The sequence below is a fragment of the Microtus oregoni genome, unplaced genomic scaffold (assembly GCF_018167655.1).
Source record: "Microtus oregoni isolate MIOR12 unplaced genomic scaffold, Mior012 000067F_001, whole genome shotgun sequence".
In the NCBI taxonomy this organism is placed as follows: Eukaryota; Metazoa; Chordata; class Mammalia; order Rodentia; family Cricetidae; genus Microtus; species Microtus oregoni.
In genome coordinates, this window is record NW_024543954.1 from 915,784 (window position 1) to 1,059,962 (window position 144,179).

The 144,179-nt window shown below is 42.5% G+C and overlaps 3 protein-coding genes and 1 pseudogene across 3 annotated transcripts in view; 1 reads left to right on the forward strand and 3 right to left on the reverse strand.

Annotated features, from left to right (window-relative positions):
- The window catches only part of LOC121440306 (interleukin-1 receptor-associated kinase 1-like), a 9,460-nt gene extending 4,445 nt beyond the window's left edge, over window positions 1–5,015 (reverse strand). Inside the window, exons 1-10 of the mRNA XM_041641116.1 lie at window positions 4,773–5,015; window positions 4,529–4,696; window positions 4,112–4,243; window positions 3,895–3,998; window positions 3,522–3,710; window positions 3,204–3,268; window positions 2,692–2,806; window positions 1,761–1,879; window positions 1,174–1,381; window positions 770–835 (exon numbers count right to left, since the gene is read on the reverse strand). Coding sequence (XP_041497050.1) covers window positions 770–835; window positions 1,174–1,381; window positions 1,761–1,879; window positions 2,692–2,806; window positions 3,204–3,268; window positions 3,522–3,710; window positions 3,895–3,998; window positions 4,112–4,243; window positions 4,529–4,696; window positions 4,773–4,908 — 1,302 coding nt within the window. The 5' untranslated portion in view covers window positions 4,909–5,015. The remainder of the gene's footprint in view (window positions 1–769; window positions 836–1,173; window positions 1,382–1,760; window positions 1,880–2,691; window positions 2,807–3,203; window positions 3,269–3,521; window positions 3,711–3,894; window positions 3,999–4,111; window positions 4,244–4,528; window positions 4,697–4,772) is intronic.
- Window positions 5,016–8,661: 3,646 nt separating this feature from the next.
- LOC121440267 (methyl-CpG-binding protein 2) lies at window positions 8,662–80,201 on the reverse strand. Its single transcript, XM_041641024.1, has 4 exons — window positions 80,001–80,201; window positions 74,638–74,761; window positions 19,623–19,973; window positions 8,662–18,618 (listed from the first exon to the last, which is right to left on the reverse strand). Exons 2-4 carry the CDS (start codon window positions 74,661–74,663, stop codon window positions 17,526–17,528), a joined length of 1,470 nt encoding a protein of 489 aa, XP_041496958.1. The 5' UTR covers window positions 74,664–74,761; window positions 80,001–80,201; the 3' UTR covers window positions 8,662–17,525.
- A 3,093-nt stretch (window positions 80,202–83,294) lies between these two features.
- LOC121440285 lies at window positions 83,295–84,607 on the forward strand (annotated as a pseudogene).
- Window positions 84,608–127,570: 42,963 nt separating this feature from the next.
- On the reverse strand, window positions 127,571–128,527 carry LOC121440287 (melanoma-associated antigen 10-like). The gene has a single exon (XM_041641062.1). The coding sequence runs from the start codon at window positions 128,525–128,527 to the stop codon at window positions 127,571–127,573; it is 957 nt and encodes a 318-aa protein (XP_041496996.1).
- Between the last annotated feature and the right edge of the window lie 15,652 nt (window positions 128,528–144,179).

Here is a 144,179-nt window from a genome sequence, read left to right on the forward strand (position 1 = left end):
CCAGGTTTCTTGCCTCTTCTTTGTACCTTTGTGGAGTCAGGGTTCCATGTAGCTCAGGCTAATGTTGAACTACTGTGCAACTGAGGATAACTTTGAATTCCTGTCTCCCAAGTGCTAGAATTATAGGCATGTGCCACCATAATCGACTAATTTTGTTGTTGTTTTTGATAGAGGGTCTTGCTATGTAGCTCCCAGCAACCCTCCTGCCTCAGACTCTTAAATGTTGGGACTAAAAGCATGCGTTCAGATGCTAGGCTTTAAGTCTCTTATTTCTAAGCCCCATCTCAGTGCACAGGAATGTTGGCATATGGGTCAGGATGCCTTGGAACTGCCCATACAACAGCCCAACTTTTCCCCATTGCCTTTCCTAGGCCCTGCCTTTTCTAAGTTCCACAGCAGCTTTGGTCTCAGGGTATCAGGAATGTCTGTTTCTTTGTCCCCAGCCTAGGGCAGAGGGGGTTCTGTTAAGATTCTTTTCTTCCTCTTTGATGGGGGTGGAACCCAGGCCTTGCAATAAGGTAATCAATCACTCTACCACTGATGTTACATCCCTAGCCCCAAGGTCCACATATAGAAGAAAGACAGGTTTTTCCAAGCAAGGTAAAAGAAACTGCTTAGAGACTCACCCACTTCCACAGATGAGTCAGCAGTGGCAGTGGCAGGCTGCTGTGGGGCACTGCAGAGGATCTGTATCATTGCACCCTCTGGGGCTGCACCCACTGCTTGCTGCTGTCCCCCCTCCTTCCATGCACCACCTCAGGAGTCTCACCAGATACTTGGTCCTGGTACCTTGTGTCCTCACAGCCCTCTGACCAGCAAGGGTCTCCAGTATTACCTAGAGGGTGGGATGGAGAGCATCACCCCAGGTCTTAGCAGAAAAGAGGACTGTAGAGAGGGGGATAGATCAGGGCTAATGGGAGAGTGGTCTTTGGACAGGCAGGTAAAGAGTAAAGACTAACTCCCAGCAAGGACAGAGTTATGTTATGGGAACAAAACTAAAGCAATTAGGATATAAAATAACAAACACAACTTTGTGCTAGGGAGGAGGGAGTTGTATAGGGCCAAAGTTATGCTAGCTTCTCAGTGACCTAAGCCTAGAATTTTCTAGGCTTTTCTACATTTACTTACTGGTGGTTTTCCTTCCCCAAGCTAACAGAAGGGCTGGTGGCTCACCACTCCAAAGCTGAAGGTATCAGTGTCCACAGCCAGCCGGCCTGTCTTGATATACTCCTCAGGTAGGTAGGCAAGGGTACCCCGTACTGTGCAAGTCCGGGCTACAGTACTACTCTGGCTTGGGTTGGCCCCTGCAAAGCGGCTGAAACGGGCCAGGCCAAAGTCTCCAAGCTTGGGCATCAGTCTCTCATCCAGAAGCACATTAGAACTTGGAGAAGGAAGAATAGCAGCAGTTTAGGCTGGTCCTAGCATTCTCTGTCCCCCACACTCAAGTAGCCCTGGTAAATTAGACTAAAGGCTACCAGCCTGGCACACTGAATAGAAAAAGTGACTGACACCACATCCCAGTTGTCTGAGGGCTTAGCTGTCCCAGGGCCCTATCACATAGTTTGACTTCTGCTCACCATCTGGGCCTATCACTCGCTCCATTTCCATACATGTACCATGCAGAGGTGCTCAGAGCCCCAAGTACAGGACTGGGCACGAGGAATCTCACAGAGGCACTCAGAACAGGAGTGCTAATTGAGCACGGGCCACTGTTCTCCTAGCTATGACTATTCCCACAGCTATTCTGAGCCCCTCCTTACCTCTTGATGTCTCCATGGATGAGGCTAGGGCTGTCCTGATGTAAAAACTGAATAGCTCGGGCTGTGCCCAGAAGAATATCCAGTCGTTGAGGCCAGGAGAGGGGGGAGCAGGCCTGGGTCTGGAGTGGCAAAGATGGAGACACAAGGGCAGTTGGGGGCAGCTGTTCTTTGACTCTCAACCTTCTCCTCGCCTGTCACTCTGTGGCTCGAAGCAAGCTATCCGTTTTATTCTGAGCCTTAGTTTTTCCTTTCTGGAGAATGAGGAGCAAGACTGTCTATGACCTAATTCATGAGCATGTGGTAACTAAAACTATTCCCAAGGCTTTGGCAAGTACTCTACAGCTGGAATAATAGCTAGAGAATATTTCTCAGGACTCAGGACAGAATCCGATAGGCTCGGGTTCACCTGAGTGCACAGAAAGTACTGATGCCCTTCTCCCATCATTCCCTACCATATTAATCAAGAAGGAAGGAAGTTCTTACCCTGTATGTATGATGGCTTGTGAGTATGACATTCAGGCATGGCTCAACCTCGGGTTCAGTTAGATAGCCTGTCTCTACTCATCCACATCCCTCAAGAGCTATGTGGACTAAATCTTTTATCTATTCTGCTTGCAATGCGAATAACCCCCTCTTTAGAGGAACAGCAGGGGAGAGGCCAAAATAATTGTATGGAAAATCTTGGGCCAAAATGGGTATAATGACACATGCCTATAATTCTAGCACAGAGGGTACTGAGGCAGGAGAATTGCCAGTTTGAGGCCAGCATGGGCTGGGTAGTGAGGCATAGTTTCAAACAAACAAGCAAATAAAAAGGAAGAAAGAAACCCTTGGGCCAAACCTTGAGTTTGAGGGGGAGCCAGAAGCTCAGGTACTGCCTGACATAAGCTAAGGGACCAGCCAGTAAAGATGCCAGACCAGCTGGGACTACCTGAAGATGGAGTCGATCCTCCAAGGAGCCATTGGGCAGGAAGCCATAAACAAGGCAGTAGAAACCACTTTCTGCACAGTAGCCAGCAAAGTCTACGATATTTGGGTGACGAAACCTGTTACAAAGAGAGGAGTCTGAGTTCTTTTTGGTTGTTGTTTTTTTTTCAAGACAGGGTTTCTTTGTTTAACAGCCCTGGCTGTTTACTCTGTAGAAGAGGTAGGCCTCAAACTCACAGAGATCCACCTGCCTCTGCCTCCTGAGTGCTGGGATTAAAGGTGTGCGCCACCACTGCTGGGTGGAGTCTGAGTTCTTTTGTTCTTTGGGCCCCACTACTTTTCATCAGGCCAGGCTGGGTGCGCAGCCTTTGATGGATGGGTTCCCTCACCTGGGCCTGGCAAGGCCTTGTCGGCTCAAGGGAGCCAGTTCTTGTTCTGTACAGTCCTAGAGACTCATGAGGCCCTGGTGTGGATCTCTCCTTGTGCCCCCAGACAGGAAGGACCCCCAAGGCTCACCTTGACAGCTGCTCCACCTCTGTTAAGAAGCTCTGTTTCACCACAGTCCACTCTAGGTCAGCCTCCTGCAGCCCCAGACATGGTGGGGTAAGAGGCAGGGAAAGTAGGCAGCATGAGCCAAGCTTGTCAGCTGTTTCCAGGCCCATAACAATGGAAGGCTTTGGGGTCCTTGAACTGGAATCAGAGGACTGAAGGAATTGCTTGGGGAGGCTGGAGGCAGGGGACTGCAGAAGTGAGGGCTGATGGAGGGAGAAACTGGACAAACAAGGGCTGATGGACTGTCTGTCTTCCAGGTGGGTACCCCACGGTTACACCTACCTCCTTCAGTCTCTTCACAGCATATGTGGTATTTCTCATTACTGCCCGGTACACACACCCAAAGCCACCCTCTCCAATCTTGAGCTCTTCAGAGAAGTTGCAGGTGCCTTGGGAAATCTCACAGAAGGGCCAGCAAAATGGGGAGGGATGTGTCCTTTGGAGGTCAGACATTGGGGTCTCTGGGCTTGGCTGTTGGAAGAGACCATGGATCAGGTGAGGACCCTGTCTATTCTTGGTCCAGGTTGCAAGCTCCCCTCAACCCTGGCTGTCTCTCAGATGACCTGGCTGTGCTGTTGTGGGCTCTGTGGCACACCAAAAGCTGAGCTTCTTCCTCCTTGTCTGGAATTTTCCCTGGGGGTTAAAGGACACCTACCTTAGTACAGGAAGGGGCTGAAGATGGCAGTGGTGGCCTGAGGGAAGCAGGGAATCGAACCTGGAGGAGCTCTGGTTCAGAATAGGTCTGGGAGCCTGGAAAAGCTTCATAAAGATGCCAGTGAGAGGCAGAGACCAGCAGCAGTCTACAGCCATCTCAACAGTCATGGTGGCCTTTTCTTCAGGCCTATCAAGCCCAACACCCAGGTTCTTTTTACCTGGGGAGAGGAAGGTGGAGACAGAGGACTGCAGTTTCCGGGGGCTCCAGTCCTCAGCTTGGGAGCCCGCAGAGATGCTGCTGGGCCTTGGAGCAGCAGTGCTTGGGGGCAGAACAGGGGCAGGAGGGTGCCCTGGGATAATAAGGAAGGAGGGCTGTGATTCAAGTCTGTCTCGATCTCTGTATGTGTTGTCCCTTGTCTCGGGAGGCTCTGTACCCGTCACCTCCAGTGTGTGTGTGTGTGTGTGTGTGGTGTGTAGGGAGGTGTTCCCTGTGTGTGTGTGTGTGTGTGTGGTGTGTAGGGAGGTGTGTGTGTGTAGGGAGGGGTTCCCATATAGTCCCTTGTCTTGGGAGGCTCTGTACCCGTCACCCCCCATGGGTTCCCGTCCCTAGGGTCCCTGGGGCCACGCTCGCTCACAGGCTGTGATGATGTCCCGCGCACGCAGCAGCTGCAGGTGCGTGAGGATGTGAACGAGGTCAGCCACGCGCGCGTTGCGGTTGATCCAGGGCCACAGGACGCTGGCTGTGCGCTGCTCGGCGCGCTCACACAGCCGCAGCTCTGTCTGGTCGCGCACAATCAAGGCCGCTGCGGGGCGGGGAACGTCAGGCTTTAGCGCCAGAAGCCCGGGTCCCCTGCCCCACGCCGGCCTGTCGTCACCCACCGAACTGGCACCAGTCGGCGGGCTCCAGGGCGTCCATCACTTTGTAGAAGCGGCACATAACCCAGGGTGGAACCTCGTACAAGAAGTGCTGGGCGCCGGGAACCACAGGCTCCCCAGGACCCGGCCCCCCGGCCATGGCTGACGCCGCCGCCTGGCCGGGGCCTCTCGGGGCCTCGGCGGGCGCGGGCCTGAGCCGGCCGGGTCCACAAACACTGACTCACTTCCCCTTCACGCCGGCCTCGTGCAACGCCCGGGAGGGCGGAAGAGGCGGTGCTCGGGCTCGCCGCCATCTTGCCCTCCGCGGCCTTCGGCCACACGGGGGCGTCCCACGCCGTCCTCTACCAGGGGGAAGGAGCTCTGCCAGGCAGGAGGGCGTACCCTGCGAAAGAACCGAGGATTGTGATCCTACACAGAGGGTGGGCTTCCAGGAGTAGGGACCTTCTGAATAGGACTGAGCAGGATGAAGAACGACTTCCAGTTCTGGAGACCAAAGGGCATAGGAAAGAGACGATGTTCTACAAAGATGATTTATATCAAGCCTGGTGAAAGTCACGGAGAGGCTCCTTTTGGCTTTATTTGGGGGGCCGTGGAGAGTTGGCTGAAATGTTGGTAGAGCAGGGTCAAATGTGGGTCACAAAACGGCCCTCTGGCTGACTCTAGTCATCTGGTGGTAAAGATGGATGTCCAAAGAATGGAAGATTGCACACCATGCCGCTGCCTGTGTGCTAGATTTCACCCCCACCCACGCCTCCAGGATCTTCACAGTATCTGCCTGTGCAGGCTCCTCACTAGCTAGCTAACCAACACACTTATGTCTCTCAACAGAGCCTTGTTCTGTCCCCATGTTCATGATGTCTAGCTTTTGCCATCCCTTTCCATTTTCTGTCACACTTTTGACTTAGTTTGCTCTTTTCCTCATGAGGAAACTAGAGTCTAGCAGCCTCCCCTACTCTTTTCTAGAGCAGTTGCCAGTGACTCTACCTTCACCACAAGAGTATTTCTTGCCCACTCTAATGTTCTCCATTCAGGGATTTCTTTGGCTTTTTTTTGTCACTCCATGGCCTCAGTGCACACTGTTTTCCTATGGTCCCACTCTACTCTCTGAAGTCCTCTTCCCATGTGTTCACTTCTTAGCTGTTGTGGGAACTCCTTCAGCCAATAGCCTTTTAGTTGCTGGCCTACTTTGGGCGTGGTCTCAAGTACTATAAGTGCACACGAAAAGCATCTTTCACCTTTTGGAAGTTGCTTGATTGCACTTCCTGTTTACTCAAGTAATATTTCCCTTCTCGGGTCTTTGATGGGTTGAAGACTAGATAGTCATAGTTTCCTCTCATGACTTAGCCAAGCCATTTTAAATATAAGGCTTAGATTCCTTAGAACAGGATAACTATCGAAACATTTAACATATGTTTCTTGCTTGTTCATGCTGGTTGTAATTCTAATTTTTATGTATGTTTTTGCCTCTTTTCCTTGGACAATACTTGATATTTGTTCTTATTGTATATAGTTTAATACTTGATATTTGTTCTTACTGTATATAGTTTTGCATTAGCCTTAGAACCCTCTTATTTAGACAAAAGGGGGAGGTGTTGTGGGAACACTTTCAGCCAATAGCCTTTTAGCTACTGGCCCATTTTGGACGAGGTCTCGCGTACTATAAGTGTGTGCAGCCCTCATTTTTTTTCTGGATTCGGTTCCCAGTTCCCAGCACATAGAGGACTGTGGATTGCTACCCTTACTATGACTTTATTCTCAAGTAAACCTTTGTATACTCCATTCTGGGCTATTGTGGAACTCTTTGGTATGCCTACACTTACCATTAGTCAATATCACTTACCTGCATGAACTTTATGCCTCTGGTAAGCCTCAGGAACAAATCACCAAATCACTTTCTTTTTTTTTTTTTCCAAATCACTTTCTTATAGAAGACCTTCCCAAAGCCCTCCCATACGGTCCCAGCTCTTTATGGCTGTTTGGAAGGTGGTGTAGCCAGCCACTGCCCACCTACCTGAATTTACATACAACAGCCTTAAGCCATTAAGAACTCCTTGCTGTCTGGCTTGGTGGTCCACACCTTTAATTTTAGCACTTGGAAAACAAAGGCAGATGGATCTCTGGGAGGGTCTCTGTGAATTTGAGGTTAGTTTGGTCCAAATAGTGAGTTCCAGGGCAGCCAGGGATACAAGACCAAGACCAAACCCGAAAAAAAAAATCCTCTTTAGTTGGCTATCCTACAAAGCACTTCTCATTTTGTCTCTGTGGTTGAGTTTGCATATACTTCTTCCTGACAAGATTGAGCATAAAAAGCGGTGGGGAAAGCTTCCTAAACCCCACCTAACTCTTCTCTTGGGCACATCTTGAGTTTGTTTGGAGTTTCATACCTCTGAACTTTCCCATAGGCAGCAACATGGCCTTCCTTCTGTTTTCTAGCTGAAAGCACACTTGTAAAGCAACATTTTCTTCTGATCAGTTTCTCCAAGACCCTCTTGTCATACCGATTCTAGATAGAAAGGGTTCCCTCTCACTTGTCTGTCCTCTAAGAAACTTACACTGTTTCTAGAAAGGTCTACACAAGGCCCATGGCTGGCTCCCACTCTGGCCTCTTCTCTGAAACCACAGACAATTTGCTCTCACAGTAACGTCAAACTAGGTGTGGTGGTACATGCCTGTAATTCCAGCATTCCATAGGCAGAGGCAGGAGGGCCAGCTTGGTTTACTATGCAGAGTTCTAGGCCAGCCAGAGCTACACAGTGAGACCTTGTTATAAATAAAACAAAGCTAGGCATGGTGCCTCACATCTGTAATTTCAGCACTTAGGAGGCTGAGGCAGATCACCCTATACCCTATTCAGGTCAGCTTGGGCTAGAAGTTGGACCCTGCCAAACAAACAGAACAACCCAAGAGGTCAACCATATGTTGAACAGAGTGGTTTCTCAATGGTCAGTCATTATTGAGATGCACCAACTTTAGTATTCAAAATTATTGTGTGCAGGGGGCTGGAGAGATGGCTCAGAGGTTAAGAGCATTGCCTGTTCTTCCAAAGGTCCTGAGTTCAATTCCCAGCAACCACATGGTGGCTCACAACCATCTGTAATGAGGTCCGGTGCCCTCTTCTGGCCTTCAGGCATACACACAGAGTATTGTATACATAATAAATAAATAAATATTTAAAAAATTATTGTGTGCATATATGCTAAGCTCTACGGGCAGGGATTTGGTCCTTTTGTGTGTACTGGAGACTATCAGTGTCTGGTATAGGTCTGGCACACAGTAGATGCTCTATGTCTACATGGTGAATCTTCAACCCTTTCATTTAACATTCAAAGCCAGGACTTGAAGGTAACTTTTACTAGGTTGCCCACAATTGCATGTGACACACCCATTATCCTCTCCTCAACGCCAGATTAGTCTGAGGACAGCTATAATGAGTGAGCAGATGCCGAAGGTTCATATTCTTATAGGAAACCAGTGACACAAAGGATCCCTTTAGGCAGTTCCTCAGCATGCTCTAGCCTAGCCAGGAATGCAGGTTAGCCACTCATAGAAGTCATAGTTGAGGAGAAAGGTGTTAAAAAACACTGTGGCATACCAGGACCCAGTAGCTGCCCCTGCCACACTGGTCAGGAGAGGGAAGTTGTGCTCTAGGCACACTCATCCCAGGCCTTCCTGTCACATGTTAGTGCAGTGTGCCTAGGAAGCATTGACAAAGAGCAAACTGAGGAAGATTCCAAGGAGGCCAGCATATGAGACAGGCCTCCCTTCCCTCCCACTTCAGTACTGAGAGTCTATTGGGGTTCAAGGATAGCTGGATCAAACCCACCATCATGCTGTCAGGTGAGCTGAAAGGGACTGCTGACTTATAATGAAAGCCCAGACCTTGAGTCACTTTCACAGAGAGGTTTATCGAGAATGCTAACAGCACAGGATACAGTACTTCCCAACAAAAGGTGCAAACGCATCACTTAGAAAGGCATGCTGAGTATTCTTTGCTTTCACATGTATTAAAAAACTTACAAAAATAAAATAAAACCACGTGCTGCCCATCTTTTCAAATAGTAAAAGAACCTTATGAAAAACCACTTGATTTTACAACAAAAGACACAAACGGACATTTTTATGTAAATTTATAAGGCAAACTCTTTATATAATAAATAGGTTACAGGGGTTCAGTGGGGGTGTTTTTGAAACGTATACAGGTACATTCAGACAGGTTTACTGAAATGGTACAAATTTCCTTAATAAATTGCCTTTTGTTTTTAAATATATCAGTGCTTTCAGTCATTTGGCTATACACAAAGAACCTTTTTTTTGAACACTACAAAAAAGCAATCAATATTTTGTTTTTAAAACGACCTACTTATTTTCTAAAGTAATTGTCCCAAAACACAAAAACTGAAGGTGAATGCGACAGAGGGCTTTTCAAGACCGACCCCTCCAGTTATGCCTGTCCTGGATCTCTGTGTCCTGTGTGCCTGCTCCTAAACTCAGATGGGCTTTTTGAGCTGGTGCCAACATCTTTCAATACAGGGTGACCTGTCACTGGCTGCACTGTCCTACAGATCTCACCCTTCAGGCTGGCAGAGGGGAGCGCAACATGGATTTAGGAGGGAGCATGTACCCTGTCTGGTTCTTCCAGCTACTAAATGCCATGGCCAACTGGTCACTACAGGTAGCACTATCCTCACAAGAGGCTCTAAGGGAGCACAGGTCTGTTCCTCTTATATGAGCCTGAAACAATGCGTAATAAGGATAACAGCTTTACTGAAGATGTTTGCCATGGAAAGAGAAGAGGGTATCTCACACCCAGCTTTTGTTGGGACTCTGAAGGAGTGAATCCTCTGCCATCATTTTATTCCCCAGGCATGGTGGAGAGCCAAGATATCAGATTAGTACTATGCACTAGGGGACAGCATGGGGTGTGAAAGGAGTGTATTGACAGGTCATGTACCTGAAACATGCTTTGGAGACAATAATGCCTACTGCCTTGGCTTATCCATCTTAGGCAAGGAGTGGCTAATTAATTTTCTGTCTCCTTCCTAACCTGTGTCCTCAGTGGGGCATCTTCTTGAAGCAAACACAGGCCCAGCCTTTCCCTACTCAGTGAGCTCAGCTCTGCTCTTACATTCCCTCCCTGCCTGTAAGAAACTGACCTTGTCTTTTTTTAAAATTAACAATAGTAGTAATAATCTTGGAAGGGGAATCAAAAGAATCCATTGGGTGGAACAAAACCTGGTTCTGCTAACTTTGAAAATGGCAACATATTAACTTCAGTCTCTTGACTTGGAATGAGAATCCAGTTCTTAACTTCTTGGTGGCTTTTGGCTGATCTGAGCAGGGATCATCTCCTCAGATTGCCCCTCTTGTCTTAGTCACCAATCCCCTCCCTTCAAATGCTTTGTTTTAATGAAAAGGTGTCTAGAAGCATTTGTCTCTGGAACAATTACTTTAAACATAGTTACAATACAGACTTCAGTTCAAACACAGAAGAGATATACTTAGCAAAGATTCCTTTCACCCACCAAAAATTACACAAATAGAAGCCTCAACACCACAGTTAAAGAGGACCAATAGAGAGAATCTCATGTTTGGAACACAAAAGGAAGAATAAAACCAAACCAAATCCAAACAGAGAAACCCCAGAAAGACAAGGAAAGGGCAAGGAAGGAAGAGGAAGGAGAGCAAACACAGCACACGTTACAGTGTCCAGGTACACAGGGAGCCCAGCACAAGGAAAGGGCTCGGCACACATTGAGTAACAGTCCTGGTGATATTTGGTCATATATTCATCAACTACTGACTCTGGAGCGGCTGTTATTAATTGAAGCAGTGACAAATCAAATGGAAAAGGAGGCCATGGTAGCAAGGTAAGGAGCAGGCTTCATGTTCTGCAAGCCTTTTGCACTCCATTGTCCAAGCTGCCCAGAAACATTGAACCAGGTGGCCTGCTCCATCCAGGCAGAGCTAGAGGTCACCAGGTGAAGCTAACTTGGGTGCTGATCTCACATCAGCCATAAAGCACTCACATGGTTACCCACCGGCCAGTGGCCAAGTATTAGCGGCAACAACCCTCTGGCCCCTTCTGCCCCCATCCTATGCTGACTGGGGAATAATGTTGTGATACTCTGCTAATACTGATTGCTCATTAGAGTAAGGTTCTAGAATAGGGTTTCAGAGGTTTCCCCAGCCCATCTTCCAAGAGGCACGAGGGTAGCCCAGCCACCCAAAGGGCCTACAAAATATCTCTGCTATAGTCTGGCCTCATAAGAAGCAACGATGAGGAGGGTAGGGTGGAGGTGTAGGGCAGATTTTGGCCCTACTGATTGTAATGCTCTCTGCTTTGGAAGAACAAGGTTCTGGATTTTTTTGGGGGGGTGTTTTTAATTACTTAAGAATGATCTTTTTGCAAAAAGAACTGTTACGGCTAAACTGTCTAGCAGATATTGCTCATCAAGAATTGTAAAAGCAAATGCAGTTACTCATGGGAGCAGGGAGAAGAGAAAGGGATATTTCTGGAGGAGACCCATTGGACTGCTGGATGTGATTCTGGGGTCTCTGGAATTCTACCTGGTACAGCTAACAAGTTTAGAGATAGGTCAAGTCTCCTATCTCCTCTCCAGTCCCTGGACTCGGCAAAGTGAGGAGGGTTTTTGAAATGCTCCGAGCCCTGCTAATTGGGGGAAGCCTGCCAGACTTACTACACACAGGCTCTCCCTGGCCAGGGAAGGGTGGAGGACATTGGGCCACCACCATGCATGCCAGTTCCCCACCGCTAGAAGTGAGGACTGGGCTATGCCCACTAAGTTCTGATTTCAGCAGGTAAAGGGAGTGCGCCTGCTCCCCCCTTGCCATGCTGAAATGAACTGTTCTGCACCCAGAATCATGGGGTCTCTTTCACGGCAGAGGAGAAACAAAGTACAAAACCTGGGTGCAGCCTGGAGCTTCCTTCACTTAGCACAGGGAAGCCTTTGAAAGAAGTGAGGAAAGATCACAGATCTGCTTGGACAGAAGAAGTGACCAGCAGATGTCTTTTTTTTCTTTTTTTTCTTTTTTTTTTCTTTTTTATTTTCCCTTGTCCTACTCTATGGTTATCAGAAATATTGTAATTAAGCAACAGGTATAATTTCAAAAGTTTTTTTTGTGTGTGGCGCCACAAGCAAAATGAGTTTATAATTGTGCAATATACAGATATATATATATATATATAAATTCAACTGCTTTGTGTCTAGTTGGTACATAAAATAAAAATAGAAAAACTAAAAGCAAAACTGAAGAGCAAATCAAAATCCCAGAATAGAAGAGACAAAGCAGACCTATGCATATAGTCTATAAATTACTGGATATAATCAGGGTCACCAGGAAGAACAGCTTTGCCACTTGACACACAAACAATGCAGGGAGAGGGACTATCAGTGGGCAGGAGCCAAACCTCTTTGCCTTTTCACTGCATTTTCTCTTTGTGCTAAACAGGACCTGATAAAAGATGAGAGGAAGAGCAAGGAACAAAGGTCATTTTCAAGTTGCCCAAATGTTCTTAAACTCAAAGATGATACTTAGTTCCATGAGTGGCTGAGTCCTGCTTGTGCAAAGCCTGAGGGCCTGTCCTTCCTCCTAGAGCCTTTGCATTGCCTGCCTGCCTTTCTTGTCCTCCCTTCTCCACTCTATGGGCTCTCATGCCTCCCTAGTGGGAGACTGACTTAAAGAGGCAGGGAGAGGCACTGGGGTAAGTTTAGGAGGGCATGCCAAAGTACTTGCCACACAGCCATTTCATCTATGCCAAGATCCTGAGGGAGGGGTAGGCAGAGTACAAGAGACAGTAGGTCCCAGGGAGGGATGCTCTGTAGGCAACACACCCTCCCTAGTTTATGCAGTAGTGCTAGGGTAGGCTCAGTGAAGATGAGAAGAGAGAAGACACTTTGTGATGGGCCTTCTGGGTCATTGACAAGTGTTCTACTTGATACACCAAGAGCTGGTTTCATGAAGTTTTGGCATCTGGTAGGCCAGTAAACTTCATACCAGCAAAGGACAAGGTCAGAAGTGGCATCCTGGCGTCAGCTACCCAAAGAGGTTTTCTAATAATAATAATGTCTCGAATCTCAACAGTCTGCCAGTTTGACCTCCACAGATGTAGGAGTTCCCTTTGCTCAGATCACTCACCAGAACTAAGTACTTTTGAATCAACATTTTTTTTTTTTGCAAAAGCCTCCTCTTATTCAGAACCATCAAAATGTATTATTGTTTTTTTTTTTTTGCCAAATGTTTTCAAGGTTTTCCTACTAAATAGTTGAGAACTAGTTTCAGTGTTCAACTTTTCCCCTTTAGCATACTGGGGGAGGCAGTATCCTAGCGATTTGTAACAATTAGACTAAGCTTTTTCTAAAGATTAATATAGTACCTAAAATAGAAGGACATCAAAATGGAGAGAATCAACAACTCTCTTCAGAGTTTGGCTGGTTCACTGAAGCAGAGAACAGGAAGGAAGAGCCAGAAGAGGATGTGAATGAAGCAGAGGGCACTTGGTCCAGCATAGGGCATTGCTGCGTCTGCCTAGCCCCCTTCAACTTGGGACTTTGCTATGCCATGGTCCACAGGGGCTCTAGAAACTTTTTTTCCAAGTCTCAGCCATCTGTCCTAGAATCTGTAGTGTGAACCTGAATCAGCAAACAATGGGGCAAAGATATAGGCCATGAACTGATGCACAAATGTTTTCTTTTAGAACTGGCACCTGTGACCACTCCTTAGCCTGGAGAGCCAGGCTAGACTGCTCTTTGTGGTTAGAGAAATGCTATAGAGCTCAGGCAGCTGGACTCCACTTGAGTGGCATGAAATCTGGCTGGTCTCATCTGATCAGTTCCAAGCCTTTTGCTTGTTCCTGGCTGTGCTTGAGCCACTTATTACAACTTACTTAAAATTCAAAAGTCCTATTAGCTCTAGAAACTCTTTCCCCACCAAACTTGGCAGTAAGTCTCTGGTTATTGCCCTTTTATCACTGTCGTAGCAAGAACAAGCTGGGGGAAGCAGCAGCAATTTGGGCCGCTCTGGTTCCCACTTCCAAAGTTTGTGGCTTCTAGCCTGTTGGGATAGCACTAAACAGAGTTCTCTGTACCCATGCTGGGATCACAGGCTACATTGGCACTGATGGACTGGGGGAAGTGGTACTTTTAGATCTCCCCGGTGCCTTTTGATATGGAAATACAGCACCAGCAGAAGGCAGCTGTACTAGAGGCTGGCTGTGACCAAGAGTTCTCAACTCACTACACTGTCAGGGGCATCAGTTCCACTGGTTAAGTCAGACTCAAGAATGGGCAGGAATGGGCCAGGACGAACATAGTTGGAGGATATGCAACAATCTATTTGGGAGAGGTAGTAGTAACTAACAACAAGAACATGGTAGGGAAGATTGGATATGACTTTCAAGATCTAGCCCCAGGTACCTGAAAGCTGTTGGTCAGTTCCTGTATTCTTTACATATCCAGTGAAAATGCCACCCAATCTTTATAATATTCAAATACATCAAAAGCAAGGCCATACTCCAGGTCTGAGCCAGACACAGCTGGTGAGAAACCTATGGCTTTCCCTTTCTACCTCCTGTTAACCTGACTGCAAGGCAAAAGCAGCATGAGTGCCTATATAGAGTCCTTAGCTGACAGGGCAACCCCCCCCCCCCAAAAAAAAATTGCCCACTTAAAGTAGACTGACTCATGATGCCCTTATTTGGGGATGAGGGAATGGGGAAAAAAAAGCAGAAAGCCAAAAAAACCCTCAAAAAACAAAAAAAAAAAAAAACCCAAAAAACCAAAAACCCCAACAACAAAAACAAACAAACAAAAAACCCTAAGGAGCTGCAGGCACCACCACCTGCAGTTTTGAAACCAGCTCTAAGGGAAAGCTGGGGAGTGAGGAGGCTGAAGATGGGGATCAAATTAAAGAAAATGGCACCCAAAGTGCTGCAATCCCAACTGTGAATGTCTAATCAGCCTACTTTGTCTTCCAAGGATGAGGGATCCCCAACCTAAGAGTCACATTTCATTGGACTAAGTAAGTATAACATCAAAACCCCAAGCAAACCACAATAAACAATTTGATGTCAACCTGGCTAGATGCTGTGAGGGTATGGAAAGGTGTCCTTGGGGAGTGTGAGGCCACTGCAGGGGTGGGGTGTGGTGGGGGCCCGCAGGGGCCTTTTGTCCTTGGAGGAAGCCTGGACCCTTGAGAGTCCCTCTTCTGACCCCTCTCTTCCATTCCTGGGGAGGAATCAGAACCAATGCTGAGGATCAACAGCAGAACAGGCAAAATGATTGCCTGACGGGGAAGTTGGTTGCAAGGTTTGCATTTGTAGCACAAGGAAAGGGATACAGATATGCAAGAAAGCCCAACTATGACTGCAATCAGAATGGGGCAAAATCTCTCACTTAGTTCTAACCATTCCAGAAGAGACAAACATGGTTTTATCTTAAGCTATCAATTAGAACTGTCAACTATGGTTCCTGATCGCTAAAGACTGGCAAGGAAGTGCTAGATGATTTCTATGATGTTTCACTCTTCCATGATTACACCACAGTAAAGAAGCTGGGGAACAGTAACGAAAATACACAAGACAACACACACTTGACAGTTCATGGCAGAAGCTCACATGGGACGTGCCTGTGGGTGTTTCTGGAAGCATAAGACTGCTGTCTCATTTGCTACTTTGATAAGGTACTTCTCAGTTGGACAGATTTAGATACGAGATATCTCTGTAAACACAGAAAAGGATATACCAATATGATGAAGATATGCAGCTAGATAAGGACTTCCTGAACAGAGGTTAAAACTTTGGGATCCCAAATAAAAACTGATCAATTAAAATCCCACGGCAAAGCCAAGCCTATAAAATCCACCGTTACACTTACAGAGCAGAGATTGAAATATGGGGTGTGCTGGCTCCACCCAGTCCCCAGTGAGCAAAAGGGAAAGAATTCTACTAGAAAAAGACTTGGCAGGTGTTTATGTCAGAAGAGCAAGGAGCCCTGGTGTCACTCCCAGCTCAAGTCCTGACAGGTGCCTTACCACATTATGCTTGACATTTAGACTTCTGGGTGGGTTCAAGGATAGTGGGCACGGTGCTCCTGTTGGGCCACTCAGTGATTCTGGCAGAACACAGGGGGCCTCTATATCTCTTTCAGCTACCACATGTGGCCCAGTTTCTCTAGCCCACTTTTCTAGAGCAGAAGGTAAAAAGGCTCATTGTTTAGGGTCTGAAAAGCCTTTTGACATTTTTCTTAGCAAGGAAGAAGCTACCTAGGGGAGCAAGAGCTTACTGACCTCTTGTTCTTCAGAGGTTAGGAAGGACTCAGCAGAGCCCAGCACTTGCTCAGGGTTAAACATGATAGCTGGCACTGGCAATGAGAAGTCAAAGGGCAGGGAGAATCCTAGGGCTGTGGTTGACTGCTGTCAGGTAAGCATGTGGTTGGGCACTAAAGTTGCCTGGAACAGAAGAGACAATTAGGAGCTAGGGGAAGGAGGATGGGTAAAAAACGAAAGCATGAAATGGAAGGAAAGCAGAAATGGAAGGACAAAAGAGAAAGCAATCAGGAAGTCCTTATAAAATTGCAGCAAACACTTAGAGTTTCGGAGCTTCGTGGGAACCCTATGCGCTGAGCCCACTTTAAAACAAGCGCAGGTATATACAGATCCATCCAGGTAGTTCTGAACACTGCCAAGTCTGGTGCCTTGTGGGACAAAGTGTCACCATTTCAAGCCAGTTTGCTTTCAGAGCATCTGTTTGTTTTGAAGTGGGAACATGAAGACTCAATAGTGCAAATAATTCTAAGCTGTCCCTAAAGGAAAACTGTAAAGTAATTGGAAGAATATTTTTCTTTCTTCCCCCATACCCCTTGTTCCATCCACAAGTCCTTAACTATGTCATAGGCTGCTCTTATTCTGTGGCACTAGGCCTGGCTTGACCCCCACCCAGCCTGCCTGTGCCCTGTCCTGCTGGCCTCCATGGCACCTCTTTAACATTCTCTAGGAGAGCATGCCTTATGAACAGGTGATGACATTTCACCCTGTGTCATCCTCTTCTGTGGCTCAGGCAGTCTACAATCTAGCAGTTCAGAACTCGCTCCTAGCCATGCCAGAGCAGGATCAGACAGGTGCCACTTTCCTATTCTTCAAAATAACCTTGTCAGTTTTGGATTGGGGTGGGTGTGGGGCCAGACTTGTGCCACCACAGTTCTAATCATTGGGCCACAATCACTGACCACCTCCAGTCTTCTCTAAAAAATCCAATGGTTTTTCCTGCCTCATACCTCCCAGTCCCTCAGATTGGGAGCTGGGATGGTAGAAGAGTCAGGGAAGCTATGGACAGGGCATCAATGGCACCAAAAATGGGCACCAAAAATGGGAGTGTCCTCTCAACTGCTGTCTCTAATGAGCACACTGGGGGGAGGGTGTTGGAGGTGCCTGGTCAACAGCTTGTCTGGTCAGTAGTATCTGCAGCAAGCCTTGTTGAAGGAGCCTAGTTTAGAAAAGTGCAAAGCTACTTCTGGCCCTGGTTAGGTCTTCAACCTGACTGTGCTTGTTGGTAAGAAAAACATCCCAATGCTCCAACTACTCCCACCCTGAAGCCACGAAACTCTAAGTTTACTGAAAGAAAAAAAAATATTTTTTATTTCAGTTAATCGGGAAGCTTTGTCAGAGCCCTACCCATAAGGAGAAGAGACAACAGCTGCCTTTATTCTTGTTGGTTTGCTTTGCAATCCACTCTGTGTAAAGTCAGCTAACTCTCTCGGTCACGGGCGTCCGGCTGTCCACAGGTTCCTCTCTGTTTGGCCTTGGCATGGAGGATGAAACAATGTCTTTGCGCTCTCCCTCCCCTCGGTGTTTGTACTTTTCTGCAACTGTGGCGGTGGTCGACCCCACCATGGGCTGAGTCTTGGCTGGCTCCTTGGGGCAGCCATCGCTCTCCAGCGAGCCTCCTCGGGGCATCTTCTCCTCTTTGCAGATGCTGCTACTCAAGTCCTGGGGCTCATGGGGGCTCATGCGGTCCTCAGAGCTCTCAGGCTCAGGTGGGGGTGGGGGTGGGGGTGGGAGCAGTGGCATGGGCGCCTTTGGGGACTCTGAATGGTGGTGGTGATGATGGTGCTCCTTCTTAGGGGGTGAGGAGGCACTGCTGCTGCTGCTGCGCCCCTTGGGGCTGCTCTCCTTGCTTTTTCGCCCAGGGCTCTTGCAGGTCTTCAGTCCCTTCCCACTCTTCTCACCAAGGGTGGACACCAATAGGGGCTTCACCACTTCCTTGACTTCAATGCTGACTGTCTCCCGGGTCTTGCGCTTCTTGATCGGGAGCACGGTCTCATGCACAGACCGTATGGAAGACTCCTTCACGGTTTTCTTTTTGGCCTCTGCAACAGCAGCTGCCACCACACTCCCAGGCTTTCTGCCACGTTTCTTAGGAATGGCCTGAGGGTCAGCTTCAGCTTTTCGCTTTCTGCCAGGGCGTTTGATCACCATGACCTGGGCAGAAGTGGTAGCCCCGCCTCCCTCACCCTTTCCTCCAGGCGATGCTTGGAAAGGCATCTTGACAAGAAGTTTCCCAGGGCTCTTTTCCAGGACCCTTTTCATCTGAACACCTTCTGATGCTGCTGCCTTGGGTCTCCCAGTGCCGCTCCCTTTGGGGCGTCCCCGACCCCTGCCAGTTCCTGGAGCTTTGGGAGATTTGGGCTTCTTAGGTGGTTTCTGCTCTCTCCGGGAGGGGCTCCCTCTTCCAGTAACCGTGAAGTCAAAATCATTAGGGTCCAAGGAGGTGTCGCCTACCTTCTCAAAGTAAGCAATCAATTCCACTTTAGAGCGAAAAGCTTTTCCCTGGGGACTGTGGAGACAAATGGAGAGACACAAACAATAACATTTTTTTATGACAACTTAAGAGACTGAGGTAGAGAAGATGGTATTGACAAGCTTTCTTATAAGACATTGTAAGTGAACAAGAGTCAAACTGAAGAACTGAGATGACCTAAAACTGGAGGGCACACTTAGGTCAGATGCAATGCACTGCTGCATGGGTAGAAATCATGTTATCAGGAGTAGTGGGTACCTATATAGCTTGTTAAAGAGCAAGAACAGCTGGACCTAAAAGCCTCAGAGGACCTGTCTACCTCTTAAGTCCACTCCTCTGTATGCCCTGGCTTCTCCACAATCCAGAAACCAAAGGAATCAGGCCTGGTACTAGGGGAATATTGAGCTGGACTGATTCTGTTGGTTGGTACCCAGACCTAATCTACCATCAAAACATTCCTGCATCTGAACTGAGGTATGGAGTCTAGCCTCTTTGGAAACCCATTTCAGTGCAATAAAGCTTTCCTCACCTTTCTTAGAGTTGAAGATTAAATAAAGCTACCCCCAAATACTGGGGAAATTTTTAGCCTTTCTGGAATCATTTATTTAAGGGGTAGAACTGATATACTTCTTAGTTGCTCCTTTAAACCTCTGGCTCTGGAAGTTACTTTACTTTAACAGAAAACACTATGAGGTTAGTCTAAAACTGGACAAATGCAAAAGGAACAGTTGGAAAGGCACACAGAATCAGTTTGTGTCCCTTTCTAGAGGCCCTGCTAAACAGCAAACCTTTCCCAACACTGATTTAGAGGCAAACAGAAAAAACTTGATATGTGGCATAGGTAAAGGACGAACTACTCTGAAGCAGGGAAACAGGGTAGGGACCTCTGTAGTGCTTTCTGAATGTATCTGGTATTGATGTTAGTTTTTAAGTGTCCTACAAGTAGCTACAGAGCTGTAGTTTCAATGGATCCTTATATCTAGCCCTCCCACCCATCCGGCTTTTCCTGATCCATAGACACAGGACTTGCTCTTACTTACTTGATCAAATATACATCATACTTTCCAGCAGAGCGGCCAGACTTCCTCTGCTTAAGCTTTCGTGTCCAACCTTCAGGCAAGGTGGGGTCATCATACATAGGTCCTCGGTCACGAATGATGGAACGCCGCTGTTTGGGGGAAGCAGAGGCTTCTGGCACTGCTGGGGCAGAGCCTGAGCTTTCTGATGTCTCTGCTTTGCCTGCCTCTGCTGGCTCGGCAGAATGGTGGGCTGAAGGCTGTAGCGGCTCATGTTTGCCCTCTTTGTCTTCTTTCTTGTCTTTCTTCACCTTCTTAAATTTCAGGGGCTTGTCTTTGAGTCCCTGGAGATCCTGGTCTTCTGACTTTTCCTCCCTGAAGTATTAAACAAATATGTAAGTATCACAGAGAACACAGTTGCATGCAGAGTAGTGAGTACAGGCAAGTTTGGGCACCATACATGAGATCCCCGGCTACTGGATGCTCAGCTCTTGGTAACTCCCCTAGGATAATGTATCCTTGGGTCAACCTGAGGCCCAAAGTTTTTTTTTTTTTTTTTTTAGAGGTTTTGGGTTTCTGGTGATGTTGGTCAAATGCACTTGACTTTTATCATACTATTCCAAACCCTAGTTCTGGTGCTGTGAAAGGGGCATATATTTTTCTCTTGAGTTTAAGCACCGTAGGGTTGGCTTCTCAACATATTACTAGCGGACATCAGTTTATAAGTTACACCTGTGGGCCCCCTGGGCTTGCCCACATGACAAAAGGCTCTCCACTGCTGGAAAAGGAACTGCCTACCATGACCTGTTTTAGGATTTCAAACCCCCTGAAAAGTGTTATACAGCAGTCAGAAAAAGAACATATGAAATTGGAATTGGTCAACCTGAGCTCCAATTCTGACTTTGTCATTTTCTTTTATTTCTTTTATCTATTTTGTCTGCATGTATGACTGTGTACCACATGAGAGCCTAATGCCTGTGGAGGCCGGAAGAGGGAATTGGGTTCCTTGAGACTAAAGTTACAAATGGTTGTGATCCAGTATGTGGGTTCTGGGAATTGAATCCAGGTCCTTGGGAAGAGCAGCAGTGTTAACTTCTGAGCCATTGCTCCAGCTTTATGACTTTGCCATTCTCAAAATAAGGACCCCAATAAGTGATTTCAGTAGTGTAGGCTGCGGTTTCCTCATCTCAATGGTAGTTAATCTCATCTGAGAGGCATCCTTTCTGTGAGAATTATGGACAAAAAGGTCCCAAAGCACTGTATAACTATTGCTAATTCAGGCAAACAGCAACTGCTGCCTAGGGTTCCAGTATAAAAAAAAGGGATCCTGGGTCATATGGGTCTTTACCACAATATATTCCTTACCAAAAACAAGCAAACAAACAATCACCTTATTCTCAGAGGAATAGAGAAAGGTATAATTATAGAACAATTGCCATATTCCAGGACAGGACACCTGCCCATTTTTACTTGTGGACAGAGGTAGCTCCTTCTACAGGTTTTGTTTTTTCTTCGTGGGGTCCCCTCCTGTACACAGTGAGTACCCCCATGACTACAGAATTTGGTCACATTGCACTGCTTGCACCTCTAAGATACAGGCTAGACTAAGGAAGATTTGGAAAGAAGTAGCATCTGCCTATTGGTCTAAGAGTAGAAGAACTGGAAAGTAAGCCCATGAGGCTGTGAGGTGCATCTAGAAGCATTGTGGTCTGCTCACAGTTCAACTTTCAGGCCTGGCTTATAAGGAAGCTCTCAGTGACAGAGGAAAGGAGGGGTATTTACTAGCACAGCTGGCAAGAAAAAGGCCAAAGAGGTATAGAGAAGGTATTTATCACTTGCAAAGGGCTTTTGAATACCAGGGCTGCTTCCCTGATTCTGAACAGTACTTGAGTTTGAGAAAATCACTATACTAAGAAGACAAGTTGGTTTCTTCGGAACTATCACTTGTATTCTGAAATATGTTGACCACCACACGGTCAAACGTAAGTCACATGAGCAAAGGAACACCTTCTAAAAATCTACCCAGGGAGATACCTCTGGAAATGCCTAACAAGACAGGTATGACAATTTTCACTAAAACTTTATTTTCACTAGCTAAGACTGCAGGCCTTTCCAATCCGTGTCACCAAGGAGACTTGGTGAATAAACTATGGGATGCTTATATAATGCAAGGCTATGTAGCTAGGGAAGGATGAGTTTCTGATCTTTTTTGAAGTATAAAAACAAATTGCAAGTATGTTTACGTTATGCATTTGGTGTGCAGAATTGCAGGCTAGTCTAGGATAGGTAAGAACAAGATAAGAGCCCCTGCTGAACACTTCTTGGAATATAACTGTAAATGTTAACATTACTAAAAATAAAACAAAAATATGCTATTATAATGCATCTAAACAGGAACAAAGGAGCCTAAGTATATTACCAAACATAATGTATTATAAAAAAAAAGACTTCAACTTCTGACCATAGTGTTCCTGTAGTGGGATATATTCCAAAGCCAACAATAATGTTCCAGGGGTAGTATAGACATTAGACAAACTCAAAGGTGAAATGGGTGACTCTGGTTCTGGGGCATCCTGTGGTGCCAGTAAAGCTGGGGATGGGAGTACAAAAACAGAGCATGGGTAAGTAAAAAAAAAGTTTTAGCAATAGCCTAGGCATGGGCAAGGATGTAGGCAGTAAAGGATTTGGAATCTGTTTAGGGGAGAATCAACAAAGCTCAATGGTAACAGGGCAGAACTAAATTAAGATTTGTGTCAAAGTCTGGGCAGGCAGCAGTTCCAGTGACTGAGAAGGAAGTCTGGGTGAGGAACATGTACTTAACAGCATTTTTTTTTGCAGCTACTAGCTACAAATGCGGGAAGCCCCAGTGGGATTTTATCAACCACTGTGATGCCTTTTCCCAGAAGGAAAAGTAACCCATGATACCTCCCCCTGTATTAACAGCAGCTCTGGGCTTGTTCTTTCTTGCCTCTTCATTTGGAGATCTTTCATCCTGTAGGTTAAACTGACACTTCTCAGGGGCCTTCCCTACTTCTGTCCCTCCCTTCCCCTGTGTCCTGGAAGTAGAGCATACCACCTCTACTCTCCATGAACATAAAATATACCATTGTACACACCAATTCTTGTCTCAGTGCTTGACACTTAAGAAACACATGCCATGTTAATAGTCAGGAGGCTGACAGAATGCTACATCTGCTTCTTTTGATATCTATATCTCTCTAACCAGATTAGTTAGTAATTAGTTGGTAATTAGTTAGTAAACTAACCAGCTAGGTTAGTGCTGAAAGTAGGTAGGCTTTGAGTAAATGAACAAATGGGGAGCTTAAGAGCTAGCAGTAGTGTGTTGTACATCAGTGGGTTGGAATTGGCAGGAGATGACGTTGGAGAGATCCTTGAAGGTCCGAGAGTCACAAGGCAGTAATTATAAAAGATGATTACAACAGTAGGACTGCTGAGTTTCCAGTAAATGTGGGACACAACCCTCCTGTTGAAACACCTAAAAATGTTGAACCAAACAAATATCTTAGCAAAGACATCACAGACTGTCTTAAACATACCTACAAAGAAGGAAGGAATACACAGACTAAAGAATAAGAAGACTGAGAAGACAGAGCATCTGAATGCAAAACTAAACCCTGGATTGGACTAGTTTTAAAGGCACTAAAAAAAGGCATTAACGGGACATTCAGGGAAATGTGAATAAGGCTCTACATTAGCTCATTGCTAAACTTCCGAAGTGTTGTAACTATGCCTGTCTACTCTTAGGAAAGCCAGGCTTAAGTATTTATAACTGAACATCATAACAACTTCCAACTCTCAAAGGGGAAATGATTCAGGGGTTGAAGGGATATGTATAGTGTCAATGTGATAATATATTTCAAAAGGGGAAATGACATCAATATCATCAGAAACTCTACTGGTTTATGGCAATTAAAAAATTTGGGGGGGGGGGCGGGGACAGAGTCTCTCTATTATGTAGCTCTGGGGTTCCTGGAAGTCACTATATAGACCAGGCTGACCAGAGATCCTCTTGGCTCTGCCTCCCAAGTGCTGGGATTAAAGTGTATATCACCAGACTCAGCCTGATGCCATTTTTTAATGGTTATGCTAGGCAGTACTCTACCACTGAGCCATTTCCCCATCTCCAAGAGTAGTATTTTGAAGCAAGCTTCTTTACAAAGAGAATGCCTTTGTATTACACAAAGACAGAGAAACAACTGAAATTAGAAAGCAGAGGCAGGAAGATCACTGCAAGTTCTAGATCAGGCTGCATATTCCATACATGGTGAGCTAGGCTAGCAAGCACCACATTATCCATACGCCGTTTTTTATTTTTCAGAGACAGGGTCTTACTATGTAGCTCTGGCTGTTCTGGAACTCAATACTGTAGACCACGCTGGCCTTCAACTCACACAGCTCCACCTACCTCTGCCTCCCAAGTTCTAGTATTAAAGGTGCACAAAGCTTGTTTTTTCTTTTTAAAGCAAAACAAAAAGAAACACCTAGAAACATTGTTGAAGCACTTTCTTTTAGTAGCTCAAACAGCAACAACACCACACTGTATATGGTGAAGCTGCCACATGGGAATGAATTGATGTAAAGCTATAGTCTTCATGTTTAAGAAAAAAAGCAATGTCAAAGGTAGCCAAATCTAGGCTCCCAGAAACTTGCTTGCCCAGGAGTTAATAACATCCAGGACCTTCTGAAGCAGCCCAAGAAAGCAAGCAGACTGGTTATGGTGAGAAGGGATGACTGCAGTGTGCTACAGTACTATAGTAACCAAACCTCCTCCCTCCAGACAGGGTCTCATGAAGTCCAAGCTGGCCTGGAACTCTTGATCACCTAATTGCTGGGATTATAGGTGCATGCCACATTCAGCTTTGTAACTAGAGTGAATTTGCTTGCTTATTTATAATTATTTATTTGTTTTTTGAGACAAGATTTCTCTGTTTAGTCCTAGGTGTCCTGGAATCCACTCAGTAGACCAGGCTGGCATTGAACTCACAGAGATCCACCTACCTCTGCCTCCTGAAGTGCTGGGGCTAAAGGCCTGGCTAGAGTTTTTTTTTTTTTTTAATGCTTATACGTGCTGGTGTATGTGTGTGCAAATGAATGTGGAGGCTAGAAGATAATCTTGAGTGTCATCATCAAGAATGTCACTCATCTCATTTGAAGCAGGATCTCTTACTGGCCTTGTACTTGTCAGGGATCATCTTGTCTTCATCTCCCCAGTGCTGGGATTTCAAATGTGTGCTATCACATCCAGTTTTGTATATAGCTTCTTGAGAATCAAACTCAGTTTCTCATAGTTATAAGGCAATAATTTTACAGACCAAGCTATCTTCTAGTCCCTGTATACAGCATGGTTTCATTAGTGAGCTCTGGTTACTAAGTCATATATATTTGCACTGGTTCTATCCTAGTTTTTCCTTTAAAACCTCATATTTTTGAGCTGGAGATGCAGCTCAGTGGTAAAGCACTTATCTTTTGTGTGATGTTACTGGTTTAAGTCCCAGCACTGAAAAAAAAAATTACTGTCCCCCTCCGCCAATGTACATATCACATTGGAATAGAGAGGCTCTGACAGATATTACATATTAAATCTCTATTATAGCCCAAGGCAATGTTCTTGGGTAATAAAACAACATTCAGTGATTCCAGAGCTAGGTTGCCTTCCCTGGATGCAGCAAAGGAAAATTAAAAGTTAGAGAAATCTTGTTGTACTAGGAGGCCAAATCATTATATCCAGAGGAGTTGGGAAGTGAGAATTACCTGCATTTTTATAGTGACTATTATTTATAGTAACCCCATTTTAGAGATCCTCAAGGCAGAACCAGGAGGCTGTGTTCTGTACTTAGTAAATTAACAGGGCAGTCTAAGCCAGTCAAACAATGATAACAGAGGAAAGACTACTCACAATCCCTAAGGCTTTTAAATTTAAAAATAGGAGAGGAAGCTGTGAGTGGGTAGTATACACACCTTTAATTCCAGCACTTGTCAGTCTTGTCAACAGAGTTCCAGGACAGCCAGGGCTGTTACCTAGAGAAACCCTGTTTCTGTTACCTAGAGAAACCCTGTTTCAAATACACCACCACCAGCACCATGGGATAAGGGTTGGAGGCATGTTTCAGTAGCTTGGTAGGATGTTTGTCTAATATTCTTCTGTCTGCTCTGGGTTCAATCTCTAGTACTAAAAGAAAGAAGGGAGATGAATGTGGTGGTGAGCAATTAATTTCAGTAGTCAGGAGGCTGAGACAGGAGGACTGTAAATTTAAGGTTAACTTGGATTATGCAGAGAGACCCTGCCTCAAAGAAAACAAGGTAGATGTGCTGGTCAGTTTAATGTCAACTTGATACAAGCTAGAGTCATTTCAGAAGAGGGAATGCATCCTGTAGGCATGTCTGTAGAACATTTTCTTAATTAGTGATTGATCTGGGAGGGCCCAGCTCATTGTGGGTGTGGCAAACACTGGGCTGGTGGTCATGGGCGGTATAGGAAAGCAGGCTGAGTAAGCCACAAGAGTAAGCCAGTAAGTAACACCCCTCCATGGCCTCTGCATCAGTTCCTGCCTTCAGGTCTTTGCTCTGAGTTCCTGCCTTGGCTTCCTTCAATAATGAACTTTTAAATTGTAAGGTAAAATAAATTCTTTCCTCCCTGGGTTGCTTTTGGTCGCAGTGTATTATCACAGCAATAGAAGCCTGAACTAAGAAGAGCACTAAAAAGTCAGGTAAATTCAGCATCCGAAAGATTTTCAACTGAACCCAGCATAATTCATGCCCTCTCTTGTATGAGCTCTAAGAAATTTTCAGCAACTTAGCAACGTTCTAGGTTTTTCTAATTTCACTCATGTGTGCAGTAGGCCAATTTCAGGAGAGAGTGTTTCTTAGCATCTTTCATTTCTAATTATCTCATGGAGTGACATAGAATTAAAAGAGCATACAAGGTCATCATGGACTTAGGGCGCAGGGTAGAGGCCACTTCTCCACAAAACAGCCTGGGGTCAGAGAACAAGATTCTTTCCTTAAACCAGTTGCTTTCGCCCTACAGTGTAATTTAATTGTTGCACTCAGTCCTTTTCAATTTCAGTATCTGCTGTAGAATCTCTGATTCAGGGAGGCTTCTCTGCATGAAGTAATATAAAGGCAGCAGCAATTTGAAATGACAGCTTCAGCTGTTTAAATATCCATGAAATCAAATTGGCAATGGAAGAGTGTCTTATTGGTCTCTAAGGAGGAGGGGAAGAGTTTCTGCTTGAAGGCTACAATGGTACAATTTAAGCTTCAGCTGCCTTGCTCTAAATTCACTATGTATTTTAAAGTCTCTTCTATAGAGAAGATCCAAGAAACAACCTATGTCTTGAAAAGCCAAAAGAAATATAATGAAAGATTTAAATCTTTCCATATTAGTAATATTTAGTCAGATGAAACTGAGTTGAGTGGATAGAAATCCTTATGTACATGATGTATGGTATGAGTCTAATGGAGCTGTCTTTATTTAAACATTTAAATGACTATTAAAGACTTATATATTCAAATATAAAGACTATTATATTTAAGTTGGATAAATGTGATGTGATGATTTGGTATACATAGACATTATATAAAGGATGGACTTGAACCTGAAAAAGAAAACCACTAAAAGAAAAAAACAGTTCTTGTGAAATAAAAGCAGGCCCCTCCCCAAATAAAGGCAACCAATTTTTATAGTACATCTCATTTTTAGAAGTGTATAAAATGAAAATCTGAACCCAAATCCACCATACCAGATAAAAAAACAACAAAGGTGGGCGGTGGTGGCGCACGCCTTTAATCCCAGCACTAGGGAGTTCGAGGCCAGCTTGGTCTACAAAGGGAGTTCCAGGACAGGCACCAAAGCTACAGAGAAACCCTGTCCCGAAAGAAACCCCAAAACAAACAAACAAACAACAAGAAAACCCCGATCTTAGCAGTGAGTGGTGGCATGAATTTGTAAGTAATCCCAGCACTTGGGGGGCAGAGGCAGAAGGACCAGAAGTTCAAGGCAATCCTTGGCTACACTGTAAGTTTGAGATCAGCCTGTCACAAACAAAAACAAAGAACACAAAATTTCTGCAGTGAAAGTCTTGACAATGCCTCAAAATATTAAATATGGAGTTCTTATGACCTAGCAATTCCATTTGGAAGTACAGATCCCCAAAAATTGAGAATAGGCCCACAACATACTTATATGCTAATATTTGCAGCTGCCCGACCCCTAAGAATCAAAAGGTGGAAGCAATCCAAGTGTCTACTGATGGATGAATGGAGAATAACCTTTTAAAACAATGGAAAGTTACTCAACCTACAAATGGAAGGGAATTCCTACACAGTATCAATCACATGGATGACATGCCTTGAGAAAACATCCTGTGAAAGAAGCCAAACACAAAACTTGTAGGCCAGCAGAGGGCATCAGATCCCATTACATATGGTTGTGAGTTACCATATGGTTGCTGGGAATTGAACTCGGGACCTCTGAAAGAGCAGTTAGTGCTCTTAACCTCTGAGCCATCTCTCCAGTCCCACAAAAAATTTTGAATGAAGGTTTTGAATACAATCTGTAGCCCAGGCAGGCCTTGATGTGCAATTCTTCTGCTCCAGCCTCCAGAGTAGCTGAGATCACTGACCTATGCCACTAGGCTCAAACTGAACCATACTTTTATTGGCTTCTAACTCAGAGATCCACCTGCCTCTGCCTCCTCAGTGTTGGGATTAAAAGCATGCACCACCACCACCCAGCCAATTAAAAAAAAAAAAAGAAATTCTTGCTATGTAGTTCAGGCTAACTTCAAACTTATAATCCCCCTGGTTCTGTTTCCCAAGTGCTGATAAAAAGGGTATGTACCACCACTGCAGGCCCTTCAGAAAGAAATTTAGTTCAAGAAGTTTAATAACTAGGGGTTTTGATTAGGTTGAAGATTATTAGCTAAATATCCTTAGGATAGTTCATCATCATAAAATCTGTGGTAAGATAAACATAGACATAAAGCTTATCATTAGTGGCATTTAGCAATCATTACTATTATCCAGTTCCTGAACATTTTGATAACTCTCAAAGGAAACCCTGTACTCATAAGCAGTTGCTAATTATTCAAATTATTTTCAGTCCCTGACAACTCCTAATCTCTTTCTGTCTCTGAATCAGCCTATTATGTACATTTAACTATCAGTGGCATCATAAACTTTGTGGCCTTTTATGGCTCTTTTCTTTCATATAGCATGATGTCTTCAAAGTAGCATGGATCAGAATTTTATTCCTTTTCATGACATAATAATTTCTTATAGAGATACCACTTTCTGGGGCTGACAAGATAGCTTGGTGAGTAAAAGCACTTGCTCCACAAGACAAGCATGAGAAGCTGAGTTCAAAACTCTGGCAGCCATGTAAAATGCTGGGCATGTCTGCACATTTTTAGAGTAACCCCAGGGATGGCAAATGGCAGTAGGTAGAGCCAGGACACCTGATATTCTCTTTTAGCCTCCACACATGCACTTGGGGCACACAGATATGCATACCTACATGAACAGACACTCATGCACCAAATACACACACACACACCATTAAAAAAGTTCCATGACTATCTACTGATGGACATATAGGTTCTTTTCATCCTTTGGCTATTATGAATAGTGTTTCTATGAACACTCACATATAAGTTTTATGGCAAAAATCCTTCTAGAATGCTTAGTAGCCAATGGCATGGTTTAAGTAGAAGTCATACCACAGCTAGGCATGGTGGTACATGCTATTAGAGTAAGATTGCCATGAATGGTATGTGTTGCTCCATTTCACTCACTTGTTAATCCAATGTCCCTCAAACATCTACATGTCTTCTCCATGCCACACTTGGGCCAAGACTCTACCTGCATAAGTATCTGCTGTTGCTTTTTCCTGGTATGCATGGTGTTCCAAAACAGTAGCTTTGATAAAATAAAATACAGATATCAGGAGCTAGGGAAAACTCATCAAGTACCCAGGAAAGCTCTAAAACAGGGATACAATGGTCACAAATCTGGTAAAAGTCAAGGGATCCAGGTAGGGTGTCTACTGTCTCCATAATGAGATAAGGGAGAAAAAAAGCCAGACCCAGTGCTTACTATAGAAGTTTTCATTCAGTGTCTTATTTCTTCCTCTGAGAAACCTGCTTCTTTAGCAACTTTTGTTTCCTCATTTTCCCTTGGGCTTTTGACTGTGTTCTAGCAGGGTTCTCCTTTTACTCTTCTGGAAGTTAATTTAAAAATGTATTTATGTGTATGTCTGTTGATTGTGTATTGTGTGCAGGTGCCTGCAGAGGCCAGAAAGTGGCACAGAATTCCCTGAAGTTGGGGTTACAGGAGATTGTAAGCTGCCCAATGTGGGTGCTAGAAATTGAACTCTTGTCCTCTGCAAGACCAGCAAGCTCTCTTAACTGCTAAGCCATCTCTCCAGATCTCTGTATTAAGTCTCGCTAACCCTAATACTAACCCTAAAATTGGTCACTGAGCAGGCAAGGCAAATGATAAAACAAACAAACACACACACACACACACACTAACAAGACCAGAGCTGCTCCCATCATTGAAGTGATACAATCAGGCTACTGCAAAGTTCTGGGGAAGAAAAAGTTCCCTAAGCAGTCTGTCACTCATTGCTTAAGGCTAAATTCTTCAGCAGAAGAACTGAGGAGGTCAAGGATGTTGGGAGTAGTACCCTCTGTCCAGGTAAGCTTGAAACCACACAGGGAAGTAGATTAAATGTTAACATTCTTTTAAAAAAGTGGTTTAAGTAGTTGAGAAAGGGTCAGTCAGCTCTGGCTGCTTTGAACTTGTGATTCTCAGGCTTTCATCTTTCAAGCGCTAGCATAGGCACACTCTGTTGTTATGTATATTTGGGAACAATAAAAAAATTCACAGTCAATGTTGTACACTCCTGTAATCCAGCACTAAGGAGGCTAAAGGAGAGGGACTGTAAGTTTAAAGTCAGCCAGGGTAGAGAATAAGATTTTGTCTCAAAAATCAACCCCCCCACCTCAAAACAAAACAGACAAAGACACCTTGGGATGCCTCCTAGACCCAAACAACTCCCTCAAACTAAAAAAGTAACTTGAGATTCAAAATGGCTACTTGGTGGTCAGAGAATTCCTAGAGGTTGGATGAACAGGTTTGAGTCCAGTTGGCCAAGAATACTCTAAATCCTTCTGCCAATCTGGCCCAGGCATCTGGCATTGCCTCTGCAACTCTGCCTGGAGAAAACATTGGCCAGCACTGTGGCCACTTTGGCTCTGGAGCTCATCTGTCCTGCATCCCTGCCTGCCCATTCCTCAGGTGATGGTCACTGGCAGAGCCTAATCCATATCCATGCACAAGGCCCAGGAGTTTTTTTTTTTTTTTTTCTGTGAAGGGACAGATAGTAAATGTTTTCTACTTTGATAGCTACACAGGCTCTGTCACAACCACTCAACTTAAGAGCTGCAGCAGGACTACAGCCAAAAGCAATGCATGAAGAATGGTTGAGCTGAATTCCAGAAGAATTTTCTATGCAAAACCAAGCAGTGGAAGCAAGGTATGGTGGCACAAAACTATAATTCCAGCACTCTGTGGAGACGGAAGCAGCAGGATCAAAAGTTGGAGGCCAATCTGGGCTACACAATAAGACCTTGTCACAAATAAACTAAATCAAGCAGTGAGCCAGAGCTAACTCTTGGGATGTGGTTCATCAGCTGCTGCCTTAATTGAAAAGCTAGGTAATAAACAGACAATTGGCATTCTCATTCATTATAGAGGTTACTTGGCCTCCCATCAAACTCCTAAAGTGGGGTGAAAAGTCCCCCAAACACATATTGGTACCTTGAGACTGTGGAGTCCCAGAAAAGGAACAAAGAAACAGTTTTGTTAAAGACTGAACATAATGCCAAGAAGGAAGAAGACTTGCCACTGGTTATAACACAGTGAAAGTCCACTGGAGACTGGTAAGACCACTTCATGGAACACAGGGAGATATAACCCTTTATACAGTGGACTACAGGTGAGGGGAGGGTCTGTGAGCAGAGAACTCTGGAAGAGTTTGACTAAAAGGGGAAGCAGAGACTGGACAGAGGCTGAAGAGGATGTGTATGGCTAAACAGGAAATTCTAAAACACATTTTTATGGTGATGAGCATGATTCATAAAAGGAAGGAGGACAAATGAAGTCCCAGGGACATGGAACAGTAATAGACATAAGCTGGTCAGACAGGAAATCCTTGTCATCAAGGGGTCTGAGTTAGACTTTATGGGTGGAACAGTTTCTAGTCATGACAAAGTTCAGTCCTTGAGTATGAAGATGTGTGGCTGAGGTCATTGGAATAGAGGTGGTCAAAAAGATGGAGAGTCAGACACTAGGAAGGCTGTTAACATGAGCAACAGTCACCTGCTGAATGAGGGACTGAGACAAAGAGACAGAGGCTATCTGTGTAAAGATGTTGAGAGTAATAGCCCTCCTGCCTCTACGGTAGACAAGATAGAAAACAATCAACGAGCAGCTATTGAAAGAGAATGGGTGTGGGTTCACAGAGATGGGGGAATCTAACCCAGATAGGGAATAGGAAAAAGGCTAGAAAGAAAGGCAAGGGTTACATTATGGGTTTTGATGTTATTCAAAGCCAGGAAGGTACATAGCACTTGGGATTAAAGCAGGGGAGAGAGATCTGACTACGCAGATAGTGTGAAATTGTAGGAAAGCTTAAAAGACCACAGGAATTCTCAAGAGGGGGGTTGGATGCAGAACAGTGGTAGAAGGAGTCAAGGGAAAGGTGAGATAAAGAAAGGGGCAGTGTGGCACACAACCTAGCAGCTCCCTGGATATTGGTCTTGTAGGGAAGGACAGAAGACTCTTGAGTCAGCTTGGGGGACTGTAAGCAGAGCATATGTCATCTAGCTGTGTGTTCTTATTTACCTAGCTTGTTTTGAAGAAAGCCCAGCAGTGGTAGGGCAGGCAGTATTTGAGAAGAGGAGGAAGAGTACAAAACAAAACAACCTCAAATCAAAAATCCTCCAGGAACTACAATTTGGGTCAAGGAAGGGCACAAAGGGTGGGTAAGAAAAGAGAAGGTAATGGGGGAGGGGGAGAACAGGCACACAACATATGCCTATATGAAAATATCATAAAGAAACCCCATTATTTTGTAAAATTAATACATACTAATAAAAATATTGGTAAAATCTGACAAAATGCATTCTTCATGTAAGTCCCATTCTACCATAAAGCCTAATAAGTTTTATTTTCTTTATATTTCCTTTTAGCGCTCTCTATCACCACCTAATGGTATGTAAGCTGAGACCCAAGTCTTACTGAGGGACTGACTCTGACAAGAGGCTGAGGATAGCAGCCAGGCCCATGCCTGTTTTATGTAAGGTCATAAAGCAGTTATTAACCAATAGCAAGGGTTGGTGTCACTACACCAAGTTCTCTGACCATGATGTTATTGAGCTACTAAATGTTTGTAAGGACACAGGGAGAAAGGAACCCTTCCTTATACACTTGTCATAGTTGAGGTTTCTACTGCTATGAAGTTTATTACACTGTGTTACCCAATGTTAAGAGTAAGATGTCTTTTTTATTACAATTCCTGAAAGTATGATAGAGATTTAATGAGTTAATTAATCAGAATGGTAATTTATTCTATAATGTCTTAGGTTCTTAAAAAAAGATGTGAATAACTTTATCAATTTAGTAAATCAGGCAAAATAGACAATTTTAACTCCTGTAAAAATAAACTTTCCCCACATTAATCCAAGCAGGGGCAAGGAAAATAAAAATGTTTGGATATGTATGTACATACATGTAACGCCACAAAAACAAGTCAGAATCTGGAAGCAGCTGCTACCTGCAAGGGTGTGGTATGTGTGTATGGTACTTTTGACCTTTGTCTAGTCTAGAAAGGTACAATGGCAATAATACTGATAGCCATCTTACAGCTATGACACTAAGCTGGGGATGGAATATACACACTGAAGGGCTTTAGATTGTGCATGCACACGAGTTATACTAGTGGCCTAGGAAATCTACCTCCAAATATTAGGGTACATGAAAGACAAGTACAATATGAGCTTTTAATTCTGTCTTTAGGCTAAGAAAGCAATGGAGGGTGTTTTAAAGATTTTTAATTATATATACCTTTTGAGTCTCCAGTTCCATGATTAAAGGAATACATCATCACATTTGGCAATTATGTATATTTGTGTTGGGTATGTGCAAGTAAGTGCAGAGGCATCAACTGCCCCTGCCTCTAGCTGGAGTTATAGGAAGTTATAAGCCACTCAGTATTGTGTGTGGAATGAAACTCAGATCCTCTGAAAGAACAGCAAGTGATTTAATGACTGAGTCATCTATCTTAGCTACTTTTTTTTATATTGCTGTGACACCATGAACAATGCAACTTATAAAGTGTTTAGTTGGCTTACAGTTTCAGAAGATTGGAGGCCATGATAGTAGAAGAGGACACAGTGGCAGGAACATCTGAGGGCTAATACCTTATTTCACAATTGGAAGCAGAGGACTCTAGCCCCCTAAAACCCTAAATTCCAAATTACATGCTTTCTTTTATAAGCTGCTTTCATCCTGGTATTTTATCACAGCAATAGAAAAGATACATCTCTCCATTCCCCTCCGGGTCTCAGTACATAGCATTAGCTGGCCTAGAACTATGTAGACTAGGCTGGTTTTGAACTTACAAATATCCATTGCTTCAGTTTCTTGAGTGCTGAATTAAAGGCATGTACCACCATGCCCAGCAAGGGAATTTTTTAAACATTTATGTGTAGGGGTATTTTGCCTGCATGTATGTCTGTGCGCCATGGGCATGCAGTGCCTGAGGAAGCCAGAAGACACCAAAATCTTCTAGAACTGAGGTTGCAGATAGTTGTTAGGTTCCATGTGGGTGCTGGGAACTGAGCCTGGGCACTCCACAAGAGTTCTTGACCAGTGAGCCATCTCTCCAGCCCCAAGGGGATTCTTACAATACAAATGGGATATCAAGATGAACAGAAACAAACAAATTTAAAAAACGTGCATGGCATACCATATGTGACGTATATTTGCAATATTGCTTTTCCACTAAGATGTCATAATCACTGCATAACTCAACCCATTTAAAAAAATAACAAGTGGGGCTGGAGAGATGGCTCAGAGGTTAAGAGCATTGCCTGTTCTTCCAAAGGTCCTGAGTTCAATTCCCAGCAACCACATGGTGGCTCACAACCATCTGTAATGGGGTCTAGTGCCCTCTTCTGGCCTGCAGGCATACACACAGACAAAATATTGTATACATAATAAATAAATATTTTTAAAAAAAGAACTTAAAAAAAAAAAACAAGTGGCATTGGCTCAGTGCTTAAAAGCACCTGCTGTTCTACATGAGTTCAGTTCTTAGCATCCATGTTGGATGGCCCATAAATACCTGTAACTCCAGCACCAGGGAATCTGATGCTTCTCTGATTTTTTTTTTCTTTTTTTCTTTTCGAGACAGGGTTTCTCTGTAGTTTTTGGTGCCTGTCCTGGAACTCACTCTGTAGACCAGGCTGGCCTCAAACTCACAGAGATCCGCCTGCCTTTGCCTCCCGAGTGCTGGGATTAAAGGCGTGCGCCACCACTGCCCAGCAAGGCTTCTCTGATTTCTGTGAGCACCTACAATTATATGGAATATATTCATATAGACACATACACATTAACAAAAAAAGAAAAAAAATGACAAAGTTAAGGGTTTTCCTTCCTATGTATTATCAAAAAAAATCAGTCTTTCAATTGCTTCTAAGTGAATGTGAGAAACAAACCAAACCTACATAATTCGGACTGTACTGAATATAAATTATGTCTCCTAGGCAATAACCTCCCAGCATCATTTATTCAAAGACACATACCTTATTGTAAAACTCTACAAAACTTAAAAGGTAAGTTCTTCCTTTTCAATCTTACCAGAACAAAAACTAAATATGTTTAAATTGCTGAGACCCAGAAAGTTTGGTTAGTCAGAGCAAAGAAAACAGTCCCAAACTACAGTAGTCACCTAGCAGTGAAGGAAGCAGCTGAAGCCTTGTGAGCGAACCGGGGCACCAAACATGGGTGACACACTTGCTTACATGCAGTGGTAAGATTTTAAGGAATAAGCCAGAAATGCTGCCTTTCCTGTTCCCCTAAACATTCAGGAAGACTCTACTGAACACTCCCTTTTCATGGACCAGTTGTTGGGTGCCTCAACACACAGGGTGCCTTGCCCTCCTATATGGGGGAAGAAGTGAAGAGAAGTCAGCTGTGGACTTCTGTGTTTGAGGCACTCATTAACCATGAGGGTAGAACAATGTGCCAGAAAGGGGCAGTGACAGGGGTAGGTCAGGGCCCAGATGGAGTGGGGTAAATTCCCTGGGGCTGGAGCTGGTGGCAGTGCCAGTCTCTGTGCATTCATCAGTTCCTAAGATTCCCTCTAGTGAAACAGAAAATCACAGAGGTCATTCTCATGGGTACTTTAAGTAGTACATCTGTTGGCAAAACACAAATGTTGTTACACAAATATAAAGCCAGATTTCAGAGGCACCTGACAGCCTTTAAAATTCATGTCTCCTGTTTTGCAAAGTTGAGCTGAGAAACTGGGCTGTTAAACCATACACTTATTTTTAAAAGAAGGAAGAATGTGTGGGTGCTATTTAGACTCTCATTGACTTATTCTGTTTTGGGTGACTACAACTCCTCTAAAGTAACTCCAAATCCATATATCATCCCTTTCTATGTACCTCTGACTCACAGTTACAGGTTTAATTAACTCATGAACAATAGTGTCCCTGCTGGCCACACTGGAGTTGATGAACTAACAGCATGCAGGCTGTGTTCTATTCTGTCCTGCTTACTATAAGACAAAAACCATAGGGCAAGGTTCCAATGCAGAACTATTCATCCATTCAATCGTTATTCCTGATTCTAGGTACTGGAGATATACCCCAACCCTCCTGCCCTCATGGGGTTCAGACTGTAGTGTGAGGAGGAGTGCACAAAAAAATATTCAGTTTATGGCAGATGGTGACAAGTGTTAGTTAGGCTTGGCATTGAATGGGCAGAGGAAGACTTTGACCTTGAAGGATGTGGCCACAGAGAGTCATAGTAGAAAAGTTATCCTTGAACAGATTTGAAGAAAACCACAAAGGGAGCTAGCTGTGTGATACCAGGAACAGATGACAAAACAGGGTCCAAGAGCCTGAAACAGGGAGTTTCCTGACTACAAAGGAGACCAGGGCAAGAGAAGAGAAGTCATAGATATGGGAAGTTCTGTGACTTGGTCATCCTAGAGATGCAAATGTAGAACTCAATGGTTTGCAAACAGGGGGGAGTCATGAATCTGGGGAAACTTTGGGAGTAAGGGTAGAGAGATCTGGGCCCAAGGCCCTTTCATGTTACATTGGGAACAGAAGATGAAAGAAGAAATATTTATATACTTGCCCAGGGCTTCTGGAGGAACCATGGACACCAAGCACTGTTCTAGTATCTTGGGTCATATCATGAATCAAGTGGACAACCCTGTCTTGTACAACATATGCTACAATGGGCTGACTGTAAAAATAAGCACTGTCAGCTATATACTGTTAAAAAGACACAAAATGTGAGGCTGAAATGTCCTAGAACAGGATAAGCAACAACTGGACCTATATTGAATGATATGAAGGTCATTACTGGGAAGCCTTACAAATAGCCTGGCCTAGCTGTGGCAGCAAAGAGGTCAGGAAAGCATGGAGAGATACAGAGTCTCACTGGAAAGGAAAAGGGAAAAAGGAAGGAGGGAAAGAGAAGTGGTGAAGCTGGAAGGCAGTAAGCCAGGAGCAGTGCCTCTGAAGTGGAAGAAGTAGGAACAGGTTGCTAGGGAATTGAGGGGAGAGTTCTGATACTAGAGAGTTCTAGAGACATGTCCTGAAACAGAAGAGAGAGTGCAGGACTAGGTCTCTCACAGAATAAGGGAGATTGCGGGGGTGGTGGGGAAAGCATTGCTGGTCTGTGGGCATTTATTTGGACTTCTCCCTTGATTTCTGGAAACTAACAGAACAGTTACCAGATGAGAGGAGGTATGACAGCCTGTTATAATTGATAGAAAGTATTCCTTTCCTCCAACCTCACCTCTCCACTCTCTGGCCAAAAGATCACATATTGAAATCTTGATCCCCAGCAGGTAGATCTAATCACTGTGAGAAGATTGAACCATGAAGGCTCTGATGGCCTCATAACTTAATGGCATTACTGAGAGGTGGTAGAAATGTTATTAGGTATGATCTAGTTAGAAGAAAATCGGTCACTGAGGGCATGTCTTGGAGGGATATTATTTTTCCCCTATTCTGAACTTTCCCTTGCTTCCTGGCCACCATGAAGTAAGTAGCTCTTCTCTAATACCCTTCTTGCCATGATGCTCTCCTCATCATAGGTCCAGAAACAATGTAACCAGTTGACTATAAAGGAAGACCTTGGAAACTGAGCCAAAATACATCCTCCCCCTTTAAGTTTTCTTCAGGTATTTATCACAGTGCCATCTAACACACAGTCAAAGGAAATGTAGCAAACAAATATGGGGAACTATAATATGCTGGCCAACATGAGATTAACCTGGAATTTCTCTCTCATTTTTTTGAGACAGGGTTTCCTTGTGTAGCCCTGGGTGTCGTAGAACTAGCTCTGTAGACCAGGTTGGCCTCAAAACTTACAGCTATCCACCTGCCTCTGCCTCCTGAGTGCTGGGATTAAAGGTGTGTGCTAACACCACCTGGCTTACCTGGGACATACTAAAGAGGCACCATATTCAGTGTGTATGGAGTAGACTAGAGAAAGGCAGATGACTGAATTTCATCAGAGCTGGTGTGTTGACTAAGTACAAACAACTGGCCATGGCAGTGAAACTGAGAATGAGATGAGTGGGAAGCACAGCCAGATTAAAGATGGAAGCAAATATGGATTATAAGGGCCCCCAAGGTAATGAAAGTACTAGAGTTGGGCACTACAGGCAGTAAGTTTGAAACATAAGAGGAACTCTGCTTTTGCAGATACAAGATTTAAGGGCCAGTGCAGTGGTTCAACAGGTAAAGCATTTGGTGTAACATATGTGCATATATAAACATACAAAATAAAATAATGTAAAAAAAAGAAAAATAACATAATCTGGGTGAAATTTTCTGGTACTAGAACTAGCACTAGCCACTAAGAATGCTTAAGAAAAAATAAAAAGATGTGGCTAACCTTCAGAACAAATACAGCTTTAAAAAGTCTTTGACAGGGTTGAACGGATGGCTCACTGGTTAAAAGAACTCTTGCGGAGGACCCAGGTTCAATTTCCAGCACTCACATGGTGGATCACAAGAACCCATCAACTCCAGTTTTAGGAGATTCTGTGCCTTCTTCTGACTTCCACAGGCACCAGGCACAGACATGGTGCACATACATATTGTTATTCTGTATTGTTAGGTCTCAGGAAGTCCATGTCTAGAAATGAGTTAAAGATGGACTATTTCTGGTGGTTAGGTAAAATCCAGCATGTAAAATCCTTAGGAACTTGTTAAATAGGTTCCCATCACCCAAAAGGAGTCATTTCCCTTTTGTGATGGTTTGAATAAGAAAGGCCCCTATAGGCTCATATATTTGAATGTTTAGTCATTAAGGAGTAGCGCTACTTGAGAAGGATTAGGAGGTATGGTCTTGATGGAAGAAGTGTGTTGCTGGGAGTGGGCTTTGAAGTTTAAAAAGTCCAGGCCAGGCCAGGCCCAGTCTCTCTCTTGGCCTACAGATCAGGATGTAGCTCTTAGCTACTTTTTAGCATCACAACTGCCTTCAGCCATGCTCTCTGCCACCATGAGAATGGACTAGAACTCTGAAACTGTAAGCAAGCCACCAATTATAAGCCACCTTTATAAGAGTTGCTGCAAAGTGTCTCTTCACAGCAAGAGAACAATGACTAATTCAATTTGCCTCTGGCAGAAGGGATATAGCTATCCACTGGCATATACCCATGTTTCGGGAATCTGGGCAGCTGGGAAACAAACAAGTGGCCTCGTACAACAAATTAGCATGCCAACGTGATCGACTAAAATCTACTTAAAATCTGAAAGAGTTTGGGAAGGAAAAAAAAAAGAACAGTTAAGCACGGCTTAATTCTGTGACTCCTTTAAGAGAGGTCTTACTGATTCAGCCATAGCAGAAAAAAAAGCCACATGGTTTTGAAATGGCAGTTTCCTGGGTTGTGCTGCCAGCATGAACTCCGACTCTTTCTGGAGGTCCAGTTATGGAACATTTTAAATGGGGTTTGTGAGCAGAGTGCTACAACTTGCTTAATGGTAACAGACCTGCTGTGTGCCTGAAAATGGGACACATGTAATGATGGCTCACGCTAAATAGACCTCCGCCTCGCCATGTCGGACTGGGTGGAGCCAAAAGGCAAAGCAGCCTTAGAAGTGCTTAGCATTTTAAGAAATGTTCCTGGACAGAAAAGAATTACAGATACACAATAGGACATATTCAGACATAAAAGACCTCTAAATGGATCACAGTGTTGGATAAATGTACATAGGCTTGAGAGAGAGAATAAAAAAAGTATAGACAGTTATAAAAGGAAGTAAATGGTTTATAAAAAATAAAACTGTCTTTAAAGAGACAGAGTATAGACAAACATAGATTAAAGGAATAAAGATAATGAAATAAATACTAAAAAGTAATAGAGTAAAAACAAATAAGCCACATAAAGATGGTATATACAACAGAGTCTGGATTAGGTATATTATTGTGTTTTGATTTTTTTTTTTACTATGAAGGAGCTAAGTGACCAACATATATACTTTAAAGGTATCTTGTCTTCAAAATTTGGGTCTAAGGATATGTTGCTTTGGAAAAGAGGTTCTTCTCTGTTAACACAGGGGATGAGAACCTGTGGAATAATTCCAGACTATGTTGTTTGATGGACCAAGACCCGCTGAAAGGTCACCTTGAAAACCCCTCAAAAATTATTTTGCCCAACAAAAAGCAGAAAGCAGTTTGGAGAGAACTATGCCCATATTCCCAAATATTGTTTGTAAATGTGTCTTTACATTTAAAGCAGAATATGCTATAGATATTTACATGGGTATGGATTATGGATTATTGATACAAATTTAAGATCAATTTTGTTATACTGGTATAGATATTTCTGCTCTTGATTAGGTACTGTAATTGTGCAGCTAATTTAAAAATGTAATGTATAGCCGGGCGATGGTGGCGCACGCCTTTAATCCCAGCACTCGGGAGGCAGAGGCAGGCGGATCTCTGTGAGTTCGAGACCAGCCTGGTCTACAGAGCTAGTTCCAGGACAGGCTCCAAAGCCACAGAGAAACCCTGTCTCGAAAAACCAAAAAAAACAAACAAACAAACAAAAAAAACCAAAAATGTAATGTATAATTAAGAAGTATAGGTTAATAAATAATCATCTATAATAGTCAAGTTTGTAGTCATGTTAGGTTTTCTAGATGTACAGAGATATATAGGTATAGGCTCACATAGATAGGTATTCTTCAACCACTTCAAACAGCAGAACATGGCATTTAAAATGTTTTAATAACTTAGAATTTTTCATGGCAATGGGACACACCTGCTCCTGGCAGCACCAATTTACTTTAAGAGGATGACGGGCATCAAAGAGGCTCCTTATGGAGTTTATTAGACATTTAGACAAGAAACTGCTCTTGCCTGGACTGCTTGATGCTATGCTGTAAACTGAACATGCAGGACCCACAGAAAATGACTGCTGAAGTTGCCTAAAGAAGGTGAGACGATCCTTTGGGGTTCCTGTTTCATGAACATTTGCCAGACATTCTGCAGGACACAGAAGAAAGCAACTGATGGACTTTGCCATTACAAGGTAGAACAGTTCTTCAAATTTCCTGTTTCATGAAAAAGTCTGTCAGATACTATGGGCCAGTAGACTAAAGATGGATGCCCCAACATTACAAAAGAACTTTGGATGACTGTCCAGGCAGCGAGATGTTCCTGTCAATTCTAGACTTTTGGAAGTTGCTTACAATGCACTTTCTTTTTCTTTGATGGAGTTGAAGAACAGATAGAACGTATAGTTTTTGTTAATTATGATAAAAGATAAAGTAGATATAAATATCGTCTTGCTTGATACCTGTCTTATTATATGTAATTTTACTATGTTAAAATTAAAACCTTCCTTTTTATTTAAATGGAATTGGGGAGGTGATGTGGAATTACCCTCTGTAATACTGGGAATAAATATCATTGGTTAGTAAAGAAACTGGCTTGATGTGATAGGGTAGAACAGAGCTAGGTGGGGAAAACTAAACTGAATGCTGGGAGAAAAGAGGTGGAGTGAGAGATAAGCTAATCAGCCCTGCCAGTAAGCCACAGCCACGTGGCAATACACAGATTAATAGAAATGGGTTAAATTAATATGTAAGAGTTAGGCAATAAGAAGCTAGAGCTAATGGGCCAAGCAGTGATTTAATTAATACAGTTTCTGTGTGGCTATTTAGGGATTCCGGGTGGCCGGGAAACAAATAAGTGGCCTCGCACAATACCCATGGCTGCATATCAAAGCCTATGCTGACCTTCAAGCTTCTCAGTCCCCATTCACAAGTACTTATTATACATTTCAAGTTTGTTTCTCTTTCTTTCTGCTCTGGAACTCTTCTAAATGCTTCTGGCACTTCCCCCTCTCGTACTTACAATAAAAAAAAACATTGGTCTTGTACCCTGTAAAGATTTATCACTTGTATTGGATTAATAAAGTGCTGATTGGCCAGTAGCCAGGCAGGAAGTATAGGCAGGATGAACAGACTAGGAGAATTCTAAGAGGAAAGGCTCAGTCTGCAGTTGCCACCCAGACACTGAGGAAGCAAGATGAAAATGCTGTACCAAGAAAAAGGTCCAAGTCATGTGGCTAAAACCAAGAATTATGGGTTAATTTAAGTTGTAAGAGCTAGTTAATAATAAGCCTGAGCTAATATAAGCCTCTATGTGTTTCTTTGGGACTGAATGGCTGTGGGACCAGGTGGGACAGAAACTTATGTCTATGTCTTACCCTAACAGAGCAGCTACTTAGGCTGTTTCTTTACTGTGGTGTACACACACACACACACACACACACACACACACACACATTTATATGTATATATGTGTATATATATATAGTATTGCCTACATGTATATATAGGCAAACATAAAATAAGACTAAAAAAAGTTGTTTAAATAAGTCTAAAAAATGCAAAAGTACTTTACAGGTACTTTTACTTTTGAATGTCCTATTCCCTTGTGCAGCCACAGACCATGGTACAGAGAAGTATGAGAGCATTCCTGTTTTATAGCTTCTAAATGCTGGCAACAACATGAGATTCCTATACCATCACCTCAAGCCAGGAGTTATATGCATGTTACTGTGACAAACTAGGTATCTCATTAAGTTCATCAAAAATTACTTTAGGATGAATTACTGTGGTGTGATCATGACACATGGAGGTAGGCTGACTGCTACTGCCCATGTGCTTGCAACCTGTACTGTGTGTGGGGGTCTTCCTATTTCTTGCTTAGAGCTTTTCATTCTTGATATAGACAAGTTACAGTGGTGACCAGCAAAAGATATGTGCATATCTTAAGCCCTGGAGAGTGAGTGATGTCAAAATAAGCCCTAAGCCAATGGTAGCTATGCAGAAAAGGAGACACAGATGCCAAGAGTGTCATGTGACAAAGCAGACTGGAATGATGTGATCACAAGCCAAGGAAAGTCTAGGACTGTTTGGCACTCACCAGAAACTAGAAGAGGCCAGGAAAGTTCCCCTGTTGGATCTTCTGGAGCCATTGTCACACACTGGTTTCAGACCTGGCAGCCAGACTACTCAGGAATGTATTGCTGTTGGCACAGCTACACAGTTTGGAATGCTTTGCTCTGACTGCCCCATAAACACAGCAATAACTACCATAATTCTCACCAAATGTCTTAGTCCTGTATTTACATCTTTAGGAACACAGAAGGGAGTCTGTTTCAAACCAATTCCAGCTAGTTTGTCTGGATGTTACCTCTCCTCTCACAGAATGCCTCTACTCCTTCAGCTCCAATCTCCTCTTTCCCAACCTTTCTGATCCTGAGTCATTCAGAGTGATCTAGACATGCTTTCATATCCATTCACTTCAAAAACACTCTCTGAAACCTTACATGACCATCAACTCTATCCCTAGTTTTTGGATCTCATCACAACAAAACTCCTTGAACTCACAATCTTCCTGCCTCAGTCTTCCCAGATGAGATTATAATAAACTTCTTTTCTTGTATGTAGTATTGAAGAATCAAACCAAAATTACCCTTTTTATTTTTTGAGATAGTTTCATCTGTAGCCTAGACTGGTCTGGAACTCATCATGCAGGCCAGAATCTAGGCTGGCCATGAACTTGTAGCAGTCTTTCTACTTCAGCTTCCTAAACACTGGGATTATAAGTATACACCACCATGTCTGAATAATACCAAAACTTCTGTTTTTTTAAATTCCAAACAGGGCTTCTCTGTGGCTTTGGAGTCCTGGGACATGCTCTGTAGACCTGGCTGGCCTCAAATTCATAGAGATCTGCCTGTCTCTGCCTCCCAAGTGCTGGGATTAAAGGCATGCACCACCACTGCCTGGTATACCAAAACTTCTTAAACAGAGTTCTCTATAATAGACCTCTTCTCCCTCACCCATCCACTCTATTCTAGCTTCTGATTCCATTAACTCCAACTACATTTACTGTACCACAGGTAAGGTTCTTGCAAGTTTTCATATACAAGTAGATTTGTGCTACTTTAACCTTAAAATTTTTCACTACAGAATAGCCAACTGTTTAAGGGCATTTACAACCTGGTTCTTCAAACCACTAAGAAACACAACTGCAGACACACAAAAGGATGAAACCTCCAACAAAGACAGTAACAAACTTACAAATAATCAAGAAAAGCAATTTTAGCAAACTTGCATATACTATAAGGAGGAAGGAAAAACTATTGTAATGTAACAGAATAAAATATATTACAGGGAGGTGTTGGGTGGTGGCCGTGCATGTATTCAATCCCAGCACTTGGGAGGCAGAGGCAGAGCAGGCAGATCTCTGAGGGTTTGAGGCCAGCCTGCTCTACAGAGTAAGTTCTAGGACAGCCAGGGTTACAGAGAAACCCTGTCTGAAAAAAAAAACCCAATAAAATAAAATGACAGGGTGGTATAAGGCAGATGGACTCTGTCAAACCACAGAGACTCTCAAATCAGACCAGACCAGAACAGATAAGTCTACCAGTTTCTCTCAAACTCTCATGCTCATACAAATAAGCCAGGCCTATTGTTTGTTAGGTATTAATTCATAAAGTTTGGTGTACAGTGCCAATTGTGAGGTTGATACTACTGAAATTACCCAGTTCTTCCCTTCCCAAGACATCAATGATTAGACAGAACCTTCCTTTCTTCCACGTGAAGTCCACCTCTTTTGGCCTCTGAGGATCAACTAGACTGTTTCCTCCTAAATACTCCTAAAGTTGAGCCTGTCTGTCAACCTGCCACAGAACTCCTGCTTCTAGAATCCCCCTGAAGAGAGACCAAGCAGACTACATATCCCAACCCCAGAGGCTCTTCAGGGCAGGGGATGGGGATTCAGAGAACCAATATCATATAGACTCCAATTTTGTCCATAGAGAAAGCAGGCAGTATTTCAGAGAAATCCTACGAGACTCATCAATAAACAATAAGAAAACAGATGGTAAGAGTTCAGAAACTAAAATAGGTTACTACGAACTCAAAACAACACATGTACTATACAGTGTTTTCCAGTATGGCATCATTTCCCAGAAAAGAAGTCTGTAATGGCCCAAATGTCCATTCACAGGAAACTGTCAGACTGAAAAAGCATTGTTCATCTACACAAGGGAGTGAGCAAAGGAAAGAAGAATAAAGACATAGCTGCATGTAGCCTGAAGAAAAGAAGATCATTATGCTAATGGGGTGTGATTCCAGGAAAGTGTAAGTCAAAGTAAACTGGAAAAAAAAAGACTGAGGCAGCAGCTGGCATGGGTACAACATGCTAATCCTTAGTATAAGAAACAAGGGAAATGGATCAGAAGGATAGAATAATTTAGGAGTGATTTCTTTGAAAGAAATTTGTGTTTATGAATGATTTGCCTGCATGTATGTCTATGTACCACATATATATCTTGTGCCCTTGGAGGCCCGAAGAGGGCATCAGATCATCTAGAAGTAGAAGGACAGGAGGTTGTGAGCCCCCATGTGGGTGCTGGGAAATAAATCCTAGTCCCTCTAAGAGCAACAAGTGTTCTTAACTGCCAAGTCATCTCTCCAGGTCCAGACCTGATTTCATGATCATCAAAATGTTTTAATCTAAAAAGTAAAGAGAAAGCTAGGTTGGTATTGTACCCCTGTATTCCCAACCACTGGGAGGCTGAGACAAGGAAAGTCTAATCTCAAGGCCAGTCTGGGCTATGCAGGGAAATTCTGTTAAACAAAGAAAAAAGAAAAAAAAACACACCAAAACTTAAAAAAAAAAACATTTCAAGTGATTTCTAACATATAGAAAACCTTCAAATACATAAGAAAATCAAAAAAATACTACAAAAGTGTCTGTACACTCATTACCTACATTGTCCCAATGTCAATAGCATCCACACATCCATCAATCCAACAATTGGATAATAATGTCAAGATTATTTTTATGTAGCCTTGAAGGTTTAACTCAGGGCCTCATATATGCAATCTGCTTTTTTTTTTTGAGACAGATGACTTTTGCTAAGTGCATGCAACTGTATAACACTCTTAGCAAGACATAAACATAGCAATGGTAAGCTCCCTCTCATCCTTCCTAGCCAGTCCTATTGTATATTATCAGTAACATCTGGTGGTGACAGGAATTTTTGTTTATTTGGGAATCAAACCTATGACCTCACACATGCCAGGCCAGCATACCAGCACTCTACTACTAAGCAAAAGCCCTAGCCCTTGTTATCAGTTTTTAATGTTGGCCATTCCAGTGGGGATGCAGTGACACCACAGAGTGTTTATAATTTGCATTTCACTAAAGCCAATGTCAAGATTCAAATAATCTTCCCTTCATAAAGTATCCACTGAAACAGTACCCCTTTTGGGGGCTGGCAATTTGGTTAAATGGATAACCATTTGCCACATCTGCCATGAAAGTAAGCAATGACCAGAGTTCACATTCCCAGAAACTCACATGTCAGGTGGGTGTGGTAGCCCACCTGTAATTCCAGTCTTTGAAGAAGGAGATTGCAGAATCAAGATGGTTTGCTAGTCTAGCCATATTGGCAAGCTTTGGATTTGACTGAGAGACCCTGCTTCAATAAATAGGTGGAAGAGGATGATTCCCCACATTAACCTTAGGCCTCCATAACACTGCACAATCAACCACACTTGTGTACCCACACAAATGCACACCACACAAAAAGTAGAAAAAAATGTTCAACTGTATAAAACTAGATTATCTTATTAAATTATAGTAGTTATTCATATATTTTAAATGGAAACCCTTTATTAAACATAATTTTTTAGTCTTTCTTATAACTGGTCTACTTTAACAGTAACTTTAATTTTCACAGTTGTTCCCATTTCTACACTATATAGGAAGCTGAATCCATTCAGTGCCTTGTGTATGCTAGGCAAGTACTCTACCACAAAGCTGTATCCCCAACTTGCCTGGACTGGTCTCAAACTTGAGATCCTCCTGCCTCAATCTCTTGAATGCTGGAATTACAGACGTGTGACACAATTTGTTGTGGGATATTTCCATACACTGTGAAGATGTGTCTCTGTTTTTACTTCACCTGCTTAAGGTACCTTCTGACTGGTTTAATAAAGAGCTGAACAGTCAATAGCTAGGCGGTGGAGAGTGGGGGATAGGTGGAACTTCTGGGCAGGAATTCTGGGAAGGAAGTTGAGAAGTGGTATTTTTTGCAACAGGGTCTTATCCTATAACCTATGTTGACCTTGGGTTTACTATGAAGTCTAGGCTGGTCTCAGTTATAATCCACAATCACTCTACCCTCCAAGTACAAGGATTACAGACATGTACCATCATGCCATGCCTGGCTTCTGACTAAAGTTTTTGACAGTAAGTTAATTTTTGCTGCAAAAAAAAATTTATTTCCTCACATATAAGATTCACATACAAATGATTCATTTGCATTGGTGTTTGTCTACATATGTCTGTGTAAGGGTGTTGGATCCCCTGGAACTGGAGTAGTAAGACAATTGTGAGCTGCCATGTGGGTGCAGGGAATTGAACACAGGTCCTCTGGAAGAGTAGCCAGTGCTCTTAACCACTGAACCATCTCTCCAGTACCCTATTATATCTGTTTTAAGTTCTATTTTTCAAATCCCTCCTCTTCAGTTTTAGTCAATTTGTTCAGTTAGTCATAATCTCTTAAGGTCCACCCACTGAGACAGTGTGCCTGATCTAATGGGAGCTCACCAAATCCAGCTGGACTGGGACTGAATGAGCATGGGATCAAACCGGACTCTCTGAATGTGGCTGACAATTGGGGCTGACTGAGAAGCCATTGATCAAGGCACTGGGACTTGTTTCTAATGCATATACTGGCTTTTTGGGACCCTAGTCTATTTGGATGCATACCTTCCTAGGCCTGTTTGGAGGGGGGGGGCTTGGACTTCCCACAGGGCAGGGTACACAGACTGGAGGGGGAGGGAGGAGGGTGAGTGGGGGAGTGGGAGAGGGATGGGAGGAGGGGAAGAAGTGGAAATTTTTGAATGGAAAAATAAAAAAAAAATAAAAGTAATAATATTCTCTGAAAGTCCCTTCAATGTCTGAGAGGTTTTTACCAATATTATACTTTATGGTGGACATTGGTAACTTAGTGTGGTTTAAAACATTTTTTGAGTGGCTGGACAAATGGTGCAGTGGTTAAGAGCATTTGCTACTCTTGTAGAGGAGCTGGGTTCATTTTTTAGCATCTACAAGGTGGCTAGCAACCATCTGTAACACTCCAGTTCCAGGGGATCTGATACCCTCTTCTGGTCCCCACAGGCACTAGGCACTCATGTGGTATACATATAAACTTTGGAAAAATTAGTATTTTTAATATTTGAGAGTATATCATCATCACATTTCTTTTTCCCTCTTTAGCCCTCCAAATCCTTCCATAATACCGCTTCCTACTGTCCTTCAAATTTATGGTCTGTTCTTTCATTGTTATGGCACACATATATGTATATACATATGTGTTCCTAAATATAACCATTTTAGTCCATATAATGTTACTTGTATGTATGGCTTTCAGTGCTGACTGTTTGGCACTGAACAACCAATTTTTGTGTACTTCCCTCGGGGACAAGACCACCTCTCCCACTCTCAGCTTTCCTCATTATCCTGTAGTTCTCTGTGAGGGCTGAAGCCTTGTGTGCTTTTCCCTATCCATTTTGGTGTATCTACTGTTCTCACATTTGGGCAGTTATGTTGGTGAGACTTTCTTGCATCATATACATGTAGCCCAGTCTGACTTCAAACTGATAATCTTAATTAGTACAGCTAGATCATCAGCTTTGTGGATTAGCCATTTGTATATAACAAAGAACTAATTTTTACCTGCTAATTCTCTATTGTTTGACTTATAACTTACATTTATCACCCCCTTCCCGCTATTTGCTTTGGGTTTACTTTGCTCTTCTTTTTCTAGTTTTCTAAGGCAAAACCTTAGATCACCTTTTTCTTCCTTATTTTTTGGAGACAGGGTTTCTCTGTGTAGTCTTGGCAGTTCTGGAAGTCACTCTGTAGACCAGGCTGGCCTTGAAGTCATCCACCTACCTCTGCCTCCTTAGTGTTAGGTTTAAAGGCACGTAAAACCATTGTCCACCTACATTTTTCTTTTTAAAGAAATTACTTAGAGCTATAATTTTCCTTTTAAGCAGTCTTTTAGGCATATCACATAAATCTTACATTATTTTCATTGTAATTCATACCTAGAATATTTAAAATTTTTATGGGGATGTTTCCCCTAATTCATTGGTAACTTAGAAATGTGTTAATTTTCAAATATGTGGGGCCTTTTCTATCTTATGGTTATGATTCCCAATTTAATTTCATTCTGATTAGAGAATATAATCAAGCTTCAAAATTGTACTAAGACTTGTTTTATATTCCATTAAAGGATCCAGTGTTGAGCTGTATCACTCTTCCTTTGGCAAGAATGGGTACTCTGTAGTCAGAGTATATTACTTTGCAAATGATAATTAGGTTAAGGGTCAGCATCAATGTTAAGACCCTTTATATCCTCACTGAGTTTTTAACAAGTTCTATCAATTACCAAGAAGGGAATTAAACTTTCCAGACTTATTGTGGGTTTATAGAATGCTTTCTTTAATCTTCATAATTTTTCTTTCTCTATTTTTATAGTTCTGTAGTTGGACATGTATACATTTATGAATGTTAATGTCTTCCTGATGAATTAACCCTTATTATTTTAAAATGTTTTTTTTTAATGCTACTGGTATGGGACCAGGGCTTCGCACAAGCTAACCAAGTTTCCTAACAGAGCCACATCCCCAGCCCTTAAAATGTCTTATCTGTTAACATGCTGCATCTCAAAGTCTATTTTTTCATATTAGTATTGTCACCCCAACATTCCTTTATACTTGTTGATAGTATTAGCCTTTCAATCTCATTGTGTCATATTAAAATTATCTTGGGGCTGGAGAGATGGCTCAGCAGTTAAGAGTACTTCTAGCTCTTGCCAAGGACACAAGTTCACTTCCCAGCATCCATGCTGGGTGGCTCTTAATTGCCTATAACTTTTTTACTTCCTTCGAGACAGGGTCTCACTGTGCATACGTGACTAGCTTGGAACTCAATATGTAGACCAGGTTGGCCTTGAATTCAAAGAGACTCCCATGCCTCTTCTCCTGGGAGCTAGGATTAAAAGCATGTGTGTCACCATGCCTGGCCTTGGGTCTTGCTTTTTAGTGTAGTTTGTTGTGGAATTTTACTTGAAGATATGTTACATTCTTTTATGCTGCGGAATATTTGTTTAATGATGCAAAGATCTGTTGCATTCTTTTTTTTTCCCTTTGAAACAGGGGTTCTCTGTATAACAGTCCTGGCTGTCCTGGAACTTGCTTTATAGACCAGGCTGGCCTCAAACTCACACTGTCCCTGCATCCCAAGTGCTGGGATTAAAGGTGTGCACCACCACTGTTGTGTTCTTTTATGCTGCATTTGCTTAACTCTGTGGAGCTGTGTTACTTTGCCTGCCTAAAAAACATGACTGGTCTAATAAAGAGCTGATTGGCCAATACGATCTAATAAATAGCTGAATGGCCAATAGCTGGGCAGGAGAGGGATGGGCACAGCTGGCAGGCACAGAGAATAAATAGGAAGAAAAAGAGAAGAGGGAGGAATGAGTAAAGGAGGAAAGACGACACCAGGGACTAGCCACCAGCTACACAGCAAGCCATGGAATAAGAAGCGAAGAAAAGATATAAAGAAATGAGAAAGGTAAAAGCCCAGAGGCAAAAGGTAGATGGGATAATTAAAGAAAAGCTGGCTAGAAATAAGACAAGCTGAGGCCAGGCATTTATAAGTAATAATAATAAGTCTCCATGTGATTATTTGAGAGCTGGGAGGTGGGCCCGAGAAGAGCAAAGAGTAAAAAAAATTCAACAACAGTTGTATATAATCTGCTTTTTCCCAGAAATATTTCATCTATTTATGCTTAATGTGACTGGTAATGTGAATGGATTTAGGACTACTGATTTGTTCCATCATTCCAGACACAATTTATTACTCTGAAATCTTTCTCTGCTGATCACAGCATCTAGTCTGTCTTTGGGCAGGCCTCCAACAACTGGTTTTTCTTTTAAACAAGGATGGGCAGAAATGGCCTACTGGTTTAATGTAACCCACTGCCTGTTTCTGTAATTTTTTTTTTTTGCTACAGCTATATCCGTTGATTTCATGCTTTTGTACCTACAACACATATCAGATAAACTAAAAACAGTTACTATCTATGGGAAAAAAATGACTGACTCTGACACCTGCTCAAGTAAGTTACATTTTTCTTTTTTTCTTGCCACAGTGATACACTGTCCTATTTTGAATTCTGTTATCTTCCAAGAAAGAAGTCTGATTTTCATATTCTTATCATGTCTATGTGTATGTGATTTACATTTGTGTATGGGTGTTTGCCTGGGTTTGAGTGTATGTATCTTTGTGTAGCGGTCCAAGGTTGATGTTGTGAATCATCCTCCACTGTTCTTCTACTTTCTTCATTGAGGCAAGGTCTCTCAATCAAATACAGAACCCATATCTAGTTATCCAGCCTACTCCTGGGATCCTGTCTCTGCTTTTCGGCTGAAAATTACAGACAAGCAGCCACATACACCTGGCATTTACATGGGTTTGGGGGACCCAAAGCACTTTAACTACTAAACCATCTCCCCAGCACAAGAATTCTGGTTTTTAAAATTTAGTAGTTAATGTGGTTCAGCTCAAGCTCCAAGTTGCCTTATCTTAGCAAGAGTTTGGTGGAGTCTATGTGAAGGAAGAATTTAGGCCCCTTGATTTTTGGTGATTTCCACTCACAGGTTCCTAAGTGTGGTGGTTACTCTGAATTCTGATTTCTCAACCCATGATTACATGTTTCTATCCAAGACAACTTGACTGGATAGTTCTCAGGTGAGCTGTCATTATACGGAGGAAATTCACTCCAGTGATATTTCCTTCTTCCAATGATCCACTTAGCACCATCCTCTGCATACTTCTGATCATTCTCCAGTGCCCTTAAGTGGTATTTTACATTTTTGTAGAGAATTCTCATGAATTTCAGGCTGGCCATGAATTTATTACGGTAGCCAAGGACACCCCTGAACTTCTGACCCAATGAGGGCTATGATTACAAAGAATAGGTACCTGGAGTGGTACCTATTCTTTGTTGTCAACTTTACTACATCTGGAACTATCTAAAATCTAAGTGGCTAGGTTCACCTGTGAGGAATTTTTTTCTTAATTAAATTGAAAGTGGAAGAGCCACTTTTAATTTGTATCCTTTGAGGTGGGAAGCTCCACCTTTAATCTGGGCCACATTTTCTGCTGGCTGCTTAAATAAAGGATAGGAAAGAAGGAAGCTTACTGTCTGCTAGCTCTCTTTTTTGCTGACAAGTCCACTATTTCACTGGCATTAGAACCTAATTCTTTGAGATTCTGGCATATACTGAAGACCAGCTGATATATCCAGTCTCATGAACTGAACAACTGCTGGATTCTTGGACCTTCCCTTGATAGACAGCTATTGTTAGACGAGCTGGACCATAGCCTGTAAGCCAGTCTAAAAACAATCTAATAAAATATATTCTGTTCTTTTAGAGAACCCTGATTAATATAGATTTTGGTATCAGAAGTGGTTTTAAAGCAACAGAAGTACAAGGATGAATTTTTTTTAAGTATCTGGAACAGGCTTTCCAATTTGCCAACACCTACAGTTATTGACGCCTCTCCAGTTACTGAAGCCTCTTAGAAGCTTGTAAAATATCAAAAGTCCATTATGTGAACTATGTTACAAATTTAAGGAGACAAATGTATTTGACTATTCTGATTCACCATTTGTGAGATTTGGTGACTCTGTATATAAAGTTTTTGACATTGTAGGAAAAAAATAAGACAATGATGATTCAAGTTGGTTGGATCATCTCTGAATAAACTGACAAAAAGGAAAAGAATGAGCTCTGTGATAAAATTAACCAACTTCTAGCATCTCAGAATATAGTAAAGGAAACAATGAACTCAGTCATAAAATTGATAGGCTCCAGATGTACATATATATAAACAGTCTAATGCTTTCTAAGTGTGCCCTAGAAGAGAATATTCTCTCCAGCAGTCACAGAGCTCAAGTTGCAGAAAATCAAACCAAAGTCCTCATTATAAGGTTGGATGAACTATACTGAAAATTCAAGTCCCAGCCTTTGAGAGTGTAGGCAGTTAAAGCATGAGTGTTAATTGGTTAAGAATGGAATACTGCCATGCCCTGGTGGCACACACCTTTAATCCCAGCACTCAGGAGGCATAGGCAAATAGATCTCCAAGTTCAGAGGCCAGTCTGGTTTACAGAGTGAGTTCCAGGACAGCCAGGGCTACACATAGAAACCCTGTCTTGAAAAAAAAGAGGGGGGGGATTCTATAATTTGTACCAACTTCTGCTTCTTGTGTGGGATGGGGATGTGTGGGAGGATCCTGTTGAATCAAGAACTCTGAACCCTCAGATTCTTAAGAGTTTATGTCACCTGAGAAAGTAGTCTCTCCACCCTCAGAAGAAGATGTACTCCCATCCCTTCAACCTGAAATATTATCTTTTTGGTCTTTCACTGAAGAAATTAATCCCTTATTGTCTGCTAAAGCAGCAGTGATTTTTGTTTGAAGGAAATGCCAGGCAAGACAATATTGATGCCCCTAAGGGTTCACTAACAGTTGCCTCTAGATGTATAACCAGACTACGAGCTAAGCAAGCTCCTAAAATGAAGATAGAAAAGTACAGTCCATGAGGAGTTAGTTGCATATACTACTAAAGAACTTAATGTGTTCGCTAATTCATTCACGCAGAAGTCTGGGGAATATGTGTGGGAACAGACTTTAAGGGTGCGGGATAATGGTGGAAGGAACATAAAATTGGATCAGGTCAAGTTTATTGATATGGAGCCTCTGAGTGGAGATTCTAGGTTTAATATGGAAGACTGAACAGTTAAAGTTGTCAAAGGTTTGTTTGCATGGTTGGCTGAAGCATTTGTCAAAAGATGGCTACCTGAAAAAAGGAGTTGGAGATGCCTGATATCCCTTAGCTCAGTGTTGAAGGGATTTGAAGACTCAGAGAAATTGCAATGCTAGTGTAGGTATGCTGTGTAAAACCTAATTCTCCACAATGGGAAGGCCCAGAAGACATGCCCTTCACTGATCCTGTAGGACACAAAATGATGAGAGGGGCACCAGCACAATTGAGTTATGTTGTTGCCCTTTTCCTTATGCCATACTTCAGGGCGGGAGACACTGCTGCTCAACTGGATGAATTAAATGCAATAGATTTAATTGGGCCCCGAGGTAGTAGGGGCCAGATGGCAGTGCTGAACTGCCAAAGTTGAAGTGATTATAGGTATTTTAATGGGCAGCACAAACAAAGTTAAGTTTTATGGTGGCTATACTGGGTGGTTTTGTGTGTCAACCTGACATAAAAGCTAGAGTCATCAGAGGAAGGATCCACAGCTGAGGAAATGCCTCCTTGAGATCCAGCTGTAAGGCATTTTCTCAATTAGTGATCAGTGGCGGAGGGTCCAGCCCATGATGGGTTGTGCCATCCCTGGACTGCTGGTCCTGGACTCTATAAGGTGGGCTGAGCAAGCCAGAGGAAGCAAGCCAGTAAGCAGCTCCCCTCCCCTCCATGGCCTCTGCATCAGCTCGCACCTCTGGGATCCTACCCTGTTTGAACTCTTGTTCTTGACTTCCTTCAGTGATCAATAGCAATGCTGAAGTGTAAGTCAAATAAACCCTTTCCTCTCCAACTTGCCTTCAGTCATGGTATTTCATCGCAGCAATATAAACCGTAACTAAGACAGTAGCCTTGATTCTTAATGGACTTTTGATACTACTGGCTAATCAATTGTGGTGTTTCCAGACACTAAATAGATAATAAGCCTACTGAATTTTTGTTTGATCTGTATAAATGGAAAAAAACTCAAACAAATGAAACAAAGCTATATTGGATCATGGCAAAAGGAAATCCTGTCCTGTGAATCAATATCTAGACTTCAGCAAGTCTGTCGATCAAGAACCCCCTGAAGGAAGGGATGGCCAGGTTTCCCCAAGGAAGGGCCTTGATTAAAAAACAAAAACAAAAAGCCCTCAGCATTTGACCATTAGCTTTTCTCCAGTCTGTCTCCAGAGGAACCTATGGCCTTTTACAAGGGTAACTGTACACTGAGAGAAGGAAACGATTAGTCTTCCTGGGTCTATCGGATACTGGTTCTGAAGTGACTCTGATTCTGGGAAACTCCAAGAAACATCATGGCTCTCCAGTTAAAGTAGATACTTGTGGAGGTCAGGTGATTAATGGAGTTTTGGATGAAGTTTGACACACAGTGGTTCCAGTGGGTCTCCAAATTAATCCTGTGGTTATTTTCCTAGCCCTGGAATGTATAATTGGGATAGATATACTTAGAAGTTGGGAGAATTCTCACATTGGTTCCCTGACCTTTGGAGTGAGAATTCTTGTTTGGAAGGGCTAAACAAAAGGCTTTACAGTTGCTTCTGTCAGGGAAAATAGTCAAAAACAGTACTGCATCCCTGGAGGAACTGAAGAAATTAGTGTCACCATCAAGGACTTAAAAACTCTATCTGGCCAGTGCAGAAGACAGACGAATCATGGAGAATGACAGTTACCTATTGAAAACTCGATCAAGTAGCAAGTCCACTTGCCATTGTACCAGATGTGATATCCTTAGTTGAGCAGATTAACATATCTCCTTGAACATGATATGCAGTTATTGATCTAGCAAATGCCTTTCCCTTGTCCATAATCCTTAATTCCACCAGAAGTCATTTGGCAAGGTTAGCACTATACCTTTACAGTTTTACCTCAATGATATATTTACTCTACAATCTAGTGTCATAACTTAGAAGGGATCTTGGCTGTCTATCTCTTCCACAAAATATCACATTGTTTTACTATATAGATGAATTATGCTGGTTGGAGCAAGTGAGCAGGAAGTAGCAACCACTTTGGACTTGATGGTAACACATATGTGCATCAAAGAATGAGAAATAAATCCAACTAAAATTCAAGGGTCTTATACTTCAGAGAAATTCTTAGGAGCCTAGTGGTGTGGGGTATTCAGAGACATTTTTCCAAGGTGAAAAATAAGTTATTGCACATGATAAAATGATTGCACCACTGATAAAGAAGCACACTTCTTTGTGGGCCTATTTGGATTCTGGAGATACTTTTCGCACTTGGGTGTGTTACTCCAGCCCATATAACAAGTGACTCAGAAAAATGTTAACTTTGAGTGGAGTCTGGAATAGAAGGCTCTTCAACCGGTCCAGGTTGCTGGGCAGGCTGTTCTTTCACTTGGACCATTTGATCCAGCAAACCTGATAGTACTAGAGGTGTCAGTGGCAGACTGGGATGCTCTCTGGAGCCTTTGGTAGGCCCCTATAAGTCAATCACAGAAGAGACATTTGTGGTTTTGGAGCAAGGCTCTACCATCATCTGCACACAACTATTCTCCATTTCAAAGATAGCTCCTGGCCTGCTATTGGGTCTTATTGGAAAACAAGTATTTGACAATGGGCCAAGTTCCCACATGACCTGAACTGCTCATCATTAGCTGGGTGCTACATGACCTACCAAGCGATAAAGTAGCATGTGTACAGTAGCAATCCACTATCAAATGGAAGTACATATGTGGTTGAGTCCTTGCAGGCCCTGAGGCACAAACAAGTTACATGAAGTTGCCCAAATGCCTATCGTTTTTACTCCCATTACAATGCTGTCTGCTGCCAAGTATGTACCTATAGCCTCATGGGGTGTGCCCTATGATAAGCTAACCGAGGAAGAGAAGACTACAGCCTGGTTTACGGATGGTTCCACACATTATGCAGAACCACCCAGAAGTGGACAGCTGCAGCCTTACAGTCCCTTTCTGGGATAGCCCTGAAAGACATCAGTGAAGGTAACTCTTCACAGTGGGCAGAACACATGTCCATATATTTTGTCTGGAAGGAGAAATGGTCAGATGTGTGATGGGCTATAGTTGATGGACTAGCTGGATGGTCAGGAGCTTGTAAAGAACATGATTGGAAAATTGGTGAGAACTGGGAAAGATGTGGATAGATTTCTCCAAATGGAAGGATGTGAACATACTGGTGACCCATGTAAATGCTCATCAAAAGGTGACTTCAGCTGAGGAGTTCAGTAATCAAGCAGGATGGTCCATTCTATAAACACTCAGAACCTCTTTCCCCAGCCATCCCTGTCATGGCCCAATGTACCCTCGAACAAAGTGGCCATGGTGGTAGAGAAAGAGGTTATGCATTGGCTAGACAGCATGGTCATCCACTCACCAAAGCTAACCTGGGTACAAATGCTGCTGAGGGCCAGATCTTACAACAGTAGAGACAAACACTGAGCCTCAGACATAGTACCACTCGCTGGGGGTGATCAGCTAATGACCTGGTGGCAGGCTGACTAATTAGAGCACTTCTTCCATACCCTTTGGGTATGGATCACTTCTCCAAGAAAAGAGTCAAGACTTACTGAGGTGCTTTTTGAGGGTGGAGGAAATACAGGAGACAGTAGAGGACGATAGTTATAAATAACAATGAAAGCCATGTGACCAGTTACAGAAACAAGGATTATAATTGATATGAGTGTTTCTGTCAAATTTTAAGAATGTATTTGTATATATATTTGCATTTTATTTCTCCTATTTCTTTGTAATCTAATGTAACATCAATTAAGAGAATATTAGTGGTTACCATATTCAAATTTGATATTAAAAGAACGTCTCTCAAGTGACATTGCCACCTATTTTAAAATTTATAATGCATTGGGGGTTATATAAGAGATAGTTATATCATGTTAGATGTAATTATGACCTGGTTATTGTTTTCATTTGGAAATTAAACCCCCCTCTCTCTCTGTTCTTATTTTCACTGGCAAGTTCTTAGGGAGTCCAGCATATACTGAAGATCAGATGAGACACCCAGCCTCATGAACTGAACAATTACTAAATTCTTGGACCTTCCTTTGACAGCCAGCCATTGTTAAACTAACAATTCACATACATACATACATACATACATACATACATACATACATACATACATACATACATACATACATTTAGCAGCCTAAAAGTCCAGTTCTAAAGCCACTACCCATTGTAACTCAGAGACGATGTCTCAGGAGTGAGGATTGAAAGATTGCTGTAATAATTTCACACAAAATCTCAGGGTCATTCTCTTTATTATTCTGCAGCTCTAATTCCATTGATCTAATTTTCTCCGCTTCTCTTTAGTTCCAATTCTCTATATCCTAAATCATTGGCTCCAATTCTCTGTTCCAATTCTCTCTTACTTCTTTGTTCACCTAACTTGAATACATTTTTTACAGGAGGCTTGAGGCAATAAGAAAAAGTTGAGTTACATCTCATTGGTCATAACACATTCCTTGGATAAACATGATAAGGAGCTGAGACATATACAATGGCAATGCAAGGTTTCAAGGTTTCTGGTGTAAGACTGTGACCTGAGGCTGAGGGCACTGTGTCCAGTGAGACAAGCTGCCAGACATAGGTCTTTATCAGTCAGACTTGACAAGCACAGAATTGGCATCATTTTTTAGGTTGCTTAGTGTTAATAACCTTGGCTAGACACCTGCAACTCTGACCTTGTGTATATCTGAAAATTTTTTTAACTTACGATCCATTTATAGAACATTCAGTCTAGTTTGAACTTGCTCTGAGGTAAAAATGAGCTAATTGTGTGTAGCTTGAAAAAAAGGAACAAATAAGGCTTTTAAGTGTCTTACAGATCTAGTTATGAAGCATATCCTAGTATATTTTTTATATATCAAAACTATACAGTTAATGAGACATCATCTTCCTGACCACCCACAGATATAAATGTCCATAAGACTGAGATATAATCATGAGATTAAACACTACAGTGCAGGTACTAGGGAGACCCTATAGTTGCTTTTGTACATGTGAAATTATAGATAGGAACAGCAGTTTCCAGTGCTGGTGGACCCACAGGCCCTGCCTGGACAGGATTCTCCTCCATCAGAGAATCATTCCTTTTGGTGGGTTGACATCTGAATACTAGTTGTCACCTGATGCGACTCCCACGGCCTCGAACACATACGTACATACATAAATAAATACATACACATATACATATATGGGATCCAATGACCAAATTCAGGATAACTTGATCAAAAAACAATGACTAACTGGTCTAAAATTTCTTTTCTTTCCCTTTAAGACATGATTTCTCTGTATACCTCTGGCTATCCTCAAACTCAGAGATCCACCTGCCTCTGCCTCCCGAGTGTTGGGTGTAAAGATGTGTACTACCATGGACCAGCTGAATTATAAAATTTCTAATAAATAAAACCTCATGAGTCCACAACAACATGAAAAACACAACAAATATTTTGTTACTACCAAAGGTGATTATTTCACTAACTCTTTGTTCTGAAATTTAGTAATTAATCTAGTAATTAAAGGCAAAGATTAAGAATCTATACCTTTTGGGGGAGGAATTATAGTTCCTCCTTAATTGATAGGAGAATTCTTTATAGAGGGATGGCAATTGAAAGATGATAGAATTTTAAAAACTGTAATTTTGCAGTACATAGTAAAATAATGGATTCAGGCAAGGATCATCAACAAATGCTAAATGCTAAAGGTGAATAACTGGTGGGAAAGAAGATATTTGTGTGGTGCCAAACCTCATAGATTATTTTTTGATTACAACAGAAAAACTGTACATTTATAATGAAGAGATTTGGCAGTGACCATCTACCTTCAGTGTGTATGCACACTGTGCACCCTTGTGTTTTGCTTGTTTTGAGACAGGATCTCAGGCTAACTTTGGAGTCATGATACTGTCTGTCTCTGCCTCTGAGTGCTGGGATTACAGGTTTTCAACCATACCTGACTAGTTATCTCTAATCACATAGTAAAGTGTAGTTTCATATAACACATAAGACGAACCAGTAAGTACTTCCTGATTTGATTTGTGATAAAGTATCCAGAACTGCCTGTGAGAGATTCTTGCCTGACGACCTAACTTTTCATTTGCAATTAATGTAATGGATAAAAGTTAAATCCCCTATTAAGAGAGACTTCTAAAATGTGAGTTGCCTGGGATGACTGATTCAAGAAATCAATGTTAGGGACTGGAAAGATGACTTCAAAGTTAAGAGTAATTGCTGCTCAATTCCCAATACTCACATGGTAGCTCACTACCATTCAAAGCTCTAGTTTCAAGGGATACAATACTCTCTTCTGATCTCTGGGGGGAACAAAGCACACATGTGGCAAACATATATACATTCAACCAAAATACTTATACACACAAAATAAATAAACCTAAATATTTTTAAAGATTCATTGTTAAAGGTAAAGTGGAGGTGGAGAGGATGTTCCTGTCAAAATAGACAAAGGAAGAAAAACTTGAATGCAATGTAAATATGTAAAATTTAATTGCTTTGTAGCCCAACTCATAGTAATAAAAAGCATTTGAAGGGAATTTGAATTTGGAGTGGGTGTGGTTTAGATATGACCCAGGGTGTTTTGCTTAGACTGGAAAATATAATAGTAATTTTTAGGAGAGGTACTTAAAAGTAAAATGCCATCATTCTGTGAATTCCTTTCAAACGATCAGCAAATAAGTATAAAAATGTACCAATTTATACAGAACAGGCAAATATGCTAGTATGTTAACAACTGACAAATCTAGGCAGCGGGCATACAGGATTCAAAGTGAAGAAAAAAGGGTAGAACAAAGTAAAGAATTTAACAGAGGCTCAGAAAATGAGGGGACTGTTCAAATAAATGGAAATTAAAATAAAAATTGAGATAATCCAAAGTTCCAAAATTAACAACAAAAGAATAGAGTATTTGTTTTTATTTTATGTGCACAGCTGTCTTGCCTCCATGTAATTGTGCCACATTGACATAGTAGTCATAGAGGCCAGCAGAAAACATTAGATCCCCCCAGAACTGGAGTTACAGATAACTGTGAACTGCCATGTGGGTGCTGGGAATAGAACCTGGGTCCCCTGTGCTCTTAACTACTGAGCCATTTCTCTGGCCCAAGATGTGAATTTTTTAAAAAAAATGACAATATACAAAAGTGTTCTGACTGAGCAAGCCCTAGAACAATGAACGAAAAGTGAGTTTCAGATGCAGCCTCTTTAAATTTCAGAGCACAGAAGAAAAAAAGATTCTAAAAATCTAGGGAAGGAAAGACAAAAGGAAGGCCACTTGTGAGAGACAAATACCACATTTTCTCTAAGTGGAAGCCTAAAAGGAAGAGAAGTAGAAGGGGAACTTTTAGGGAATAAGAAGACACAACCAGCAAGAAGTATAACTTTGAGTGACAATGAAGTTAATATGACCAAATTATTATACATATGAAAATGTCATAATCAAACCTATTTTGTAAATTAAACTTCAAACCAAAAACAAACTTAACCTTCAAGTTTCCTATTGCTCTGATATCAACATCCAAAATCTGCATGATCCAGAGTTGCTGTCAGCCTCTCTGACCACTGCTCGCCATTTTCTATACTTTGTTCTGTTGTGGAATATTAGTTAAAAATGTGTTACATTCTTTTATGCTGCATTTGACCCCATGAAGCCGTGTTACTTTGCCTGTATAAAACACTTAATTGGTCTAATAAAGAGCTGAACAGCCAATAGCAAGGCAGGAGAAAGGATAGGTGGGCCTGGCAGGCAGAAAGAATAACTAACAGGAGAAATCCGGGAAGAGAAGATTGAGAAGTACGAAAAGGAGGAGAGGAGGATGTTGGGAGTCAGCCACCCAGCCACAGAAAAAGAAAGAAAAGATATACAGAAACAGAGAAAGGTAAAAGCCTGAAGGCAAAAGGTAGATGGAATAGTTTAAGAAAAGCTAGCTAGAAATAAGCCAAGCTAAGGCTGGGCATTCATAAGAAAGAGTAAGTTGCTGTATGATTTTTTTGGGAGCTGGGTGGTGGTACCCTCAAAGAACAAATAGAAAAAAAACCCCACTACATTGCTGTTCTAGACGAAGCTAAGTTCCTGATTGACTCAAAACCTTCACCGGTATTTTTTTTTTCAGTCTAGAAAGCCACCTTGCACTTTATATCTTGCCTGTTTCCTCAGTTCCCAGCTTTGTCATTGTGCCTCCTCAGGAAAGGATTCATTAACTCATTCAAGGCTGGGATCTTCCCACAGTATACAGGATAGTGAGTCCTGACTTCATACTTGTCTTTTTAAGCCAGTGGCTCTTAACCTTCCTATTGCTGTGACCCTTTAATTAAATTCTTCATATTGTGGTGACCCCCAATCATAAAATTATTTTTGTTGCTACTTCATAATTGTAATTTTGTTACTGTTAGGTGTTGTAATGTAAATATCTGTATTTTCCGATGGCCTTGGGTGACCACTGTGAAGGGTTATTTGACCCCAAAGGGGCTGCAACCCAAGTTCTGAACCAGTGTTCTAAGCAAGTAAATACTGTGTAATTATTTTGTCTGCCTTTGACACCATACTCAAGCTTTATGATCATCCTATCCCTTTCCTAAATCAGTGTCTAGGCCACTATACACATCTCACTCCATTGTGGGATGAATGAATGGTGGTAACAATGTGTGGAATATGCAAAAATCTCATTACATAAAAAGAGAGTGTCAATATAACCAAGAGACCTGTATGCTTTGTAAGGATGTCAATGAGGACTCTTTAAAAAGTAATCTAAAGTCCTGCTGTATCCATCTGAGAGGTCATTTGTGGCTTGGACTAGGATCTTGGCAGTGGAAATGATGAGAAGTGGGTTATCGTACTAGGAAAAGATGATGAAGGAAAGAGCAGAATCAAGGCTGACTATTGGAATCTAGATAGAGTACTGGGTAGATACTGGTGCTCTTTCTAAAAATGAAGTAAAGAGCAGAGAAACAAGTTTAAGAACTATTTTTAGAACTTTGAATTTAATGGGCAGCTCAAGTGGATGCTATGGAAGTCAAAAAATGTGAGGATCAGGAAGACCTAGGTACAGACAGAGTTGATGCTACTGGCTTGCTGATACATCATTCAAAGTAATGAAAAGGCAGAAACAACAGAAATGCTACTTACTAAAGGCACAACCTCACACGCTGTGGATGACCTTGATCCTTTTACTTCTACCTCAAGTGCTGGGATTACAGGTAGACATCATACCAACAAGGAGAATTCTTTAGTTTTAATCATGCAAATGAACTGTTACAGTAAGAAACTTAGAAAATATATATAAGTACAAAGATTAAAAGTTTAAAAAAACCCACACATTCTGCTGCCCTTAATCCCAGGACTCAGGTGGCAGAGACAAGGCTGATCTCTGAGTTCAAGGCCAGTCTGGTCTACAGAGTAAATTCCAGGACATCCAGGTCTATACTGAGAAACCCTGACTCGAAAAACAAAACAAGAAGTTAAAAAAACATTCTGATAATTCACCAGGCAATGGAAATTCCTGTTACTATTCTTGTGTTTCAGAGATAAGGTAGTAGAATACTCAGTAGTAGAATACTAACATGTTTGTAGACCTGAATTCAGTTCCAGTCCCACAAGAAATTATATCTTTTTAGATTTCTAGGTTAAGAGCTTTGACTCTCAGACTGACAGTTCAGGGATTTGTGATCTCTGTTGGGAAAAACATTCCATTTTTGTTCACTGAAAGTTGTAGACAATAGATCATTCATGGTACTATTGGGAATAACTCTAGCCTTGGCATGTAGCTCACTGGTAGAGCACATAGTTAGTTAGCACAGAGCTAAACAAATGCAGCATAAACAAAAGTAACACACCTTATTTTCTACAACAGATAACTCTTACCTTCCTCTGGTCTCCTTGAGCACCTGCACATCCATGACGCATGTACACACACATAAAATAACAAATCCCTTAAAAATAATAAAATAAACTAGAAAACAATAGAGGAAGATACTACCTGCCAATCTCTCACTTTGTAGGGTTTCTTTTAATGATTTATTTGTATTTCCCTGCATGTATGTCTGTGAGGGTGTCTGACCCCTGGAACTCAAGTTACAGGCAGTTGGAAACTGCCTTGTGAGTTCTGGAAATTGAACCTAGGTCTTCTGCAAGAGCAGCTGGTGCTCTTAACCACTCAGCCATCTCTCCAGCCCTCCAACCTCTCACTTTGTATGTGAACACATGGGTATGCACATGTGCACCCACAGTAAATAAGTAAATAAAAATTTAAAAGTAAGTTATCACTGGACTAGAGAGATGGTTCAGAAGTTAGGAGCACCCATAGCTCTTACAGAGGACCCACGTTTGATTTTAGTACCTATGTTAGGTGGCTCACAACCTGTAACTCCAGCTTCAGGGGGATCCTACACCTCTAACTTTCATGGGTGTTTGCACTCTACACACACTTAAAATTAAATCTTTATAAAAAATTGAGGTGTCAGTGCCCAACTAAGCAGTTAGATAGGGATAAAGAATGGGTATACCAAAAGTAGACAAAGGAACTGGAGAGACATCTCAGTAGTTAAATGCACATATTACTCTACATTGGGTGAGTCACAACTACCTTTAAATCAGGGGATCCAATGCTTTCTTCTCTCCTCTGTACACACCCTCACTCAACATGTGCACACTACGCTTACCCCATAACCTATAAAGATAATTAAAAAAAGATTTTTTTTTCAAGATAGGGTTTCTCTGTAGCTTTGGAACCTGTCCTGACACTAGCTCTTGTAGACCAGGCTGGCCTAGAACTCACAGAGATCCACCTGCCTCTGCCTCCCAGGTGCTGGGATTAAAGACGAGCGCCACTATTGCCTGGCTAAAAAATATTTTTAAAGATACAAAATGAAATTTAAAGCTTCATCTTTTCCATTTTGAAACAAGTGTCTCACTATGTAGCTTAAGATGTCCTCAAATTCATCATCCTCCTGCCTCACATTCCTAAATGCTAGGATTGTAGGTATGTGTCGCTGTACCTAGATCAAGTTCATCTTAATTACACCTAAAATTTATGAACACATGAGTAGTTTACAGATATGCAGAATGTAATAGAACAGAATTAGATTTTTTATTTATTAATTACTACTGTATATTTAAGTGTGGGCACATGCTTTTTGTGCCATGATACTCATGTGGACCCCAGTACAATTTCCACATGGCAGCTCACAACTTTCTATGACTCCAGTCCCAGAGGATCTGATGCCGCCTTCTGACTTCCTCAGGAGCCAAGTACACATGCAGGCAAAACACCCATATATATAAAAAATAAGTAACTTTAAAAAAAATACTTTCAACTGTCCTAGCTACTTGGATTTTATAATTTTAATCATTCCCATGTTTTTACAAGACAAAAACTCTTACTAGATTTACTTATCCTGATTTTAAAAGAAAAAGCAAACTGTCATAACTTGCAGACATTTGTCTATTTTTTTGCCAAGTATAATTCCAAAAACAGCTAAAAATATTAGAGCAAATTAGTTCTTAATATGCTCTAATACCTTCTGCTGTTTACAAAAACACAAAACCTAGAAACACATGGAAATTTATATTTTTAAAATGAATTACTAAGTATGTGTAGGAAAAATTAGAATATAACATATCAAAGCAATGTCAATACATACCTCAAGCTTGCATACTGAATCTGTTCATTTATAAAAGATATTTCTTTCAGTAGTGTAAACTAATGAAGATGCAGGATTATCAGGAATTGGACACATATGAAAAACTTTCAACAATAAGGCAAGTAAACATAAGGAACACTAACTAGTATATAATATTTAAATCATTTAAAAAATGCTGGGCATGCTGGTACATACCTTTAATCCCAGCACTCAGGCGGCAGAGGCAGGGAGATCTCTGAGTTCAAGGCCATCCTGGTCTACAGAGAGAGTTCCAGGGCAGCCAGGACTGTTACAAAAAATTCATCTCAGAAAAAAAAAATGATGTGGTCCCAAATCGGGGGAGAACACCCGGGAGTATTAAAAACCCCAAACAAGTCAAAATATTTTAAGGTTTTCAAAATCAACTCCCATGGAGAAAATTAAGATCATGATGCAAAAGTATTGAATTCATGGTTTAGCAGAAATATGAAAGGTTATAAAGGAGAAAGAGAAACATTTTACAAACACAGAGATTCAACAGCTTCTTGGTTAATAGAACCAAAGGATGTAAAGATAAACCAAATGCCAATCCTTGTTTCTAATTTCATTCATAGTGAAGACTCTGGTTAGCTAGGCTTCTGTTGCAAAAATGTTCCCATAGCAAAGGAGACTCAAATAACAAGGTTTATGAAGATCAACACAACCATACTTAAAAAAAAAAGGAGTTGCAAAGAGCAGCACTGTAAAATATCCTATGCTGTATGTACAATACAAACCTTATAGGCAATGTGTCCTGATCAATTTTAGCAGATTGGTTGCTTTGGGAAGGCAGGAAAATTAATGTTAACCATGGGTTGGGGTTTAGCTGGACTGTTTCTGGGTTCTACAAAAGGAGCCTGGCATGAATATGCAAATTGCTAACATTTATGTCTGGTCAAAAAGTACTCAGGAAGCTACTATATGAAAGGAGTATAGGGGCTAGGAAGACTGTAGGAGAATGACCTAGGGAGGAAAGAAGAGCTGAAAGCTCAGAGGATCTGGCAGAAGGTTCTAGTTTCAGCTCCTGAGTCCAGGCTGAGATAATTACATGTGCTGTTAACATTGGTTCATCAGCGGGAGGTGGTGGCGCACGCCTTTAATCTTAGCACTTGGGAGGCAGAGGCAGGCGGATCTCTGTGAGTTCAAGACCAGCCTGGTCTACAAGAGCTAGTTCCAGGACAGGCTCCAAAACCACAGAGAAACCCTGTCTCGAAAAACCAAAAAAAAAAAAAAAAAAAAAAAAAAAAAGGCAGAACTTGGTCACCTGACCTGGCTCTTAGCCAAGATGGTGGCGAAGTCACCTGAGTTCAGTCAAAATGACACCAGTCACATGTTATATAGGGGCTGGGGAGATGGCTCAGTGGTTAAGAGCACTGACTGCTCTTCCAGAGGTAGTGAGTTCAATTCCCAGCAACCACATGGTAGCTCACAACCATCTGTAATGAGTGGCGCCCTCTTCTGGCATGTGGGCATGCATGGAGGCAGAATGTTGTATACATAATAAATAACATTGGCTCATCAGGATGGACCTGGTCCATGACAAGAAAGGAGCAAGTCTGCTCACACACTTCCTTAACTATCAAAGTCTTATTCAAAAAATAGTAAAGCCAGGTATGGTGACACACATATCTAATCCCCGAATTTGGGAGGGAGTAAGATTAGTAATTTAAGACCAGCCTCAGCTACATAGTGATTTTGAGGCTAGCCTGGGGTATATGAGACTGTTTCAAAAAAATCAAAAAATTCTAGGCCAGTCAGTGCTACACAGCACCACTGTTTCAAAAACAAAAATATACACATATTTAAAAAAAAAAACCCAGCAAATGAAAATCAGTAAGGCCTTAAGGGCTGAAGGTATAGGTTAGTGGTAAAATATTTTTATAGAATAAAAAAAATCAAGAGAACTAAGTATCATTTAATACCTTCTGCTAGTCTGGACCACCTCACAGGCTGGCACTATTGAGCATTACTATGTTAATAAACTATGTTGGAGCCGGGCGATGGTAGCGCACGCCTTTAATCCCAGCACTCAGGAGGCAGAGGCAGGCGGATCTCTGTGAGTTCGAGACCAGCCTGGTCTACAGAGCTAGTTCCAGGACAGGCTCCAAAACCACAGAGAAACCCTGTCTCGAAAAACCAAAAAAAAAAAAAAAAACCAAACTATGTTGGAAGGAAAAGCTCCATCCTAGTTAATGTCTTCCTGTCTCTTGGGGGCCAAAATTGCAGGGGAAGGAGGTTGTGAAGATATCTATAATGTGAGCTCTGGAGGCACAATAGGTAGAACGAACGGGAAGGTGACAGAACTTGGCCAAAGAATAGATCCCCTCCAGAACAAATTCAGTGTGGAAATGGGAAAGAATGGATGGACATGGAACTGAAGGCGGAAATGATCGGAAGCTTAACAAAAAGGAAATCTCACACTAGCTCAGAACTAAGAAAACAGATCGGTGTTTATTTAGGGGTAGGTAGACTTACAAGGTCAGGATGTTCTGCTTTAACAACGGCTCAGATCCAAAGCAAACCAAACAGCCAAAAGGGAGCCCAGAGGCAAGCAGAGAGAGGAAGGAAGGGGCCAGATAAGCTTCCGCACCCAGGTAAATAGTCCACGAGGCCACGCCCCAGTAGGCGGGTAGGTATTAGCTATAACCTTCCCACAGCGTGGAACTGCTTGCTGCCTCTGAGGGTTAAAAGTGGTATCTCATAGTATAATGTAGCTTGTAAGGAAAGCTGAGCCTGCCTGGAATACAGCTGCCTGAACATCTGTACTACATGCCTGAAAACACAAGAGCTCCCATCCACAGGCACCAGCTTGCCACTCCTACCTGCCTATTTCTATGTACTGAGCCAGCCCCACATATTCTCTCATGTCTCATCTGCGAGGAATTCTGGTCTATCCTTAAGACTTATTTTTTCCTACTGATGCTTTCTCCTGGACTCAGCTAAAGTTTTTTTTATTATCTAGGTGCTGACTGTCATTTAAAACAAAACTAAACTGTTATCTACCTCCATTCCCCAAATCTAACATTTTATATGCTCCCTCAGCGGCACACACTTTTCTCAATCATAGTGGTCAAGCCCTTGGGGAAAAAAAAATCACAGCCTATTTGCCCATCTGTATATACATTAGGCCAGGATTAAGGTCAGTTCCCAGTAGCTAGCACAGTTACCCTACACAACAGAAGCTCAATCAGTAGAGGTTATATGAATAAAGTATTGCTATATATACTACAATAGCCATAGAGAAACGAAGCAATAGCAATTTAGTCCCAAATACTTATAGGATATTTTTATGCATATTAAGACAGGAAAGAGGCAGAAGGTCCAACATCTGAGGACATACTCTTCAGCCAGGCATCCAAAGGAGCTACCATAACTTAGAATGGTTCAAAATAAAAATATTCCATTTTATTCAAGTAAAATGTCTTGCCTGAAATGCCCTGCTCACATGAGGTTGTATTTTATGAAATGGAAGCTTCCAAAGTTTTGTTTTCTAGTGCTAACTGCTAAAAACAACTTCCTCCTAGCCCAATTACTCTCTAATCTCTAAAAATAGTACTGTAGTCATACATTCCTGTGTTCATCTACTCAAAAAAATCTACAACCAAATGGCCACCTCTTTGTTTAGCAATATTTTGAAATTTTAAAATGCATATATCCTTTGACCTAGCAAGTTCCACTTCTAGAACTTTCCCTTACAGATAAACTTTTCACTGACCTAAATAGCATCTACAGGGAAGAATGTATAGCATTAACATTTTTGGGTGGATAGGGTCTTCCTCTATAGCTCTGAATGGTCTGGAACCCCTATGTGGAACATGCTGACCTCAAATTAGCAATGATCCTACTGTCTCTGCCTACTAAGTATTGGGATTATAGATATGTGCCACTATATCAAGCTAGCTAGTAGAATCAATGAAATTTTAACAATCAGAAACACAAACACTCATTAATAGAAAAACAGTTAAATGAATTACAGTACATCTCATAAATAATAAGACTATTTAATCCCAACAGTTAAAAAGAATGACATGGTTCTCTATGAACTAATTCCAAATAATCTCTAAGATACATTAATAGAAGGCAAGCATTTGCAACTGTTATTAAAGTTCAGATATATATTATATATATATATTTTATATATATATTAAAGTTCAGATAAAAGATATATTCCCACACATTCTTGTGTGTAAGCAGACACAAAATACATAAAAACATATGCATAAACACACAGAATAAGGCACTAGACCAGTCAAATTGACAGCCAGCAGGATAGTGGTTTAGGAAAAGATGGGCATGAAGGAAGTGGAATGTTCATTGAGCACAGAATTGCTGCTTTATTTAAAAAAAAATCTCAATATGAATGGCAATAATAGGTGTACAACAATCTGAACACACTAAATGGCATGGTAACCATTTTAACATAAAAGTTAACATGGCAACTTTTATGTGTATTCTGACTAAAACAAATTTAATATATACTGGATCTTGTGGTACATGTCTGTCAATCCAGCAAGGAAGGCAGAAAGATTACCAATTTAAGGCTAGCCTGGGCAACTCAGTGAGATTTTTGTCTCAAAATATACTTAAAAATTTAAGATTTACTGGCTTTATTTTATGTTTATGAGTGTTTTGCCTGCATGTATGTATGTGTACCACATGCATGTCTAGTACCTACAGAGATAAGAAAGGATTCCCTGGAACTGGAATTATGGATGGTTATGGATGCTAGGAACTAAACCTGGTTCTCTGCAAGAGCAACAAGTGCTCTGAATCACTGAGCCATCTCTCTGGCTTCTTTAAACACACTTTAAAAAGGGCCAGAGCCCTTATAGCCTTAGCTGACCTAGAGGTCTGTCTCTCTGCCTTCCAAGTGCTAGGACTAAAAGTGTGTGCCACTACACCTGGCTCTTTGAAAAATTCAACACACACTCTTCTACACTCTTGCCATTTTATCAAAAACCTGCTTTTGTGAAGATCTGCTGTGTTCAAGTCTTGTGAAAGCACTGTAGCCCACATCCATTAAGGAGAAAAATGCCAGTTCCAGGTCTTAGTAATGCCCCTAGCTCAAAAAAGCAGGTGCTCAAAACAGGTGAATGAATAAGTGCTAGTTCAAAGGACCACCATCAAATTCCCCAAATTTCAGGAAAAACAAAACAGCTTTACAGAGAAAATAGGAAAAACATAAGAGATACTTTGTTTATCTAAAGAAAACAGCATTTGAAAAATTTGAAAACCGAATGACTAGTTCACCCAATGACTAAGACAAAACCCAAGTGTTTTCTAGAAACCATCCCACCACCAAACAAAATACAAAAATTAATATTTTTGAAAACACAGGGCAACTTTAAGAGGGAAGCGGGCAATAGAACACATATGACATGAAACCTCTTGGGCCTTCTACAGACAGGACCAGGAGGCCAAGGCAGGAGAACAGGAAAGGGAAAAGGGAAGAATGAGCAACAGAACAGAATACATATTTTGTAAGCTAATTAAAAAAAAAACTATCTAAGGGCTAGAGAGACATAAATAGGCATGACATCAATTCTAATATCCCTTAGTCTCTTTAGTCTAAAGCGTGCACACCTGCCTGCCTCTGCCTCCCTAGTGCGCTGGGATTAAAGGCGTTGCCACCAACACCCAGATTTTTTTGGGGGGGGGGTGGGAAGAGAATTTAAAAAACAAATTTAAAAAGGAATGTGAAACCCATGAACTTATGGTGTACATTAAATATGTATATATTATAAATACACCAGTCTTTTCAGAAAGAAAATGAAAGTGAATATCAAAGAACTCTGAGTAGAAAAAAAAAACTTTATTTGTGTTTTGCCTGCATGTAAGTTTATTCCCATGTGCATGCCTGATGTCTGTGAAGGCCAGAAGAGACCGATCCCCTGGAACAGTAGTTATGCCTGGTTGTGAACTATGGGAACTGAATCTAGGCCCTTTGCAGAGCAGTAAGTGTCCTTTTTTTTTTGAGACAGGGCTTCTGTGTATCCCTGTCTGTCCTGGAACTCTGTAGATTGAACTTACAGAGATCCACTTGCCTCTGCCTCCTAAGTGCTGGAATATAAGGCATGCACCACCACTGCCCGGCCATGCAGCAAGTTTCCTTATGTTTTTAACCACTAAAATATCCCTGTAGCCCTCAGAAAACACTTTCTAAAAGCAAAATAAATCCTAAATACTTTTAGTGAGTACATATTACACATGTGTGTACTACAGTGCATATGTGTAGGTCCAAGGACAATTTGCAGAAGATGGTTCTCTTCTACTACATGGCTCTGGGGATCAAATTCAGGTCATTAGGCTTGGTGGACATATTTTTAACCCATTTAGCCAATCACTGGGCTGCCTGAGATTTTATACAGTAGAAAGACAAGCAGTATCAAAAACCGTGACAGAGTAGGAAAATATCTGTACCATGACAAAGAGTTAAATCTTTAATATATTAAGAGTTCTTAGAAAGATTAGGCATTTAGTTCAGTGGCTCTAGAAAGTACAAGGCCCTGGTTTCTTAAAGATCCATTTAAAAAGAAGTATCTTGGGGATCTAGAGAGATGGTTTAGCAGCTAATAGCGCTTGCTGTTCTTGCAGAGGACCTGTGTTCAGTTTTTAGCACTCATGTGACATGGCTTACAACTGTCCATATCTGCAGCTCCAAGAGGATCTACCTCTGTCCTCTGCAGGTACCTGCACTCATATCCCTAAAGACACAAACAGGAAGACACACTCACACACAAAATTAAAAAAAAATACTGTGATGGAATAATGAATACAGAAAATAAATACAAAAATTTACATAGGCCAGATACAAATGGCCAATGATTACTGAGTTTCAACTTTATTAATAATGAAAAGAAAACTGATTTAAAGTTATCTATCTAAATTATAAAGCCCAAGAACTGAGACAGCCATCTGGAAAGGTGATATGCCAATACCTACCAGTAACAAAGTTTTATCATTTTGTTTTTTGAGACAGGGTCTTGCTATGGTAGCCTTAGCTGGCCTGGAAATCGCTATGTAAACTAGGCTGGCCTCAAACTCACAAAGATCCATCTACCTGCCTCTGCTTCCCAAGTGCTGAGATTAAAGTGGTATACCACCATGCCTGACAACTTTTTTTAAAGGAGAAAAGATATGATATTCTTTACAAGTAAAGACAAATTCTATTGTTTGAACTCATATGTTTTTCTCATTTATAAGTAGTAATATTTTTAATAAAAAAATTATCCATCTTCTCTATATTTCTTTGTAGAAATGTGTAGTGTCATTATTACCTTTTTCACAAAGGCATTTGCAAACTGAGAAAAATACTATAAAAAAAAACACAGACCACTCCCAGTTCAACATCTACCAGAAGAAACCCATCTTTGCTGCTATTACAATTAGTCTGCAGAATTCCCGAGAAAAAGCACCAGCCATATAACTCCCACCAGCATAAATAAGTGGAACACAAAGAACAGTCAGCCAGGTCTGGAGCATGCCCTATCATAGTAAGTAGAATGACAACTAAAGTCACAGGAACAAGAGCAGAACCAAACCTGGGACCTGGAGACAGTGCTAAGGTCTTCATTTCCTTCTATTCTCCTCCACCTAAAACTAACTCCCCCAGATAAATAGGCTATTGAGTATGAGGTAATGTGTATGAGCTTTATGTATATAGCTTTATGAAGTGTAATAAATACTAGATACACAGAAAAGGCTACTTGGGGGTCTGGGCTGAAATCACAATGCAGCATGTGTGAACAGTCAACATTTTCTTTTGTAGAAAATGGGAAAAATTTAAATGGAATTATCTGTTTTGTCTCAAAGAAATTCAGGTGACAAAAATATCAAATGTGGAATAACCACTGATTTAAAAAAAAAGCTTGAGGTATCTATGCCTGATCATGGATGAGAAATTACAGAACAATTCACTCTAACAAAACTAAAGTCAACACAATGGTACCACAGTGCAGCAGGTCTGTCACCTAAATATTAGGTCTACAATTACTTGGCTCTCCAACTTTTCCAAAAGCACTTATTCTGCTCTAGAATCACAAGAGCTGCAAGTATCTCTGAGTGCACTCCATCACAGGAGCACAGAAAGCAAGCACCATTAGCTACAGTTTCCACTGTTCTGTGACACTTTCAGAAGGGTACCCTTCTAGGAGACCAAATACCAGTTCCTGTATCTGAAAATGCAATACACCACCAGTAAGTCATTTAGCCCAAAGCAAAGCAAAGAAATCATGCTGAAGACCACTAGGTAAGAGCAGCAGCATAGGTGAAGAGCTCAGGACAAGCGCTCTCCTGCTTCAAGGTGAACTGAAGCTGCAGATCACCAGTTCCAGCTCTAATCTGACACCCACCCCCAGATAACATTGTGGCTACCAAGTAACTCTACCCAGACTGAACTGACCTTTCAGGGCTCAGGGAAGTGACTTTTTTTTATTATATGGCACAGTTTGGCCCAGTTATGCTTTTCATCTTTGGGGTACTTTTATACTGTCCAAGAGTAGTATATCTTTTTTTCCTTTTTTTTGTTTTGTTTTAAAAACAGATGGCCAAACCAGGACATATACTAAAAAAAAAAAAAGGAAGGTTACTTACCTGAGCCCTAACATCCCAGCTACCATGGAATCCTGTTGGAGCTGGTCTACAGAAGCAAGGTGTATTCTGGGGAGTCACATGTCACATCAAAGCAGGAACTGGTGAGTCTGTATTTTTATGGAGCCTAAAACAAAGAAAATTGTAAGTTGAAAGTCCCCATTGAGCTGCACTTTTTTTCCCCAAGGCTTTTGGGACATTTTGAAGATAATCACAGACAAAGTACTATGTTACTTCCCAGATCATCTAGTTAGAAGCAAAGAATAAACTGCAAATTACTGCCACGTGACACAGAATGCTAAAATAAAAACAAGATTTATGCATGTCAGAATCAACACTATCAAAGGTCTAGACACCTCTGGGGAACACTTTGAAACTACAATGCATACCACAAGTGGTGATTTCTGGTATTTCTTCTACCACATCATACAGGAAAAGTCAAGGATAGAATGTGTTCAAGAGTTTAGGCAACATCAGAACATCACCACAAAACAAACCACACCAAATCCAAAAGCCAAGTCTCTCTTTTGCTTCCAGCAGTCAAAGCTGCAAGGAACTGTTCTAATATCACACAATTTCACCTTGAGATAAAAGACAAAAAGCACCAGGAGAGCCAAAGCTATCATCCAAAATAGAGAAGTCCATCTCTAACCAATTACTTTAAGCCTCTCAAATCAGTAAATCTCAATGTCTATAACACATTGTATTAATGGGTCTTTTGATTTTTTTGTTATTTTTCTTAAATTTTTTGAGATTTTATTTATTGTTATTTTATATGTATGAACATTTCTCTAAACGCATGTCTGTGTACCACCACCTGCATGAAGTGCTTGCTGAAGCCAGTAGAGGCCATCCTATCCCCTGGGACTGGAGTTATAGTGAGCCTCTATGAAGGTAGTAGAAATTGAACCTAGGTCTTCTGTTAGAGTAGCCAGTGTTCTTACTGCTGAGCCATCTCTCCAGTCCCTGTTGTTGTTTTTTTGGGCAGTTCTGTTATATAGTTCAGGGTATCCTCAAACTCAGATCTTCCTGCTTCAGCCTGTCTTGTTTTTGAACACATGTTCAAATAAGGATGTTGCCATCAAGAAAAACCATCATTTCCTAGTTAAAACCTATATTGTGCCATATTAGCTAACAGATACCTTGCTCTTTCAGCAAAGATATCACTAATAGAAAAGCTTACATTATACAACTTAAGACTAGTCACTCATGGAGTCAAATCCAGATGAAGGGCAACAGCAACCAAGTCCTTGGCAGCTGACTACCAGTTCCCTAGATGATGCCTATAGTTATCTTTTAAAGCTCAGTAAAACCTCTTAATTCCCATAATTTCCTTAAGTCATAGAATTAAGTCATGGAACACTTTGAAATCCCAAAGTTAATATTTTTTGAATATCCGCCTAATAAAAATCAAACCAATACCTTGTTTAGGAGGGTCTGCAAAGTCACAAGTTCTCAAGAACAGTTTTACCTACAATTTTACTCGTCCCCCCCCCCCCCCCCCGTAGTGTTGGAACTGAAATCAGTGACCTCCAGGTGCAAAGCAAACACTTTACTACTGACAAAGCCATGTTTCATTAGGAGCTGAGCTAAGCTTTATTCTAAGCTCTTAAAAAGTTTGAGATTTTTAACTTAAGGTTTCACAGGGAAAAAATTAAAAATGAGTAGAATTAGGTGAAAATCCAACAAAAATGTTCATACTATAATACCTCCATCCAAGATAAGCACATTTTTACCAAGGCTTGGTCAATAACAGGAGTCCAGACATCCATAGTACTGGCAAAGAGGTACCACATGCTAGCAGAGTGCCAAGAAGAAGGTTAAAACGCCAGTATTTACTCTGGTCATACTGCCCCCTTTAACATGGAAATAGGCATGTCTGCCTTCTCTCAGAGTCTTGCTATCACTCAGTCATCCCACATACTAATCGAGTATTTAAGCCATCACAAACAAATCAAACTTTCAATGGAAAATGTTACTTGAAAGATAAAAGCAGGAGAAAACTGTGGAAACGAGAAGAGCACACACATCTTCTGTATAAGCAAGCCCCAGAAGAAGGGAACCATTGACATTAGTCCTTCCTGAAATGAAGAGTAGGCAGTGCTCTGATTGGATAACAGCAGAGTGACTACAAAAAGCTGTGATGGGCACTGTTCTCTACCCAACAAAAAGATAAGTTTCTGTCAGCCACATAGCCTAGTCTGCACAGGTGTTACCAAATCAGGTGATGAAAATGAGGTACTTTGCCACTTCCCTGGAATTCTCCAGTAGAGGCTGTGCTTAAAACATTGGCTACTACAAATGTCATTGTCCACGATTCTCTGTTTCCCAGAGGTAACTCAAACAGCCTGGTGATAAACTGTTCTTAGCCAATTAAAAGATTATTACTGACAGTCACCTTTAGGAAACATAAAAGGTTCCAGGAAACACAGTTTACCATGCAAACAAGTTAACAAGTTTACCACTGCTGTTCTTTATTCTAGGTTAAAGAAACAAACTTCTCAGGAGTGCTTGGGTGGAGTTGGGGCACTGGTACATGGGACTGTAGTCGGTTTTTCTTTCAAACTCCATAGCTTTGCCTCCCTGCCCCCAGTAGATTAGGCCTCATAGAAGCAGATCAGGCAGAGGGAACAACTCTATCTGGAAAATATAAACACAGATTGCAAAAATGGATCATAACCTTCCAAAATTGTTGTGGTCTATGTGGTGCCCCAGATGTACCTCAGGATTCAAATAGCAAGAAAGAAAGAGTAGAAAGCCAGGATGTAGCTCAGTGGACGGGTGATTGCCTAGCATGAACAAGGTCCTGGGTTTGACCACCAGTACAATAATAACAAAAAAGAAAAAATTCTCAGAGTACAACTGACTACATGATGCTTTCTTCCTAAGTGAAACAAGGAAATAGGAATATGTGATAGATCAATGTTAGCAAGAAAACCATACAGATTCTTCAAACTCTTAGGATACACAAACTCAACTCTCAAGGACACACTAACTTTAGATGTCACCAGGCACTTTGGAAAGAAACTGTATTCTGGAAGTTGCTTACACTGTTTGGAGAGCTAGAGGTACAACAAATAGCTAACTGGAAGGGCACCTGAAAAAAGCACACACGTTGCAGAATATGAAAATAAACTAAAGATTCCAACTCTGAGTTCAGGCTCAAATGTACAAACCTTGGAATCTTTGACAAGCAAGGCTTGCGTGTGTTTGTGAAACTGAATGAGCTCTGTTGATCAGCTGCTCAGCTGCCCTGCCATGAATGGGTCATGTGTATCAACTCATTTTAGATCATTTGTACTTCTAAACTGTTTGGATTCTTTAAGGTTCTGACATATCCGGGTAAATAAATAAAAGCAAGTGTTTCCTAAGCTTTCTGCATAAGATCTGAAGTTAAAAACAAACAAAACCAAAAGCCCATAAATAAATGTATTTTTCCAAATCCTTGTGGAAATTCCCCAAAGGCCTAAATAATCCAGACTTTATCTTTGTATAGAGATCTGGCATATTTCAAAGGACCCCAGAGGTCAGCTTAATCATGTTATTAATTGAAACTGATATTCACATGACAATTCCAATCACGAACTCAAAATTCTCTTCTACAGTAATAATTACCTATTAGTACAATTTTACTACCCAGGCCCAAATTGGCTTCATTTATATAGCATAATAAAATACTTAGAACTTGTGAGAGTTCTACAACATTTCAGCCACCTAGCACTATAAATTAGTCCATTATGTTTCATGATCACCATCAACCATCCTGTATTTGATCCTGTTGTCTCACTGTTTGGGGTAATGATTCCCAACACTGGAGACAACATGCAAATGGCTCAACAGAGTCCATTTGTGTTCCTGGAAAAATAACCATGAGTCAGGAATATCAATTTTGTGGTGGAACCCATTTTTGCTGTGATCAACCCATACCCAAACACACAAGGAACTAGCACAGAGTTACTCCTAGCAAGCTTTACCATTCAGGGGTCCATATGTAGCAATGTCATACAGAGTCTTTATTGTGAGAGCAATCTTTTTAGACTCCATAATGACTTTAAACCGTTAGTGCAAAAACCTCAGAAATATTGTCAAATAAAAGTCACCTGTGTTTTATTTTAAGTGATCTTACTATAATCAAACGAAAGAGAATGAACTTTCAAAGATAATCTACAGGAGTCACAATGATGTGATGAACTTGCCCCATCTGGTACTGGCGATCCTGAACGCTCCAGGACGAAGAAAGCCCGTAACATACAATGTCCCATTCCACTTATGTAACTGGATGATCGCTGGCGAAGAAGGGGGGTGGGGTGGGAAGACGCTCATATTCCGAAGCCACAGCACAGCACCCCCAAAGAACCAGAGCACCCTGAGGGCATGGTCTCAGGAAGAGCTTCAGGTGCTGAGGAACGCACAGTCCCCTTCCCACGGTCCCTGATGAGAACTATAACCATCTCTTTAGATGAGTTGTGAGACCCAGAACATAATGTCTAGTCCTTTATGTGGGTGGACAATAACCCCCACCTACTTGTTCCTGCCAAATGGGGAATGGAGCTAGAGAACCGAGTCGCTTACAGTGGGGGCAAAAAGTCATGGAATGGGTGAGGAGGAGGGGGGGAGCAAAGCCTGGAGATGGGGGTAAGAGCTCAGAAGCCCTTGTGGCGCACTCTCCCAACGGGAGGTGGACTGCGCACGCGCGGTGTGTGTGTGTGTGTGTGTGTGTGTGTGTCTGTGTGTGTGTGTGTGCGCGCGCGCGCGCGTGTGTGTGTGAGAGTGAGAGAGAGAGAGAGAGAGAGAGAGAGAGAGAGAGAGAGAGAGAGAGAGAGAGAGAGGGAGGGAGGGAGGGAGGGAGGGAGGGAGGGGGAGAGGGAAGAAGAGAGTGAATGTGTGTGTGTGTGTGTGTGTGTGTGTGTGTGTTGGAGGGGGAGCAAGTAACAGGAGGGAGTGCGCGAGGGAGAGGGGACAGCGTGATCCAGGGAGAGGCTGGGACCGCGGGCGCGCGACGTTGCCGCGGCCCAAAGCCCCAAGAAGGGCAGGAGCGCGCGCAGCCCCAACTGGCGAAGCCCAGCCGACAAGGGCGCCTGCACAGCCGAGGCCCAGGATGCGCACAGAGGGGGCGGGCAGCGGGAGGGCGTCATTCGAAGGTGGCTCCAGGGAGATCGTGCTGAGGACGGTCGCTTGCGACTGAGGGTGACGAGTGGAGAAGAAAGCCGCCACCGGTGGCAGAGGGAGGGGGAGGGTAGAGAGGAGGGACGCCATCCGCCAGCCTTGTCGCCCGACCCCGCGGGCCCCTCCCGCGCCACGTCCCGCCCCTACCTCCCGCCCCCCCGGCAAGGGTCCTCGCCCGCGGCCTTGGCGGTCCCACTCACAGTCTCTCCTCCTCGCCTCCTCCTCCTCCTCCTCCGCTCGGCGCGGCGGCGGCGGCGGCGGCGGCGGCGGCGGCGGCGGCGGCGGCGGCGGCGGCGGCGGCCATTTTCCGAACGGCTTTTACCACAGCCCTCTCTCCGAGAGGAGGGAGCGCGCGCGCAACCGATGCCGGGACCCCGCACGGCTGACGTCGCGCCCCGCCCTCCCGGCCAGCTTGAGCACTGCTGCACCTGCGCGCCCGTGCCCCACCTCCGGCGCCTAGTCAAGCCTACGCTCCATTGGCTGTGGCGCCCAGTCTGGGGCGGAGCCTTAGAAGTGACGTCCCCAATTGGCAGGAGTTCCTGTCTGTTTAGGCCAGGGAAAAGGGGGCGGACCCCATTCAGTCGGGATTGGTGGCAATCGACTGTCATTTGGGGAAAAGAGGCGGCAAGGGCACAGAAGGGATGGTTTTGTGGGCGGCATTTCAATGCTAAGGTTTAATGGAGCCCCTGTGGATGCTGTCGCGTAAGAAAGCCTAGGCTCTCGGTGCCTATTAGCGCCACCCTGCTGAGCAGTTGACCCTCCTCTATCCGCAAGCACATCCGCATCTGGTATGCTGCAATAAGCATTTGACTGCACCAGCATTTTCTTAGTATCATTTTCAGTAGAAGCAGCAAAGTTGCCTGCTGAGAAGCCTGACATTGTTCCAAGCAAAGGGACTTATTTTAAGGGGCCTACCCATTGTATTAGTTCACTTCATTTCTAGATGTCACGCTCTTTGGGCCGACAGTAAACTCAACATATCAAACCCTGGTCTTTGCAGACTTCTACGGTAGGAAGATGGAACATGCCAAGCCCATATGAGATCTGCCATTGTTGGATCAGATGGTTAGCACTGTTTTTGAAGACGTAATTTGGGACCTGAGACCCAGCAATCTGAATTTAAGAGAATGATGGAAGGTTTTGGTAGTAGGGAGTCAGGTAAGAGTGTCAAAGCAACCTTACCCTGATATCAGTTATCATCCAAAACTCCTTGTGTTAATCTTATGCTTAACAAATTTGGGTCCCCCCTCCATTCATTTACTTGCTTGGCACTGTTTTAGTACTGAACAAGGAGACAAACTAGAATCATGGTAAGGAAGAGTCAGACTAAACATACAAGTAAATAGAACTTAAATTTTTACATAGAAATAAAGACTCTGAAATAGATAAGGCAAGTATGATAGGAGTGCTATTTAGAAATCCTCTGGTTTTCGCCTTCATGCCTCCCCCCAATATAGGTAACTGGGGAAAACATTCTAGGTAAGTTTAAAGACCCTAAGGAAGGACTGCCTGACTTATCAAGGAGACCAGTGTGACTGAAGAGAGATAAATGGTAGCCTGAGCTACCAAGAGAACTGGGTGACTATTTCGAGATGAGAAGTCCTTGATAGATATTTGAATTAGTAGCTGACATCATGAAACCTATGTTGCAGGTGGAGAATGGAGAACTGGCTGTGGTGGATACTAGACAAAACCCAAGAAGCCCATTGAGAGGAAAGAGATGATGGTGGCTCTACCTAGAGCAGTAGCTGTTGAATTCTGATAAGTTGTGGTATTTAAGATGTATGTTCAAAAGTAAGCCAAAAGTATTGGATGTCAGATGGAAAGAAAGAAGAAAACAAGGATGATGGCTGAGTTTGGGGCAGGATCTCCCAAGTGAATTTTTTTTTTCCACAATGGAGAAAACTAGAGGATTCTCAGCAATTACATGGTCACTCAAAACCATCTGTAATTTTAGTCTTAAGGGATCCGGTGCCCTCTTCTGACTACCATGAGCACCACACACACACATGTGGCGCACATACATACACACAGGCAAAACACTCATGCACACAAAATAGTAAAATAGATAAATGCAAAAAAAATTTAAGTGGGTGTGATCACAGAGTGGTACAGACTGTTCCTCTGTGTATAAGTATGACTGTGATATGTATATAAATTATCAACATGTTTGTTGGTGTGAGAGCATGCAGGTATTTGCATATGCAGAGGCCAGAGGAGGATGTAGGGTGTCCTGCTCTATCACTTTCTGCTTGTTTCTTTGAGAAAATGTCCCCACTGAAATTGGAAGTACACTGACAGCCAACAAGTTCCAGAAATCCTCCTATCTCTGCTCCCCACAATACTAGGGGTTCATGTTTATGAGTGGCCACCTGGATTTTTAATTTATGTATTTATTTTATATGAGCGCTCTGGCTGCATGTACTTCTGCAGGCCAGAAGAGGGCATCAGATCTCATTACAGATGGTTGTGAGTCACTAGGTGGTTGCTGGGAATTGAATTCAGGACCTCTGAAAGAGCTGCCAGTGCTCTTAACTTCTGAGCCATCTCTTCAGTCTGAGACTTTTAAAAACAACTTTATGAGTAAACTTATAAACATAAGTAAAATGATAGAAAGGTACAGCTTGCCAAACTAACTATAGAAATAAATAGTCTGGATAGAGTTTCATAACCTTGAAGAAAGTATGTTTAATACCCTCCTTCCAAAAACAAACAACAAAAAATAAAACAGGCTAGATGCTTTACCAGATAAATCCTACCAAATGTTTAATGGGTTGGCAGATTGGATCATGTATTGAAAAGTAAGAACTTTGGTCACATTTATTTTATTAAAATGAAATAACTACTATAATAACAAACTGAGAAATATATGACATAAGTTATGAAAACAAATGTGAAAGTTTATTTTCTGGACAAACTGAATCCAGAAGTATATGGTTACATATCATTGAGTAGTTTCTTAAAGATTTACTTTTACATTTGTGTGTTTGTGTGTGTGTGTGTGTGTGTGTGTGTGTGAGAGAGAGAGAGAGAGAGAGAGAGAGAGAGAGGTGCAGGTGCCTGCAGAGACCAGAAGATGGCATCAGACCTCTGCAGGTGAGTTACAAACAGTTATGAGTCACTGAACATGAGCGCTAGGATCCAAACTTGGGTCCTCTGCAAGAAAAACAAACATTCTTAACTGCTGAGCCTTCTCTCAAAACCCCACCATGTTGAGCTTTATTCTAAGAAAACAAGTATGCTTTAAAATTAGAAATCAATTACAATTTTAAGAACAAATTATGTGATTATCCCAATACATGCAAGAAAAAGCATTTGATAAAATTCAACACCTACTTATGATTTTAAATACACCATAAAGAACTATAACCAGAACTAAGGTCAGTGGAGGCCATTACTCTGAGCAAAAAACTGTGGGCAGAGGAAGTGGAGGTTAGAGAGGACTAGAAGATAGATACTTTGCTGTGTTCAAATTGAAGTCAAGAGTCCAAAAAATGCATAGCAATAAAACCTTTTACTTGGAGAAGCAGTACCATACTCCAAGGAAGCATCATCAACATCACCACCAACAGCAACAGCAGCAGCAACAGCCACCCCACCAATAAATGAAGGCTTAACTATCGGCCAGAAGAATTTTAGGAAACTGGGAGAGACCTTCACCTGGCATAGCTGTCTCTTTGTGGGCAATCTTCACCTGAAGTCTCTTAGGAGAAAATGAGGAAACTTTTTGTTTGAGAAGCAGGCAAAGTTTTCGTTCTTAAGGATAAAGGCTTTGCCTTTATTTGCTTGGAAACACGACCCCCAGTGAAATTTGCCAAAGTGGAGCTGGACAATATGCCACTCCATGGAAAGCAGGTGTGCATGCGCTTTGTCTGTCATAGTGCATCCCTTACAGTCCACAGCCTTCCTCAGTATGTATCCAAGGAGCTGCAGGAAAAAAACTTTTTCGTGTGTGGCCAAGTGGAGAGGGCTGTGGTCATTGTGGATAACTGAGGAGGGCCTTCAGGGAAAAGCATTGTTAAGTTCGCAGGGAAGCCAGCTGCTGGGAAAGCTCTGGACAGACACAGTGAAGGCTCCTTGCTAACCACGTTTCCTTGGCCTATGACTGTGGAGCCTGTGGACCAGTTGGATGATGAAGGGGCACTTGTAGCGAATCTGGTTATAAAAAAAAAAAAAAACCAAAAAACCAAACCCAGCAATTTCACAAGGAGAGAGACCAGCCACCCAGATATCACCCGCAGGAAGACACTCATTAAGATGGAGAAGCAACAGCTGCATCAGGTGCAGCCAAATATCAGGGAGGCTTGTGAGAAGCTGAATATGGAGATGAAGGCAGGACACCAGGAGCACCAGGTTGTGCTAATGAGGCAGGGTTTGATGAGGTGTCAAGAAGAGCTTTAGAGAATGGAGGAACTGTGTAACCAAGAGGTTTAGAAACAGAAGCAGCTAGAACTCAAGCAGAAGATGACTTCAGGAAACTTGAGGAAGAAATACAGCAGCAATAAGAAGAAATTATGTGGTGACAGCAGGAAGGATTTAAAGGAAACCTTCCCTGATGTAAGAGAACAAGAGATATGGATGGGCCAAGGGCATAAACAATGGAGGCACTGCTCATTTGCCAACTGGTACCCCAACTCCTCCAGGATCTGCCATTATGATGCCAGATGAAACCCTGGGATTGACCCTACCAACAACTGAATGCTTTGGCCAAGCTGCCACTGTTAAGATTCCAGTCACACAGCGGTGGCAGCACTTCCAGGTTCCAGGGCCACACACGTGCAGACAAGCGCTCAGGCAAAATACTTAGCCGCCCCAGGGACCTTAAAAGGCCCTGCATGACTTACGTGCAGCATGATGCAGTTATATAAGCCCTTGAGCACATGTGTGAGTTCCGTCATCTGTGTATGACATAGTTACATCAACACTCTGTGTGCATGTGCTAGGCAGCCTTTAAAAGCTGGATGTGCAATCTTCAAGTTCTCTTTTCTCCACACCGATGTCCCCAGGCCTGTTTACGTGTCTCCTCTAATAAACTCTTAAGTGGTTTTGTTGTGTGCTTTGTGCTTTGTTCTCACCCATGCTAGGTAATTTCAGCCACAAATCAAGGAATTGATGGAGCTCCCCCTGCATTCAACTGTCCAGTTCCTGGAAATGAATTTGCTCCAAATAAAAGCCGTTGATACTAAATAAAGTTGCAGTGTTTAGTTTTCTGCAACCCTTTAAAAAGGGCCATTTTTGGACTAGCCAGAATTCTACCTGGAAAAATGTTAGGGGTTCTTCCCAATAGATAAGTCTTCCCTGTCTGTAGTACTCTAGGGAGTATGCTAGGCGCTAGAGGGCAAGGTAGGGATGGTTTTTAACAAATCAAAGTCTGTGGTATATTGCTTTATCAAGTCTGTCTCATGTATCCTGAAATATATCGATTATTGAGGGCCTGGAGAAGCATGGCAAAATGGACTTAGAGCTCCATTAATCTTTTTTTTTTTTTAAAATAATTTCTTTATTTAATCTTTGGGAATTTTACATCATGCACCTCAATTCTGCTCACCTTCTAGGCCCTCATATTCTTCCCTCACCCCTGCAGAACCCCTAAAAAAAAGTTTTAAAATTTAAAAAAGTCAAACCAAAGCAAAACAAAACAAGGAAGCAAGGAAACAAACAAAAACAAAACAAACCTCTTCACTTCTCTATCTTTCCTGCCTCTCCAACACCTCCTCATTCATTCTGGTGGCACTGGGAGCCACATGTGTTACTCAGTATACTCTTTTGTCCAATCAGCTTTATTTGCAAAAGTTTATTGCAATAAGTCACTGGTCTGGTTCAAGGCCTCTAGTACACCATCAGTTCACTGGGTCCCCACCAAAACTCCTCTTGGATATCCTATGGCCACCCCAAGTAATGGAGATCCTGCAGGTATCATTCCACGAGACCAGTCCCTTCATGAGCTCCAGCAGGTCCTAGATTGGGTATGTTAGGGTGGGCCAGCCCAAAGCCCAGCTGTGGGCCTGGGTGGTAGCTGGAGCTCCATTAATCTTGATCATTCCTGTTTTCTTTCTTTTCTTCTTTGTCCATCACATTTTAATTACTTTTATTAATTAATTTAATTAATTACGTTTATATCCCAGAGACACTGCCGTATGTACCACAAAACTTAAACATCCTCCAGTGACCTAGCTCAATTCCTCCATTCACTCCCAGGTGAGAATTCAGAAAAATGTCCACAGAGGCTATAGTATACATACAGATCTGTTTGGTTGAAAGTATCACCTCAGCTCCCTGGCACCCCTTTATTCAAAGAGTCTGGAATGTTTGGTTGGGGGCTTCACCCCAGCCACTGGCATCCATTTTGGAAAGTTGGGTGGAAAGTTCCATTTTAAAGACCCCTCCCCTGGGAGTTGCCTCAGTCCAAACTCCACCTCTGAGAAACCCACCAAATGGTGAACCCTCCTCAGGGAGGGTCAAGACCACTTGCACAGGCTATTTAAACTGCCCCCCAGAGAACGAACACGTGGTTGTTCTGGTTCACTTTTTCCCTCTCCGTGTTTTCCTGGAGGGCCACCTGGGAGAGCTGGCATCCATTAAACCTGGGCTTCTTTTAATTTGGTTTAATTTGGTCTGATTTGGATTACTGCATCAGTGGAGAGACTTGTTGAGCCAAAAAAAAAAAAAACCAACTTAACAAAATCTGTTATATCTCATATATGACCCTTTCAAGTCCTAAGGAAGAGATTTTATCTTGGATGTTTTCTTTTATTTTTTATTGTTAATTAAATATATCTATTTATTTTACATCCTGACTGCAGTTTCCTCCCTCCTCTCCTCCCATTCCCTCTCCCAACCTCCCCTCAGTCCCCCCACCCACTGCCCCAATCCTGAACTCAGAAGTTCAGAAAGGGGCAGGCCTCCATAAGTATCAACAAAGCTTGGCATATCAAATTGCAGTAAGACTAAGCACCTCCCCTTGTATTAAGACTGGGCAAGGCAACCCAGTATGAGAAGCTGGGTCCCAACAGCCAGTCAAAGCACTAGGGACAAAAGGATGCTCAATCGTGCCACAAGGACATGTGCTCAACTACATTCATAGCAGCTTTGTTCGTCATAGCCAGAACCTGGAAACAATTTAAATGCCCTTCGACCAAAGAATGGATAAGGAAAATGTGGTACATTCACACAATGGAGTACTACACAGCAGAAAAAAATAATGACAGCTTGAATATTGCAGGAAAATGGATGGAGCTAGAAAACACTATTTTGAGTGAGGTAACCGAGGCACAGAAAGACAATTATCACATGTACTCACTTATAGGTGGTTTTTAAACATAAAACAAAAAAGCCAGCCTTCAAACTACAATCCAGAGAACTTAGACAACAATGAGGACACTAAGAGAGACTTACATAGATCTAATCTTCATGGGAAGTAGAAAGTAGAAAAAGACAAGATCTCCTGAGTAAACTGGGGGCATGGGGACCTTGGGGGAGAGGCAGGGAAGGGAGCAGAGAAAAATGAGAGCTCAATAAATATCAGTTAAAAAATAATGCACAATAATAATGTTAATTAAAATTTATTCTTTAAAAAAAAGCATTAGGGACAGTCCCTGTTCCCACTGTCAGGATTCCCACAATTAGACCAAGCCATACAAGCCATATATATGTAGAGGGCCTAGTTTGGTCCCATGCAGGCTTCCTGTTGTTGGTTCAGACTCTGTGAGCTCCTATGAGACCAGGTTAGTTGATTCTGTGGGTTTTCTTGTGATGTCCTGTAACACCCAATTCTGTGCTACCCCCTTGGTACAGTTTGTGCGCCACTGTACTGTACGCTAGTTGGGCAAGGGCCTGGAGATTGAAAGAACACACAAAGAGACCTGAGTCATTTGAAAGGACAAGGTTTCTACCATACCCCAAAATGTGCCCCCTTTCCAGTCATCTCTTTTAGTGCTCTCCCCCTCCCAACCAGATTACTCATGTTCCCATGAGATCTCTTCTATTTCCCCTTCCCAGGGAGATCCTTGTGCTGACCTCTGGACCTTCCTTGTTACCTAGCCTCTCTGGGTCTGTAGATAGTAGCATGGTTATCCTTTACTTTACAGCTAAATACACTTATAAGTGAGTGCATACCATGTTTGTCTTCCTGGGTCTGAGTTATTGTTGTCTGTTTTACCCTTTTGGCTTTTGGGGGAGCTAACCACTCACCTCTGAACCAAATCACACATGGAATCTTATTCTTAGTTATCAATACCTGGCCTTAGCTCAGCTTGTTTCTTGCCAGTTTTTCTTAAATTATCACATCTATCTTTTGACTCTGGGCCTCTTCCTTTTCTTACTTCTCTATGACTTACTTTCCTTCTTACTCTACAGATGGTTGTGTTGCTGGGTGACTGGCCCCTGGTGTCTTCCCCTCCTTTGTTCTCTTGTTGTTTACTCATTTTCCTCATTTCTTCTTCTATTTATACTCTTCTCCGCCAATGCCACCAATCCTTCCTCTTGCCTTTCTATTGGCCATTTAGCTCTTTATTAGGACCACTAGGTGTTTTAGACAGGCAAAAAAAATCACAGCTTCACAGAGTTAAACAAATGCAGCATAAGCAAAAGCAACACACCTTAAAATAATACTCCCCAATAGGTTACCTCACTCAGGATGTTTTTTTCTAGTTCCATCCATTTGCCTTCAAGTTTCAGAATGTCATTGTATTTAGCAGTTAACAATACTTAATTGTGTAAATGCACCATATTTTCTTTTCTTTTCTTTTTTTTTTTTTTTTTTTTTTTTGGTTTTTCGAGACAGGGTTTCACTGTGGCTTTGGAGCCTGTCCTGGAACTAGCTCTGTAGACCAGGCTGGTCTCGAACTCACAGAGATCCGCCTGCCTCTGCCTCCCAAGTGCTGGGATTAAAGGCGTGCGCCACCATCGCCCGGCACACCATATTTTCTTTATCCATTCTTTGGTTGAGGGGAGTCTAAATTATTTTCAGATTCTGGCTATTATGAATAAAACATAGTTGAGCAAGTGTCCTTGTATGATTGCACATTCTTTGGGTATATGCCCAAGGGTGGTATCACTGGGTCTTGAGGTAGATTGATTCCCAATTTTCCGATAAACCACCACATTGATTTCCAATGTGGCTGTCAAAGTTTGCACTCCTACCAACAATGAAGGAGTGTTCCTCTACTCCACATCCTCTCCAAGATAGGCAGTCACTAGTGTTTTTGATCTTAGCCATTCTGACAAGTTTAAGATGGAATCTCAGAGTCATTTGATTTTCATTTCCCTGATGGCTAAGGATGTTGAACATTTCTTTAAGTGTTTCTCAGCCATCTGAGAGTCTTCTGCTGAGAATTCTGTTTAGATCTGTACCCCATTTTAAAATTGGATTATTTAGTTTGTTGATGTCTGGTTTCTTGAGTTCTTTATATATTTGGAAAATTAGTGCTCTGTCAGATGTGGGCTTGTTGAAGATCTTTTCCCATTCTGTAGGCTGACATTTTGTCTTATTGACAGTGTCCTTTGTCTTACAGAAGCTTTTCAGTTTCATGAGGGTCTATTTATTAATTATTGACCTTAGAGTCTGTGCTACCAGTATTCTATTCAAGAAGTTGTCTCCTGTGCTAATACATTTAAGGCTATTTCCCACTTTTTCTCCTATCAGGTTCAGTGTGACTTGATTTATGTTGAGGTCTTTGATCTACTTGGACTTGAGTTTTGTGCAGGGTGATAAATATGGATCAATTTGTGTTCTTCTAAATGCTGAAATCCAGTGATACCAACACCATTTGTTGAAGATGTTTTCTTTATTTCATTGTATATTTTTGGCTTCTTTGTCAAAAATCTGGTGTCTATAGGTGTGTGGATTTATGCTTGGATCTTCCATTCAATTCCTTTGATCCATCTGTCTGTTTTTATGTCAATACCAGGCTGTTTTTATTACTGTAACTCTGTAGTAGAGCTTAAAATCAGGGATAGTAATACCCCCAGAAGTTCTTTTTTTGTACATAATTGTTTTTAGCTATTCTGGGACTTTTCATTTTCCATTTGAAGTTGAGTAATGTTCTTTCAAGGTCTGTAAGGAATTGTGTTGGAATTTTGATAGGGATTTCATTGAATTTGTAGATTGCTTTTAGTAAGATGACCATTTTTACTATGTTAATCCTACCTGTTGCAAGGAGAGGGCCCACTTGTTCATCCTGGCTGCCCAACTAGCTTAGCCCCGAAATAACCACACAGAAATTGTATTAATTAAATCACTGCTTGGCCCATTAGCTCTAGCCTTTTATTGGCTAAATCTTACATCTTGATTTAACCCATTTCTATTAACTGGTATATCGCCATGTGGCAGTGGCTTACCAGGAAAGATTCAGCATGTCTGTCTCTGGCGGCTCCATGGCATTCCTCTCCCTGACTCTACCTCCTTTCTCCCAGCATGCCATTTAGTTTTCCCCACCTACCTAAGTTTTGCCCTATCAACAGGCCCAAAGCAGTTTCTTTATTAACCAATTAAAGCAACACAAAGACAGAAGGACCTCCTACACCACCTACCAATGCATGAGAGATCTTTCCATCTTCTGATATATGCTCCAATTTCTTTACCCAAAAATTTGAAGTTCTTGTTATATGGGTCTTGCACTTGCTTGGTTAGAGTTACCACCAAGATATTTTATAGTATTTGTGGCTATCATGAAGGGTGTTGTTGCACTGATTTCTTTTTCAGTCCATTTATCATTTATATATAAGGGGGCTACTGGCTATTTTTTAAAAAAAGTTAATCTTGGATCCAATTACTTCACTAAATATGTTAATCAGTTGTTGGAATTCCCTGGTAAAATTTTTGGTGTCGCTTATGTATACTATCATATCATCTGCAAACAACAATACTTTAAATTCTTTCTTTCCAATTTTTTGGCCCCTTGATCTCCTCTTGTTGTCTTATTACTCTAGCTAGAACTTTGAGTACTATATTGAATAGATATGGAGCATGGACAGCCTTGCTTTGTGGAATTGCTTTAATTTTCTCTCCATTTAAGTGATTGTTGTTAGATTTTCTTTGACTCTGGATCCACATTGGTATGCCAAAATTTGTTGTTTGTTTTCACTCTTTTCTTTTTTGCTCTTTTACTCTTTTGGGTGGCCCATCACTCAGCTCCCAAATAAATCATGCCAAGTCTTAATATTACTTATAAATACCCATGCTTAGCTTGGATTGTTTCTTGTCAGCTTTTCTTAATTTATCCTGTGTACCTTTTGCCTGTGGGCTTTTACCTTTGTCTATTTCTGTATTTTGTTCCCTCTTATTCTGTGTCTGGCTGTCTGACTGTGTGACTGGTCCATGGAGTCTACTTCTCCTCCTTTTCTCATTCCTTGATCTCTCTTGCTTCCCCAGATTTCTCTTCCTCTTTTATTATCTCTGGCTGCCAGTCCTGCCTATCCTTTCTCCTGTCTTGCTATTGGCCATTCATCTCTTTATTAGAGCATCAGGTGTTGTAGACAGGTAAAGTAACACAGCTTTACATAGCTTTACCCAAAATAATTACACGGAAACTGTATTCTTTTAAACACTGCCTGGCCCATTAGGTTTATCCTCTTATTGGCTAATTCTCACATCTTGATTAACCCATTTCTAATAATCTGTGTACCACCACGAGGTGGTAGTTTACCAGGAAGGATCTTAACCTGCGTCCATCTTGGAGAGGAGAGCTATGGCATCTGTTCACTTTTCTTCTTTCCAGTATTTTTTTCGGTCTACTCTGCCTATCTAAATTCTGTCCTATTAGGCCAAGCAATTTTATTTATTAATTAACCAATGAAAGCAACAGATAGACAAATGACCCTCCTCCATCAGTTAAACAAATGCAAGACTCCTTTGCATCATTAAACAAATGTTCCACAGTGTAAACAAATGTGACACACTTTAAAATAATATTTCACAACAGCTGATGTTGGTTGTCAGCTTGCTATATATTGATTTTATTATGTTTATGTATGTTTCTTATATTCCCTGATCTTTCTAAGACTTTTATCATGAAAGGGAGTTGGATTTTGTCAAAGGCTTTTTCAGCATCTAATGAGGTGATCATGTGATTTTCTTCTTTCAGTTTGTTTATATGGTGGATTATATTGACCAATTTTTATATGTTGAACTGTCCCTGTATCTCTGGGATGAAGCCTCCTTGATCATGTTGGATGATCTTTTTGATGTGTTCTTGGATTCAGCATTTTATTGAGTATTTTTGCATCAATATTTATGATGGAAAATTGGTCTGTAATTCTCTTTCTTTGTTGAGTCTTTGCGCCATTTTGGTATCAGAGTGTAGCCTCAAGAAAGAATTTGGCAGTGTTCCTTCTGTATATGTTTTGTGGAATAATTTGAGGAGTATTGGTATTAGCTCTTCTTTGAAAGTGTGGTAGAAGTCTGTGCTTAAGCCATCTGTCCCTGGGTGAAACCAACTGACCCTGGATTTTATTTTTTGACTGGAAAAAAATTTTAATGACTGATTCTATTTCCTTAGGGTTATCGGTCTGTTTAAATTGTTTATCTGATCTTAATTTAATTTTGTTATGTGGTATCTATCAAGAAATTTGTCCATTTCTTTTAGATTTTTCCAATTTTGTTGAGTACAGTTAGTTACTTGCCTAACGATTCTATGGATTCTGGTGCTGTGTCTTCCTTTTTGTTTCTGATTTAGTTAATTTGGATAGTCTCTCTGCCTTTTAGTTAGTTTAGATGAGGATTTGTCTATCTTGTTGATTTTCTCAAAGAACCATTGATTCTTTGTATTGTTCTCCTTGTTTCTATTTTTTTTTTATTTCAGCCCTCAGTTTGACCATTTCCTGCCATCTACTTCTCTTGGGTGTGTTTGCTTGTTTATTCTAGTGCTATCAGATGTGCTGTTTAGCTTCTTATTGGCTCTTACATATTAATTTAACCCATTTCTATTAATCTGTATATGGCCACATGGCTGTGGCTTACTGGCTAAAGTTCCAAAATAGTTAAAAGATGTTGAAAAAAAATCAAATACCATATTGCTGGAATGGAAAAGTCAACATAAAAATGCCAACCTTCATAAATTAATTTAAGATCTTTGAGCCTTTTATTGTGGTTCATCCCTTTAATTGCAGCAGTTGGGAGGTAGAGGCAGGTGAATCTCTGAGTTCCAGGACAGTCAGGGCTATATAGACAAATCTTGTCTGAAAAACCCTAAAGAAACAAATAAATAAATAAACCCAAGAGCTTTTCTGGACTATAACAAGTGAATCCTGCATTGAGAAGAGTAATGTGGGAAGATGCCAAGCCATTTTTGAAATTCTGTGATTTGTTTTTTTTTTTTTTGAGACAGGTGTGTGTGTGTGTGTGTGTGTGTGTGTGTGTGTGTGTGTTTGTGTGTGTGTGTGTGTGTGTAGCTCTGGCTGTCCTGAAACTTGCTTTGTGACCAGGCTATCCTTAAACTCAGAGAGATTCACCTGCCTCTGCTTCCTGAGTGCCTGGCAAAGAGAATATTAAGTTCCTTAAATTAGATTTTAAAAAGACTTGAATGACACAGTTCATGTTTTCACTAAAAGTAGAAAAACATATTTTACCAAAAATATTTTACTAGGAGAATAAAAATGAGCCATTTTATTTTATTTTTTTTTAACTTTTTTTTATTGAGAAAAGAGAAAAAAAAAAGAAACAAATTTCCTCCTCCTCCCAGCCTCCCATTTCCCTCCCCCTCCTCCCACCCTTCTCCCCCTCCCCCCACTCCTCTCCCCCTCCCTCTCCAGCCCAAAGAGCAGTCAGATTTCCCTGCCCTGTGGTAAGTCCTAGGTCCTCCCCCCTCCGTGCATTTCTAGGAAGGTGAACATCCAAACTGGCTAGGCTCCCACAAAGCCAGCACATTACGTAGGTTCAAAACCCCGTGCCATTGTCCTTGGGTTCTCATCCGCCCTCATTGTTGGCCATGCTCAGAGAGTCCAGTTTTATCCCATGCTTTTTCAGTCACAGTCCAGCTGGCCTTGGTGAGCTCCCAATAGATCAGCTCCACTGTCTCAGTGGGTGGGTGCTCCCCTCGTGGTCCCGACTTCTTTGCTCATGTTCTCCCTCCTTCTGCTCCTCATCGGGACCTTGGGAGCTCAGTCCAGTGCTCCAGTGTGGGTCTCTGTCTCTGTCTCCATCCATCACCAGATGAAGGTTCTATGATGATATGCAAGATATTCGTCAGTATTGCTCTAGGATAGGGTCATTTCAGGTTCCCCATCCTCAGCTGCCCAAGGAACTAACTGGGGACCTCGGCTTGGGTATCTGGGAGCCACTCTAGGGTCAAGTCTCTTGCCAACCCTAAGGTGGCTCACGGAAGCACGGTTCTTAGTTAAAATGAGCCATTTTAAAAATGGGATTATAGCATTTAAAAATAATATTCCTTTAAAATAGAGATATAAAGTTTGAGGATAAATTATGTGGGATGCCCTTCTATATGCTGTGAATATGTTTTATTACCACTGGTTAATAAAAAAACCTGCTTTGGCTAATAGCCAGGCAGAATAGAGTCAGGTGGGAAATCCAAGCAAAGATAAAGGGAAAAAGAAGGCCAAGTCTGGCAGATACCAACAACTACCTGAGAAGCAAAATGTGAGGTAACAAGCCACAAGTCTCATGGTAAAATATTGAATAATATAAATGGGTTAATTTAAATATATGAGCTAGTTAAAAATAATCCTGAGCTAATAGACCAAACAGTTAGTAATTGATATTAAGCCTCAGAGTGGTTATTTGGGAATTGGCAGGTGGAAGAGAAACTTCCAGCTACAAATAAAGAACAATGGTAGAGCACTTTTCTACCATGTGTGACTCCCTGGATTCAATTGCTATGGGGAGATTCAAGCAGGAAAATATAGTACACATAACGTCAACAAACTGAAGGATTTTAGGAATATGGAAGCTAGAGCACATTTACTCTGTCTGAAAATTTGTGGACATATTTTAGAAGAATAAATTCAAAATTACAAAGAAAAATGAGAAAGATGACAGAATCCTAAATTGAAGGTAATAGACGATGCCACAAAAGTATAAACACTATTTTGCTTTAGATACTTATGGAGCATCTCCTAAAGCTATTCATGCATCAGACACACCAACAAAACCCCAGAAGCTGGAAGTATTACTCAGTAGTATTGTGCTTGCCTTGCATGTTCAAAGCCCTGAGACAATCTCTAATTCTACATAAACCCAGCCTGGTGGTGCACATTTATAAAGCCAGCACCCAGGAGGTAAAGGCAAGAAGATCAGAAGTTCAAAGTCATCTTTGGCTACATTAGGAGTTCAAGACCGGCTAGCCTATATGAGACCCTGCCTCAAAAACAAAAACAAAATGAAAACCAATCACTTTCATGTAGTAAAACACTAATATGTATAAAATAAATATATATTTAAAGGTAAAATAAGAAAAACAATAAATGAATTGATTTTTATGAATCACACATTTATGACTGTGTACACATGCTCTCAAAGCTTCCTCCCTCCTCCTCCTTCTTCTTCTGTTTTTCAAGACAGGGTTTCTCTGAGTAGCAGCCCTGGTTGTCTTGGAATCTACTCTGTAGACCAGGTTAGCCTCAAACTCACAGAAATCTTCCTATCTCTGCCTCCTGAGTGCTGGGATTAAGGGGGTGCACCACCACTGCCTGGCTGAAAGCTTTTCTTCTTTACTCTTAAAACTCTTATAACTTATATTAACCTTATTTGTACATCTACATTTTGCCTTAGGACTTTTTACCTTTTTTTTTTTCATTCTCTATGTCCTACTTTTCCTTCTTCTGTGTCTGGCTGGAGGCTGTCTAACTGTCTGGTCCCCGGTGTGTCTCTCTTCCTCCCTCATTCTCTCCTGTCTCTCCTCTCTTCTCCCAATTATTATCTCTGTCCACCAGCCCAGCCTAGCTATTGATCATTCAACTTTTTATTAGACCAATCAGATGCCTTAGGCAGGCAAGGTAAAACAAATTCAAAACATCTTTACATATTCTACAACATCCTGGGAAGGCAGCAACAAGCAAAATCCTGGAGCTGGCTATCTAGCCTAGCTTACTTGGTAAGTTTCAGGCAAGTGAGAGGCACAATCTCCAAAAAGTGGTGGATGTAGAGGGTATGAGATCTTTGTGCTCACAGACAAGCACTATTGTAATCAGGAATATTAAACACACAGGCTTGTCTCTTCAACAGAAGGGATGCCTACATCTGTTTTCCAACCAGAAGACCTGGAGAGGATGCTGTTAACAGCCTGGTGATCTGTGCTGCCTGCAGAGCCAGGCCACACCCGGATCTCCCAGATTATTATGTTTGACTCTCCCTCCCTAGACCTTCACCTTTAGTTTGGTTTCTCGGTCAACAGAGCCCATCCTAAGGGGAGATGGCCCATGGATGTTACGGCCTGGTGACCTCAACGCTATCCGCGTGACTGAGCCACACCAGACCCCAGGTCCCTAAGCTATAGAACCCATCTTCGTGGTAGAGGTCACATGTACGTTGCAAGAGAGTTTCTATGTAGTTAGGCCTCCATCTTCAGCCTGCACATGGGTTTGAAATCATTGTTACCAGAAAACTTTTTCCAAAACTGTATTGTACTTACATATGTCTAAGATAAACTGCCTAGAGCCAGGTATGGAGGCACACACCTTTAAAGCCAACACTTGGGAGGCAGAGGCAGGTGCATCTCTGAGTTTGGGACCAGCATGGTCTATGGAGAGAGTTTCAGGATAGTCAGAGCTACACAGAAAAAGCCTGTCTCAACGCAAAGGACAATGGCACGGGGTTTTGATCCTGCTTAATGTGCTGGCTTGGTGGGAGCCTAGCCAGTTTGGATGTTCACCTTCCTAGATATGGACGGAGGGGGGAGGACCTAGGACTTACCACAGGGCAGAAAACCCTGACTGCTCTTTGGACTGGAGAGGGAGGGGGAAAGGAGTGGGGGGAGGGGGAGAAGGGTGGGAGGAGGGGGAGAAGGGTGGGAGGAGGGGGAGGGAAATGGGAGGCTGGGAGGAGGTGGAAACTTGGTTTTTTTTTCTCCTTTTCTCAATAAAAAAAAAAATAAAAAAAAGCCTGTCTCAAAAACATCAAAATACAACAACAACAACAAAACCAAAAACAAACCAACCAACTAAACAAACAAACCCGCCTGGGGTTAGGCTCTAGAAACTTGAACCAACACAGGCTAACTAAATCTTATTGAACTGGATTTCCTTCTTTACCTCTTGCATTTTGTTTCCCTGATGGCAGTAGAACTTGTAGGGACCCCCCCCACAGATGGTTCCTGAGGAGCAACACAGAAGGTTGTCTCTGGTCTCCACATACACATGTACATATGCACCCATATTCACATGTTTGCCTGCATACACACACACACACACACACACACACACACACACACACACACAGAGAGAGAGAGAGAGAGAGAGAGAGAGAGAGAGAGAGAGAGAGAGAGAGAGAGAATGAATAGAGAGAAGAATTACTTAAGAAATAAGGTAGCCGGTGGTGGCGCACGCCTTTAATCCCAGCACTCGGGAGGCAGAGGCAGGCAGATCTCTGTGAGTTCGAGACCAGCCTGGTCTACAAGAGCTAGTTCCAGGACAGGCTCCAAAACCACAGAGAAACCCTGTCTCGAAAAACCAAAAAAAAAAAAAAAAAGAAATAAGGTAGCTGAGAAAATCCAGCTGAAAATATTTGACAAGGCAGCTGCAGAAGAGATAGAGGACACTTTACAAGTTTAAGAGCAAAGAGTCTGAATCTACAATTATAGAAAAATGAAATATAACAGGATCAGACACACAGGGATTCAGCATATGCCCTGGTGCTGGATGATCATTTCACTTGGAACTCCACTCTACCCCAGCCGACTGGAGCTGGGAGTTGGCACAAGCCTACCGAGAAAACATCTGACTGTTCTATGAAGAAACTAAATAACATCTGCAGAGAATCAAGGGTTTCAGCATGGATGCTGACAACTCCTGAGTAATTTCTTCCTCATTCTGGCTCGTAGGGTCTATGATCTCCACTCCTCCACCCTCTGCCCTATACAGAGGCCATTTGGATCAGGAAAGCAGATCGATTTCTCCAACAGAACATTAAATCCATAATAGCTTATGAACCCTTCTTTATTATTTATAAATAATTACTAAATATAATCAAAAATCAGGAGAAGGAGCCTGGGTGTGGTGGTCACACCTGTAATCCTAACACTCAAGAGACTGACAAGCAGGAGGATACTACAAATTTGAGGCCAGCCTAGACTACATAGAGAGTTCCAGGTCAGTCAGAGATATAGTATTAGAACCTGTCCTCTCAAACATGAAAAAGAAAAAGAAATTGGAAGAAAGTCTTCAACATACAAAAAATTCCAGTTTTGTCTAAAACAAACTGGCTTTAATAGCCAATACTGAAAAAAAAAAGGATTTGGAGTCTCAGGAAATATAAGTTATATGTGAAAAAGATTAAATTTAATTAGTATATTCAGAGAACTAAGAGAAAATATTGTATCCATAACTAGGAACAGCACATTATATAAAAGATCAGGTAGAGACAAAAAGAAATTCTTAGAAATTAAATTTTGAAGCTAGATGTGGTGGCACATACCTTTAATCCCAGCACTCAAGAGGCAGAGGTGGGTGAATCTCTGGGAGTCTAAGGCCATCTTGGTATACAAAACGAGTTTCAGAACAGCCAGTCACAGCTGTTACACAGAGAAGTCCTGTTAAAAAAAACATTACACAGAGAAACCCTGTTTTGAAAACAACAACAAAAAGAATTAAAATTTGATTATTTGGCTGAAGATGTATCTCAGTGGTTGCTTGGCCTGTATATGTCCTCAGATTCAATCTCTAGCACAACAAAAAGTTAAGATTACTTAAGTTCAAATTTCCATATAAAAATTAAAGAGAAAGATTGTAGAGGTTTATCAGATAACAGTGAAACAGCAAAGACAAACAATGGGAGAAATAAAATTTTAAAAAAGAGAGGGAAAAAATGAGAACTTTGGGGGATGTTCTAGGAAGTCCAGTGCCCAGCAAGAATTTGAATATTAAAAACTGAGAAAAAGGAACAGTTGAGAGACTAGCACCAGAGTGTCTAAGAACACTGGATGACAAAAGATAAGAGGGCAACAAGAATATAGACAATCCATCATTAGGGACCCCTTTCTGATATGGGAGCCTATTTCTCAATAAAACCTTGCTTGCCAAAACAATTCTAAAGGAAAATGGTTGCCAATAATATCATCCTGTATAAGTCAAAATACCCATCAAGTGTGACAATGAAATAAGGAGTTGTAGATATATATGAGTTAATAAAATACATTTTCATAGGAAGCTATTTGAGGATGTTCTGAAGCAAAAGAAAAGTGTAAGCCAAGAAGGAAGTGGTGGGATCCACCAGATAGTGAATCTATGCCAGGAAAAGCAGTCATAGATGATCCCAGGAATGCCAAGTGGGCAGAAGTCCTGGGAATAGCAAGCTTTGAGAAAGAGGAGTCCAAGAATTAAAAGAAAATTAGCTTTATGTTTGTGAATTCAATACATTAAAAGATGTGATTAGGAGATTGAAAAAGCTGGATATGGGTTGGGGATGTACCCGTGGGATTGATCCCAATACCACATAAACTGGAGGTGATAATATTCTCCTGTATAGTATATCACTAGGAATGTAGAGGTAGGAGGATCAGAAGTTCAAGGTCATTTTCAGCTACTTGCCAAGTTCTAAGTCAGTCTGGGATACAACAGACCCTGTCTCCAAAGCACCCTAACAAAAGAAGGAGTAGGAGAGATAATGAATTGTACAAGGAACAGAAAAGAAATTGTAATTAGAAATATCAACCAAAATGAACTGTACAAGATTACAATCAATATCAGAAACAAAGCAAAAAAATTTATCATAATTTTCTAATCAATAGCACATAAAAAAGAAAGCACGTTGGGACCTTGATGATAAAAAACTTCTCTTTTTAAATGGTCCAGGGTTCATCATTAGACTCATGAGAATGAAATACAGCTCTAGCATGTCTCCTCCTCTTTCCTCTCCTCCTACCTTTTTTGGTTCTTTGAGACAGGATCTCAGTCTGTAGCCCAGACTGGTCTCAAACTGACATTAGTGCTTTTAACCTCAGTCTCCCAAATGTGAGATTACAGGTATCAGCCACCATGCCCAACTCTATGTGGTTATCTTTAGTTCCTGGTAAATTTAAACACACATTTTAACTTCTTTTTTTTAAATTTATTTATTTATTAAAGATTTCTGTCTCCTCCCCGCCACCGCCTCCCATTTCGCTCCCCCTCCCCCAATCAGGTCCCCCTCCCTTGTCAGCCCAAAGAGCGATCAGGGTTCCCTGCCCTGTGGGAAGTCCAAGGATTTATGCCACCATTTTTTAATAGTGATATTATCTTTGACCATGTAAAAAAGCTACACTTTAATTTTACATTGTTGGGGTTAATATTTACAAAACATGAGAAGATAATCACCAAAAAGGAGATAAAAGAGTGGAACAAAAGTGCAATAGGTTTGAGGGACCCTGAAATGATACCCAAATTTCCCTGTGAGTTGTGCTGGAACTTAATAAGAAAACACACACACAAGTTCTGCCAAGAATACCCAATTTATAGGTTCTTCAATAGACACATAAAAGTTCAGCCAAGACAGGAAAACATCCTTTAACGAGATAAGTCAAAATGCTATGTAAAGACAGTGATGAAACAAATCCAGGTTTTCTGTCAAAATAGACAACCAACAAAAACAAATGGATTCTCAAAGGGAACTAAGTATAGTGTGAACAGCTCCAGCAGCTTGTTGGTCAGTTCTGCTTTTATTCTCTCACCCAGTCATTTCCTTATTTCACAGAAATGTGGTCCATGACCTAGTTCTAGCCAATGAGAAGAGAGAGTGAGTAGACTGGGGATTCTGGGAAGCTGCAATTGTTTTTGCTACTTCATAGTGTGAAAATACTGCTGCTCTAAAAATAAATATAAAAATAAAATAAAAATAAGCCTTCAACTCTCTATGTAACCAAGGATGACCTTGAATTCTGATCTACCTGCCTCCACCACCAGAGTCCTGGGATTATAGGAGAGTACCACAACTACCCGTTTATGTGGTTCTAGTCATAGTGAACCTGAAAAAGGCGTCGGTTTTGGAGGCTTTGTGAGATTAGAGATTTCATCAATATCTGTCATTTCCCAATTTTGATCTAAGTATTGTTTTCTCTTGTTTTTTCTCTTGCTTAGGTTGACTGTTGTTTTCTCTTTGTGTCTTCATTCTGTGTTCTCAAAGACCCAGGTTTGGTACTAATTCTCTGCTTTCCCTGTGTTCTGACGTTATACTTCCTCGGCTCTCATAGTTCCTGTTTTCTACTTATTTTCAAACATTGATTTTTTTTTTCAGCTGAAGTTTAATCTAATTCTAAATCCTAAAGTAGATCCCTTTTGTGATTAAATTTCTATTCCAAGAATGTATTGTTTCTTTTTTATCCTTTGAAACCTCTTGAGGGTCTTTTCAAGGGGCTTAATATTGGTCACTGGCTCTTCCATGAGCCCCCTTGCCACTATGATAAGCAGAATCTGCCCTCTAGTATGGACTCCAAATAGCTGTTTGTTAGTTAGGCCATCCTGCAGGATATGAGAGAAGTGAAGGATGGATTTGAGACTGGGGATGTAGTGCAGTAGGTAAGGTACTTGCCTACTGCACACAAAGGCCTGGGTTTCATCCCTAGCACGACATAAACGGGTAGTTGTGGTACTCTCCTATAATCCCAGGACTCTGGTGGTGGAGGCAGGTAGATCAGAATTCAAGGTCATCCTTGGTTACATAGAGAGTTGAAGGCTTATTTTTATTTTATTTTTATATTTATTTTTAGAGCAGCAGTATTTTCACACCAAAATGGATAAAAGATTACCAAAAATTCCCACATACCTGCGGCCCCCAACATGCATAGTTCCCTCATTACTGATACCCACCATAGTTGGACTTCCATATACTCAATGAACTACACTGACACATCATTATCACCCAGAATCCATTGCAGAGCACTGTTTTTAAACTGTGTGTGTGTGTGTGCTGTCTAGTTTTATGTCAACTTGACACAAGCTGTCATCAAAATGAGGGGAGTCTCAATTGAGAAAATGCCTCCATAAGATCCAGCTGTAAGCAAGCCAGTACAGCATTTTCTAAATTAGTGATTGATGGGGGAGGGCCTGGCCCATTGTGTGTGGGACCATCTCATCCCGAGTTCTTTAAGAAAGCAAGCTGAGAACAGAGAATTCTCAGCAGAGGAAGTTCAAATGGCCAAAAGACACTTAAAGTCGTGCTCAACTTCCTTAGCAATCAGGGAAATGCAAATCAAAACAACTTTGAGATATCATCTTACACCTGTCAGAATGGCTAAAGTCAAAAACACCAAGGATAACCTTTGCTGGAGAGGCTGTGGAGGAACGGGTACCCTCATCCATTGCTGGTGGGAATGCAATCTTGTGCAACCACTGTGGAAGTCAGTGTTTCGGTTTCTCAGGAAATTCGGGATCAACTTACCCCTGGACCCAGCAATACCACTCCTGGGAATATACCCAAGAGATGCTCTATCATATGACAAAAGCATTTGTTCAACTATGTTCATAGCAGTATTATTTGTAATAGCCAGAACCTGGAAACAACCTAGATGCCCTTCAGTGGAAGAATGGATGAAGAAAGTATGGAATATATACACGCTAGAGTACTACGCTGCGGTAAAAAACAATGACTTCTCGAATTTTGCATGCAAATGGATGGAAATAGAAAACACTATCCTGAGTGAGGTGTCCCAGACCCAAAAAGATGAACATGGGATGTACTCGCTCATAATTGGTTTCTAGCCATAAATTAGGGCCACGGAGTCTACAATAGGTGAACCTAAAGAAGCTAAGTAAGAAGGTGAACCCAAGGAAAAACATATAGTTATCCTCTTGGCTAAGGGAAGTAGACCAAATTGCCGGGGAGAAAATTAGGATCTTGGGGGTGGGGTGGGATGGGGGTAAGGGGAGATGGGGAGAGAAAAGGTAGAAGGGAAGGAGGGGGGACTTGGGGAATCAGGAGAACTGGGATAAAGGAAAGGTGGATAGGGGAGCACGGAACCACAATTCTTAGTTAAGGGAACCACTTTAGGGTGAGCAAGAGATTTGACCCTAGAGGGGCTCCCAAGTGCCCAACATGAGGTTCCCAGTTAGTTCCTTGGGCAGCTGAGGATTGGGAACCTGAAATGACCCTATCGTAGAGCAATACTGACGAATATCTTGCATATCATCATAGAACCTTCATCTGGTAATGGATAGAGATAGAGACAGAGACCCACACATGAGCACTGGACTGAACTCCCAAGGTCCCAATGAGGAGCAGAAGGAGGGAGAACATGAGCAAAGAAGTCGGGACCACGAGGCGTGCACCCACCCACTGAGACAGTGGAGCTGATCTACTGGGAGCTCACCAAGGCCAGCTGGACTGTGACCGAAAAAGCATGGGATAAAACTGGACTCTCTGAACATGGCGAACAATGAGGGCTGATGAGACGCCAAGGACAATGGCACGGGGTTTTGATCCTACTTAATGTGCTGGCTTTGTGGAAGCCTAGCCAGTTTGGATGTTCACCTTCCTAGATATGGACGGAGGGGGGAGGACCTAGGACTTACCACAGGGCAGAAAACCCTGACTGCTCTGTGGACTGGAGAGGGAGGGGGAGAGGAGTGGGGGGAGGGGGAGAAGGGTGGGAGGAGGGGGAGAAGGGTGGGAGGAGGGGGAGGGAAATGGGAGGCTGGGAGGAGGTGGAAACTTGTTTTTTGTTTATGTTTTTTTTCTTCTTTTCTTAATAAAAAAATTATAAAAAAAAAAGAAAGAAAGCTGAGCAAGCCATGGGAAGCATGCCCACTCTCCTATGGCTTCTACATCAGCTCCATGCCCCTACACTGCTTGAATTTCTGCCCTATTGCTTTGATGATGAACAATGCTGTGGGACTGTAAGAAAAATAAACCCTTTACTCTCCAGCTCGCTTTTGGTCATGGTGTTTTATCACAGCAATAATAACCCTAACTAAGACAAATATGTATTTTATATGTATGCCTGAGTGTGTGTGTGCCACATGTGTGCAGGGGACCTCATAAAGGTTAGAAAAAGATGATGGAGCCCCTGGAACTTGAATCACTGGAAGTTGTGAGCTACCATATTGGTGGTGGGAACCAAACCAAGATTCTCCAAAAGATCAATAAGTGCTCTTAATCACTGAACCATCTCTCCACCCCCCACCTTAAAAGTTGTTCTTAAGGATCCTAAGATGGACACATGGATCACTCTGGGAAGAGGAAACAAATGAGATTTTCTGCGTAAACTGGGGACAGAGGGCAGTAGAGGGGAGGGGATGGTAATGAGAACATGAGGGAACATGATGGTTGAATTTGGGGGGGGCAGAGAGGGAGAGCAATGAAAGAGATATCTTGATAGAGGGGGCATTATGGGGTTAGGGAGAAACTCGGTGCTAGAAAAATTCCCAGGAACCCACAAGGATGACCCCAGCTAAGACTCCTAGCAATAGTGGAGAGGGTACCTTGGTGCAGGAGGTTCTTCTGTTCATGTGTTGCTTTCATTGGCTAATGAATAAAGAAACTGCTTTGGGCCTGATAAGGCAGAACTTAGGTAGGTGGAGAAGACAGAACTAATGCTGGGAAGAAGGGCAGAGTGAGAGAAGCCATGGGTCTTCTGCCTGAGATGGGTGCTGGTTAGAATCTTGCCGGTAAGCCACAGTCATATGGCAATACACAGATTAATAGAAATGTGTTAAATTAAGATGTAAGAATTAGCCAATAAGAAACTAGAGCTAATGGGCCAAGCAGTGTTTTAATTAATACAATTTCTGTGTGGTTATTTCGGGGGCTAAGCTACCCGGGTGACCACAAAGGGGCCCTCCTTTGCAACAGTTTAGATTCCTCTCCTTGTAACAGTGCCTGAACTGGCCTTCCCCTGTAATCAGATTGGTGACTACTTAATTGTCATCATAGAACCTTCATCCAGGGTTCAGATGCAAAGGGAAGCAGATGCATAGATCCACAACCAAGCAGCAGGCCAAACTCCAAGAGTCCAGTAGAAAAGAGGGAGGAAATATTATATGAGCAAGGGAGGGGTTCAAGATCATGATGGGAAAACCCACAGAGACAGTGGACCCAATCTCATGAGAGCTGACAGACTCTAGACAGATAGGTGGGGAGCCTGCTTGAGACCGAACTAGGCCCTCTGCCTGTGGGTGACAGTTGTGTAGCTTGGTCTGTTTGTGGGACCCCTGGCAATGGAACCAGGATCTATCCATGATGCATTAGCTGGCTTTTTGGATCTCATTCCCTATGGTGGGATGCCATTCTCAGCTTTAATGTAGGGGGGAGGGGCTTGGTCCTGCCTCGGATTAATGTGCCAGGCTTTGTTGACTCCTCATGGAAGGTCTTACCCTTTCTGAGGAGTGGATTGGGTGGGTTGAGGTGGGGAGTGATGGGAGGCAGGAGGAGGGTAGGGAGGGGGAACTGTGGTTGATATGTAAAATGAATAAAGCAAAATAATTAAAAATTGTTCTTAATGCTCTTTTCTTTTGAGAAGTGAATAATAGACCATCAAGGGAACATATCACAGTTTAATGTTCTATTCACTTACTATTGCTTGATTCCAACTTTGAGCAATTACAGATAAAGCTTTTATAAATATCCATGTGTAAATTTTTGTGTGAAGTTTTTTTACTCCCTTAGGTAAATATCAAATAGTATGATTGCTGGATGTTGTAAGAAACTGCCAAATTGCCTTTAAGAGTGGATGGATCATTTTGCATTCCCAACAGCAAGGAACTAGAATCCCTGTTGCTCCTTCTAAAGCATTTGGTGTTGCCAGGGATCTGAATTGTGACCATTGTTATCTGTATGCCTTTGTTGATTGAGGGGTTTGTTAATATCTTTTGTCCATATTATAATTGAATTCTTTGCTTATTGTTGACTTTTTGTTGAGTTATTTGTATATTTTGGATGTCTTTTAAATGAAGTTAAATTTATTTATTATTCCTATTATTTGTGTGTGTGTGTGTGAGTGTGCGTGCGGTGTGTGTAGGCATGTGCACGTGGAGGGCAGAGGACAACTTGTGGGAACTGGTTTTCTTATTCCACCACATGAATCCTGGGAATTTAATTCAAGCCATCGGGTTAGCAAGGTAAGTACTTTTACGTTCAGATTAATTTTACAGCTCCATTCCTTGACAACTTGTGGGAACTGGTTTTCTTATTCCACCACATGAATCCTGGGAATTTAATTCAAGCCATCGGGTTAGCAAGGCAAGTACTTTTACGTTCAGATTAATCTTACAGCTCCATTCCTTTGAGAGAGAGAGAGATTCAGTATAGCCCAGTTTGGCCTTGTTACCATAACTGGCTTTATTTTGTGTAATAGATTGTGTAGACATTGATGACCTTGAACTCCTAACCCTCATGCCTTTACTCCCATGTTTGGAGGTGGCAGAGACCCTTATGCCCAGTTATTGTGGCATTTTCATACTTAATTTATATTGATTATAATTTATCCTCTTCCTCTCCCCATCTTCTCCCTCTTGCTGGTCCCTTCCTACCTTCAGTGCTCCCTTCTTTAAGTTTGGATGGAAGCCACACCCCAGCCCCTGGCATCCATATGTCCAAAGAGTCTGGAACTTGTCCTTTCCAAGTCATTGCCTTAGAGGCCCAGGACTTCCTGTGGGATCCCCTTTTCAGAAAATGTTCTGTTCAGGGAAATTTTATGCACCCTCTGTTTTGTTTTGTTTTTGATCCAAAGCCTATCACAGTGGACACACAGTGGACATATTGTGCTAGGCTTCGGGTCCCAGCATAGACTTGTGAAATGGGTACCTGTAATTTGAGGCCTGATCCTCAAATGCCTTTGGGCGGCTGCCTTTAAAAAAACCTTTTCAAATTGGGGCTGTCTGAAACCATATGTACATGATTTCTAGATACTGTGCTCCTGCCCCGCTGTCTGTCTTCTCTCACTGTTTGCTATTCGTCTGCACTTCTATATTCCTGGTGTATGATCTGGTCATGCTGGAATTCTCCCTGCAATGAATCAGTTCTCCATGCCCCCCTACTCTGAGCTACATCGGTGTTCTGCCCTTATGTTTCCCTTACAGCATCTTCTGATCTGGCCCTCAATGGGACCACCTCTATTCACTGGCTTTTGCAGCCTACTCCAGGATTTTTATATTGATCAACTGACACAGTTTCCTGGAAAAAGTTTTGTTTGTCTATCTGTTAATATATATGTATAAATAATATGGCCATAGTATACTTGTCTTATGTCTGTGTATGTATGTGTGCTTGTTTTAAAATCTGTAAAACTTGTAACTCCAAATTACAACAGCTCTGGAAAAATACAGACACATGGATAACCACCATTTGGGTTAAGCTCAAAGCAGTAACATCAGCAAGATCTTTAGTAAGGGTACCCACGTGTGCTGGCCCTACCAAGGAGACATTCCACCCCCAATATACTTTGGCTTACTGAAATATTCCTTCTAATCTTCTTGCCTCTACTGACATTGGTAAGCTGTACCTAATTGGGTAAACTGTATGTCTAAATTTAACTTTTATGTCTAATTTAGATATACCTGACAGGTAACACGGTACCCTGATTCTCAAGTGCTACAGATATGAGAATGGCATTTAACAAAAGAGCTTCTTGTGATAGAGAGATATGCCAACTCCAGCAGCATCTTATAGCTCCTTCAGGGGATGCATGGCTGCAGAAGAACTTCCTCCTGGAGGCTTGCCTTTATATATGGCAAAGCTACTCACATAGCAAAAAGCTGCCTGGACCCTGCCTAAAATGGACATTACTACACCATCATCTCATCTTGCCAAGACTGGTAGACCGAACCCTACCTCCACAGGAAAATCTGTCAACAGCTTCTTGGGCTTAACGGCTAAAGGCAAGTACTGCTTCTGAGACTGGTGTTTGCCAAAGACCACAGAGAGACTTGGGGTTGCCTGGGTAGCTGGAAGAAAAGCTGTCTCACTTCTGCTCATTTACTTATCCCTCTCACATCTGTCTGATGATATTTGAGACTTAAGGTACTGATAGCTTATTACTACATTAGTTAAATTTCCTGCTAAAAGTACAAACAGATGTGCCTCTTTCACAGGCTTTTTTCAGATGTAACTTCAGAGGTTTAAAAATTTAAATTTTCTTTAACTGTCTTCTAAAATGTTCATGCCTTTTAACCTAAAGCCACAGCCTCTTGCTATGACACCAAGATGTGAATGTGTTCAAGCTGTCTTACAGATACCTGCAGGTTCCTGGGAAAAGTTCTGCTGCTATATCAAGAAATCTGGTCTGGTGAAAACTAACAGTCTCCAGAGCCTATTTTGACCCCACCCATTTGTGAGCATATTTTACAGGTCACTCCTGCTGCCTGGGCCTAGGCCAACCTGCAGAGGGCCCTCCAGATAACACCAGCATTTCTGCACCAGCTCCTGGGACTTCACCATAGGTACCATCTTTCCTGGCTCAAATGGACACCTACCCAACAACTGAAATCTGGTTTTAAAGGGCACATCTGCTCTCATTTCATTCATTCATCCTTGCCTCTCCTGTACAACCAGGGCACTTCTCTGGTCCTTTCATTCTGGCAGTTAGTCACCCTTCCCATGACTAGCCCCATTTATAGGGCCAATAATAGCAATCTATTTTTTCTCCTAGCAACCTGCCTTCTCATCTCTCTCAAGAAACAGATGCCTTGAGGTCTCCAGGATAGTAGTTACCTGGATGTCTCTCCAGCTACATCTCCTGCTGAGTGTGAGCTCACCAACCCCCAACTCTCCCTTCCCCTACATCGCCAATGCCCGCAGGAAGTAGCCAAACTTGAACTGGTACCCCTATACCCAAAGAGTCTGGAATGTTTGGGTGGAAGTTTCACCTCAGCCACTGGCATCCCTATATCCAAAGATTCTGAAATGTTTGGATAGAAGCCACACCCCAACCCCAAGCATCCATATATCCAAAGAATCTGAAATGTTTGGGTGTAAGTTCCACCCCAAGCCCTCTTCCCTGGGAGTTCTCTCAGTCCAGATTCTGCCCCCGAGAAAGCCCACCAAATGATGGCCCCTCCACAGAGATGCTCGAGGCCACTCATACAGGGTATTTAAACTGCTCCCCAGAGAACAAACACATGGTTTTTTGGTCTTCTTTTCCTGTTTCCCCTCTGGGGGGGGGGGGGGGGCTGTAAAGCCCTTTGGGAGTGTTTGTATCCATTAAACCTGGGCTTTTCTAATTTGATTTGATTTGGTCTGATTCAAATTATTGCATAAGCAGAGAGGCTTATTGGGGTGAAGGAATTTTCATTCATATCCCACATTATGGTGGTTAGTTTTTTTATTTTATTTACTTTTTGGTTTTTCAAGGCAAGGTTTCTTTATGTAGCCTTTACTGTCCTAGAACTACCTCTGTATGCCAGGTTGGCCTTGAACTCATAGACCTCTGTGTAGTTGGAAGTTTCTACCCCACCAGTAGCTCCCAAATAAACACATTGAGTTTTATATCAGTTACATATGCTCAGCCATGGGAAGTACTCTACAACACATGGGCACAGGAGACCACTTCCTACGTATTACCCCAGCAGCACAGACATTAAGGGCCTCATTGAATAAATGGGACCTCCTGAGACTGAGAAGCTTCTGTAAAGCAAAGGACACTGTCACTAAGACAAAAAGGCAACCCACTGACTGGGAGAAGATCTTCACCAACCCCGCAACTGACAAAGGTCTGATCTCCAAAATATATAAAGAACTCAAGAAACTAGACCGTAAAAGGCTAATCAACCCAATTATAAAATGGGGCACTGAGCTGAACAGAGAATTCTCAACAGAAGAACTTCAAATGGCCAAAAGACACTTAAGGTCATGCTCAACTTCCTTAGCGATCAGGGAAATGCAAATCAAGACAACTTTAAGATACCATCTTACACCTGTCAGAATGGCTAAAATAAAAAACACCAATGATAGCCTTTGCTGGAGAGGTTGTGGAGAAAGGGGTACACTCATCCATTGCTGGTGGGAATGCAATCTTGTGCAACCACTCTGGAAAGCAGTGTGGCGGTTTCTCAGGAAATTCGGGATCAACCTACCCCTGGACCCAGCAATACCACTCTTGGGTATATACCCAAGAGAGGCCTTATCATACAACAAAAGTATATGCTCAACTATGTTCATAGCAGCATTGTTTGTAATAGCCAGAACCTGGAAACAACCTAGATGCCCTTCAATGGAAGAATGGATGAAGAAAGTATGGAATATATACATATTAGAGTGTTACTCAGCAGTAAAAAACAAGGACTTCTTGAATTTTGCGTACAAATGGATGGAAATAGAAAACACTATCCTGAGTGAGGTAAGCCAGACCCAAAAAGAGGAACATGGATGTACTCACTCATATTTGGTTTCTAGCCATAAATAAAGGACATTGAGCTTATAATTCACGATCCTAGAGAAGCTAAATAAGAAGGTGAATCCAAAGACAAACATGTAGGCATCCTCCTGAATATTAACCTTCATCAGGTGATGAAAGGAGACAGAGACAGAGACCCACATTGGAGCACCGGACAGAAACCTCAAGGTCCAAATCAGGAGCAGAAGGAGAGGGAGCACGAGCAAGGAACTCAGGACTGCGAGGGGTACACCCACACACTGAGAGAATGGGGATGTTCTATCGGGAATTCACCAAGGCCAGCTGGCCTGGGTCCGAAAAAGCATGGGATAAAACCGGACTTGCTGAACATAGCGGACAATGAGGACTACTGAGAACTCAAGAACAATGGCAATGGGTTTTTGATCCTACTGCACATACTGGCTTTGGGGGAGCCTAGGCAGTTTGGATGCTCACCTTACTAAACCTGGATGGAGGTGGGCGGTCCTTGGACTTCCCACAGGTCAGGGAACCCTGATTGCTCTTCGAGTGGATGAGGGAGAGGGACTTGATCGGGGGAGGGAAATGGGAGGCGGTGGCGGGGAGGAGGCAGAAATCCTTACTAAATAAATAAAAAAAAAAACAAATGCTCAGCCAATAGCTTAGGCTTGTTACTAGCTATTTTTATATGTTTTGCCATGTGGATTGATACCTTTTCTCAGTAGGACATACCCCATCTTCTCTCTGCATCTTCTGGCAACTTCTGACTCTGCACTTCTTCCTCCCATCATCCTCTTAGACTGGCTGTCCTGCCTATACTTGCTGTTTAGCTATTAGCCAATCAGTTTTTTTTTTTGCTTTTTTTTTGAGACAGGGTTTCTCTGTGGTTTTGGAGCCTGTCCTGGAACTAGCTCTGTAGACCAGGCTGGTCTCGAACTCACAGAGATCCGCCTGCCTCTGCCTCCCGAGTGCTGGGATTAAAGGCGTGCACCACCACCGCCCGGCCAGCCAATCAGGTTTTTATTAACAATGAGAACAATACATATTTACACTGTGCAAAGAGTGTTCCACAGCATTTCACCCTTGTTGTCTAATTGAAAAAAGGAGGTTTTTAACTTTAACATAGTAAAATTATATGCAACAAAAAAGTTATTAAGTAAGAACTACAATTATATCTTTATGCCATTTGTATCTGACAAAAATTAAAAAAATGCTCTATTATCTATTTTATTTTTGTGAGTCTAAAGTTTTATACCTAATTTACCTTCTATCATAACAAAGGAAGATATAACTATAACTATCTAGTCTTAGTTCCATCAAAGGCCCCAGAAGGATGAAATGTTACCTAATGACAGGGACATCAGGCTGTCTGGAAAGTCACCCTAGGTTCTTCTGTAACATTGAGGCACCACCTCTGGCCTACAGGCCTAGTATATCTGACAGACATATCTGAGGAGCAGGGAATTTTGAAGGACTGGCCTATCGTGCCTTGGCAAAGTTCGGCACTCAGTTTCTTTAGCATCCTGTTAGTCCAGTTTAGATAGTATACTGTCAGTAATTGAGGCAAGGACTGTTTCTTTGCCCAAATGGCTAGCTTTTGCCATAAAGAAAACAAACTACTATCTATCTATCTATCTATCTATCTATCTATCTATCTATCTATCTATCTATCTATCGTGCTTTGGGGAAAATAGACTCACAAAGCTGGGAACTGGCCATGTTCTGCTTTATGCTACCTGACCCAGTCTTTATAACCCAAGAGAGCATACAACTTCTCTCTCTCTCCTTTTAAGAGATCATGTCCACAGACAAGAAGCCACACCTTAAGGCCAGTACACCAAAGCTATTGGCGGAATGAATTCCCACAAGTTTCTTCAATGTCCATCATCTTCTTTGAAGTTGATTGGTGCTGCCAAGAGCAGATGCATCTCACTGTTAATAGAGATGGCTTAATTTAAGTTTTTTAAAAGCTATCTAGAAACCAGCCTAAGCTAAAGCCAAGCATTCATAATTTGTAAGTCTCTGTGTTATGATATAGGGGCCGGCAGTCCAAAAAAGCCTGCTACAGTTCTCTGGAAATTCAAAGTCAGCCTGGTCTACATAGTGAGGTTCAGGCCAGCTAGGACAACATAGTGAAACCCTGCCCCCAATAAATAACTCTTAAAACTTAACAACAATGACAAACAACCCAAATTGGGTTGAAATGATGGTTCAGCCATCAAGAGCAATTGCTCTTCTTGCAGAGGACCTGAGTTTACTGCTTGCCTGTCACCCATATGGTGACTTACAACTGGGAACTACAGTTTCAGGGGATATGATGACCTCTTCTGACCTCTGTTGGTCCCAGAAATGCACATATATACATGCAGGTATAACACTTATACACATAAAGTAAAAATAAAAATAATAAATAAATCTTAAAAAAAATCCTTCTGCCTCTGCTCCCCAAGTTTTAGAATTAAAGGTGTATGCTGCCAAACACAGTTTCCATTTTTTCTTTAATAGATACTGGCAATAGTTTTTTTTTCCTAGAAATTTGTTCATCACAACTCTATTTTCAAATACACTGATAAACAGCTATTCACAATATCCTTGTTTTAAAATCTTGAGGTCTGGTGGTACTGTAGCTCAGTTGATAGAATGTTTATCTAGCACTCACGGAATCCAGGGTTCAGTCTCCAGAACTCCATTAGACCAGCTGTGATTGCACACACCTGTAATCCTAATACTCAGAAGGTCCAAAGTCCACAGTTGTCCTCAGCTAGAGAGAAGGTTTAAGACCAGCCAGGCTACTTCACATGTTTTCCGAACACAAAAACAACAAAACAACCACTCCTCCCTTCATTCCAGTTTCAGGTTATTCATCACTTTCTATTTGCCATTTGATTTCCCTTGGCATTTCTGCTTCCTGCTAATGAAATTTGTAACTAGAATTTAAACTGCCAGGAAAGGGGCTGAAGAGATAGATGGCTCAGTGATCAATAGCACTGCCTGCTCTTGGGAGGACCTAGATTTCTGATTCCCAGCACCTACATGATGGCTCCCATTTGCCTGTAACTCCAGTTCCAAAGGTCCAATGCCTTTTTCTGGCCTCTGTAAGCATTACACATATGTGATACACATACATACTCGCAGGCAAACACCCATACACATAAAATAAAAATAAAATATCAAAAAATTAAAGAATGACACCAAGATTCTATGCATTTCATTCTAAACTTAAGATAAAACACAATTTCCTCCAAAATTAAACAGAACTTCATTATAAGAAAACACTGGGGCCGGGCGGTGGTGGCGTACACCTTTAATCCCGGCACTCGGGAGGCAGAGGCAGGCGGATCTCTGTGAGTTCGAGACCAGCCTGGTCTACAGAGCTAGTTCCAGGACAGGCTCCAAAACCACAGAGAAACCCTGTCTCAAAACTCCAAAAACAAAACAAAACAAAAAAAAGAAAACACTGGATTGTCATATTTTCAAAACACTTGGCTTCTATTATTTCTGACAGATGCTAATAGTTATGTTAATCATTATTTCTAATTAAGTCTCCTATACCTTCCAGACATGGTGCAACATGCCTATAATTCCAACACTCAGGAGGCTAAGGCATGAAAAGAAAGAGTTCTAGGTCAGTCTGGGCATAGAAAGAAGGGAAGGAGGGAAGGAAGGTAGGAAAAGGAGACGAAAAAACAGAAGAAAGACAAATAACAAAGTAAAGAAGAAAGTTCCCTACATCTGGTGTTTTTTGGAGATGTTTCTGGGTTAAACCCACACACCTCATAAACACAGAGTAGTTTTCTGCTGCTTTGAGACAAGTTCTCACTATGCTGTTTGTAGTAATAAGGGGCGGCGGGGCTGTGTCCCCAGCACCCCAGCCGACCGCACAGCTAGCTTATGCTCCGAAATAACAACACACAAACTGTATTAATTTAAACACTGCTTGGCCCTTTAGCTGTAGCCCTTACAGGCTAATTCTCACATCCCGATCAACCCATCTCTAATAATCTGTGAGCACCGGTCTTACCGGGAAAGATTCAGCATGTCTAACCTGGCAGCTTGCTTCATCACGTGCGTCTGCCTGGGAGCTGGGAGCATGGCCTCTCTCAGGCGTCTGCTCCTGAGAGGAGAGCTGTGGAGTCTGAGCTCACTTCCTCTTCCTCCCAGCGTTCTGTTCTGTTTACTCCTCCCACCTATCTTCTAACCAATAAAATGGGCCAAGGCAGTTCCTTTATTAGCCAATGACCTTCCTCCATCAGTTGTTCATGATAATCTTGAACTCCCGGGCTCAAACAATCCTCTGCTTCAGGCATCCAAGTAGCTGGAACTACAGGTTCTTGCCACCACACTTGACTGACTGGCAGAGTTTTAGCCTGTGGGTAACTAACCTGTTGTATCTATTAAAGCAACTACCTATGTGCTCCTTTTGTTCTGAATCTTGGGAACTGTACCTTCTGCCAGCTGGCTGCTTCGATGCACTTGGACACATACTCAGTGTCTCTTTGGCTGATATCATAGCTTACACATTTTAGAGGTTTCCCCTAAAGTCACTGGCCTCAGGTTAGATGCTATCTAAACAGAACCTTGGCAGGGCACACTGAAGGGTTCCCGCTCTCTTCCCTAGGCCAAACTGCTGCTAATGTAGCGGCATACAGGAGAGTTGGGGAAGAGTCTTAGCCATTGAGCTGACTTCTATGATTTTTGCCTATAAACGTCTGAGAGCCACTGGTCCTTTCTGGTCCTCTGAAGTTTTTTGTTTGTTCCCCTTGTCATTCAATGAACAAAGCAAAAGCCCTATTTCTGGGGGACTGGAGGGCTGGCTTAGTTATTAAAGTGCTTATCTGAAAGAATGAAGACCTGAGTTTGATAACCAGAACTCAATTAATTAATAACAGCCAAGTGTGGCTGTTTGTATTTGAAATTCCAGTGCTGGTGAGAAAGAGACAAGAAGATCACTGGTGCAAACTGGCCAGACCGTCTAACCTATTTGGAAAGTTCCAGGCCAACAAGAGACCCTGTCATTTTAAAAAAGAAAGTGAATGGCACCTGAAGAATGACACCTGAGGGATGACCTCTGGCCTACACACACACACACACACACACACACACACACACACACACACACGCACACACGCACACACACACATATGCACAAACATGCACATACACGTATACACACACAAAGCACACACAAAGTCCTCTTTCTTGGAATCTGGGCTGTGTTCCAGTATATAAACATGACAAGGTCCCTTAGGATGTTTGTTTCCCAGTTTAAGCTGATGAGATGGCTCAGCAGGTAAAGGTACTTGCTGATAAGCATGGAGAGCTGGGTTTGATCATAAATTTAATCATAAATTCCAAATTGCTTAAATATTGTGTTGTAAGGGAAACACATGAGGAACTGGAGTGATGGATCAATGGTTTAGAGCACCAGCTGCTCTTCCAGACCTGAGTTCAACTTCCAGCACTCACATAACAGCACACAACTGTCTAGGAGTTCAGTTTCAGAGGTTCTAATGCTCTCTTCTGGCTTCTGTGGGCACCAGGCACACATATGGAGCACAAACATACATGCAGGCAAAACAGTGGTACACATAAAAAATGAATGAATTTTTAAAAAACGGATGAAATGAATAAGGCGGCAGATGTAGCTCAATGGTAGAGTACTTGTCTAGCATGCATGAGGCCCTAGATTCAATCCTCAGTAGCTGAAAGAAAAAACTCTCCAAATAAATTTTCTTAATTTCCATTTTAAAGATAGCTTAATGACTTCTTTGAATTTTATTTCAGTTTAAAATATAATGCAAACAAAATGTTTTGATTTTTTGCAAGATATTAGATATATTTTTAATTTCTTAAGGAGGCTTCATTAAATTGCAGCATGAATAATAAAAACCCAGAGACAGATATTGGGGTTCAAGGTAAAGATCAGAAAAGCAAAGTGGCCAACTACAGGCTCTTACCTCTACCTCAGACCAAAATGGGCGATTCTGCCTCCAGAAATTCTCAGACTGACACCTGTCTCCTCCCATCTTACATTCTTCTCTAGTGCTGGGGTTAAAGGTATGCACCACCACCACCCAGCTTCTATGGCTGATTAGTGTGGCTGATGGCATTAAAAGTGTGCACCATCACTGCCTGGCCCCTATGGCTGACTAGTGTGGCTGCTTTGTACTTTGATCTTCAGACAAACTTTATTTATTAAGACACAAATAATATACCACTATACTTCCCCTTTTTGTCTAAAATAAAAGAGAAGGGTATAACTAGTATAAGAAAACTATATAAATTAAATACAATAACTATATACAATATATACAGGCAATAAATACATCAACAATGTCTACTCCATTTGCATTGGACAAATTAAGAGAAAATATTCCATATCTATTCTATCTTGATGAGTTCAAAAGGTTGTGCCTGATTCACTTTCTATTCTATTCTGATTTGCATTATCAAATTATCTTTTAATATTTATACACTTTACATCTCTTTAGTGAGTCTCCTTCTGTGGCTCTGCTTAGCACACAGTATTGACTGCTGACTATGGCTCTCTCAAATCTGTCCAGCAGGATACCCTACTAGTTTTGGGATGTGGTCATTGTTGGCCCTTCTATGAGAGCTAAGCCTCATACTTCAGAGAGTGGGGTTGCTAGAAAGGTGTGTCTAGGCTCCATGTGTGGAAATTTTCTCCGCTTTCTCAGGCCCTTTGTTCAGGTATACCTGCCCCCATGTTGGGCACCAAATGTTGTTTCACTGCCAGGCCTTGGCCTGGACTGTTGTGGAGTGATTGCAGAGCCACAGTCAGTAGCTGAAAGTGCAGTAGTTCCGGTGCAGATGCTTTGCTGACGATAGCACAACAGATAAGAGTTTACAAAGAACCAGGAAGAGCCCTGTACTTGTCAGAGATATGGCCTTGGTCTGGTAGGGGCGAGAACTACCTGGGTTACAGGCACATGCAGATTCCTGGTCTCCTCTCAAGCTTCCCATTTGTTAGGAAGAAAACAGGGACATTCCCTAAGGTGGGAAGAGACAGGAGTTCAGGATTCAGTCTGAGGTTTCATAGAAACAGTGTTCAGTCTGAGGACTTGTACAGACAGGATACTTGTAGAGACAGGTCTGAGGATTTCGTAGAAGAAGAGCTAGTGGCTGGCTGCTCTGCTTCTCTGATCTTTCAGCTGTGACTCCGGGTTTTTATTATTAAGATCGAGTAGATTCATGCTACATTTGGCACCCAACTTTAGGGACGAGTTCACAAAAAACCTCTTGCCTATGACTTTGCAGCCACCGGCACAGGCTGAAGCTACACACAGCCAGAGTCCCTGCCCCACTACCTAGGTTTCCTTTCCTCTTTTCCCCAAGCCTGCTGAGTGTGTCTGAATTTTTCTCTTACAGCCTCTCTGTGGCAAAGTCCACAGGCACTTGCTCTCCAAATGCCACAGGAGTTACCTGCTTTTGCATGTTTCCCCAGAGCAGACGGCTGTCTCTTTGGCTTGTTTTCTCCTGGTGGGTTGTGAGCCTTTCCTGGACCCCCTTACTGGGCTGCTGCCAAACTAGGTGGCTGCCTTGAAACCTGCTTGGGCTTCTCCTGTTCTATGCAGCAGCAGTCAGCCTCACACTTCATCGTTATCTGAATTATTATTGACCTCAGATTTCATGAGGCAACTAACTGTGAATTCTTAAAGGGAGGAATTAGCTAAAAGAGAGTTTTTCCCACATCAAAAAATAGGAAACACTATTACAAAGGAGAGAGTTAGGTCTCTGTATGATTATGCAATTTGTGATTTAAAATTGGAACAATTAGATCAATTAAATGAAGGGATAATCAGCTTAACTGGGATTGACATAATGTTAATTATCATCTTGATAATTCTTGGTTTATCTCTATAAAAGTTGGTTGATATGAGTGCCAAGATACAGGCCTTAGAAAAACTTATTAAAACAGATCATAGAGATATTCAAATCCAGGCAGAGGAATTTAAAGGAGAACCAATGCCAGCCATTATAAGGTTAGAGAGGAACAGTAAGTGATGGTCTCATACGGTATGTGTTCACCTTTTGTGAAGCAGGTGTTAAACTCTTGGTCAACTTGAAATAGAATTATCACTCAAGACTGAAAAGACTTGGTTACAGCAGTCTTGGAGCCTCATCCCCAATTACATTGGAGGACCTGGTAGAAAGATGAGGTCAAGACCACTGAGCAACAAAGTAGGACTAGCAGTGTGGAAATCTTCCAAGACCAACTTCTTGGAGAAGGAGGTTATGCTAATTTAGAAAGGCAATCTCTATATGATGGCCACACCCTGGCTTTATGTTGTATAGCAATTTTAAATGCCTGGGAGAGAATTGAAGAAGTAGGAAAGAAAATTGAGTCATTTACTAAAGCCATACAGGGCCAAAAAGAAACCTTCACTGATTTCTTACAAAGATTGACTTCAGCGGGAAATGGAATGATACAAAATTCAGAAGCTGGACCAATAATAATTGAATCCCTATCTTTTGAGAATGCTGATGCACAATGCAAAAGGATAATTTAGGCCTATAAGGGCAAGATCATCAGCACCTTGGAGGAATAGATACAAGATTCAATCAATATTGGATCTCATGACTATGATGATATTTGGATAGGAGAGGTAATTTCCAGAGGTAGAAGAAAAATGGAAATGTCAGATGTTCCAATTGCAGTAAACAAGCTCACCTAAAAAGCTCATTGCAAGCAGGACATTCCTAGAAACAATCTTTTTTCTAAGCACAATTGATAGAATGCCCCTCCCTTCAGGATTATGCAAAAGGTGTGACAAAGGTGGGGATTGGACTAATGAATATAGATCAAAAAGGGACAGTCAACACAACCTTTTGCCATCCAGAAACTACTTCAGAGGCCTCTTGCAGGCCCCCATGTGAAATTAGGTTCAGTTGTTTTCTGTCATCATAGAGGAAACTCTTTCTCAGAGCAATTAAAGAACCTAATGCCTATGCTAAGAAACCTCACTGTTCTTTAGAAAATAAAACAAAACTTTCAGGAGAAACCATGAATCAAAATTGATAAAGATTAGATTTAAACAAGAGAGACCTCTTTGATTATATAGGGTGATAGTTCATCAACCTAAACTAACGTATATGATTAACAAATGCTTCTCATTTGTTCGTATATAACTTGCAAAAAGGTATCCTCCCCCAAAATAAGGGTTGTGGAAAGGTTTTGTTTCTGACTTTTCAGGAGAATGAAGGAATCTGAAGACCACTGGACAAATGAGACTTCTTGTTGTAGGAGGACGCTTGTTTGTCCCTGGCTGCTCTACTGTGAAATAACCACACAGCAACTGTTTTAGTTAAATCACTGCTTGGCCCATTAGCTCTAGCTTCTTATTGGCTAAATCTTACATCTTAATTTAACCCATTTCTAGTAATCTGTGTGTCACCACGTGGCTGTGGCTTACCGGGGGGGGGGGAAAGTCCCATCCAGATCCAGCGGGGCTACATGGCTTCTCTCTGACTCTGCCTTCCTTCTGCCAGCATTCAGTTTAGTTTTCCCTGCCTAGCCAAGTTCTGCCTTGCTATGGGCCAAGGTAGTTTTCTTTGTTCATTAACCAATAAAAGAAAAACATATGCAGGCGGACCTCCCGAACCAGCCTCTGAAGAAAATGGACAAAGCATACAGAAAAAACAAATGTCCCAAGAAAAGAGTAAATTTTCCTATTGGTATATCACATTTCCAACAGGATAAAATTTCATAAATCTTTCCAAATGTTTGTTTCTGTAGGTCTCTACAGACATATAATGCAAATGCCCTTCTTTTTTTTAATTTATTTTTATTTTTTATTTTTTTTTAAATTTATTTATTTATTAAAGATTTCTGTCTCTTCCCCGCCACCGCCTCCCATTTCCCTCCTAGTCCCAGTCCAACTCGAATTAAAGCTGGCTTTGTAGTGGGAGTGTGGCTCTCTTCTTCTCTAAAGCCAAGCATGGCTGTTTAAGTAAAATCCAAAATCTCTGTTTCATGTCAGATGAGCCACCTGATATGGAACAGAAGATCAATAATATTTTATTGCCACTAATTTCATAATCCTTTGATTTTGTTTTGACTCTTTAAAGGGTTTCTTAAGGTATAAACATCTCCAAACTAATAAGATTATTATACATGCATATTTTTAAACTAAAAAGTCATGATATTAATGGCGATATAGAGTACTAATTCTAGAAAAAGGCTCCATCTACCTTCCTGTATATGATTTCAGGTTTGAGTCTCTGTCAGTTTTCTGCAGTGAACCATGAGCACACATAATAGTAATCTTTGAAGTCTCCAAAAGAATGATGGGGCCTCACAAACATGATTTCATCAGGACAATGATAGCACCACTAAGCTGAAAAATGTCTCCTAAATATCGGCTTTGGACTACAAACTGCTCAGGACAATTTCAAGGTGGCTAGTTGAGATGGTCCAGGCTCACAGATTACTCTAGCCAGGACTTGGGACAAGCTCTGCACTTTCCCATTATGCAGAGACTGGACAACAAATGATACGGCTACCGCCTCAGGACTTGGAAATTAACCAAAAATTTTCTTTTCAGGATCCCCTCAAGATGCCATTACCCCTAACACAGGAGAAAGTAATTTTAAGAATGCAGCACCAGAATTCCCAAGAGGTCTGGTGGTGATTTTATGCATTCGGGGATTATGGATATTTGTCATTGGTCAGGGTGGGTTTTTTTTGTTTGTTTGTTTTTGTTTTTGTTTTTCGAGACAGGGTTTCTCTGTGGTTTTGGAGCCTGTCCTGGAACTAGCTCTTGTAGACCAGGCTGGTCTCAAACTCACAGAGATCCGCCTGCCTCTGCCTCCCAAGTGCTGGGATTAAAGGCGTGCGCCATCACCGCCCAGCTGGTCAGGGTGTTTGGATACAAGTTGTATTCAAATTGGTAATGGTCAAGGAAAAAAATTGAACAAAGGCGTTTAGATTCAGGGTTCTTGTTTTGAAAAGAAAAGGGGAAAAAAGGGGAAATAGGGGCTGGAGAGATGGCTCAGAGGCTAAGAGCACTGACTGCTCTTCCAGAGGTCCTGAGTTCAATTCCCAGCAACCACATGGTGGCTCACAACCATCAGTAATGAGATCTTGTGCCCTCTTCTGGCCTGAAGGCATACATGCAGGAAGAACCCTGTATACATAATTAATAAATAAATCTTTTAAAAAAAGAAAAAAGAAAAGGGGGAATAAGGATATGATGAGATATAAGGGAAGATTATTGACTCTACTCTGAATTTAAAAATGGGGCTATAGAAATAGGATTAAAAAGTACATTATTCAATCTATTTTTTGTTTGTTTGTTTTTTGAGACAGGGTTTTTCTGTAGCTTTGGAACCTGTCCTGGAACTAGCTCTTGCAGACCATGATGGCCTCAAACTCACAAAGATCCACCTGCTTCTGCCTCCTGAGTGCTGGGATTAAGAATCTACTTTTAAAACAAAGATGCCACTACTAGTTTTAAATATTTTACACAGATATGGATTTTTGTATATTGACACAAAGTTAAGATTATGGTCATTAGAACATACTGTACATACATTTCTAATCTTGTTCAAGGTATCGTACTTACACAACACACTTAACAAGGTAATACAATCTTTTAGCTCTTGAAAGCTATTGTTACCAATAATAAGGAAATTCAAGTTAGCAATTAGACACCTATTACATTTGAAATTGTAGTCATGTTAGGCATTTTCTTCAAGATCAAAAAGATAATATTTTAGGTAGACAGGTGGTCTTCAAACACTTCAGAGATCTGCAGAATATGGTATTATAGATGTTTTAACAGCATAGATTTATTTTATGACAAAGATATGTCTGCTCTTGGTTTCACCAGTCTACTTCAGAGATGATGGTGGGCATCAGAGAAACTCCAAATGGAGCTAACTTTCTTTGTAGCAAAAGTAAGTCACTGGGCAAGAGAGCACTTTTCCCTCAACTGCTGACAGTTTGCTGTCCAGTTAGACAAGCAGGACACAAATGAGAGTGACTATACCAAACCTTGCCAAGACAAGGTTGGACAGTCCTTCAAAAATACTACTTCATAGAAAAGTCTGTCAAATATTCTAGGCCTATAGACTTAAGATGGATGCCCCAACATTACAGAGAAACCTTGGGTGACTGTCCAGGCAGTCAGCTGTTTCTGTCATTTTTCACAAATTTTGGAAATCACTTGCTTGTACTTCCTGCTTATTACGTTAATATTATTTCCTTCTCAAGTGTCTGAGGGAGTGAAGACTAGATAGTTATAATTAAATTTTTCTTTGTTTACCACACTCAGAAAAGAATTTTACTAAAGGAATGTCAAGTGTATACGGTTGAAAGACATTAAAAGATATTTTTCAGTTGGTAAGGTGTTGCCTGAGGTTTCTGTCCCACCCAGTCCTGCAGTCATTCAGACCAAAGAAACACACAGAGGCCTACATTAATTATAAACTTATTGGCCTATTGGTTCAGGCTTCTTATTAACTCTTATAATTTATATTAGCCCATTGTTCTTGTCTGTGTTAGCAACATGGCTTGGTACCTTTTTCGGAGAGGCAGCCACATCTTGCTTGCTCTGTGTCTGGCTTCCTCTGTGTCTGGGTGAGGACTGCAGACTGAAACTTCCCTCTTCCCAGAATTCTCTTTGCCCCACCTCTACATCCTGCCTGGTTGCCCCACTTATAGTTTCTGATGTGGGAGTGTCATATATCAATCTGTTGATTTCATTGGTTAAGTAATAAACAAACTGCTTGGGCTCATAGTGATTGTGTACATGTAAAAATGTAATATATATAAGTTGTTAATGTATAATCATTAATAATAGTCAAGTTTGTAGTCGTGTTAGTTAGATTTTCTAGATGTGCATAGATATATTTCAGATAGGCATTCTTCATATCTTTCAAAGACTACAGAATATGGAATTTTAAATGTTTTAATAACTTAGGGTTTTTCATGACAATGAAACAAGTCTGCTCCTGGCAGCACCAATCTACTTCCAGAAGAAGATGGGCATCGAAGAGGCTCATTATGGAGTTTGATAGCCATTTGGGCAAGAAACTGCTCTTGCCTGGACTGTTGCATAAACTGGACACAAAGAACCCGCAGAGAGAGGATTGCTAAACTTGCCTAAAGGTGAGATAATTTTTTGGGGTTCCTGATTCATGAAAGAGTCTGTGAGACATTCTGCAGGACACAACAGATAGTGACTGAACTGACTTTGAAATGTCTGCTTCATGGAAATGTCTCTGGATACCATGGGTCTGTAGGCCGATGATGGATGCCCCAACGGTACAGAGAAACTTTGGATGACTGTCCAGGCAGCGAGATGTCTCTGTCATTTCTAGAGTTTGAAAGTTGCTTTTTTCTTGTTTGCTTAGGTAATATTGTAGTTAAGAATAGTTAGTTATAGTTATAGTTTTCCTTAGTTATGATAAAGATTATTGTAATTTTTACTTGATAACTGTTTTGTTATATGTAATTTTGCTATGTTAAAGTTAAAGCCTTTTTTTTGTTTAAACAGAAAAAGGGGAAGTGATGTGGGAGTGTCATATATCAATCTGTTGATTTCATTGGTTAAGTAATAAACTGCTTGGGCTCATATCTTAGAACATAGGTGGGTGGAGTAAACAGAACAGAATGCTGGGAGGAAGAGGAAGTTAGCTCAGAGACTCGACAGCTCTCCTCTTGGGGGCAGACACCTCAGAGAGACGCCATGCCCCGCTCCCAGGCAGACACACGCGATGAAGCTCCGACCCAGGATGGACATAGGCTAGAATCTTCCCGGTAAGACCGGTTCTCACAGATTATTAGAGATGGGTTGATCGGTATATCTGAATTAGCCAGTAAGGGCTAAAGCTAAAGGGCCAAGTAGTGTTTAAATGAATACAATTTGTGTGTTGTTATTTCGGGGCATAAGCTAGCAGGCGGCCGGGGTGCTGGGGACGCAGCCCTGCCTCTCTTATTACTACAAATCAGCATTTACTTAAAATACAAGTGACAGGGAGGGTACAGACTATTGTTCCACAGCAGTAATACACGTTAGAATAAAAAGTGAATTATGCACAACATTTGGACTCACCAAGATGGGATATGTAGTGGAATACTTTATCTGAATTTGTCAAATGCAAATGGAATAGACATTGTTGATGTACTTATTGCATGTGTGTATTTTATATAGCCATTGTACTTATTGGACATAGATTTTCGTATATTTGTTATAATGTTCTTTTTTATTTTAGACACATAATGGGGAAATGTGACAATTTTGTTTGTACTTTAACAAATAAAGCTTGCCTGAAGATCAGAGTGTATAGCCAGCTACACCTGTTAGCCAAAGAAGCCAGGCAGTGGTGGCAGACACCTTTAATCTCAGCCAGCAGAAGACAGAGGCTGAGGGATCCCTGTGAGTTCAAGGCCACTCTGGGCTACTTGAGATTGAATCAGCGTAAATGAGAAACTAACCCAAGCAGTGGTGGCTCACACCTTTAATCCCAGGACTGGGGAGGTGGAAACAGGAAGGGATATACCTGGGAGGAGAGAGGAATATACAGCAGGAGGAGACAGGAGCTCAAGGCATTCAGTGTGAGGACTTGTAGAGAGACGATACCCCATTTAGTATGAGGATTTTGTGGAGGTAAGAACAAGGGGCTGGATGCTCCGCTTCTCTGGCCTTTCAGCTTTCATCCTCTAATATCTGACTAGGGGTTTTTATTGTTAAGACCAATTAGAATCACATGACAATTCCCAATGCTGGAGCCTCTGGGTTCCTCGGATGGTTAATGGAATGCCCATCAGCATGGCCGGATTATCTGTCTGCCAGTAAAGTCCTGGTTCCAAGTGGCTTGTGTGAGAAAAACTATAGTGAAAGGTGGACATGGGATAGCTATGGAAACAAAATGATATTCCATGAATAAATGTCACTAAATCCTCCCACTCACTGGACACATGTTGAAATCTGGGTTGCAACTATACCAAATATAAGTGAGCTAAAATGCAATCTTAAGGCTGGGTAGATGGATCAGATGATAAAAGTGATAGCTGCTCATGCCTGGGGATATCATTTCTTTCCCTGCTACCTGCAACATAGTAGGATGCAGCAGGGTGCACAACTACACTAAAGATAAGTGAGCTAAAATGCAATCTTAAGGCTGGGTAATGGACCAGATGATAAAAGCGATAGCTGCTCATGCCTGAGGTTATCATTTCCTTCCCTGCAACCTGCATTATACTGGGATGCAGCAGGGTGCACCTGTAATCCTAGCACTACTTTGGTGGGATTGTGAGAAGCAGAATGGGTCAGAACCTCGCAGGTCAGCCAGCCTTGACTACACACTCCAACAGCAGCAACAAGTGAGATCTTGTCATCACAAGGTGGAAGGAAGAGCCAACTTGATATATGTCCTCTGGCATCCCCACCAGCACTGAGCGATGCATGTATACACCCTCACACTGTAGGCCCATATTTTTGTATGGCACAAGAGCCATAAGCCTGGTCTGAGCTGATCACATAACTCTGTAGACAAGCTGTCTCTGTTTAATAATAGCCAGGATGTGTTGTTCCTAGTTTTTTTTTTTGTTATAAATGTAGATTACCTGAGAAGAGATGTTGGCTGAAGCTGATGACTTAAGAGTTAAGAGATTTGGTGTTTTTTTCTTTGAAATTTGGAGGATGTCTTATAGAGATGTTAATTTATGGCCTACATGACTGTTAACATATAGGTAGATGTGGACATGACTTGAGCCATGTACTTGGTTGTCTAGGAGACAGCCTAATGTGTTTTTTGCTCAATTGATGTGATGATATATAAGGTGTTTGGAGAATAAACGAGAAATTTTTGAGAGAGATCTTGTCCTTTTATGATGACCGTGTAAGCTGTGTCACTCATGTATACATAGACGAATAATTTTATTAACTTAAACTTGTCTGGGGCTGGAGCTTTGACTACGAACTTGCTGTTCTTGCAGAGGACAAAAGTTCAGTTTCCAGCACTTACATGGAGACTTGCAACAATCTCTAACTCTGGTTTTATGAAATCTGGTTTTATGCTCTCTTCTTTCCTCTGAGTGCACCAGGGTCATGTATGATACATTACCATGTAGGCACAACACTAACACACATTATAAGCTGTTAAAGTTATTTTGGTAGTCAGCTCTGTCTCTCTTGACTAGGGATGCAGAAGTGATCTTCCTGGGAGTTCTAGGATTCACATTCTCATAATTGTACCACATGGGTCAGAAATCCCTTGCAGAGGGTGGGGGTAAACCATGCAGTACATGGGCTGTGTTGATCTGTAACTCTAGCACCAGGACATGATTACTCTCTGTACATTTTGAATTTGTTTGAGGGGATGAGGATACAACCCCCCAGTTGTGTTATCCAAGTGTTCAGTATTCATCTGTAACTCTAGCACCAGGACATGATTACTCTCTGTACATTTTGGATTTCTTTGAGGGGATGAGGATACAATCCCCCAGTTGTGTTATCCAAGTGTTCAATCACTGAGTGACACCTCAGCCTGAGTCCTCCTTGCCAAGTCCACCAGCAACAGTGACCGCTCAGAGGAGTTTCACTTCTCACAGTCCTAAGTCATTCACATCTCCTCCCAAGGGCCTGGTCCTGCCTATTATTTCTGAGACCCATAATGAAATGCCTTGGCTTACACCACTGACTACTCTCACCCTAGGGGACCTCTCTGCAGAGTTCCTGTGCTTACACTTGTGACCTAAGGGGAATTCCCACGTTCTTTCTGACAGGGTTGTTGCTGTTGAACTTGACTTTTTCACAGAAAAGGATGGATAATCCTTTTGTCACGTCTCATTGGTAGCACAGGTCCTTTCACAGAGCAGGTGCTTGCTCAGTGAAGGGATGGGGAAGAGACTGCATTCACCTGATTTTAACTCTCATTTTCACAAGCTAACCAGAATAGGAAGCTAAAACTAGTAAGGCAATCAAAAATAATTTTATTCTTTTTTCATGAAAATCCCAAGTCTTTCCCATTGAGTGGGTAATCCCAATTAGAATGCCACAGTATCTTGAAACATGTTACAAGTTAGATATGAGTCATTCTCAAGTGTTTACAGAATGATAAAATTCTCCTAATCAGCATAAACAATACATGTTTTCCTAATTCCATTTGTAAAATGAAAACATCTCCACCTAATGAACCTTGCAGTAAAAGTAGCAACATTTTGAAATACCAAGAATGCCCAAATCACCCAGTCAGAACAACAAGAAGAAAAGGTTCCCAACTCCTCCGACCTGCACTTCAATGAGGTTACAGCTCTTAGATGTGACTCCGCCCAACCTGATGTTGGTTGGAAATTGCCAGTGCACTAGAATGTGTGCTGGTCAGGGCAGGAGTGCCACTGTTTGGGGGATCGTGGCCTCAGACCTCTCAATCTCATCTCTCTGCATAGGGAAAACGTACGATATGGGATCCTGCTTAACAACTCTGGCAAAAAACTTGAAGACTTCCACCTTGGTGGTTTCAGCATGGGCTCTCGGGCCCCACAGGAACTCATGGCTGAGAGGATCACTATCTGGCACCGGCCTGTACTCCAGATACCCTTCCTGCACAAAATGTTCAGTGATGAGTCTCCTGGGCTCCCCGCACAAGAAATGATCCCTCCCAGCATAGAGCCCCATCCTATTCAATATACGCCACAACACCTCCTCACTGACACAGTCGTCCTCTATGAAGATGATGCACAGTATGACTATTACCAGGCCTGTCTTGGGTATGCCTGGGAAACCATGCTGCATCCCATCATAGGTGATCCCAAGAGCATGGACAAGAGAGTAGGAGTGGACAAGGGGGTTCCCAAGGGGGTTATTTTCTATTATCTCAAGGCCAAACATCAGCCGCATGCAGTCAGCGGCCTTCGTAAAGATCACGGAATAGTGTGCCTCATGATCTCCGATGACCATGTGCAGAATTTCTGCCCTAGTCGTTATCTCCTTCCTCCTGTACTTGAGGAGTAGGAAGAGAACCAAATCCACACTCTTGCTATTGAGCCCATTCTGCAGTGGAGGCTCGGGGTTAGCGACATGGCTAGCTTGATTGCCAGAGGCCTGAGCAGATGGTGCCACTGCAATGAAGCCCATGGCGGTGGGAGAAGAGGCTCTCTGAGCACTGTGGGGAGAACTCAGCATTCCTCCAATGGACACACCCCCTGAGGTAGTGGCAGTGGACTCCTCCCCTGCCTCAGATATGGGGACCTGGGCTCCCACCAGACCCCTTGCCTCCCTTTGGGACTGAGCGCTGTCAGGGAGGTGGAGGCCCTGGCTGGTCTCGGTAGGATCCATGCTGAGTTCTCTTGGGAACACAGGCAGGACAGGCAGGTGCGGTTCACAGAGATGAAGACTCACAGACCTGGGGGAGGAAGGGAGAGGATGAGAGGACTCTGACAGTTATTCCCTGGGCAACTCTCAAAAAGCACCTGTCACAGGATTTTGCCTGGGGAGTGCACTTATGGCCAAAGTACTCTGGTACTGCTTGTGCCTCTGAGAGGCTGGAAGCTCCCCAGGTGTGTGCTTCTTCTCGTGTAAAGTCTCAAAACAAGTTTCTGTGTCTCTGAGAGGAACAGAAGGCAGTGAGGACACCTTAGACCTCCTGACACCTGTTCGTGGGGGCAGAAGTTAAGAGAGCTAAAAGAGCTAGGTTGATTCAGTGTGACTCATTTGGTCTAGAACAGTCTACCAGCCCGATTCTCACCTATACCAATGGCTTGTTCCAGGAGCTTCCCTGTGACCCCTGGGTCCCACGTCTTTAAGGCAAGAGACAATGCCTATAAGAAAGAAAGAAGAATGGGAGAGGGGAAGAAAGTCTCCATTTTCCCACAGCCATCAGGAAGGCAGGTAGGTAGGCAGTACTCTCTGTCTTTGGCTGATGGGACTCTCTCAACTCTCACCATGATTCCTCACAGACCCGAGCCTCCCTCTGATGACCCAGGCCAAGGTGCTCTTAGCAGGCACCTCAGCTCCCTTAGACTATTCCCTGGAACCAGGGCAGAAGACTCAGCCCTGCAGCCCCTCCCAGGACTGTCTGTGAGACAGGGCTTCAGGGAAGTCCTTGGAGGGACCACTGTCTCCTTCACTTGCCTCCTGGGATCCTTTCCTGGAACTTCCCAGGGGCTGACTTAACCAAGAACTCGGCTCAGACAAGGTCTCCTGCTCCGGTGAAGTTCCATACCTGGCGGCCCTATAACCATCCTCTCAGGAGAAAAGAGCTGGTGGCACAGCTCATCAACTCCTGTGGGGGAACAGCCATGATGGCCATGTGTTCAGGGCTCATCTCTACAGGGCTCCCATCTCTACAAGGACTCTAGCGCGCTGAAGTATGCAAACCCTTGGTGCCCCTGGGCATCGAATCCGGGTCATACCCAGCCAATGAGGTCCTCTGGCTCTTTCCTTCAGATTCAGTCCTCAGGGGAGGCCCACACTCTGCAGAATCCCGCTGCTCTCCAGACGTGGCTGCCACTGCTGATCTGATATCAACCCTAGGAACAAAACCATCATTCCCGGTAGAATTCTCAACCCAAGTCATGCAGTCCAAGGAAGCCAGGCACAGAAGACCCCACTCGCACCCTCCCACCCATCCCCCCCCTCCCCCCCCCGCATGAGAAGAGGGGTGCCCATGCTTTATGAAGTCTTCTTGTTTGGGGAACAGGGCCCTCTTTGCATGTTCATTTCCGACCGTGACAGCTCACCTGGAGTCCTGATGGAAAATGGATATCACCTCTGGCGATCAGGCCTGCTCCCCTCTGGGCTGTGGTGGTCCCCGACGCTGAAAAGGCTCACAGCCTTGAGAAAGGACACAGATGTGAATTTGTCTCGACTCTGGATATGCCAGGGCCCCGACTGCTCAAGACGGACAAAGGGGGCAGGCCCTGCATTTTCTCACACATTCTGAAGTTTCCTTCCTCCTTGTTCCTCACAACGCCCTTCCTGACTCTCAGATCCATCTTTCAGGTCCAAGCCACTTGTGAGCGTCCACCTCATCCCCTCAACCCCAAGTCAGAGGTGACACCTGCGTTCCACAGTCGACACCATAGCTAGTCTGTGCTGACAGCAAGGGCTGCTTTTATATGTCTTATATCAGAGGTCTGACTGTTTCCTCCTTGATGGCCCTGGATCCTTCCCACTACATCTCTAAGGCCTTATCCTAGGACAAATCCCCCTCCTCCTTCACAGAGTGCAGTAGAAGGAACGGCACAGCGCATACAAGGAGGAAGGAGGGGGAAACAGGTTAATTCCTCCAGGTGCACCACAGTGGAAATACCATCTGGGTACCTTCTAGGCAGAGTGCATTTCTTCAGTCCAGTAGGGTCCCACAGACATGCTGAATGCAAAGCCAGTGTCAGGTTAACCGGACCTCTTAAAAGTCACTCCTTTGAGAGGAGCGGAGGTGGTGGCACAAGCCTTTTATCTCGACACTAGCGAGGCTGAGGCAAGCAGACCTCACTGACTTCGAGGCCAGCCTGGTCAACACAGCAACAATGCGGCATGGCCGTCACCCTTCTAGTCAGGTCAGAAAACGGCTCCAGGCTCCCAATTCCAGGGAGCAGGAAGAGCCCTCTGACCAACTCCCAGGCACCACAGAATAGGACTTTAGCGCCCAAGGTGCCCAATGTGGCACGAGATGCCTGACGGTCTCCCTCCTGGAAACCTCACAAAATGTCTCCAAGCCCCCCAGGCCCCGGATGTAGGAAGCCCAGCCTGATGGTCTCCCTCCTGGGAACCTCACAAAATGACTCCAAGCCCCCAAGGCCCCAGACGTAGGAAGCCCAGCCTGATGGTCTCCCTCCCGGGAACCTCACAAAATGACTCCGAGGCCCCCAGGCCCCAGATGTAGGAAGACCAGCCTGATGGTCTCCCTCCTGGGAACCTCACAAAATGACTCCAAGCCCCAATCCCCGGATATAGGAAGCCCAGCCTGATGGTCTCCCTCCCGGGAACCTCACAAAATGACTCCGAGCCCTGCTAGGTCCCCGGATGTAGGAAGCCCAGCCTGATGGTCTCCCTCCCGGGAACCTCACAAAATGACTCCGAGCCCTGCTAGGTCCCCGGATGTAGGAAGCCCAGCCTGATGGTCTCCCTCCCGGGAACCTCACAAAATGGCTCCAAGCCCCTCAGGCCCGGATAGAAGGAGCCCGCTTTGTCCTTCACCCTTCAACCTTCTAGGCCCTTAGGAAAATGGCTCCAAAGCCCCATTGCCTGATGCCAGAGGCGCCTCGTCCATCCCTCACACCCTTCAGGGCCCTCAGAAAATGCCTGTGAGACCCTCAATGCCTGGATACCTGGAGCGCGATGTGGCCGACACCCTTCTGGTCCCAAAGAAAGATGGCTCCGAGCCCTTCCAAGTCCCCGGATATAGGAAGACGACCCTGGCTGGGTCCTTCTGGAGCCTCACAAAATGGCTCGGAGTCCCACCAGGTCCCCGGATGTGGATGCTGCCGAAGCTTGAGGAGGCTTCTTCCCACAGTCGCTCTCAACTTGGATGGAGGACTGTGAACACATACAGTCGAGACTGTTTGGTCTAGGCCTGTGTGCTTTAGATGTGGCTTCTGGGACCCCACGTCCATTAAGCTGGGCATCTCAGACCCCACGTCCATTCAGCTGGGCTCCTGAGACCCCACGTCCATTCAGCTGGGCTTCTGAGAACCCACGTCAATTCAGCTGGGCTTCTTGGACCCCAAGTCCATTAAGCTGAGCTTGAGAACCCACGTACATTCGCCTGGGCCTTCTGAGACCCCACGTCCATTGAGCTGGGCTTCTCAAACCTCACGTCAATTCAGCTGGGCTTCTGGGGACCCACGTACATTCAGCGGGGCTTATCGGACCCGACGTCCATTCAGCTGTGCTTATCGGACCACACGTCCATTCAGCAGGGCTTCTCGGACATAACGTCCATTCAGCTGGGCTTCTGGGACCCAAGGTCCATTCAGATAGGTTTCTCAGACCTCACGTCCATTCACCTGGGCTTCTGGGAGCCCACGTCCATTCATCTGGGCTTCTGGGATCCCACATAAATTCAGCTGAGCTTCTCCAACCTCACGTGCATTCAGCTGGGCTTCAGAGACCCCAGGTTCATTCAGCTGGGCTTCTGAGACCCCACGTCCATTCAGCTGGGCTTCGGAGACTCCACGTCCATTCAGCCGGGCTTCTGACACCCACGTCCATTCAGCCGGTCTTCTGGGACCCCAAGTCCATTCAGCTGGGCTTCTCAGACCCCACGTCCATTCAGCTGGGCTTCTGAGACCTCACGTCTATTCAGCTGGGCTTCTCAGACCCAACGTCCATTCAGCTTGGCTTCTCGGACATCAAGTCCATTCAGCTGGGCTTCTCGGACACCACGTCCATTCAGCTGGGTTTCTGAGACCCCACATCCATTCAGCTGGGTTTCTGAGACCCCACATCCATTCAGCTGGGCTTCTTGGACCCCACGTCCATTCAGCTGGGCTACTGAGACCCCACGTCCATTCAGCTGGGCATCTCAGACCCCACGTCCATTCAGCTGGGCTTCTGAGACCCCACGTCCATTCAGCTGGGCTTCTGGGACCCCAGGTCCGTTCAGCAGGTCCTCTGAGACCCCACGTCCATTCAGCTGGGGCTTCTGAGACCCCCATGTCCATTCAGCTGGGGTTCTCAGACCTCACGTCCATTCAGAAGGGCTTCTGGGACCCCACGTCCATTCCGCTGGGATTCCGAACCCCAAGTCCATTCCGCTGGGCTTGACACCCCACGTCCATTCAGCTGAGCATCTGAGACCCCAGGTCCATTGAGCTGGGCTTCTGAATGCCACGTCAATTCAGCTGGGCTTCTGGGACCCCACGGGCATTCAGCTGGGCTTCTGAATGCCATGTCAATTCAGCTGGGCTTCTGGGACCCCACGGGCATTCAGCTGGGCTTCTGAATGCCATGTCAATTCAGCTGGGCTTCTGGGACCCCACGGGCATTCAGCTGGGGTTTTCAGACCTCACGTCCATTCACCTGGACTTCTGGAACTCCACGTCCATTCAGCTGGGCTTCTGGGATCCCATGTCAATTCAACTGGGCTTCTCCGAACCCACGTACATTCAGCTGGGCTTCTCGGACCCCACGTACATTCAGCTTGGCTCTTCGGACCCCACGTGCATTCAGCTGGGGTTCTGGGGCCCCACTTCCATTCACCTGGGCTTCTCGGACCCCACGTCCATTCAGCTGGTGTTCTGGGACCCCAAGTCCATTCAGCTCAGCTTCTGAGACCCCACGTCCATTCAGCTGGGGCTTTTGAGACCCCAGGATCTCTCAGCTGGGCTTCTGGGACCCCACGTCCATTCAGCTGGGCTTCTGGGACCCCACTTACATTCAGCCTGGCTCTGAGATCCCATGTCCATTCAGCGGGGCTTCTGGGACCCCACGTCCATTCTGCTGGGCTTCTGGGACCCCAGGTCCATTATCTGGGCTTCTCAGACACCATGTCCATTCAGCTACGCTTCTAGACCCACGTCCATTCAGCTGGGCTTCTCCGACCCCACGTCCATTCAGCTGGGCTTCTGAGACCCCATGTCCATTCAGCTGGGCTTCTGAGGCCCCATGTCCATTCAGCTGGGCTTCTCAGACACCATGTCCATTCAGCTGGGATTCTGGGACCCCAGGTCCATTATCTGGGCTTCTCAGACCTCACGTCAATTCATCTCGGTTTCTGGGGCCCCACGTCCATTCAGCTGGGTTTCTGAGACCCCACGTCCATTCAGCTGGGTTTCTCGGACCCCAAGTTTATTCAGCTGGGCTTGACACCCCACGTACATACAGCTGGGGTTCTCGGACCCCATGTCCATTCAGCTGTGCTTCTGGGACCCAGATCCATACAGCTGGGCTTCTGAGACCCCATGTCCATTCAGCTGGGGCCCCTGAGACTCCAGGTCCATTCAGCTGGGCTTCTCAGACCCCACGTCCATTCAGCTGGGCTTCTGAGACCCCACGTCCATTCAGCTGGGCTTCTGACACCCACGTCCATTCAGCTGAGCTTCTGGGACCCCACGTCCATTCAGCTGGGCTTCTCAAACCCCACGTCCATTCAGCTGGGGCTTCTGAGACCCCAGGTCCATTGAGCTGGGCTTCTCAGACCTCACGTCAATTCAGCTCGGCTTCTCAGACCTCATGTCCATTCCGCTGGGCTTCTAGGACCCCACGTCCATTCAGCTGGGCTTCTCAGACCCCAAGTCCATTCAACTGGCCTTTTGCGACCCAATGTCCATTCAGCTGGGATTCTCAGATCCCATGTCCATTCAGACGTGCTTCTCAGACCCCACATCCATGCAGCTGGGCTTTTGAGACCCCATGTCCATATTCCCCAATAAGCTTTTTGTCTCCACATCTCTGGGACCTCAGAAGTAGGCCATGAGAGAGAAGGTTGATGGTCCATGGGGAGGGGAAGAGGCTAGTTTCCACAGGACAACCCTTTTTGGGGCTGCACACACCACACTGACTTCACTAGGCTCCTGGGGACCCACTGACCACAGCTGGCCTTCCATGGTCCACTCAGGTCCTACTTGCACCCTGCAATTTAAGTGACCCTCATTCCCTCAGTGAGTGCCTTCCAGAAGGTGGAGCGTGGGCAGAGCAGTCATGGAACCAGATGGTTCCTGTTTGCTCATGTGGGCCCTGCTTGTGTCTATGCTGTCCACCGGCAAGGGCTGCCTCAGTAGGGACCCGCTTCTCCTCAATGGGCCCATTTCTTGCCTCCTAAAGTGCTCACCTCCACTCTGAAAGTGTGGCATGGCTATCTCTCTTTCTGAAAGCTCACAAAGTGGTCCCCACCCCTAACCAGACTGTACATGGTGAAAGGTGGAGGGGAGACTCCAGTCTGGCTATTGCAATGAGGTGACCCCCAACTTCCAGGTACCTCACAAAATAGCTCCAGCTCCCTGAGGACACGGATGAGAATATAGGGACCAAATCTACAGAGTTCTCATCCTCACAAGTCACCCCCTTTTGGTGGAGGACCACCTGCCTCCATGCTTCTGGTCAGTACTATGAGCATTTCTTCATCACAGGCTACTGTCTCACACATTTCATTAGCAGCTGCTCAGAACGGGGCCCAGTGCCTGGAGCCCTGTCCTTTTGACCCGTCTCTCCCCTTTCTGGGGATTGTTCTAGCCCACCTTTAATTCCAGGAAACAGAGGCTTGTTGATCTCTGTGTGTTCTAGGCCACCCTGGGATCCACAAGATTGAATCATTCTAAAAGAGAAACAGCCAAGTGGTGGTTGCTCACACCTTTAATCCAAGTCATAGGAGATGGAGATGGGAAGTAATATAGCTGGCTGTGTGTTTGGGTATGCTTACATGCACATGTGCTGTGGAAGCCAGATTGAATTTAGGTATCATTATCACCCTCCAACTTTTTAAAAACTGTTTGTATTATTAGTTTTGCCTACATGTATGTCTGTGCACCATGTGTGTGTCTAGCAGAGGTCAGACAAGGACAACAATCATGATGGAGGAAGGTCATTGGCTAATAAAGGAACTGCCTTGGCCCATTTTATTGGTTAGAAGATAGGGGGGAGGAGAAAACAGAACAGGGCGCTGGGAGGAAGAGGAAGTGAGGTCAGACTCCACAGCTCTACTCTCGGGAGTAGACACCTCAGAGAGAGAGATGCCATGCTCCCGGCTCCCGGGCAGACACACGCAATGAAGCTCCGACCCAGGATGGACTAGGCTAGAATCTTCCCGGTAAGACCATTTCTCACAGATTATTAGAGATGGGTTGATCGGGATATCAGAATTAGCCAGTAAGGGCTAGAGCTAAAGGGCCAAGCAGTGTTTAAATGAATACAGTTTGTGTGTTGTTATTTCGGGTAAAGCTAGCCGTGCGGGCGGCTGGGGTGCTGGGGACGCAGCCCCGCCGCCCTTATTACTACACAATCAGTGTTATAGAGGGTTGTAAGATCAAAATCATGTCCTGTGAAAAAGTAGCCAGTTCTCTTAACCACTAAGCCATCTCTTCAGCCCCTCTGCCCTTTTCTTTTTGAAGGCAGAGCCTCTCACTGAACCTGGAGCTCTCTTTTCATTGGGAGTTACATGCATGCCCAGCACTCTGAATCCAAACTCAGGGAATCATACTTACACAGCAAGTACTTTACCCACTGCCCCATCCCTCTAGCGCTCTCCTATGTCCTTTTCAATTAATCATTTGAAGCAGTGTTTCTCTGTATAGCCCTGGCTGTCCTGGAACTCACTGTGTAGACCACACTGATGCTGAACTCAGAGATCCCACCTACCTCTGCCTCCTAAGTGCTGGGATTGAAAGTGACTCTTGGTTTCTTTTAATTTTTAAATTAAAAAAGCAATGAGATTCCTGGATTCAGGAAAGAGCAGGAATGCAACAAAAATCTTAGTGTTTCAATTCTAAAAGCATTTAAACACACACACACACACACACACACACACACACACACAAACACGCGCACGCACAAAGAGAAAAATGATTCTCTCTCCAAGCACAGTACAATCTACAATTTTCAAGAACCTAGAATGCAGACAACTGACAAACTGCAGATAAGGATGCAGAGTTTAGGACACCAAAAAACCAAACAAAACAAAACAAATAAACCCCAACCAATTCAGGTCACCAAGGTGTGGCAAGGCAACCAGAAGATGCTAAGGGTCTCAGCGATCTCCAGGACATACCAACCCGGATCCAATTCAGCAGAACAATACCCAGCTGTGCTTGAAAACACCTGCATGCAGATGTGCGGGTCCACTCTCAAGGCCCTAGCCACTAAGGCCAGAGGAGCAAAAACTAGGAAAACGAAAGTGGGTTTGGAAGCCCAGGCCCTGCTGCGACCAGAAGAGGGCGCCCGAGAATCGAGGAAGCCACAGATCCTTGGGTTTCCGGGGCTAGCTGGCATCTTGGAGACTGCGTGTATTCAACATCAACAGTGAGAACAAAAGTAAAAGAGCTGCATTTGCACAAAGGGGGAAAAAGCCCACAAAGCAAACAGTCTAGGCAGTAGCAAGCAGAAGATCACCAGCAATGACTTTAAATATTCTCAGCGACCCTCATGGACTCACTGGGCTTGAATCTGTTCTTGTACTATGTAAATAAGCTATAAGGGAAATCCTGGAGTAAACAGCCATGCAGCACTAACATAGCCCTATCAGAGGCCTCAGTGCTAACTAGAATATTTCTTTTTGCTCAGGTTCTCACAGGCAAGAATTAGCAGTACCCTTCGCACTTAAAAGAGTAATTTTTCCCTTGCCTTATTTCACATTCATCATGGGTTGTGTACAGTTTAGTTTTTGTCAACTTGGTGCAAGCTAGGGTCATCTGAAAAGAGGGAACCTCAACCGAGAAAATGCCCCACTAGTCTGTGGGGCGTTTTCTTGATTACTGATTGATGTGGGAGAGCCCAGGCCACTGTGAGAAATTCCACCATGGGCAGGTGGTTCTGAGTAGTATAAGAAATCAAGATGAGGGTCCAGGGAGATGACTCAGCTGGTAGAGGCACTTGCTGCCAAGCCTGACAACCTGAGTTGAATAGCTAGGACCACATAGTGGAAAGAGAGTGCTGACTCACACGAGTTGTCCTCCAGTATCTGCACCCACACAAAGTAATAAAATATGATTTAAGAAAGAAGGCTGAGCAAGCCATGGGGAACAAGGCAGTAAGCAGTGTTCCTCCAAGGTTTCTGCTTTAGTTCCTGCCTGCAGGGTTCTATTAAAATTCCTGCCCTGACTTCCCTCAATGATGGACTGTGAGGTGGTTGTATAAGCAAATAAACCCTTTCCTCCCCAACTTGCTTTAATGCTGTGTTTTATGACAGCAAGAGAAACACTAACTAGGCTGAGATGCAGTTGGCAGTATAATGGAGAATTCTCTTAAGCTGTTTTAATACTAACTGTGATCAATTGAACACTACATAAAGTTCACCATGTTAAACATTTCTAACTTTATAGTTCTGTGGTATCACATATAACCACACAGTCATGAAACATCACCATCTAGCACCTGAACATTGGCATTTTGCAAAGTGAGACTCTGGTCCCATGAATCACAAACCACATGCTGTTCTCTCCTCTCTGGGCCCTGTCATCCATCCTTCATTCTGTTTTTATGAATTTGGCTACTCCAGGGACTGCATAGTAAATAAAGTTCAATTGTGAATGATTTTGGAAAATACACTCTTTTAAAAGATTCTTTGTAAACTAAACAGGAAATACTAACCAAGGGGAAATTCTGTACAGTCTAAGGTGTGACTCTACACTAGATTGTAAAAATGGATTGTTTTGGAATATGACACTTTTTCAAGCAAGAAAGTAAAATATCGAAAAGTTCAGTTTGATGGCATGTGACTATAGCCTCAGTTTGGGAAGCTGGGACAGGAAATAGGCATGAGCCCTGGAGTTTCAGAGCATCCTGGGCAACGTAACAAGACCACTACCTGAGGTTTTTTTGAGATTATAATATAATTATATCATTTTCCCTTTCCTTTCCTCCTCCAAACCCTCCCATATACCCCTTCTTGCTTTCTTTTAAATTCTTGGATTTTTTTTAATTAATTCCTGTTACATGTGTATCCCTAAATATAGCCTGCCCACTCTGTATATTACTTGTATCTATGTTTGGGGGAGCTGACCATATGGTACTGGATAACCAGTTGGTGTGCTATTCCCTGGGGAAGATTATTTCTCCCACCTTCTGTGTTCCTTAGTGTCCTGTAGTTCTTTGTGTAGGATTCAGGCCTCCTGGGATTTCCCCCATCTATGTTAGCATGGCTAGTGTTGTCGCCCTTGTTCTGTTCATGTTTGGGCAGCCATATTGGTGAGACTTTGTGGGTGTAACTTCAGACATTCCTTGGTGCGGGACAATTGTCTATACTCTGTCAATTATGTTTTAAATAAACGCTGCTTGGCCAGTAGCCAGGCAGGAAGTATAAGCAGGACAACCAAACAGGAAGTACAGGCGGGTCAATGAGAACAGGAGAATTTTGGGAAGAGGGGAACTCCCTCTGGAGTCCTGTCCAGATATAGAAGAAGGAAGATATGTATGTGACCTACCCCGCTGAAAAAGGTACCAAGTCATGTGGCTAACATATACTAGAATAATGGGCTAATGTAAGTTATAAGAGTTAATAAGAAGCCTGAGTTAATGGGCCAATCAGTTTATCATTAATATAGACCTCTGTGTGATTTCTTTGGGGCTAAATGGCTGTGGGACCTGATGGGAGGACAGAAACCCGGTCAACAATTCCTAGGAAACACTATCTCACAGCAAGATTCTCAATACTCTGGCTCACAATCTTTCTTCCCCTTCTTCCTGCACCTTAGGTGCAGGAGTGTTTTGTAGCTATATCCAGTGAGAATGGGCTCCACAATTCTGCATTTTGAATGGGTATAGTATTCGGTAATGGACTCCATCTGTTGGATTTTTAAAAGAAGGCTTCAAACAACCAGGGATGGTGGTGTACGGCTTTAATCCCAGCACTGGGGAGGCAGAAACAGGTGTATGAGTTCAAGGCCAACCTGATTTACATAGTGAGTTTCTGGCTAGGGCTACATAGTGAGACCTTGTCTCAATAAAAAAAATAAATTGGGGGCCTTAGCCAGAAGTCAAGGAAGGCCTGCCCACCTGCCCCACCTCCACCAGAGTCAGTGCAAGCAGACCCACATCACCTTGAGAAGTGACCACCGGTGACACAGCCCCAGCTGCACCAATTGGAGCAAAAGATGGGTAGACAAGGTAAGAACACACTCAACACCACAAGGAGTAACACAACAGCAGTAAACACTAGTGACCCTACAACAGCAAGACTTGAACATCTCAACACAGATGAAGCAGGGGAAAACTACCTAAAAAACAACTTTAGGAAAACACTTGAGGCCCTTAAAGAGGAAATGAAAAATTCCCTCAAAGAAGTGGAGGAACAGACAAGCAAAAAAATTGGAAGAAATCAACAAATCCCTTAAAGAAAATCAAGAAAAATCAATCAAACAGGTGAAAAAAAAACAATTCAAGACCTGAAAACCAAAATAGAGACAATAAAGAAAACATAAACCAAGGGAGTTTTAGAAATGGAAAACATGAGTAAATGATCAGGAACCACAAATGCAAGCATAAACAGCAGAATACAAGAGATGGAAGAGAGAATCTCAAGTGCTGACAATACAATAGAGGAAACAGACACACGAGTCAAAGAAAACATTAAATATAACAAATGCTTAACACAAAATATCCAGAAAATATGGGACACCATGAAAAGACCAAACCTAAAAATAATGGGCATAGAAGAAGGAGAAGTCCAACTCAAAAGCACAGATAATATATTTAACAAAATCACAGAAGAAAACTTTCCCAACTAAAGAAAGATATGCCTATGAAGATACAAGAAGCTTACAGAACACCGAATAGACTGGATCAAAAAAAAAGTCTCCTCATCACATAAACATACAGAATAAAGAAAGAATATTAAGAGCTGCAAAGGAAAAAGGCCAAGTAACATATAAAGACAGACCTATTAGAATTACATGTCACTTTTCAATAGAAACGATGGAAGCCAGAAGGTCCTGGTAAAGCCTTCTGCAGACATTAAGAGACCACGGATGCCAGCTGAGACTACTATACCCAGCAAAACTTTCAATCACCATAGAAGGACAAACAAGATATTCCATGACAGAACCAGATTTAACCAATTCCTAGCCATAAACCCAGCCCTACACAAAGTACTAGAAAGAAAACTCCAACCCAAGGAAGCCAGCTACATCCACAAAAACACAGACAATAGATGATCTCACAGCAGCAAATCCCAAAGAAGGGGAAAACACATGATAACATCACCAACAATGAAAACTAAATTAACAGAAGATAGCAATTACTGATCATTAATATCCCTTAATATAAATGGAGTCAACTCACCTATAAAAAGACACAGGCTATCGAATTTGATAAGAAAACAGAATCTATCCTTCTGCTGCATACAAGAAACACACCTCAACCTCAAAGACAGACATCACCTCAGAGTAAAGGGTTGGGAAAAATTTCCAATCGAATGGACCTAAGAAATAAGCTGGTGTAATTATCCTAATGTCCAACAAAATAAATTTCAAGCTAAAATCAATCAAAACAGTTAAGGAAGAACATTTTATATTTGTCTCTGGAAAAATCCATCAAAAGGAAATCTCAATTCTGAACATTTATGCCCCATATCCAAGGGCACTCTCATATGTAAAAGAAATATTACTAAGGCTTAAATCGCAGATTAAACCCCACACACTAATAGTGGAAGACTTCAACACTCTACTCTCACTACTGGTCAGTTCTGCCAAGACAGAAAAATAACAGAGAAATAAGGGAACCACCAAATGTTATGACTCAAATGGACTTAATAACATCTACAAAACATTCCGGCCAAACATAAAAGAATATACCTTCTTCTCAAAACCTCATAGAACCTTCTCAAAAATTGACCACATACTTGGTAACAAAGCAGACCTCAACAGATACAAAAAATTGGAATAACCTCAGGTATCTTATCAATCACCATGGCTTAAAGTTAGAATTCAACAGCAACACTAATTTCAGAAAGCCCACAAACACATGGAGATTAAACAACGCTCACCTGAACCACCAATGCATCAATGAAGAAAGAAAGAAAGAAAGAAAGAAAGAAAGAAAGAAAGAAAGAAAGAAAGAAAGAAAGAAAGAAAGAAAGAAAGAAAGAAATTAAAGACTTCCTAAAATTCAATAAAATGACCACACAACATACCCCAAATTTATGGGACACAAAGAAAGCAGTGTAAAAAGCAAAGTTCATAGCACTAAATGCCTATATAAAGAAGCTTAAAAATTTCCACTCTAGTGAGTTAACAGAACACCTGAAAGCTCTAGGACAAAAAGAAGCAAACTCACCCAGGAGGACTAGACAACAGGAAACAATCAAATTGAAAGCTGAAATCAACAAAATAGAAACAAAGTAAACAATACAAAGAAGCAATGAGACAACGAGTTGGTTCTTCAAGAAAATCAACAAAATAGACAAACCTTTATCCAAACTAACCAAAAGGCAGAGAGAGAATATCCAAATTAGCAAAATCAGAAATGAAAAGGGGGACATAACAACAGACATGGAGGAAATCCAGATAATCATCAGGCCATATTTCAAAAATCTGTACTCCACAAAATTGGAAAACATAAAGGAAATGGACACTTTTCTGGATAAATATCACTTAACAAAATTAAATCAAGACCAGATAGGCATATTAAATAGACCTATAACTGCTAAGTAAATAAAAACAGTCATCAGAAACCTCTCAACCAAAAAAAAATCCTAGGACCAGATGGTTTCAGTGCAGAATTTGACAAGATTTTCAAAGAACTAATACAAATACTCCTCAAATTGTTCCACACAATAGAAGAAGGAACATTGCCAAACTCTTTTAATGAGGCTACAGTTACCCTGATACCCAAACCACATGAAGACATTACTAAGAAAGAGAATTACAGACCAATCTCACTCATGAACATTGATGCAAAATCTCAGTAAAACACTGGCAAACTGAATCTAAGAGCACATCAGAAAAACCATCCACCATGACCAAGTTGTCTTCCTCCCCAGTGACTCAGGGATGGTTCAACATACAAAAATCTATCAATGTAATCCACCATATAAACAAATGCGGTACATTTACACAATGGAGTACTACACAACAGAAAAAAATAATGACATCTTGAAATTTGTGGGCACATGGATGTGTTGGAGGGAGGTACTTGTTGGTTCCCAGCCGCCCAGCTAGCTTAGACCTAAAATAATCACACAGAAACCATATTATTTAAATCACTGCTTGGCCCATTAGCTCTAGCTTCTGATTGGCTAACTCTTACATATTAATTTAACCCATCTCCATTAATCTGTGTATCACCACTTGGCAGTAACTTACCGGCAAAGTTTTGGCATGTCTGGTTCTGGCCAGGGCTCCAGTGAATCTCCCTAACTCTGCCCTTCCTCCTCCCAGCATACAGCCTAGCTTTCCCCACCTAGTTCTGTTCTTCCCTGCCATAGGCTCAAAGCAGTTCTTTATTCATTAACCAATAAAAGCAACATACAGACAGAATGTTTCCATCCCCAGCCTTAACATCTATTTCAACTTCAGTGTGAATCAAAACCGGAACAGAGATTTTTTTTTGGGGGGGGGGGAGTTGAAATTATGTGTTAGATATTTTTAATAGATAAGATCTCTTCTAATTCTGGTAAGATGTATTTTTCTAAGAATTTGTCTATTTTACCAGCCAAATTGTCTGGAATAAAGTTGCTTATAATTAGTCTCCTTGAAAAATGTGCACAGTGTGCCTGAAGAGACTTAGTGGTTAAGAGCACTTGCTGCTCTTTCAGAGGACCCAGTTTCAGTTCCCAGCATTCACAAGGTGGCTCACATCTATAACTCTAGTTTTAAGGGATTTGATGGTCTCTTCTGGCCTCCATGGGCACTAGGTACACATTCAGTTCACATAATACATGCAGGCAAATACACACAGAAAATGAAAATAAGTTTTTGTTATTTTATTATTTTTAAAAACAATCCTTTTATTTTACATACCTAGTAAATTATATTTTTAACCACACAGATTTGAGACAATGGCTTCTTCTTGCCCTACATATTTCTCCCCTGGATTCTCTATATTCACACCATCCTATATTCACACCATCCTCTGTAGTTTTTATTTTTCTCCTCCCGCCACCCAGCTCATAAATAAATATGTGGAGACTTATTCTTACTTTTGAATGCCCAATCTCAGCTTGGCTTATTTCTAGCCAGCTTTTCCAATTTAAATCATTCTGTTTCTCTTTAATCACATTTTGCCTCTAGGCTTTTTTTTACCTTTCTTTACTCTATGTGCCTTTCTTCCCTCTTTACTCCATGGCTGGCTGTGTGTGGCTGCGCTGCTGGCCCCTGCTTTCCTCCTCTCCACATTTTCT

Excerpts from the sequence above, each read along its gene's own strand:
- LOC121440267 (XM_041641024.1), bottom strand. The coding sequence starts at position 74,663 with ATGGTAGCTGGGATGTTAGGGCTCAG. Across the intron at positions 19,974-74,637 it reads GCTGGGATGTTAGGGCTCAG|GGAGGAAAAGTCAGAAGACC; the intron begins GTAAGTAACCTT and ends TTAATACTTCAG. Across the intron at positions 18,619-19,622 it reads TATGATGTATATTTGATCAA|TCCCCAGGGAAAAGCTTTTC; the intron begins GTAAGTAAGAGC and ends TTGTCTCCACAG.
- LOC121440287 (XM_041641062.1), bottom strand. The coding sequence starts at position 128,527 with ATGGATCCTACCGAGACCAGCCAGGGCCTCCACCTCCCTGACAGCGCT.